General features: G+C 37.9%; 2 protein-coding genes and 1 long non-coding RNA gene across 7 annotated transcripts; 2 read left to right on the top strand and 1 right to left on the bottom strand.

The window, feature by feature from the left end:
* Positions 1 to 45,513: 45,513 nt before the first annotated feature.
* Positions 45,514 to 47,710, top strand: LOC139122151 (uncharacterized). The gene is made up of 3 exons (XR_011549419.1): positions 45,514 to 45,682; positions 46,253 to 46,342; positions 46,865 to 47,710. It is a non-coding gene; the product is annotated as an uncharacterized lncRNA (long non-coding RNA).
* A 29,775-nt stretch (positions 47,711 to 77,485) lies between these two features.
* On the bottom strand, positions 77,486 to 138,237 carry LOC139122150 (uncharacterized). 5 transcript variants are annotated; one of them, XR_011549416.1, is made up of 7 exons: positions 137,855 to 138,237; positions 88,085 to 88,299; positions 87,728 to 87,829; positions 87,087 to 87,198; positions 79,681 to 79,849; positions 79,348 to 79,533; positions 77,486 to 78,567 (listed from the first exon to the last, which is right to left on the bottom strand). XR_011549416.1 is itself a non-coding variant. In XM_070687569.1 (6 exons), exons 2-5 carry the CDS (start codon positions 88,196 to 88,198, stop codon positions 79,683 to 79,685), a joined length of 495 nt encoding a protein of 164 aa, XP_070543670.1. In that variant the 5' UTR covers positions 88,199 to 88,233; positions 137,855 to 138,237; the 3' UTR covers positions 77,486 to 79,533; positions 79,681 to 79,682. The 5 variants fall into 5 exon arrangements, 1 of the variants encoding a protein (XP_070543670.1); XR_011549415.1 differs by having other exon boundaries at positions 88,085 to 88,233; XR_011549418.1 differs by having other exon boundaries at positions 79,758 to 79,849; positions 88,085 to 88,233.
* Positions 125,442 to 126,398, top strand: LOC139122135 (uncharacterized). Its single transcript, XM_070687545.1, has 3 exons — positions 125,442 to 125,731; positions 125,903 to 125,977; positions 126,300 to 126,398. The coding sequence occupies exons 1-3, from the start codon at positions 125,516 to 125,518 to the stop codon at positions 126,390 to 126,392; spliced, it is 384 nt and encodes a 127-aa protein (XP_070543646.1). The 5' UTR covers positions 125,442 to 125,515; the 3' UTR covers positions 126,393 to 126,398.
* Positions 138,238 to 144,179: the final 5,942 nt, after the last annotated feature.

The raw sequence follows: 144,179 nt of genomic DNA, 5'->3' as shown, positions 1-144,179 counted from the left end.
AGCGCAGGGAGCGTCTTCTAAATTTTCTAAATATTGGACAAGGATTTAATTATTCTAAGATAGAGACCTAGAGGTCGAGAAAAGTATCTAATCTAATCTATAATCAATGTGGACAACAAATAGGATCAACTGTAAATGTCTTTCGATCGCTTCTTTCTCGGATCTTTTCCCATACGCCCTCAACGGACTTCCAAGCGCTTCAAGGAATTGAGAGTGGGATGTCACACATTCAAAAGTTTAAACGAAGCTTGACAACGCCGTGGATTTTAGAGGTCATTTCTAAATATTGAACGACAATTAAATAATTCAAAGACAGATTACTGTCGTTAAATTCTATCGGTCAACACCTACCTAACTAACCAACATCTACATAATTCCTATCTACCCAACTGTCCTAACCCTAACAAAACGGCTAACCCTAACCCTAACCCTACCCGCTGTCTTGTGCAAGTCGCTCAATCACAGTTCCAACTCAATAAAGGCTTGTAGTGTACAAATCGGTCAATTGGAGTTTTTTCTTGCACAAACCACTGGATTAGAGTTTGTTTTGTACAAGTCGTTGAATCAGCTTTTGTTTTGATACAAACCACTCAATTAGATTCTGTTTTTTACAAATCACTCAATAGGAGTTTCTGTTGTACAAATAACGCAATCGGAGTGTCTCTTGCATAAATCACTTAATTGGAGTTTGTCTTGAGTGGTTTGTACAAGACAAACTCCAATTGAGTGATTTACGAAACAATAACCTAAATTCAGTAATTTTTACAAGACAAATTTTAATTGAGTGATTTATGAGGGAAAATCTCCAATAGAGCGATTTGTACAAGACAAACTCCAATTGAGCGATTTATGCAGAACTTACTCAAATTCAGCAATTTTTACAAGAAAAACTTATTGAGTGCTTTTTGCAAGATACACTCCGATTGAGTTATTTGTACAACAGAAACTGCTTTTGAGTGATTGATACTAAACATAATCTAATTCAGTGGTTTGTATCCAAACAAAAGCTGATTGAGCGATTTGTACAAGACAAACTCCAATTGAGTGATTTGTGCAGGAAAAACTCCAAACTGATAGTTTTGTACAAGACTAACTCCAGTTGAGTGATTTATGCAAGACTAACTCAAATTCAGCAATTTTTACAAGAAAAAACACTAATTGAGTGATTTGTACAAAACTAACTCTAATTGAGTGATTTGTGCAGGAAAAACTCCAAACTGATAGTTTTGTACAAGACTAACTCCAGTTGAATGATTTATGCAAGACTAACTCAAATTCAGCAATTTTTACAAGAAAAACACTAATTGAGTGATTTGTACAAAACTAACTCTAATTGAGTGATTTTACGCAGGAAAAACTCTGAATTGATAGATTTGTACAACACTTATTCCAATTGAGTTATTTATGCAAGACTAACTCAAATTCAGCAATTTTTACAAGAAAAAATCTTATATAGAGAGATTTTTGCAAGAGACACACGGTTTGAGTTATTTATACATCTGAAACTCCTTTTTGAGTGATTTGTACAAAACAGAATCTAATTGAGCGGTTTGTATCAAAACAAAAGCTAATTGACCGATTTGTACAAAACAAACTCCAATTGAGTGATTTATGCAAGACTAACTCAAATTCATCAATTTTCACGAGAAAACTCCAATTGAGTGAATTTTTCAAAGAGACACTCCGATTGAGTTATTTGAACAACAGAAACTGCTTTTGAGTGATTTGTACAAAACAGAATCTAATTGAGTGGTTTGTATCAAAACAAAAGCTGATTGAGCGATTTGTACAAAACAAATTCTAATTGACTGATTTTATGCAGGAAAAACTCTGAATTGATAGATTTGTACAAGACTTATTCCAATTGAGTGATTTATGCAAGCCTAACTCAAATTCAGCAATTTTTACAAGACAAACCCAAATTGAGTAAATTGCACAAGGCACACTCTAATTGAACGTTTTCTACAAATCTAACTCCAATTAGTTGAATTGTACAACATAACTACATTTGAGTGGTTTGTACAAGACAGATTCTACTTGTGTTTTTTTTTGTACCCTAATTGAGTGATTTGTACAAACTAACTCTACTAATCTAACTCCAATTAGTTGAATTGTACAACATAACTACATTTGAGTGGTTTGTGCAAAAAAACTCCAATTGAGCAATTTGTAAATGACAAAAATTTTGAGCAAGCCAATACAGCTAGAGGTCTGATTTTTGCTATGAAGGCATAAATTAGCAATACACTTTGTTTGACAAAATGTCATATGATCTTGATGACCTTTGACCTTGAATATACGTATTTAACCATAATTAAGTAACCACAAGTGCTACACCCTACATATTCGGTATGATGGGAGACCTTTTGATGCCACATCCTGTTCTTCTTTAATTATGCGCATATCTAAACCTGAGCCAGCAAATAGAGCTAGAGGTCTGATTTTTTCTATGAAGGCATAACTTAGCAATGCACTTTTTTTGACAAAATGTCAGGTGACAACGATGACCTTTGACCTTGAAAATACGTATATGTCCATAAATAAGTAACCACAAGTGCTACACCCCTCATATTTGGTATGATGGGAGACCTTGTGACATCACTTCAAGGACCTGATCAATTATGTGCATATCTAATTCTGAGCCAGCCAATAGAGCTAGAGGTCTGATTTTTGGTATATAGGGATAACTTAGCATAACAATTTTTTGCACGAAATGTCATATGACCTCGCTGACCTTTCACCTTAAATATCAGTATATATCCATAACTAAGTAACCACAAGTGGTACACCCTTCATATTTGGTATGATGGGAGACCTTCACACACAACATAGTGTAAATCATTAAATATGCGCATAATTAATTATGAGCTAACTTATAGAGCTAGAGGTCTGATTTTCGGTTTATAGGGATAACCAAGCAATACAATTTTTTTAACAAATGTCGCGTGACCTCGACGACCTTTCACCTTTAATATGAGTATATGTCCATAACTATATAACTACAAGTGCTACACCCTTCATAATTGGTATAACGGGAAACCTTATGACAACATATCCTCTACCTCATTAATTATGCGCGTATCTAATTCTGAGCCCGCCAATAGAGCTAGAGGTCTGATTTTTGCTATGAAGGTATAAGTTACCAATACACTTTTTTTGACAAAATGTCATGTGACCTCGATGACCTTTGACCTTGAATATACGTATATGTCCATAACTAAGTAACCACAAGTGCTACAAACTTCATATTTGGTATGATGGAGACCTTATGACTCCGTACTGTGTACCTCATTAATTATGCGCATATCTTATTCTGAGCCAGCCAATAGAGCTAGAGGTCTGGTTTTTGCTATAAAGGCATAACTTGGCAATACACTTTTTTTGACAAAATGTCTTGTGATCTGGATAACCTTTCACCTTAAATATGAGTATATGTCCGTAACTAAGTAACCACAAGTGCTACACCCTTTATATTTGGTATGATAGGAGACCTTCTGACACCACATCCGGTACCGCATTAATTATGCGCATATCTAATTCTGAGCTAGCCTATAGAGCTAGAGGTCTGATTTTTGGTACGAAGGCATAAGTTAGCAATACACTTTTTTTGACAAAATGTCATGTTACCTCGAGGACCTTTGACCTTAAATATACGTATATGTCCATAACTAAGTAACAACAAGTGCTACACCCTTCATATTTGGTATGATGGGAGACCTTATGACACCACATCGTGTACCTCATTAATTATGCGCGTATTTAATTCTGAGCCAACTAATAGAGCTAGAGGTCTGATTTTCGGTTTATAGGGATAACCAAGCAATACAATTTTTTTAACAAATGTCGCGTGACCTCGACGACCTTTCACCTTTAATATGAGTATATGTCCATAACTATATAACTACAAGTGCTACACCCTTCATAATTGGTATAACGGGAAACCTTATGACAACATATCCTCTACCTCATTAATTATGCGCGTATCTAATTCTGAGACCGCCAATAGAGCGAGAGCTCTGATTTTTTCTATTAAGGCATAACTTAGCATTACACTTTTTCGACAAAATGTCATGTGACCTCGATGACCTTGAATATACATATATGTCCATAACTAAGTAACCACAAGTGCTACACCCTTCATATTTGGTATGATGGGAGACCTTCTGACACAACATCCTGTACCTCATTATTATGAGCATATCTAATTCTGAGCCAGTCAATAGAGGTCTGATGTTTGGTATATGGGGACAACTTAGCAATACACTTTTTTTGACAAAATATCGTGTGACCTCGATGAAGTTTGACCTTGAACATACGTATATGTTCATAACTAAGTAACCACAAGTGCTACAAACTTCACATTTGGTAAGATGGGAGACCTTATGACATCACATCATGTACCTCATTAAACATGCGCATAATTAATTCTCAGCCAACTTATAGAGCTAGAGGTCTGATTTTCGGTATATAGGGATAACCAAGCAATACAATTTTTTTGACGAATGTGGCGTGACCTCGATGACCTTTCACCTTTAATATGAGTATATGTCCATAACTAAGTAACCACAAGTGCTACACCCTTCATATTTGGAATGATGGGAGACCTTATGACACCACATCGTGTACCTCATTAAATATGCGCATAATTAATTCTGAGCCAACTTATAGAGCTAGAGGTTTGATTTTCGGTATATAGGGATAACCAAGCAATACAATTTTTTGACAAAATGTTTTACAAAGGATTGACAATCTGCCGTACCTAAGGTTCGTGAAATTGACTGACTCTAAGGGGGCAGCATGTGACATGTGCCCAATAAACAGCTGTATTTCTTCCCTACCTAAAGTACGACAATTTCAATGGTCATATACAGGCAGAAGCCGTCAGGTATGCCGCAACAGTACTACCCATCTCCCGTTAGAAAAGTAAATAAAGACAAAAATGTACAAATTTTGTTTCCAAAAGTCATATGAAATGCGAACAAAGTTAAATGTCGGACAAGAAAAACTAAGAAAGGTAACATTAGCAATAAATGATAATGATAATAAATATAGCTGCAAAGCAGCAATGACCGGGTTTCGAGACATTTTGGTCAACAGAGGCAATAGAGAAATATATATTCAATAACACGGAGGGCTATGGTAGTATTTGTGAAATCGAAGTCAAAGGTCATCGAGGTGATTGTCATTTTGTTAAAAGAATTGAATGTCTTAGTTATCTGTATCTTCTAAAAATCAGACCTCAAGCTCAGTTGGCTTGCAAAAAAATAGATATGTGCATAATTAATGAAGTACAGGATATGTCGTCATAAGGTCTACCATCATACCAAATATGAAGGGTGTAGCATTTGTGGTTACTAAGTCATGAACAAATATGTATATTTGAGGTCAAAGGACATTGAGGTCACATGACATTTTTTTTAAAGAATTTGAATCCCATAGTTATACCTATATACCAAAAATCAGACCTCTAGCTTTATTGCTTGCTCAGAATTAGATATGTGCATAATTAACGAAGTACAGGATATGTCGTCACATGTCGTCCCACCATACCAAATATGAAGGGTGTGGCACTTGTGGTTATGAAGTTATGGATATATATGTATATTTAGGGTCAGAGGACATCCAGGTCATGTGATATTGTGTCAAAGAAATTGTATCTCATAGTAATCCCTATATACCAATACGGCTAGTTTTCAATCGGGTTCGAACACACAACATACGGCATTAGTCGCCTTGCGGAGAGGCCACAGAGAGAACCGCTCAGCTAAATCTCCACTCCCAAAAAAGAGTGGTTCAATAGCTGGCTAAGTTGTTACATTTTTCTGAATGAGACCGCTCCACACGTTGTAGAGTTCGTAAAGCACTCACGCACGCATGCTCACTATCACACATAGCACATGCAAACTTTATCGAGGCGAAGAAACGAATTTCATCGCTTTAAGTGGGCGAACGATAACCTCGGGGACAATTATGTCCACCAGCAGAGTTACCAACCCAGGATAGAAAATACGGCTAGTTTTCAATCGGGTTCGAACACACAACATACGGCATCAGTCGCCTAGTGGAGAGGCCATAGACAGAACCGCTCAGCTAAATCTCCACTCCCAAAAAAGAGTGGTTCAATAGCCGGCTAAGTTGTTGTAGAGTTCGTGAAGCACCTCGGCGACAATTCTGTCCACCAGCAGAGTTACCAACCCAGGATAGAAATCAGACCTCCAGCTCTATTTTTATGCCAAGAATTAGGTATGTGCATAATTAATGAGGTATAGGAAGTGGCTGGTCATGTGACATTTTGTTGAAAAACTTTGCTCCCATAGTTATCGGTATGTACCAAAAATCAGACCTAAAGCTTCAGTGTTAAACCGAGAATTAGTTATGTGCATAATAAATAAGTTGCAGGAATATGCCAAGGTCAAAGTGTCAAGTGGAATCCCAAAATTGTGGAGTGCAATTTGGTCCCCTACTGGCCATTATCCAATAGACGCTGGCTGTCTTGGACTTTAACCATAGACAGTGCTTTAACCTAGGCCAGAATAAGCCAGTGCCATAGCTTAGCTGCATAGGTATAGGAGAGGTCAAAGGTCAATGAAAAATCAGAAAAATAATACTTTAAAAATCTTCTTCTCAAAATTGGCAGTGCCTATGACTTTAATATTTGGCATGAAGGAGCCTAGGCCTATGGTCTACAAAAGTTGTCGAAAAAATTTCAATTGTTTAATTTTTATGCACATGAATGTTTATTTGAAAGTTTATTTTCAATATGGCTGCAAGGTCACCTGACCAATCGTTATGGTAAAGAATCAAAAAATTACTTGTGAGGAGTTTTACCTATGTGCCAAATTTGAAGTCTCTAGGTACACAGTGTTCGCATGGCATTTGCATGTAGAGGACGGAAGAAGAAAAAGAATAATAAATATAGCTGCAAAGCAGCGATGAAGGGTTTCGAGAAAATGAGCAAATGGTTACATAGTTATAACATCGTAAAGAATGATATATTAACCTGTATTTTAAAGCAAATAATTAGGTGCATAATTGAAAAGGATCAGAATATGGCATCATTTTCTCTATCCTACCAAGTATAAACAATATAGCTCTTTTGCTTACTGATTTATAAGTAGAAACTTATTTTTGAGGTCAAAGGTCATTTAGGTCACGTGACATTTTGTCTAAAACATTGTATCCAATAGTTATCCATATATAACAAAAATCAGACCTCTAGCTCTCTTTGCTTACCCAGAATTAGATATGTGCATAATTAATGAGGAACAGTTTGTGGCGTCATGAGGTCTCCCACCATACCAAATATGAAGGGTGTAGCCCTTGTGGTTACTGAATTATGGACAAAAATGTATATTTGAGGTCCAACGTCATCGAGGTCATGTGAAATTTTGTCAAAAAACTGTATTCCAGAGTTATCCCTATATACCAAAAATCAGACCTCCGGCTCTTTTTGCTTGCCCAAAATTAGATACGCGCATAATTAATGAGGTACAGGATGTATCGTCATTAAGGTGTCCCATCACACCAAATTTGAAGGATGTAGCAGTAATGGTTACTTAGTTATGGACATATATGTACATTCGATTTCAAAGGTCATCGAGGTCATGTGACATTTTGTCAAAAATTGTATCCAATAGTCATCCCTATATACCAAAAATCAGACCTCCAGCTATATTGGCTTGCTAAGAATTAGATATGTGCATAATAAACAAGGCAAAATATAGTTGGTCATGTGATATCTTGTTAAAAAAGAAGAGTTTGCATCGCGAAAATTTTGGTGTGAAATGTCGTCCCCACTGGTCAATGTTCAATAGACAATAGCCCGTTAGGACTCTTACATAGGCCAGAATAAGCCTTTGCTATAGAATAGCTGCATAGGTATAGGGACGGTCAAAGGTCATAGAAAAATCAAAAAAATAATACTTTAAAAATCTTCTTCTCAAAATCGGCAAGACCTGTGACCTTGATTTTTGGCATGAAGGAGCATGGCTATATGGTCTGCAATATGACCTCACGGAATTTTGATAGATGAATGTTTATGCAAATGAGAGGGATTTAAATGTACAAATTTCAAATTGACGGCAGGTCATGTGACCTGTTGCTACGGTAACGAAATACAAAAATACGGTTTTTGAGTTTTACCTATGTGCCTAATTGGAAGTCATTTGGTATAACGGTGTTCAAATGGCAAGCCTGAAAAGGTGGCGGAACGATTATAATATAGCTGCAAAGCAGCAACGACCGGGTTTCGAGACATCTCGGTGCACAGGGGTATAGGTATAGATAGGCAAAAAGACAAAGGCTATGGTAGTATTTGTGAAAACGAGGTCAAAGGTAATCGAGGTCATATGACATTTTGTCAAAAATATTATAATCCATAGTTATCCTTATATACCAATAATCAGATCTCTTGCTATATTAGCTGGCTCAGAATTAGATATGTGCATAATTAACGAGGTTCAGGAAGTGTCGTCCTATGGTGTCCCATTCCACCAATATTAAGAGTATTGCACTTGTGGTTAATGAGTAACGGACAAATATGTATATTTGAGGTCAAAGGTCATCAAGGTTCACGTGACATCGTGTCAAAAAATTGTATCCCTTAGTTATCCCTATATACCAAACAACAGATCTCTAGCTCTATTTGCTTGCCCAGAATTAGATATGTGCATATTTAATGAGATGCAAGATTTGTCGTCATAAGGTGTCCCATCATACCAAATATTAAGGATGTTGCACTGATGGTTACTGAGTTTTGGGGTCTAAGGTCGTGAAGGTCACATGATATTTGGTAAAAGCTTGTAACCCATAGAGTTACCCTGTTTGCCAAAAATCAGACCTCTAGCTGTATTATTAAGCACTGAATTAGGTATGTGTATATTAATGAGGTACAGGAAGTGGCTGGTCACGTAACATTTTGTTGAAAAACTTTGCTCCCATAAGTATACCTATATACCAAATATCAGATCGCAAGCTCTATTGGCTTGCCTAGAATTAGATATGTGCATTATAAAGAAGGCAAAATATAATTGTTCATGAGACATTTTGTCAAAAAAGGACAGTTTGCATCCCCAAATGTTCAACAGATACTAGCCCTTGGGGCTCTTACTTAGGCCAGCATAAGCCTCTGGTATACCATAGCTGCATAGGTATAGGGAAGGTCAAAGATCGTAGAAAAATCGGAAAAATAATACTTTAAAAATTGTCTTCTCAAATCGGCAAGACCTGTGACCTTGATATTTGGGATAAAGGAGCATGGCTGTATGGATATATACGTATTTTCAAGGTCATCGAGGTCACATGACATTTTGTCAAAAAAAGTGTATTGCTGAGTTGTCCCTATATACCAAAAAATCAGACCTCTAGCTCTATTAGCTGGCTCAAAATTAGATATGCGCATAATTAATGAGGTACACGAGGCGGTGTCATAAGGTCTCCCAACATACCAAATAAGAAGGGTGTATCAAATGTGGTTACTTAGTTATTGACATATACGTATTTTCAAGGTTAAAGGTCATCGAGGTCACATGACTTTTTGTAAAAAAAAGTGTATTGCTTAGTTGTCCCTACATACCAAAAATCAGACCTGTAGCTCTATTAGCTGGCTCAGAATTAGATAAAAACATAATTAATGAGGTACAGGATGTTGTGTCAGAAGGCCTCCCATCATACTTAATATGAAGGGTGTTAGCACTTGTGGTTACTTAGTTATGACATATACTCATAGTTAAGGTCAAAGGTCATCGTGGTCACATGACATTTTGTCAAAAGAATTGTAGTGCTATTTTATCCCTATATACCAATAATCAGACCTCTAGCTCTATTAGCTGGCTCAGAATTAGATATGCGCATAATTAATGAGGTACACAATGCGGTGTCATAAGGTCTCCCATCATACCAAATATGAAGGTTGTAGCACTTTTGGTTACTTAGTTATGGACATATACTCATATTTAAGGTCAAAGGTCATCGATGTCACATGACATTTTGTCAAAAAATTGTATTGCTAGGTTATCCCTATATACCAAAAATCAGACCTCTTTCTCTATTGGCTGCATCAGATATGCGCATAATTAAGGGTGTAGCACTTGTGGTTACTTAGTTATGGATATATACGTATTTTCAAGGTCAAAGGTCATCTAGGTCACATGAGATTTTGTCAATAAAATTTTATTGCTAAATTATACCTATATACCAAAAATCAGACCTCTAGCTCTATTGGCTGCCTCAGAATTAGATATGCGCATACTCAATGATATACAGGATGTGGTGACATAAGGTGTCCCATCATGCCAAATATGAAGGGTGTATCACTTGTGGTTACTTAGTTATGGACATATATGTATATTCAAGGCCATCGAGGTCACATGACATTTTGTAAAAAAAAAATTGTATTGCTAAGTTATGCCAATATACCAAAAATCAGACATCTAGCTCTATTAGCTGGCTCAGAATGAGATATGCGCATAATTAATGAGGTACAGGATCTGGTGTCAAAAGGTCTCCCATCATACCAAATATGAAAGTTGTAGCACTGGTGGTTCTTAGTTATGGACATATACGTATATTCAAGGTCAAAGGTCATCAAGGTCACATGACATTTAGTCAAAGAAAGTGTATTGCTGAGTTGTCCCCTTATACCAAAAATCAGACCTCTAGCTTTATAAGCTGGCTCGGAATTAGATATGTGCATAATTAATGAGGTACAGGGTGTGTTGTCACAACGTGTCTCATCATACCAAATGTGGTGGTTGTAGCCCTTTTGGTTACAGATTCATTGATATTTACGTATATTTGATGTCAAAGGTCATTGAGGTCATATGACATTTTTCCAAAAAAATTATATCTCATAGTTATCCCTCTCTACCAAAAATCATACCTCTAGCTCCATCGACTTGCTCAGAATTAGAAATGCGCATAATTAATAAGGTACAGGATGTGTCGTCATAAGGTGTCCCATCATACCAAATGCGAAGGATGGTAGCACTTATGCTTATTGAGTTATGGACAAGGGCAACCCCACATTCAAAGGTCATTTAGGTCGCTTGAGATTTTATCAAAATAATTGTATCCCATAGTTATCTCCATATACCAAACAAAATCAGACCTCTACCTCTATTTTCAAGCCCAGAATTACATAAGCACATAATTAATGAGGTACAGGAAATCTTAAGCCATGTGTCATTTTGTCAAAAAATTTTGTTCCAATAGTTATCCCTGTATACCGAAAATCAGACATCTACCTCTATTTCCAAGCCCAGAATTAGATATGCACATAAATAATAAGGCTAAGTATTATGAAAGTCAAAGGTCAAGGGCAACCCCACATTCAGGTTTCCAATTTGGTCGCATACTTGACTTTGCTCCATAGACACAAGTTCTCACGGACAGTTAAAAAGGCCAGAATGAGATATGAAATATGGTCTTTGAGTTTTACCTATGTGCCAAATTGGAAGTGATTTTATATAACGGTGTTTGAATGGCAAGAATGCGGAACATAAATAATAATAATAAAAAACATAACGATTACAAGACGGTTTCGAGACGAAATTCTCGAAACCCTAAAAACAGAACTATTACTGCAGTTCTTGGCACTGGTGATTTATACATCAGAGAATGTCAGCGACAACTTGGAGATCTGTGGATGCAACACCAATTTAACAACAGAGTAAACGGATTACTAAAATAAAACCATAACAGAACATATAACAACAAAGCCGATTTTGCACACAGTCATCATTCTCAAAATCAAATATTTGCTTCAATTAAAGGAAAAATGGAATAAAACAGTCATTTTAAAACTAAAAGTGACAATATCTAATATTTTCTAACCCTAACCCTAACCCTAACTATAACCCTCACCAGTCTTCGCCATGCTTATTGTGCGATTTGTAAAAGACAAACTCCATTTGAGTGATTTACGCAAGAGTAGCTCAATTCAAGAATTTTTACAAAGCGAACTCTAATTGAGTGATTTGTACAAGACTAACTCCAACTGAGTGATTTTTGCATGAAAAACTCCAATTGAGTGATTTGTACAAGGCACACTCTAATTGAGTAATTTCTTCAAATCTAACTCCAATTAGTTGAATTGTACAACATAAACTAAATTTGAGTGAATTGTACAAGAAAAACTCTAATTGAATGATTTACGCAAGAATAACCTAAATTCAGTAAATTTAACAAGACAATCTCTAATTGAGTGATTTGTGCGCGAAAAACTCCAATGGAGCGATTTGTACAAGACAAACTCGAATTGAGTGATTTGTGCAAGAAAAACTCAAATTGTGCGATTTGTATATAAGACAAACTCCATTTGAGTGATTTACGCAAGAGTAACTCAATTCAAGAATTTTTACAAAGCAAACTCTAAATGAGTGATTTGTACAAGACTAACTCCAACTGAGTGATTTTTGCAGGAAAAACTCCAATTGAGTGATTTGTACAAGGCACACTCTATTGAGTGATTTCTTCAAATCTAACTCCAATTAGTTGAATTGTACAACATAAACTAAATTTGAGTGAATTGTACAAGAAAAACTCTAATTGAATGATTTACGGAAGAATAACCTCAATTCAGTAAATTTTACAAGACAATCTCTAATTGAGTGATTTGTGCAAGAAAAACTCAAATTGTGCGATTTGTATATAAGACAAACTCCATTTGAGTGATTTACGCAAGAGTAACTCAATTCAAGAATTTTTACAAAGCAAAATTGAGTGACTTGTGCGCGAAAAACTCCAATTAAGCGATTTGTGCAAGAAAATTTCCAATTGAGCGATTTGTACAAGACAAATTCCAATTGAGTGATTTATGCAAGACTAACTGAAATTCAGCAATTTTTACGAGGCAAACTCTAGTTGAGTGATTTGTGCAAGAAAATTCAAATTGTGCGATTTGTATAAGACAAACTCTAATCGAGTGATTTTTGCAAGAGACACTCCGATCGAGTTATTTGTACAACAGAAACTGCTTTTGAGTGATTGATACAAAACATAATCTATTGAGTGGTTTTTACAAAACAAACTCCAATTGAGTGATTTATGCAGGAAAACTCCAAATTAAAAGATTTGTACAATACTAACTCCAATTGAGTGATTTATGCAAGACTAACTCAAATTCAGCAATTTTTACAAGACAAACCCAAATTCAGTTATTTCTATTAGTCACACTCTTATTGAGCGATTTCTACAAATCTAACTCCAATTAGTTGAATTGTACAACATAAACTAAATTTGAGTGATTTGTAAAAGACAAAATCCAATTGAGTGATTTACGAAAGAATAACCTAAATTCAGTAATTTTTACAGGACAAACTCTAATTGAGCAATTTGTTCGAGTGATTGAGTGATTTGTGCCGTAAAAACTCCAAATTGATAGATTTGCACAAAATTAATAGAAATTGAGTGATTTATACAAGGCTAACTCAAATTCAGCAATTTTTACAAGACAAAATCTTATTGAGTGATTTTTGACACTCTGATTGTGTTATTTGTATAACAGCAACTCCTTTCGTGTGATTTGCACAAAACAGAATCTAATTGAGTGGTTTGTATCAAAACAAAAGCTGATCGAGCGATTTGTACAAAACAAACTCTAATTGAGTGATTTCTGCAAGAAAAACTCCAATTAATCAATTTGTACAAGACAAACTCAAATTGAGAAATTCATGCAAGACATCCAAATTCAGCAATTTTTACAAAGCAAACCCTAATTGAGCGATTTGTAAAAGATAAACTCCAATAGAGTGATTTATGCTAGGACAAACTCAAATTCATCAATTTTTAAGAAAAAAACTGTTATTGAGTGGTTTGTTCAAGACTCCAATCACTCAGATTTGTGCAGGAAAAACTACAAATTGATAGATTTGTAAAGACAAACTCCAATTGAGGGATTTATGCAAGACTCTAACTCAAATTCAGCAATTTTTACAAGACAAACCCTAATTGAGTGATTTGTACAAGACTTACTCTAATTGAGTGATTTGTGCATAAAAACTCCAATTGACCGATTTGTAAAAGATAAACTCGAATAGAGTGATTTACGCTTAGACAAAGTCAAATTCATCAATTTTTACGAAAAGCATTCTAATTGAATGATTTGTACAAGAATAACTCAAATTGACTGATTTGTCCATAAAAAATCCAATTGAGCGATTTGTGAAAGACAAACGCAATCGAGTGATTTATGCAAGACTAACTCAAATTCATCAATTTTTACGAAAAATACTCCAATTGAGTGATTTTTGCAAGAAAAACTCCAATTGAGTGATTTGTGCAAGGAAAACTCTAAATTGATAGATTTGTACAAGACAAACTCCAATTGAGTGATTTACGCAGGAAAAACTAAAATATTAAAAGATTTGTACGAGATTCACTCCAATTGAGTGATTTATGCAAGACTATCTCAAATTCATCAGTTTTTACAAGACAAACCCTAATTGAGTGATTTGTACAAGACTTACTCTAATTGAGTGATTTGTGCATAAAAAACTCCAATTGAGCGATTTGTAAAAGATAAACTCGAGTAGAGAGATTTACGCTTAGGCAAGTCGAATTCATCAATTTTTACGAAAAGCATTCTATTTGAGTGATTTTTCACGAATAACTCAAATTGAGTGATTTGTGCAGGAAAAACTCCAAATTGATAGATTTGTACAAGACTAACACAAATTGAGTGGTTTATGAAAACCTAACTCAAATTCAGCATTTTTTACAAGTCAAACCCTAATTGAGTGATTTGCACAAGATTAACTCCAATTGAATGATTTGTGCAAAAAACTCCAATTGAGCGATTTGTACAAGACTAACTCCAATGGAGTGATTTATGCAAGACTAACTCAAATTCAGCAATTTTTACAAGACAAACCCTAATTGAGTGATTTGTACAAGACTAACTCTAATTGAGTGATTTGTGAATAAAAACTCAAATTGAGCAATTTGTAAAAGATAAACTCCAATTGAGCGATTAATGCAAGACTAACACAAATTCAGCAATTTTTACAAAACAAACTCCAATTGGGTGATTTATGCAGGAAAAACTCCAAATTGATAGATTTGTACAAGACTAACACAAATTGAGTGGTTTATGCAAGACTAACTCAAATTCACCAATTTTTACAAGGTAAACCCTAATTGAGTGATTTGTGCAAGACAAACTCCAATTGAGCGATTTGTACAATACAATCCTTTATTGAGTGATTTATACTATTGAAACTGTGATTGAGCGATTTGTACAAGAGAGCATTTAGGGTTAGTGTTAGAGTTAGGGTTAGCCTTTTTGTTAGGGTTAAGGACAGTTGAGTAGATAGGAATTATGTAGATGTTGGTTAGTTAGGTAGGTGGTGACCGATAGAATTTAACGACAGTCATATGTTTTACTAGGGTTCTGTCTTTGAATACTTTAATTGTCGTTCAATATTTAGAAATGACCTCGAAAATCCACGGTGTTGTCAAGCTTCACTTGAACCTTTGAATGTTTGACATCCCACTCTCAATTTCTTGAAGCACGATCACTTACTTGGAAGTCCGTTGAGGGCATACGGGAAAGATCCGAGAAAGAAGCGATCGAGGGGACTGTGAAAGAGATTAACAGTTGAATCCCATTTGTTGTTCACATTGATTATAGATAACATTACATACTTTTCTCGACCTCTAGGTCTCTATCTTAGAATAATTAAATCCTTGTCCAATATTTAGAAAATTTAGAAGACGCTTCCTGCGCTCCTCTCTTCGACTGCTCTTCAAGTCTATGGTGCCTAACTTACCTAGATAAAGTTACTGTCGCTTTTCATGGATATGTCAAAGCTTAATGCCTAACTTGCATAGATATTAGCTGTCATGGAGAGTGGTGACGACAAATTGCCTAACTTACCCCAGATAGGTATGAGCATTGGCGTCATGATCATAAGCATGGCGAAGACTGGTTAGGGTTAGGGTTAGGGTTAGGGTTAGGGTTAGGGGTTAGGGTTAGGGTTAGGGTATAAAATTTTAAATAGTGTCACTTTTAGTCTTAAAATGACTGTTTTATTCCATTTTTCCTTTAACTGAAGCAAATAATTGACTTTGGGAAAAAAAACACGACAGTCACAGATGACAGTGTGCAAAATCGGCTTGTTGTTATATGTTCTGTTGTGGTTTTATTTGAGTAATCCATTTACTCTGTTGTTAAATTTGTGTTGCATCAACAGATCGCCCAGTTGTCGCTCACATTCTCTTATGTATAAATCACCAGTGCCAAGAAGTGCGGTTCCCCCGAAACCCTCTAGTATAGTTCTGTTTTTTATTATTAGGGTTTCGACACCATCTGTGCGAAACCCTCTCTTCCTGCAACACATTTATTATACACACATCTAATTTTGAGCCAGCTAAGAGAGCTAGAGGTCTGATTTTTGGTATATAGGGACAACTTAGCAATACACTTATTTTGACAAAATGTTATGTGATGACCTTTGACCTTATATATACTTATATGTCCATAACTAAGCAAAAACAAGTGCTACACCCTTCATATTTGGTATGATGGGAGACTTTATGCCACCGCATCGTGTAACTCATTCATTATGCGCATATACAAATCTGAGCCAGCTAATAGAGCTAGAGGTCTGATTTCTGGTATATAGGGACAACTTAGCAATACAATTTTTTGACAAAATGTCATGTGACCTCGATGACCTTGAAAATACGTATAGTCCTTAACTAATTAACCACAAGTGCTACACCCTTCATATTTCTTATCATGGGAGACCTTATGGCGCCACATCCTGTACACAAACAACTTTCCTATAGCCGTATAACATTCTATAGGGGGTAGGTTAATGAGCAATGACGTCATATTTTTGAAGATCGCCGCCATCGGCTCAATTGGGGACAGGTTTTGCATGTCTATGAATAACGCTTGATTCTGAATCAACAACTGGCTGAAAACATTCTGCACATGTGCAAATCGCAAGACAGAAAGACAACCTTGTAAACAGTGAAAACCCGATGGAATTCTGTCATTTCTTTCGTAAGTTACATGTTTTTGAAAATCGCTCTCAAAAATTTGAGATTTTCCGAAGTTTTCTGGGCATTTTTTCTGTCCTTTTTAGAGGACCTGCAGAAGATGAATGAGATTTTTCATGGGGAAACCGCTAATTTTCCCAGTGACCTGAATACATCACCTAACATTTCCACCCACAACCAAGTCGGGAACGCAACTGCAAATATACGAAACGGTTTTTTATGCATAGCCTATTTTCCGTCTTTTGACAAATAGGATTGGCTTGTTTGACCTAGAAAATGGAGGAGGTGAGCGGTGATAGACCCTCTGAGGAGAAGCATATCTACATGCTGACACGTCTGTGCCGTGTGTGTGGCACATAAGACCTAAAAAAGCCTGCAAATGTCAACTTATATGCCAATGAACTCAAGAAGGTGTGCCAGAGCCACAACAATGTTGATCACGTTCGTCCAGGCCTTTCCGACCCCCCCCCACCCCCGTCATGGCAGTACGTACGTACGCGTACGGCAAATCGTCGGCATATGACCACAAAATTACCTCTGAAAACCTTTACTCTGCACAATTCGATGACCCTGTGCTGGGAAGTAGTTATCCGACTGCTGCAGTCTTTTTGTTGAGGATTCCGTTTGTTCTCTATTGCCTTTATCAATGGGACAACGCGAGATGTTTTGCCATCGCTAGCCATTGTTTACGTATTGATTTTGAAATTCACTGGATATTGCAGGGTCAAGTCAGGTCGTAAGCCATGTGCGCATGAGCTCCACATTTACCCAGGAGCCTCGGCGAAAAGTTATACGGCCATAAGGCTCTATGGGGAAAGTTGTTTGTGCTGTACATCATTAATTATGCGCATATCTAATTCTGAGCCAGCCAATAGAGCTAGAGGTCTGATTTTTGGTATATAGGCATAACTTAGCAATACAATTTTTTTGACAAAATGTCATGTGACCTCGATGACCTTTGACCTTAAATATGAGATATATGTCCATAGCTAAGTAACCACAAGTGCTACATCCTTCATATTTGGTATGACTGGAGACTCTATGACACAACATCCTGAACCTCATTAATTATGTGCATATCTAATTCTGAGCCAGAGAATGGAGCTAGATGTCTGATTTTTGGTATATAGGGACAACTTAGCAATACATTTTTTTTGACAAACTGTCATATGACCTCGATGACCTTTGACTTTGAAAATACGTATATGTCCATCACTAAGTAACCACAAGTGCTTCACCCTTTATATTTGGTACGATGGGAGACCTTATGACACCACATCCTGTACCTCATTAATAATGCGCATATCTAATTGTGAGCCAGCTAATAGAGCTAGAGGTCTGATTTTTGGTATAGAGAGATAACTTAGCAACAATTGTTTAGACAAAATGTCATGTGACCTCGATGACCTTTGACCTTGAAAATACGTATATGTCCATAACTAAGTAACCACAATTGCTACTCCCTTCATATTTGGTATGATGGGAGACTCTATGACACAACATCCTGTACCTCATTTATTATGTGCATATATAATTCTGGGCCAGCCAATAATGTTAGAGGACTGATTTTTGGTATATAACGACAACTTAGCATAACAATTTTATTGACAAAATGTCATGTGAACTTGATGGCCTTAGAACTTTTATATACATATAAGTCCATAACTAAGTAACCACAAGTGCTACACCCTTCATATTTGGTATGATGGGAGACCTTATGACACCAAAAATCTGTACCTCATCAATTATGTGTATATGTAATTCTGAGGCAGCAAATAGATCTAGAGTTCTGATTTTTGGTATATAGGGATAACTTAGCATAATAATTTTTTGAGAAAATGTTATGTGACCTCGATGACCTTTGATGACCTTTGACCTTGAAAATACGTATACGTCCATAACTAAGTAACCACAAGTGCTACACCTTTCATGTTTGGTATGATGGGAGACCTTATGACACCACATTCTGTATCTCGTTAATTATGCGCATATCTAATTCTGAGCCAGCCGACAGAAGTAGAGGTCTGATTTTTGGTATATGAGGATAACTTAGCAATACAATTTTTTGACAAAATGTCCTGTAACCTCAATGACCTTGAATAAACGTATATGTCCATAACTAAGTAACCACAAGTGCTACACCCTTCATATTTAGAATGATGGGAGACTCTATGACACAACATCCTGTACCTCATTAATGATGTGCATATCCAATTTTGAGCCAGAGAATAGATCTAGATATCTGATTTTTGGTATATAGGGACAACTTAGCAATACACTTTTTTTGACAAAATGTCAGGTGACCTCAATAACCTTTGACCTTGAAAATGCGTATATGTCCATAACTAAGTAACCACAAGTACTACACCCTTTATATTTGGTATGATGGGAGACCTTATGACACCACATCCTGTACCTTAGTAATAATGCGCATATCTAATTCTGAGCCAGCTAATAGAGCTAGAGGTCTGATTTTTGGTATAGAGGGATAACCTTGCAACAATTTTTTAAACAAAACGTCATGTGACCTCGATGACCTTTGACCTTGAAATTACGTATATGTCCATAACTAAGTACCCACAAGAGCTACACCATTCATGTTTGGTATAACAATTTTATTGACAAAATTGGCATAACAATTTTATTGACAAAATGTCATGTGACCTCGATGACCTTTGAACTTTAATATAAGTATATGTCCATAACTAAGTAACCACAAGTGCTACACCCTTCATATTTGGTATGATGGGAGAACTTATTACACCAAAACTCTGTACCTCATCAACTATGTGTATATATAATTCTGAGCGAGCCAATAGACTAGAGTTCTGATTGTTGGTACATAGGGATAGCTAAGCATAATAATTTTTTGACAAAATGTCATGTGACCTCGATGACCTTTGACCTTGAAAATACGTATACGTCCATAACTAAGTAACCAAAAGTGCTACACCCTTCATGTTTGGTATGATGGGAGACCTTATGACACCACATTCTGTATCTCGTTAATTATGCGCATATATAATTCTGAGCCAGCCGACAGAAGTAGAGGTCTGATTTTTGGTATATCTTTATAACTTAGCAATAAAATTGTTTTCACAAAATGTCCTGTGACCTCAATGACCTTGAATAAACGTATATGTTTATAACTAAGTAACCACAAGTGCTACATCCTTTATATTTGGTATGATGGGAGACCTTATGACACCACATCCTGTACCTCATTATTTATGTGCATATATAATTTTGAGTCAGCCAATAGAGTTAGAGGACTGATTTTAGGTATAAAGGGATAACTTAGTATAACAATTTTATTGACAAAATGTCATTTGACCTCGATGACCTTTGAACTTTAATATACGTATATGTCCATAACTAAGTAACCACAAGTGCTAAACCCTTCATATTTGGTATGATGGCAGACCTTATGACACCATATCCTGTACCTCATCAATTATGTGCATATATAATTCTGAGCCAGCTGATAGAGCTAGAGGTCTGATTTTTGGTATATAGGGATAACCTAGCAATACATTTTTTTCGAGAAAATATCTTGTGACCTCCATGACCTTTGACCTTGAATATGAGTGTATGTTCATAACTAAGTAACCACAAATGCTACACCCTTCATATTTGGTATGATGGGAGACCTTATGACAACACATCGTGTACTTCATTAATTATGCGCATATATAATTCTGAACCAGCCAATCGAGCTAATGGTCAGATTTTTGGTATATAGGCATAACTTAGCAATACAATGTTTTTGACAAAATGTCTTGTGACCTCGATGACCTTGAATATACGTATATGTTCATAACTAAGTAACCAAAAGTGCTACACCCTTCATGTTTGGTATGATGGGAGACCTTATGACACCACATTCTGTATCTCGTTAATTATGCGCATATATAATTCTGAGCCAGCCAATAGAGCTAGAGGTCTGATTTTTGGTATATAGAGATAACTTAGCATAACATTTTTTTTGATAAAATGTCATGTGACCTCGATGACTTTTGACCTCGAAAATACGTATATGTCCATAATTAAGTAACCACAAGTGCTACATTCTTCATATTTGGTCTGATGGGAGACCTTATGACATCACATCGTGTACCTCATTAATTATGCGTATATCTATTTCTTAGCCAGCTAATGGAGCTAGAGGTCTGATTTTTGGTATATAGGGATAACTTAACATAACAATTTTTTGACAAAATGTCATGTGACCTTCCATGTGATCTCCCGTCAAAAAAGTAAATAAAGACAAAAATATACAAATTTTAATTTGCCAAAGATGGAACAATCTATATTTGGCAAACATGAATTTAGATGGATTTTCTTTTTAAACGAAAGTTACCATTCAATGGGCCAGCAGCAATGTGATCGTGGAAATTCCTAGTGATGTATTGAACTGGCACGGTTCTACGGGGATTTTAATATTCTGCCAGAGGCAGTTTACGGTCGAGGTAATAGATACTTAATAAAGTCTCGTACTGCTCCTGAGTTGTCATGACAGAACGGATGTCTAGTATTAGCAATTAGGCGACCAATATCCTCGGTAAGGTTTGCAAATGCTGACCAATAAAATTGGCTTTGACTAGTAAGTCGGACGGCGGGAATCGGTGACAGGTGTATCCGATAAAGAATAGACAATTATCCGTACATATGAGCGTGAATAAAGATGTCAGCGGCGGGACCAGGGTAGCTTATTGTGCGGTTAAACAATGACATACTTCGCTACCTCAAGTACGGTTATTTGAATGTCAGATGGAGGCGATTGGACGGTAGGTGCTCTAACTCAAAGGCCACAAATTACACGTACTTAAAGTGCGACGTTTTTAATTTTACTGAATTGGCTGACGGGGATAGGTATGCCGTGAAAGAGATTGAAAATTTCCCGTATAAGAAGCGCCTTAATTTGAATCGCTGTCAATCCGCAGCAGACCACAAGTGTGTTCGGAAAAGTGTGGTCATTTTCCATACCAAAGAATGTGGATCGGAATGACTGTCAGCGGGCAGTTATTAAAAGTTTTACCCGCAAAAAGGATTGACAATATGCCGTACCTAAGGTTCGTGAAATTGACTGACTCTAAAGGGGCAGCGTGTGACAAGTGCCCAATAAACAGCTGAATATCTTCCCTACCTAAAGTACGACAATTTCAATAGTCATATACAGGCAGAAGCCGTCAGGTATGCCGCAACAGTACTACCCATCTCCCGTTAGAAAAGTAAATAAAGACAAAAATGTACAAATTTTGTTTCCAAAAGTCATATGAAATGCGAAGGAAGTTAAATGTCGGACAAGAAAAACTAAGAAAGGTAACATTAGCAATAAATAATAATAATAATAAATATGACCGGGTTTCGAGACATTTTGGTCAACAGAGGCGATAGAGAAATATATATGCAATAACAGAGAGGGCTATGGTAGTATTTGTGAAATCGAAGTCAAAGGTCATCGAGGTGATTTGCCATTTTATTAAAAGAATTGAATGTCTTAGTTATCCCTATCTACCAAAAATCAGACCTCAAGCTCAGTTGGCTTGCAAAAAATTAGATATGTGCATAATTAATAAAGTACAGGATACGTCGTCACAAGTCGTCCCACCATACCAAATATGAAGGGTGTGGCACTTGTGGTTATGAAGTTATGGATATATATGTATATTTGGGGTCAGAGGACGTCCAGGTCATGTGATATTTTGTCAAAGAAATTGTATCTCATAGTAATCCCTATATACCAATACGGCTAGTTTTCAATCGGGTTCGAACCCACAACATACGGCATCAGTCGCCTTGCGGAGAGGCCACAGAGAGAACCGCTCAGCTAAATCTCCACTCCCAAAAAAGAGTGGTTCAATAGCTGGCTAAGTTGTTACATTTTTCTGAATGAGACCGCTCCACACGTTGTAGAGCTCGTGAAGCACTCACGCACGCATGCTCACTATCACACATAGCACATGCAAACTTTATCGAGGCGAAGAAACGAATTTCATCGCTTTAAGTGGGCGAACGATAACCTCGGGGACAATTATGTCCACCAGCAGAGTTACCAACCCAGGATAGAAAATACGGCTAGTTTTCAATCGGGTTCGAACACACAACATACGGCATCAGTCGCCTAGTGGAGAGGCCATAGAGAGAACCGCTCGGCTAAATCTCCACTCCCAAAAAAGAGTGGTTCAATAGCCGGCTAAGTTGTTGTAGAGTTCGTGAAGCACTCACGCACGCATGCTCACTATCACACATCGCACATACAAACTTTATCGAGGCGAAGAAACGAATTTCATCGCTTTAACTGGGCGAACGATAACCTCGGCGACAATTCTGTCCACCAGCAGAGTTACCAACCCAGGATAGAAATCAGACCTCCAGCTCTATTTTTATGCCAAGAATTAGGTATGTGCATAATTAATGAGGTATAGGAAGTGGCTGGTCATGTGACATTTTGTTGAAAAACTTTGCTCCCATAGTTATCGGTATGTACCAAAAATCAGACCTAAAGCTTCAGTGGGAAACCCAGAATTAGATATGTGCATAATAAATAAGTTGCAGGAATATGCCAAGGTCAAAGTGTCAAGTGGAATCCCAAAATTGTGGAGTGCAATTTGGTCCCCTACTGGCCATTATTCAATAGACGCTGGCTGTCTTGGACTTTAACCATAGACAGTGCTTTAACCTAGGCCAGAATAAGCCAGTGCCATAGCTTAGCTGCATAAGTATAGGGGAGGTCAAAGGTCAATGAAAAATCAGAAAAATAATACTTTAAAAATCTTCTTCTCAAAATTGGCAGTGTCTATGACTTTAATATTTGGCATGAAGGAGCCTAGGCCTATGGTCTACAAAAGTTGTCGAAAAAATTTCAATTGTTTAATTTTTATGCACATGAATGTTTATTTGAAAGTTTATTTTCAATATGGCTGCAAGGTCACCAGACCAATCGTTATGGTAAAGAATCAAAAAATTACTTGTGAGGAGTTTTACCTATGTGCCAAATTTGAAGTCTCTAGGTACACAGTGTTCGCATGGCATTTGCATGTAGAGGACGGAAGAAGAAAAAGAATAATAAATATAGCTGCAAAGCAGCGATGAAGGGTTTCGAGAAAATGAGCAAATGGTTACATAGTTATAACATCATAAAGAATGTATAAAGTGTGAAAGAGGCTGCCCACCTAACAATCCAAAATGTTTTTGTGTCGAGTTTGTGTTTGGTTCGTTTCAAAAATGTGTTCCTGCATTCTTATCCGATTGTTTGTGTTAATAAAAAATGTTTGTTTCGCCTCGGATATTTGTAGGGAAGTTTGGATTAGTGTGTACGGTAATGTTTTGTTTGTGTGGGGAAAGCTTATGGCGAGACGCAGCCGGACCTATGGTGTTACAAAGTTGATAGAGTGGCCCTTTGACGCTAGCGTTTCGAAACCCGAGTGTGGTTTCTCATCAGTCGCAGTGTAGATTCTTTCCTTTGTTTGGTTTGTGAAAAATTATTTTAATGGGTTTTAGTGATCTTGCTCATCGAATAGCGAGGCAAGAATATCAATGTTTGGGTCTCGTTGTGAGTCCATTTGGTGGTCTGGTTTGTTTGTTTTTTGTTTCTTCACACTTCTGTGAATTTTCTTTTGACTAGTGTGTGTCTTTTAGGTTTTTGTTTCTCTTGTAGGCAATGATTGGTGATACTGGAAATAGATTCCTTAGAGTTGAGTCCTTCTCAAGTTCGGCCCAATGTTTCAAAAGAATTGCTTTAAGATCTTTTGTTTTTATGTAGGGGCTGTATGTTGTACTGAAGATGAGTTTGTTTGATGTTTCTTTACGTGTAATTGTACGGTTTGTTAGTGTATTACGAATACTGTGGTTTATTTTGTTTGTTATATTCGTAATTTCGTTGTTTGTGTATTCTCTGTCGAGTAGTTTGTTTCTGAAGAGAGCGACTTTTTTAGTAAAGTCGTCATTGTTGTTACAAGTGCGAGCGTATCGAAGGATTTCACCTTTGATAAAGCCATTAAATGTTGCTGTCGGGTGACACGATTCTCTATGTAGAAATTGGAATGTGTCTGTTGGTTTAGTATGTGTTTTGATGTCGAGGATATTTTCTTTGTGGTATCTTGCACCTTTGAAAACTACTACATCTAGGAATGTAATTTCTTGTGTTGTGTTTTCGTATGAAAACTTAAACGTTGGGTGCACTGTGTTGATTTTTTGAATGAAATTAGTGAGTTCGGTTTGTGTTCCCAGAAAGATTGCAAAGACATCATCTCTGAATCTTTTCCAGAAGTGAATGTTGTTGTTGTTGTTTACGATTATTTTCTTTTCAAGTTCATGAAAAGCAATGTCGGCAATTTCCGGCGACGCATTCGATCCCATGCTGCAGCCGCGGGTTTGACGGAAGTATTGCTTGTTGAATTCAAAACTGTTGTGTTTTAGAATTAGTGAAAGCATTTCTATTAAGTCTTCCGTTGGTGGTTTTTTGATACCGTAATTTGTTTGAAGCGAGGTTTGTGAGTTTAATGTTTCACTGACTAGCCGAATCGCTTCGTCGTGAATTGTGTTTGTGTACATCGATACTACGTCGAGTGTTACAAGAAATGCATGTTGGGGGACATTTGTTTTTTCTATTTCTTGTATGAAATTTGACTTACTTTTTCCGTTCTTGAGTTAGGTTGTGTTGCTGGTATGAGAGTCGGGTCTTCGTCGTCTGATGACTGGAAAGGTCTCTCTACGAGCTTCAGTGCCATTCTATCGAATGTATGTTGGAGAAGGCAAATCATTGCCAAATTTATGGTAGATAGATTCCAATTTCTACATAGAGAATCGTGTCACCCGACAGCAACATTTAATGGCTTTATCAAAGGTGAAATCCTTCGATACGCTCGCACTTGTAACAACAATGACGACTTAACTAAAAAAGTCGCTCTCTTCAGAAACAAACTACTCGACAGAGAATACACAAACAACGAAATTACGAATATAACAAACAAAATAAACCACAGTATTCGTAATACACTAACAAACCGTACAATTACACGTAAAGAAACATCAAACAAACTCATCTTCAGTACAACATACAGCCCCTACATAAAAACAAAAGATCTTAAAGCAATTCTTTTGAAACATTGGGCCGAACTTGAGAAGGACTCAACTCTAAGGAATCTATTTCCAGTATCACCAATCATTGCCTACAAGAGAAACAAAAACCTAAAGACACACTAGTCAAAAGAAAATTCACAGAAGTGGAGAAACAAAAAACAAACAAACCAGACCACCAAATGGACTCACAACGAGACCCAAACATTGATATTCTTGCCTCGCTATTCGATGAGCAAGATCACTAAAACCCATTAAAATAATTTTTCACAAACCAAACAAAGGAAAGAATCTACACTGCGACTGATGAGAAACCACACTCGGGTTTCGAAACGCTAGCGTCAAAGGGCCACTCTATCAACTTTGTAACACCATAGGTCCGGCTGCGTCTCGCCATAAGCTTTCCCCACACAAACAAAACATTACCGTACACACTAATCCAAACTTCCCTACAAATATCCGAGGCGAAACAAACGTTTTTTATTAACACAAACAATCGGATAAGAATGTAGGAACACATTTTTGAAACGAATCAAACACAAACTCGACACAAAAACATTTTGGATAGTTAGGTGGGCAGCCTCTTTCACACTTTATACATTAGGACTCTTACATAGGGCAGAATAAGCCTTTGCTATAGCATAGCTGCAAAGGTATAGGGACAGTCAAAGGTCATAGAAAAATAAAAAAAATAATACTTTAAAAATCTTCTTCTCAAAATCGGCAAGACCGGTGACCTTGATTTTTGGCATGAAGGAGCATGGCTATACGGTCTGCAAAATAACCCCGCGGATTTGTGATAGATGAATGTTTATGCAAATGAGAGGGATTTAAATGTATAAATTTCAAATTGACGGCAGGTCATGTGACCTGTTGCCATGGTAACGAAATACAAAAATACGGTTTTTGAGTTTTACTTATGTGCCAAATTGGAAGTCATTTGGTATAACGGTGTTCAAATGGCAAGCCTGAAAAGGTAGCGGAACGATAATAAATATAGCTGCAAAGCAGCAATGACCGGGTTTCCAAAAATCTTGGTGCACAGGGGCATAGAGGAATAGATAGGTAAAAAGACGAAAGGCTACGGCAGTGTTTGTTAAAACGAGGTCAAAGGTCATCGAGGTCATGTGACATTTTGTCAAAAATATTATAACCCATAGTTATCCTTATATACCAATAATCAGACCTCTAGCTCTATTTGTTTGCCCGGAATTAGATATGTGCATAATTAATGAGGTTCAGGAAGTGTCGTCGTATGGTGTTCCATTCCACCAAATATTAAGGGTATTGCACTTGTGGTTAATGAGTAACGGACAAATATGTATATTTGAGGTCAAACGTCATCAAGGTCACGTGACATCATGTCAAAAAAATTGTATCCCTTAGTTATCCCTATATATCAAACAACAGACCTCTAGCTCTATTTGCTTGCCCAGAATTAGATATGTGCATATTTAATGAGATACAAGATTTGTCGTCATAAAATGTCCCATTATACCAAATATTAACAATGTTGCACTGATGGTTACTGAGTTATAGTCATACATGCATATTTTGGGTCAAAGGTCGTGGAGGTCACGTGATATTTGGTAAAAAAAATTGTACTCCATAGTTATCCCTGTTTGCCAAAAATCAGACCTATAGCTCTATTATTAAGCCCAGAATTAGGTATGTGTATATTTAATGAGGTACAGGAAGTGGCTGGTCACGTGACATTGTGTTGAAAACACTTTGCTCCCATAAGTATACCTATATACCAAATATCAGACCCCCAGCTCTATTGGCTTGCCTAGAATTAGATATGTGCATTATAAAGAAGGCAAAAATATAATTGTTCATGTGACATTTTGTCAAAAAAGGACAGTTTGCATCCCCAAATGTTCAATAGATACTAGCCCGTTGGGGCTCTTACTTAGGCCAGCATAAGCCTTTGGTATAACATAGCTGCATAGGTATAAGGAAGGTCAAAGATCGTAGAAAAATCGGAAAAATAATACTTTAAATTCGGATAGTTTTCAATCGGATTCGAACCCACAACATACGGCATCAGTCGCCTAGTTGAGAAGCCACAAACAGAACCACTCGGCTAAATCTCCACTCCCAAAAAAGAGTGGTTCAATAGCCGGCTCAGTTGTTACATTTTTCTGACTGAGACCGCTCAACACGTTGTAGAGTTCGTGAAGCACTCACGCACGCATGCTCACTATCATACATCGCACATACACACTTTATCGAAGCGAAGAAACGAATTTCATCGCTTTAACTGGGCGAAAATCTTCTTCTCAAAATCGGCAAGACCTGTGACATTGATATTTGGGATAAAGGAGCATGGCTATATGGTCAACAAAATGACCTCACGGAATTTTGATAGATGAACATTTATGCAAATGAGAGGGATTTAAATATTTAAATTTAAAATTGACGGCAGGTCATGTGACCTGTTGCCATGGTAATGAAATAGAAAAATTAGGTTTTTTGAGTTTTACCTATGCGCCAAATTGGAAGTCTTCTGGTATAACGGTGTTCGAATGACAAGCATGAAAAGGTGGCGGAACAACAACAACAACAACAACAACAATAAATAATAATAATAATAATAATAATAATAATAATAATAATAATAATAATAATAATAATAATAATAATAAATAATAAATATAGCTGCAGGTAGCGATGACAGGGTTTTGAAACAAGTTGCAGCATTAGAGAAAAGAAAATTTTATCAGCACCTACCTAATGAATCATTGGCACATTTGTTAGAATGGTACTAAAAGTCATCCTTTCATCCCGGTAGTTTTGCATAAAACTTCTACCAAATACTTATGCCGGTGTACCAAAGATCAGACCCGAATTAGATATGCACAGAATTGATGAGGTAGAGGATGAGGTGTCATAAGGTCTCCCATCATACCAAATATGAAGGTTGTAGCACGTTTGGTTACTTAGTTATGGACATATACGTATATTCAAGGTTATCGAGGTCACATGACATTTTGTCAAAAACCTTGTATTGCTAAGTTAGGCCTATATACCAAAAATCAGAATTCTAGCTCTACTGGCAGGCTCAGAATTAGATATGCGCATAATTAATGACATACAGGATGTGGTGACATAAGGTCTCCCATCATGCCAAATATGAAGGGTGTAGCACTTGTGGTTACCTAGTTATGGATATATACGTATTTTTAAGGTCATCGAGGTCACATGACATTTTGTCAAAAAAAGTGTATCGCTGAGTTGTCCCTATATACAAAAAATCAGACCTCTAGCTCTATTGGCTGGCTCAGAATTAGATATGCACATAATTAATGAGGTACAGGATGTGGTGTGATCAGGCTCCCATCGTACCAAATATGAAGGGTGTAGCACTTGTGGTTACTTAGTTATGGACATATACGTTTTGAAGGTCAAAGGTCATCGAGGTCAAATGAGATTTTGTCAAAAAAATTGTATTGCTAAGTTGTCCCTATATACCAAAAATCAGATCTCTAGCTCTATTGGCTGGCTCAGAATTACATAAAAACATTTAACAATTAATAGCGTACAGAAGGTCTCCCATCATACCAAATATGAAGGGTGTAGCACTTGTGGTTACTTAGTTATGACATATACTCATAGCTAAGGTCACAGGTCATCGAGGTCACATGACATTTTGTCAAAAAAAGTGTAGTGCTATTTTATTACTATATACCAATAATGAGACCTCTAGCTCTATTACCTTGCTCAGAACTAGATATGCGCATAATTAATAAGGTACACAATGCGGTGTCATAAGGTCTCCCATCGTACCAAATAGGAATGTTGTAGCACTTGTGGTTACTTAGTTATGGACATATACTCATATTTAAGGTCAAAGGTCATCGATGTCACCTGACATTTTGTCAAAAAAATTGTATTGCTAGGTTGTCCCTATATACCAAAAATCAGACCTCTACTCTATTGGCTGGCTTAGAATTAGATATGCGCATAATTTATGAGGTACAGGATGTGGTGTCATCAGGTCTCCCATCATGCCAAATATGAAGGGTGTTGCACTTGCGGTTACTTAGTTCTGGACATATACGTATTTTCAAGGTCAAAGGTCATCGAGGTCACATGACATTTTGTCAAAAAATTGTATTGCTAAGTTGTCGCAATATACCAAAAATCAGACCTCTAGCTCTATTGGGTGGCTCGGAATTAGATATGCGCATAATTAATAACACACAGGATGTGGTTTCATAAGATCTGCCATCATGCCAAATATGGTGGTTGTAGCCCCTTTGGTTACAGAGTCATTGACATTTACGTATATTTAAGGTCAAAGGTCATTGAGGTCATGTGATATTTTGTCAAAAAAATTATATCTCATAGTTATCCCTCTATACCAAAAATCAGACCTCTATCTCCGTTGGCTTGTTCAGAATTAGATATGCGCATAATTAATGAGGTACAGGATATGTCGTCAAAGGTGTCCCATCATACCAAATGCGAAGGATGTAGCACTTATGGTTACTGAGTTATGGACAAGGGGAACCCCACATTCAAAGGTCATCGAGGTCACATGAGATTTTTTCAAGTAATTGTATCCCATAGTTATCTCCATATACCAAAAATCAGACCTCTACCTCTATTTTAAGCCCAGAATCATATATGCACATAATTAATGAGGTAAATAAAGCATCAAAACGGAAGTTGCGACATTTTTCTTGTAAGTGCACCCTGAAGTCGTGATCGTGCGGATTCTAGACCAGAAAGGGTAAGTTTCTCCCCAAAATAGTAAAAGGTATTAGATTGTTAGGCATCTGTATTACTATCCTTCGAAATTAATCGTATTGTACTTTGAAATGGCTTAACTACGTGAAGAACCCTTTTTTCAGTGGCTGGTATACCAACAACTAGCTGTGAGTGAATACGCAGTGGTACTTTTGGCCATGGCCTATCGATCGATCTCACTCTGATCAAGGGTCATTGCAACACAACTGTAGCGATAACTCTTGACCTGAGCGCGATCGATACGCCTTGCAAAGTAATCACCGCTAACACAAGTCTTTTAGTAGAGACAATCGCAAGTAAAACATCAATTAAACACCGTAGAGTATACAATGTATTGTTTCAGCGTATGAGAGTTTGGCTTTTTTATTTTAATCACTTGATGACAAGAAGAAGCCAATATTTTGTAACAGTATTGAAAAGAGGCACTGTATATGAAAGTCTCCCCTTTTCCTTAACCTAATCAGCCCTTGTCTTTCATATTGCATTATTTTCAGGATGTAAAAAGTTGGATTTAACTAAAAATAGAAAAGCCGTTACAGAAGCTTGTGGTACAGATAATGAAGAAGATGAGTGTACAGGTAGCTGTCTGGAAACAAGCTTGAGAATCTCAGTTCATCTCTAATGTAGATTTAAACTTCCAAGGGTCAGTAACTGAATTTTGATAAGTTTCTGTATTTTTTTTTCTGAATTAATCTAACTTTGTTAGCATGCTGTGATCAACTAAATGTTGCCGAAGAATAAGCTTTCACAGACATGTAGTCCCCCTTATCAGATGCAATGGTGGAATGAAAAATTAAAGCTGAAGGCGACAGAAAATTCAGAATAAAAATGCCCAATCAGAATTACAGAATTTTCTGAAATTTTCACTCTGAATTTTCTGTCACTTTCTACGTCAGTTTTTCATTCCCCCTTGCATCTGATGGAGACTTCACGTCTTTGAAACCTTATGTCCCTGTAACATTTAGTTGATCATGGCCAGCTACCAAACCTAAGATTATTTGTATTGTAGCTCAACACGTCTCTTGTTCTTAGCAACTGGTTTTTAGCTTTGCTGTCAGCTAAATAGGTTGATGTGCAGCATTGGTTTTCTTCTTAACAGCCTGTACGAATCCTTTAATATTTGGGTTCAAATTTTGATAACATATGCAAATTTACATTTTTGATGCTAATTTTGCTTTTTTTGGCAAAAATCTTCTTCTCTCTTACTGACGTCTTCAATATTTGGTAAACATGTCCCTAAGAATGACCTCAGTCAAATTTGTGCTTGTTGTGATGAAATATTCAAATTTTTATATTTCATGGCAATTTTTGTCATTTTTGGTCAACAAATCTTTAAAAACTCTTCTTCAAAACTGCTAATTGAATAGCTTTGATATTTAGGACATAGATCTCTATTGGTAGCCTCTTTCAGATTGTTCAAATTATGCAGAAATTTGCAACTTTGCATTTTTAAGACATTAAAGAAATTGCAGACATTTTTAAGATATTAGGGATTACCAGGATGAGATATATTCAATTGATTTACCGTTTTTGGTAAAGAAAAAGGTATAAAAATTAATAGTAGGGAATACCAGAATTTGAAAGGTCTTTCCGAATGTTTTTAATTTCTGAAAAGTAAATTTTTGAAATGTCACCCATTTATTTCAGTATTTATTTAAATATATTACAATTGTCAATACAAGAGGAAATGTCCATAAAAAACCATCTTACAAAAATAGATTATGCATTTCATACATGTACGTGTTTTCAACACAATAAGTAAGCCAAATTTTGAGCTTTTTCAGATGATTTTTTGTACGTTTTAAACAAGTATGAACATAAAACGTAATCCACAATATTTAAGTAAAACTTGTTTTTTCATTACTTTGTTCATATTTTTAAAACGATCTACAGTGTTTATGGGGATTTTTTAATTGCTTATGTTTTTGATAGGAGGGTGTTAACACCGTTGGTATTTTCTTCTGACAAACTTTACAGACAAAGTAAAAATGTTTATTTGCCCATTTTATAGTAAATTATTGTATTTTACTCTAGAAATATTTTGTGTATTTTTAGAATAAAATAATTTTACTGAATATCATCAGTGGTCTGTAATGTTATTTCAAGGCTTGAACACCCCCTGAACGCCCAAAATTAAAGGTGTTCAACAAGCGTGCATCATGCCTTTAACGCACTTATCGTTGAACGGCGTCCATGCGTTCAAAAAGTGTTACAGCCCTTTGAACGCGTAAATGCGTTCAATTTTTTGAACACATTTCATGTGCAACGTGTGTATGATGGAACACCATGGTGTTCAATATAATGTCTGATGAACACGTAGCGTTCAAAATCTGCAAATCTGCAAAAATTGAACGGTGGTTGAACAAGTAGTGTTAAATTTCTGAAGTCTGGACGCGTTGAAATAGTGTTACAAAAAGGCGTTTAATTGGTGTTCTATCCTTGAACACAACTTTACAGTGTACATAGTTCCTATCTACCCAACTGTCCTAACCTTAACAAAAAGGCTAACCCTAACCCTAACCCTGAACCCTAACCTTTGTCTTGTACAAGTCGCTCAATCACAGTTCCGACTCAATAAAGGCTTGTATTGTACAAATCGCTCAATCAGCTTTTTGTTTTAATACAAACCACTCAATTGGATTCCGTTTTTTTTTAATCACTCAATAGGAGTTACTATTGTAAATATAATTCAATCGGAGTGTCTCTTGCAAAAATTACTCAATAAGAGTTTTTCTTGTAAAAATTGCTGAATTTCATTTAGTCTTGCATAAATCGCTTAATTGGAGTTTGTCTTATACAAATTGCTCAATTCAAGTTTTTCTTGCACAAATCACTCAATTAGTAGTTTGTCATGTACAAGCGCTCAATCAGCTTATGTTTTGATACAAACCACTCAATTAGATTCTGTTTTGTACAAATCACTCAAAAAGACAAAAAATTGCAAACAAACTCTAATTGAGTGATTTGTTCAAGACTAACTCCAATTCAGTGATTTGTGCTCCTAAAATCTCCAATTTAGCGATTTGTACCAAAAAACTCCATTTGAGTGATTTACGTAAGAGTAACTCAAATTCAACAATTTTTACAAAGCAAACTCTAATTGAGTGATTTGTACAAGACTAACTCCAACTGAGTGATTTTTGCAGGAAAAACTCCAATTGAGTGATTTGTACAAGGCACAACTCTAATTGAGTGATTTCTACGATCTCTAACTCTAATTAGTTGAATTGTACAACATAAAGTAAATTTGAGTGAATTGTACAAGACAAACGCTAATTGAGTGATATACGCAAGAATAACCTAACTTCAGTAATTTTTACAAGACAAATTTTAATTGATTTGTGCGCAAAAAACTCCAATTGAGCGATTTGTGCAGGACTAACTCAAATTCAGCAATTGTTACAAGACAAACCTAAATTCAGTGATTTGTACTAGTCACACTCTAATTGAGCGATTTCTACAAATCTAACTCCAATTGTTGAATTGTACAATACAAACTAAATTTGAGTGATTTGTAAAAGACAAATTCCAATTGAGTGTTTACGAAAGAATAACCTAAATTCAGTAATTTTTACAGGACATCCTCTTATTGACCGATTTGTTCAAGACTAAATCCAATTGAGTGATTTGTGCTGGAAAAACTCCAAATTGTTAGATTTGTAAACAACTAACGAATTGAGTGATTTATACAAAATTAACTCAAATTCAGCAATTTTTACAAGACAAACTCTAATTCAGTAATTTTTACAAGAAAAACTCTAATTGAGTGATTTTTGTAAGAGACCGATTGAGTTATTGCACAACAGAAACTGCTTTTGAGTGATTTCTATAAAACAGAATCAAATTGAGTGGTTTGTATCAAAACAAAAGCTGATTAAGCGATTTGTACGAAACAAATTCCAATTTATGCAAGACTAATAACTCAAATTCAGCAATGTTTACAAGACAAACTCTAATTGAGTGATTTATGCAAAAAAAACTCCAATTGAGCGATTTGTACAAGACAAACTCTAATTGAGTGATTTGTGCAAGATAAACTCCAATTGAGCGATTTGTACAAGACAAACTCCAATTGAGTGATTTATGCAAGAGTAACTCAAATTCAGCAATTTTTACAAGACAAACTCTAATTGGATGATTTGTTCAAGACCAACACAAATTGAGTGATTTATGCAAGAATAATTCAAATTCAGTAATTTGTACAAGAAAAACTCTAATTGAGTGATTTTTGTAAGAGACCCTCCGATTGAGTTATTTAATGCGTGTACGCAGCGTCCAACCAATTTATTGAAAATTGAAAATTGAAATCACCTTCAAATGCAATTTTCATTTGAATGACATAACAACCAATTTTTAATATTCGTTTTTTCTGACAAAATTTTTATTTTACCGATTTTTTGGTACGGTTTTCGCGGCCAATCAATTCTCAAAAATATTAAAATGCATTTTAGCACAAAAAGCGTTATTTTAATGATTGAAATATAATTTTATTTTCCATATTCATCTTAATTGAAAATACCAATTGACAGACCAATTTTAATAAAGCTTCTGTTATTTGGTTATTAGTGAAACATAACTCTGTTTCGCCTTGTTCATATTTTGAATCCGAAATGCAATTATCAGTTAAAACAAAATGAAATTTAATCTATTAATTCTATTTTATTTCTTAAATTTCAAAATCGCACGTGTTCTGGATTATTTTTAAGGACAGTTTCTGTTTTCATATTATAATTTGTATCCTAAAATGATGTTTTCATTTTCAACAAAACAAAAAAAATCATTACCAGTATCAAAATATTACCTAATCTTAAAATAAAAAAATAGTACTATTTTCAAGATTCGTAAAATTTATTACGGGACATTGTACGTATTTGATGAAAAACGAAATGAAGAGAAAGAAACTCTTTGAAATAAAATTATGTCTTACCGATTTAAGAGGAATTTGCAATTTTACTTTGGTGCGTGCGAAAATTAGAAATTGAAAATTGAAAATTGTAAGTTTCAACCTTTTTCATTTTATTGAAAATGGTCGAAAGACGACTCATTTGAATTGCTGTTCCCGGCCCTCTACCGGCCAGTGGGTGAGCAGCATCAATGCGTACGAGACTTCCAGTTTCCGCAACGCATACTTGTTCCCGCGCTCACTGCATGTGCTGCGGAAGACTAGCCCCGAAGACGATATAAAGGAAATTGAGGGCAACTCTAAACATTGGCCCTACGAGTATGGCGAGAGTGTCCGGCTTTGGCTACGCCGCCTCCCACGGCGTAGCCAAAGCCGGACACTCTCGCCATACTCGTAGGACTACTCCACACATCGGCTCTACCAAGATAGTTTAGTATTACGATGTGGTGAATAAAAGGATCATTGCATTTATTTTGTGTGGAATATATGGCGAGACACCGGGTGAATCGGGGTAAGCCTAATTCACGTGCCACGTGCCGCGAGCCAGAAGTAGGTGAATTTTCACTCCAATTTAATTCATTGATTCATTTTCATGAACAAATCAACATTCGGGCTTCAACGCCGCCTTCTAAATGCATGAACTGGGGACCAGCGAATGACCAGCGTGCATATGCAGAAAGGGACTCAAGAGAAATTATAAGGAGGGAGGCCAGTATTTTTCAAAATCACACTGCACGTAAATTTGTAACATTAAAAATTGATCAATCAAAATTCCGTACATTGATTTTGTAGACCATATGTCAAGGTTGCTATATTGCAAATATCTAGGTCCTATGGTGTCTATCGAACTGCGACTAGTATGGGCGTAAGCCTATTGACAGGTATCAATAAAAACGTTGCAAACAGGTTTATTTTTTTTTGGACAAGTCCACCATCCTGCCAACTTGTATCAATCAAAATGTTATCAAAACGCTGTATTTCGCACGCGTGCAAGTAAACCACAGTCCCACCACAACACATAGGCTGCGGGCGGGCCTAACATGAACGCGATAGGCATACTCGTGTCAGGCCAGGTCAACATTGATTTTGGAAACACGATACAGTCTTGGCCAGTCTTGGTGTCCTAATCACGGGCAAAAGACGACTCTCACTTTATACCTCCATGCGTAAACAAATGTACTTCCAGTTAACCACTATGACGCTTACCAGAGACTCTGCATGTAGAGGTGTCGAAATTGGTCAAACTCTAAAGACTTTATTCCATCTAATCAATTTCAATCCCCGACTTATGTAAGTTTGGCGCAACAAAGGTAGTACTGAGATGGGTATCGTGGTGTTGCCTGAATATACTACGGGCATGTATAAACCAACGCAATTCCTAGATTCCGTATACTCTTTTTAATTAGGCCCTCCCTCCCTACAATTTCTCACGAGTCCCTGGCACGCGGCACGTGAATTAGACCCTAGTCATGTAATCTGAGTTCCCGGTAAACCGGTTTGTTGATTGAGTGATTCGTCTTAACGGTGTTTCGGAACCAAAAATGGGGTTCCTTCATCAGTCGCTCTCTTGTTTTGTATCCCCTCCGCTTGGTTGTGTGATGAAGTCATCTTCGTCCTCGAGGAGGAGAAGCCAGATTCGTTATTGAGAGAGTTCAGAGAGTTAGCCACTCTATTGACTGACTGTAGTGAGCGATGGTGTCATATTATAACATGACCCAGCATCGACAGGAGTTTCTAGACGCTTATAAGGATTTTGGTCTAAGGGCATATTTTGAGCGTTACTAGTGCTCGTTATGTTAACAGTATACGTTGTACTGATCATGATCATTGGTCATTGTTCGGCGTGTAGTGTGGCGTCGCTTAATTTCATGTATTTCACAAAATCTGCGCACTGATCTCTCGCTTAATCCTGACAGATTATGATCAGGAAACAAGTCTTTCAAAGTACATGCTATCTCGCGGTGTGTTTTACCTTCAAAAACAACCATTTGCCGCATAAACTCTTCAGAGACTAAGGAAGACAACTCCATTTTAATTTACCGCAGTTCTTGCGTTGACGGAAGCCGAAAATCTCGCACGCATCGCTGCTCGCCCACTGGCCGGTAGAGGGCCAGGAACAGCAAAGAAATTGAAATAACATGTAAGTCGTTTTTCGACCATTTTCAAAAAAATGAAAATGGTTGAAACTTACCATTTTCAATTTTCGCAAGTAACAAAATGAACAGCGAATTAATTTTAAATTAGTTGTACATGATTTAGTATTAACGAGTTTCGATTCTCATCATTTTTGTTCTCCTTCAAATGTCAAAATTATCCTATATTTTATATTTTACAAAAATTGGAAGAAATACCATTTTTGTTATGTTAAGATAGAATAAAGTTGAAGACTTGAAGTTATTTTTATGCTTTGTTGAGAATGGCAACATCATTTTTAAAAAATGAATTAAAATCAAAATATGAAACAAGGAACGTTCAATAAAAGTAAACCCGAACTTGTGTCTTCAAATCTTATGAATGAAACACAATTAATTGATTAAAGCTTAATTTTTGTTTACTGAAAATTGCTTTTCGGATTCAAAATATAAAGAAGGCGAAACAGAATTATGTTTCACTAATAATGAAATAGCAGAAGCTTTATTTAAAACGGGCCGTCAATCTTTTTTTTTTAACGAAGATAAAAATGAAAAATAATTTTCGATTTGAAACATTTCAAATGTTGCTTTCTATGCCAAAAGGCTGTTTAATATTTTTGGGATTTGATTGGCCGCGAAAACCGTACCAAAAAATCGGTAAAATAAAATTTTGTCTGCAAAAACGAATATTAAAATTGGTTCTTATTTCATTCAAATGAAAATTGCATTTTGAAGGTGATTTCAATTTTCAATTTTCAATAAATTGGTTGGACGCTACGTACACGCATTGAGTTATTTGCACAACGGAAACTGCTTTCGAGTGATTTCTACAAAACAGAATCAAATTGAGTGGTTTGTATCAAAACAAAAGCTGATCGAGCGATTTGTACAAGACAAACTCTAATTGAGTGATTTGTGCAAGAAAAACTCCAATTGTGTGATTTGTACAATTCAAACTCCAATTGAGTTATTTGTGCAAGAAAAACTCTAATTGAGCGATTTGTACAAGACAAACTCTAATTGAGTGATTTGTGCAAGGAAAAGACCAATTGAGTGGTTTGTACAAAACAAACTCTAATTCAGTGATTTATGCAAGAAAAACTCCAATTTAGCGATTTGTACAAGACAAACTCCAATTGAGTGATTTATGCAAGAGTAACTCAAATTCAGCAATTTTTACAAAACAAACTCTTATTGAGTGATTTGTACAAGACTAACTCCAATTGAATGATTTGTGCAGCAAAAACTCCAATTGAGCGATTTGTACAAGACAAACTCCAATGGAGTGATTTATGCAAGACTTCCTCAAATTCAGCAATGTTTACAAGACAAAGATTCACATTGAGTGATTTCTTAAAGTCTAACTCCAATTGAGTGATCTGTACAAGACAAACTCCAATTGAGTGATTTATGCAAGACTAACTCAATTTCAGCAATGTTTACAAGACAAACTCATATTGAGTGATTTTTTGCTCTAACTCCAATTGAATGATTTGTGCAAATAAACTTAAATTGAGCGATTTTACAAGACAAACTCCAATTGAGTGATTTATGCAAGAGTAACTAAAATTCAGCAAAACAAACTCTTATTGAGTGATTTGTTCAAGACTAACTTCAATTGAGAGATTTATGCAAGAATAACTCAAATTCTGTAATTTTTACAAGAAAAACTCTAATTGAGTGATTTTTGTAAGAAACCCTCCGATTGAGTGATTTCTACAAAACAGAATCAAATTGAGTGGTTTGTATCAAAACAAAAGCTGATTGAGCGATTTGTACGAAACAAATTCCAATTTATGCAAGACTAACTCAAATTCAGCATTTTATACAGGACAAACTCTAGTTGAGTGATTTGTTCAAGACTAACTCCAATTGAGTGATTTGTGCAGGAAATACTGCGAATTGATAGATTTGTACAAGACTAACTCCCTTGAGTGCTTTATGCAAGACTTTCTCAAATTCAGCAATTTTTATAAGACAAACCCTAGTTGAGGGATTTGTACAAGACTCATTCTTATTGAGTAATTTGTGCATAAAACTCTACTTGAGCGATTTTTGCAAGAGACACTCCGATTGTACAAAACAGAATCTGATCGAGCAATTTGTACAAAACAAACTCTAATTGAGTGATTTGTGCAAGGAAAACTAAAATTTAGTGATTTGTACAAGACAAACTCTAATTGAGTGATTTATGCAAGACTAACTCAAATTCAGCAATTTTTACAAGACAATCTCTAATTGAGTGATTTGTACAAAACAAAAGCTGATCGAGCGATTTGTGCAAAACAAACTCTGAGTGATTTCTGCAAGAAAATCTCCAATTGAGCGATTTGTACAAGACAAACTCTAATTGAGTAATTTGTGCAAGAAAATCTCCAATTGATCGATTTGTACAAGACAAACTCCAATTCAGTGATTTATGCAAGACTAACTCAAATTCAGCAATGTTTACAAGACAAACTCTAACTGAGTGATTTCTTAAAGTCTAACTCCAATTGAGTGATTTGTACAAGAAAAAGTCCAATTGTGCGATTTGTACAAGACAAACTCCAATTGAGTGATTTGTGCAAGAAAAACTCCAATTCAGCGATTTGTTCAAGACAAACTCCAATTCAGTGATTTGTGCAAGAAAAACTCTAATTGAGCGATTTATGCAAGACTAACTCAAATTCAGCAATTTTTACAAGACAAACCCCAATTGACTGATTTGTACAAGACTAACTCTAATTGAGTGATTTGTGCATAAAAACTTCAATTGAGCAATTTGTAAAAGATAAACTCCAATTGAGTGATTTATGCTTAGATAAACTCAAATTCATTAATTTTTACGAAAAACACTCTAATTGAGTGATTTGTTCAAAACTAACTCCAATTGAGTGATTTGTGCAGGAGAAACTACAAATAGATGGATTTGTACAAGACTAACACAAATTGAGTGATTTATGCAAGACTAACTCAAATTCAGCAATTTTTACAAGATAAACCCTAATTGAGTGATTTGTACCAGACTAACTCTAATTGATTGATTTGTGAATAAAATCTCCAATTAAGCAATTTGTAAAAGATAAACTCCAATTGAGCGATTTATGCAAGACTAACACAAACTCCAATTGAGTGATTTATGCAGGTAAAACTCCAAATTGATAGCTTTGCACAAGACAAACTCCAATTGAGCGATTTGTACAAGACCAACTCTAATTGAGTGGTTTGTATCAAAACAAAAGCTAATTGACCAATTTGTACAAAACAAACTCCAATTGAGTGATTTATGCTAGACTACTCAAATTCATCAATTTTTACGAAAAAAACTCCAATCGATTGATTTTTGCAAGAGACACTCTTGAGTTATTGTATAACAGAAACTCCTTTTGAATGATTTGTACAAAACAAAAGCTGATCGAGTGATTTGTGCAAAAAACTCCAATTGAGCGATTTGTACAAGACAAACTCTAATTGAGTGATTTGTGCAAGAAAAACTCCAATTGAGCGATTTGTACAAACAAACTCCAATTGAGTGATTTGTGCAAGAAAAACTCAAATTCAGCAATTTTTTCAAGATAAACTCTAATTGAGTGATTTGTTTAAGACCAACTCCGATTGAGTGATTTATGCAACAAAAACTCCTTTTGAGTGATTTGTACAAAACAGAATCTAATTGAGTGGTTTGTATCAAAACAAAAGCTGATCGAGCGATTTCTACAAAACAAACTCTAATTGAATGATTTGTGCAAGAAAAACTCCAATTGAGCGATTTGTACAAAACAGAATCTAATTGAGTGGTTTGTGTCATCGCGCTGGTTCATTTCCTCACGCCGGCACAAATGTACGTGCTTAACTTTAAAGTGACGATTATGAAATTCAATATATGACATATCGCGCGTGATGGAAACCGCAACGCCAGTGGTTAGACAATCCCCGTTTAACCATCAGGTCAAGACCACAACCAGACACAGTATGTCGGAGATAAACGTCGAACTTTATTACAACTACAACATGGCGATGCAGAGAGAGAGGGAGACGCATGTGCATAACAACTAAGTAAAGATTAAAGAGCCGGCGCGAGAGGGCGACATAACAATGCAACAACACATAGTGGCGTGACCACTTTTATTCTCTGCATAACAAGTCCGCACACCTGAAAGAAAAATAAAGAAAGAAACGCGTAGAACTTTGCCGCAAAACAACTCAAAGTCAAGAGTCAAGTCACTTGAGTGTCATGGGAGCTTGTATTTGCGTGAAGATCATCTACAGTCCTTGGCATCATGGGAGGTGTCAAGAAAGGGACTGCAACCTGGAAGTGGTCATGGAACATTGTCGTTACAGGCTGGCTGTCGGGTTGAAGATGAATGTCGCAAAGTCCAGAAGATGTGCTCCGGTGGACTGAAATCTATATTGAAGACGTACAGTTTGCCAGATATGGTCCACTGATGTTGACTTTCTGACTATTTTGTTACGAGAGATGATTGGGCAATAGTTAGCGATCTGACCCAGCATGAGTTCAATCAATGGCGTTGACCTTTTGTTGTGTTGTCCGACGTGAAGCACAGGGGTGTCTTCGTCATCGTCGGTAAATCCTCTAAGAGGAGAAGACTTGGTTTTGGTTTTCCAAGTGGTGCTCTCTCCCAAGAACAGTGCAAAGTGTAGCTGAAATTTTAGCGCCAGCTTTCTGACTTACTCAGGTACCACTGCCTTGGAGCGCGGTGGAGGTTCGCCATGCTGAGTGTAGCTCGAGAGTGTCCGAACGTCCGTGATACCCAGTAATATTATAGTTACTGACTGGTTGTCCACCTATGCGTGAAGTCTTGACGGCTGCTGGTATGGGAAAGGTCGGTTCGAAAAGCTTCATTATTTCGTAAATGGCGTGTAGGTCCGTAAATCGCTGCCACCACGCCAGTGGGGAGACAATCCCCGTTTAACCATCAGGTCAAGACCACAACCAGACACAGGATGTCGGAGATAAACGTCGAACTTTATTACTAGTAAAAGTCTAACTACAACCTATACGCATGCGCATAACAACTAAATAAAAAGTAAAGAGCCGACGCGAGAGGGCGACAAACAATGCAACAACACATAGTGGCGCAAGTATCCATAATCACACAGTCACCGACGGCCAAACACGGATTTCCAAAGTTATCCGTTAATTGAACAGCCTCATCGAAAGAGTTCAGTAACTCCTACCCATTTGATGGGCCAATGATCACATCGGAATGATCGACACCCGTAGCACGGTTGATCGTGTACGTAGAGTTCGATGCACGCCGTTGTATTTCAAACTGCCGGTGTTCTGATTTCTGCTTGTCTAAAACGACGATTGCCTGCAAGTTCGGATCACCGAAGACTCATCAAACCAATGAATTTGATTTATATTGTAGTCAGAAACAGTTTCTATGAATTCCAGTGTGTGTTGATCGATAGCTGGAGTCATTGGTTCGGCGGCAAGACGATATTTTCTTTCGACTCAGGCTCAGGTTATCGCACGGTGGATTGTCGCCAGCGATACGATGGCACGTTTTCGGCCGTACATACCCGGGCGTACATACGTTATCATCAAAAAGTTTTCTTCTGATTTCGTGTAAGTAAATACTTGGCTACCGCCTTTTGTAAAACTCGATATTTTGTCCACAACTCTAATGCGTTCTCGCACTGGTCTATCACCGGCTGTCAGGGCCTGTTCTCTCGTACTTACAGCAGACACTGTGCGCTGCTGATTTAGAGATTCCAGTCGTCGATGCAATTTCACCATAAGAAACACCTTTCAAGTGAAGTTCTAAGATGTGCCTTCGCGTCAGAAATGGTATCGGAAAAACCACAATGCATTTTGTCGGTGGAAGTGTGTATTGTGCATGCAGACAGGCACTTGTACAATGTTGCAATTGTCAACTATGCCGCCAAACTATTTTTGTAACCGCGACTGTTGTTATCATGTACCATATTCGCATTTCAGTTGTGGTATTGAAATTCACGCATAAATTTTACTTGGCTGAAACATATGTTTTAATCTCACTGCATCATATTGCCCATTATTTTTGAACGAATCACAGGAATCGCTAATGTAACGGTACGTATTACATGTAATGCAGCTAGGATTATAACATTCACGTCGGTCGGTTAGATGCCCACAGTCAGCTAAACAGTATCTACATGTTTACATAAACTTATCGCCAGCGCGGCGGCGTCTGGAACTTCTTAGGAAGTTCCCTATCAACTCATAAGATTTCAAAGGTAACACACTGATGAATTCATGAAATGTATCAATACGGATAGTTTTCAATCGGATTCGAACCCACAACATACGGCATCAGTCGCCTAGCTGAGAGGCCTGAGACACAACCAGTCGGCTAAATCTCCACTCCCAAAAAAGAGTGGTTCAATAGCCGGCTAAGTTGTTACATTCTTCTGACTGAGACCTTTCACATGAATATTCACATGAAGTTGAGCGTTCGATGATAGATGCAAAAGAGTGTAATTGAGACTGAAATATAAAAGCACTCATTAAAATTTCCAGCAGGAATAAATATCACACACAAAGCTTGATAGTGATATAAATTTGGCAACAATTTTTTTCATACTAATCCATCCCTTGTCTAAACTCATGAAAATCCCTTCCAGAGCAATAATGAAATCATCTTTTGCAACAGGCTTTTACCCCCCCCCCCCCCCCCCCCCCCCCCCGTTGGCGGAGATGGGTAATTGAGGGGGAGCTGCACCAAACACAGCGTACTTTGCTCAAAAATCACTTTTTTTGCGAATATTTATTTAATTTTAATTAATTTGTTGACTCAAGATTTAAATATTGGTTGTCAAGCAATCATAATATGCATGATACAAAAGTTAATTTATGCAAATCACCCAACTTCCTGCTCTTCTTTTTTCTCCCATTCTCAAGATTTCCAAAGAATTTAACTCAACTCTGGCTGGGCCAATTTTTACACAATTTTCACATTATGTTCTTTAAATACTACAAGTATTTTGCTTGGCAATAAAGTTCTTACATTTTGAATAAGAGGCATTGTAATTTTGCTAATTCTGTTTTTAATCACTTTTTTTTGTGTCAGCATTTCAACCGTTGCCATTTTAGAATTAGGATTGATAATGCAAAATAGAAGTAGTTTTTTTCTACATATACTTTTCTTTCAAATTAAATATTACATTTCAGAAAGTAGCATCAATGTTAGAGAGGCCAAAGCTTAAATCGGTCTCAGATGACAAAGTAATGTTTTTGGATGTCTCTTATTTTTAGTTGAAAGCAAACATTAAGCTGATAACTGAGATTTTGAAAGAAAAACTGTTTCTTAGTAAGCTGTTTTAATTTTAAGTTGAACAAAAGTCAAGCCTTTTTGATAAAACATCACTAAATATCATGATTTCGCCAAAATTGTGTCACACTAAAACAGGTCAAATCTTGAAATTCCACGGTCGTAAAATGATTACCTTGAAAGCAGTATTTTATTATTGTAATTGATTTAAAAATCCCCCTTGTATAATGTGTTGTCAAAAAAATAAATGATTCTGTCACACGAGCGCCGAAAATAATACATCCGATTTTGAATATTTTGTGAATTTTGCCAATGCTTAGCGCGTCAAAAATGCGCCCTCTACGGCGTTAGGGGCCCGTGCTTTCGCTTGATGGGGTACACGGCAATGAAAAAAGCCTGTTTTCGATTGGTTGGCGCTCCAAGAATATCGCATTTGGAACCAATCAAATCACTCAATACATGTCTTAACAACCAAAATAATGTGTTGTGAGGCCATCAAGAAAAATCAAGGAGGATGAACGCTCCACGAAGCCGAAACCGTAAACAAGGTAAATATTCATTGACTTAGACTTCTCGCTTCGACCCAATGGGCCGTAAATATATAGAATATATTATTAACTGTCAAATAAATGAATTTTATGCAATTTTATCAGGAAATGAGAAAACGCGACCACATTTTCGGGTAGCGATGATGCTCGAGCAAGTGATTTTGGAGATCCAATATGGCGTCTTACGGTGACAGAGTCGGCAGTTCAAGTGACGAATGCATGTAAATGCAAGCTGAACACGACAGAATTTGGCGCTATGCAAGGAATTATTCTATGAAAAATATGTTCAAATTATGTATTCGGTAAGAGATTCTGAATTTTATGCTCTTACATTGCTCGATATTTGCACATATTCTGACCCATGTGCTAAAATCGCGATGGCAAACTGAGAAGCTGTCGAATGATCGAGGTCACTTCACACACGTATTACGCCTCTGTATCCCGTCAAAGTTTGTCAAGTCAAGTGAACCTGTAAGCCGTTGCTATGAAATTTAAACACCTTAATGAGCAGTCAAAAACATCTTCTTTAAATCTTTGACCTTACTGTAGTTTTATTACTTGTTTGTTCAGTTCAGTCGAAGCAATGTGGACTGCTGTGATGTGTACCAGGCCCGAGTTGCTAGGCGATAGTGTTGCTTGTGCAAATTGCAGTCACTGAAGGTAAGCTTAAGGATACTTATCGTCCGATATTGTGAATATTTGAAGAATATAGACATGTCTTTGTAATTTCAATGTGATTAAAAGTAAATTATATGAAATTTAATTAGATTTTCTGTCCAGTTCCGAGAATAGATTTTGAAAAAGGTACTGTGATAACGAACACTTTTTTCTTTCAAAATTGAAATTGTTCAGTGAAATATCTCGCTAATTCAGCCTGATGGCAGTGTGGTAAAACCAAACAAAATACAGTTTGGATGAATTGATTTAGGGGGCCTACATATCAACATGGGAAAGTAACATATGAGGAGATCGATGTAATGGGAGATAGCAAGCAATAGCAATTATAAAACATGAAAGAAATTTTGATAAGTCTATCAAAATAAAACAAAAAGTAGGTTAGAATTTTGTAGATCATTGTTTAATTTATCCTTTCAATCCAGTTAGTATCTTTCTCATAGGTGTTTTGTTTTATTGATTGATTCAATCTTGTAACATATTTGGATTTTTCCTTTTTTTTTACAGATTTGTGATTCAGGTCTGTGTGCAAAATAAAGATTGCCAGGTTTTTGAAGCAAATACAATCAAGTCAGTTTAAATAAATATTTCTCCAGCTGTGTATCTTTTTAGATTATATCATAAATACAGTCAAATCAATTTAAACAACAAATGTCTCAAGCTGTATTACTTAAGGGTTATATCGTACATCATAGTACATAAATTCGTTGATTTGTTTGTTGCCTTATATTGGAATCTCATTTACAAACAAGGTTTCAAGCCCACAGACATTGAAATATTTATGCATTATATGGGTGTGTGTGTGTGAGAGAGAATGTGTCTACATATTATTTTTCATTTTATGAAGTCCGTAGTAGATAGCCAAAGTAATTATCATGTACCAATAGGGGTATTTGAAATACAACTCACTCTGAGTTGGGCTATTATCAGAATATCATTAGCAACTTTCACTACTCTCAGAATATCATTAGCAACTTTCACTACTCGTTTAACTGAACGTTTGTACTCGCACTCTTATATTGCACCTAATACATGTAATACAATATCTGCTGCAGTTAAAATTTATACCATTGTCATACATGTAACAGTATTTGGGATTTGAATATGAAAAAGGAACAATGAAATCTGTGAACTGTTCTTTAAGTAATCCAAAATGGATCATTCGCATATTAATGAGTCATGTGACCACAGTTGATAAAAGCAACCATAACAGTTTAATTATATGTGCTGTTATAGTCTAGCCATGTAACTTGAAATGGAAAAAATGTGATTTTACTGTATTTGAAATGCTATGTATTGACTATGCATCATTGGAGAAAAGAAATAACAAACATCACAGAAAAATTGAGCAAATTACAGTTTTCAAGCCTGGTTTTTGTCCACATAATCATTTTTAATTAAGATATTTTTCATACAGTTCAACTCTAAACGGCAATAAGTATTATTTGTTGAGTTTTGGTCATCTTAAATGCCTGTTACCATTATTATTTATGTTGATAAAAATTGAAGATATCAGAGCACTTTTCCTCACAAACCTCAAAAAAGCAGAATTTGGGAAAAAACAAAACTTTGGGGGTAATATCGTTCGTTCTCTCTTGATTTACAGTCAAAGGCACCATTTGGCCAGAAATTTTGTTTTTGAATTGTATTTTTTCAAAAACTGACCTTCACACTTACTTATTTTCTATGTAATTTCTGTGGTAGGAAAAATGACAAATAGCATCAATTTCAAGATTTACACACTCAAGACTTAACTCTTGAAGGCTGTCATCAACAAAAAATCACTCTTAATCTTGTTGTTAATGATATTTCTTCGACAAAAAAGAGAAAAAAGATGAGAAAGACATTGCTAACATTTTATTATTGACCTGTGAAAACCAAACATTTTACAAAAACAACTTTCTAAATTAGCGAAAACACTCATTTTCGACCCAAATTTTTAAGAAAATTTGCATTTCAGTAATCATCCGTTTTATTCAGTCAATAAGCCTCTATTCAAATATTGTGAAATAAATACAAAATATGGAATAATGCCTTTATTTTTATTTTTATGAATATGAAAAAATGGCATTTTGGCCAATTTTGACAATTTGCCCTTTGGCCTCCCTATCAATGTAATTATGATACCAAAATTGAGTTTTGCCCAAATACACACACCCATGTCGTCCATCGTGTAAACTGCTTCTACCATACTAAAAATCAGATGAGAAATACTGCTTTGAAAAGGTCAGGGTTGGCAATACGCAGCTTCACCTTAATTTGATATACACTGGATAACAAACAAGTAAAATCAATAGCTTACTAACCTTGCAACAAAAATATCAAAGACCAGAAAATATAAAGGATCATTGAAATGAGAATTTAAAGTATGATCAGAGTAAATAAAATACATTCATAAATAACACATGCATCACTATAACCATCATATTGAATCTTGCACACATCATACTATGTAAGAGTATTTTTATTGCAGTATTGAAAAGCATCCATTCTGTCTCCTACTTTGTGGTCTCTGCATATGGCCTACGCTATACGAATGTAAAAAATAAAATATTAAAAAAAATACCTCTATTTTTTTCATGGTGTGAGAAATATTGGCAAATGACATATTGTTTGTACTCCTGAACGTTGGACAGCAGTCTAACTAGCTAATATACATCCTCATTCCCATACATTTCCCCTTTATGCCTTTTGGTGGTCAATTATTTTGTCAGCCTGCAAACCTGCATTCAGGAATGGTTTCACTTGATTTTCCAGACTGCAAAGTGCAAAAATAGTACCCATTTGTGGCAAAAAAGGGAGAAACTACAATGGCTTAAATTTTAAACCAAGATTGAGTATGTTTTACAAACACAAAAAAGAATTTTTTACTTTGCCATACAACATTAAAACACTGCCAAAGTCGCTGTAGCACGACTGATGGTATTCAGGAGTATTAATTTGGTGGGAGTTTCACACTAAGGCATGGAAAAGTTGCAATGCAAGCACATTAAAGGGACAAAGTCGCTCATTTTTGACATTATTTTTGTTATTTTAATTTTATTTGCAATAGTATTGATGTTGTTATGCTAACTGAAGCATGCTTAATCACTAGTTGTTATGGTGCAGCTCACTCGAAGCAGAACATTACGAATATTTTACAAGAAACTTTAGTTTTGATGCAGTAAACCTTGATAAGTAACAAACTTTGGTCATTTTGATGCTCCCCTGAGTAATATGTAACAGAAAAATTAGAATTCTGATAAAATTATTAATATGTAGCCCGCATGAATGAAAAGGTGACGAGTTTTGGTCATTTGGAAACTAAACTTCTGTATCAAATTTGACTGAAATCCATGTAGCCATTCTTTATATATTGTTATACTATAGATAAACTGCCAGGGTAATGGCGTCTGTTATGTCCGATATTGGAACTATTATTTACTTAAAATTAAAAGTGAATTCAGACAGCATGGAGAATTGAAAATCATTTATGAACTTTTTTATATGTGACTTCATAAATATGCATACGTCATGCAGCAAAATCTAAACGATTGTTGCTATTTTGAAAGTCTATGAATATGCCATAGAGACCTGGTGTGAAACTTGTTTTGGTCATGTTTTCATGGACTACCATCTTAAGGGGCGCTATGCTCAATTTTAAGCTTGGGGTGCCGTGTAGATTATCCATAATGCATTGCAATGCATTGTCGTAGGTGGCAGTATATACAATGTTAACCTTGATTACCAAGAATGCATTGTAAAGCGCCATGACGTCCTATACCTTTCATATGGCACAAGATCACTAATTCACTTCCGGGTTCATTACCCACGAAGATAGTTCGAAAGAAAAATAGTGCAGGCCTTGAAGTTTTGATATCTGCATGGATGCTTGTTCAGTTTGAACTTTAACGTCAAGAATTTTTGTAAAGATATTTTTCTGCCTGAATCAAAATGCAGACTGTTGTGAATAATGGCTGAAGCATTTGGTGGTAATATGAGGAGTTCTAGGGCTAATAGAAATCATAACAATAAGCCTGAAATTTGTCAAAAACACCACTGAGGGCGCTATTTTCATCGCTATCTCAAAATTTCCATGGACTTGCCCACACGAAAAATTAATCAGTAGTCAAGCTGACATTGACCTAACACCTTTTAAGAGGATTCATGCCTCTGAATGTTTTAAAATAGGAAAATCGAGCTCAACGCTACTGTGGTGGCCTATGGGAAATGACTTGGTGGTCTTGTGCCTAATTGACGGCCCAAAGGAAGCCCTATAGGGGGACAGATTTCAGTATGATGTCCTATGCTGAAAATAACAACCTTTTGCACTTTCTATCACTCCGAACAATACTTGGAAATATACAGGTATGTGGAAACCAGCTCAGACACTAATTTTGATATACTTGGGGGGCCCAAATCCCCGCTGGCGGCCATATTGGACTCAGTCAGGAATAGGGGTATGGCATAGCTTTTTGCCAATTTCTCTCCTAATTCAACTTAATTTGTCAAACCAGTACTTTTATTGTTTAGACCTACAATTTCTTGCTTTTATATCAAAAATTCGTGCAAATCCATCCATAGCGGTTTTCTACAGAGAAATTTATTATTCAAAATTTCCGTGAAAAGTCGATGAAAATAGGCCTAGCCCCTGAAACCGGGGTTTAATTTCGGGGAGAGATTCTATTTGTGAAATCATTATCTTTTTTGGGAAGAACACAACTAAGCAATTGTAAAAGTATTCTGATATAAGTGTTTGGGACACAAAATTTGTTTGCCAGGAATGTGTTTTTATGTCATATGGTGTCATATGGCTTGGTACAGAGGTGACACAAATTGCTGCCATAGGGCCGATGAATGTATGTCTTGAGGCAGGTGTAGCAATTGAAGTGTAAGGTTAAATTTTCTTTTATTTTAGAATTTGAGTCATATCCACCAGTACTTTGATTGGTGTTAAAATTGTGCACTTTTGTCAATTTAAGGTTCACTATATTGGCACAAGATCACTAATTCACTTCCGGGTTCGTTACCCACGAAGATAGTTCGGAAGAAAAATAGTGCAGACCTTGAAGTTTTGATATCTGCATGGATGCTTGTTCAGTTTGAACTTTAACGTCAAGAATTTTTGTAAAGATATTTTTCTGCCTGAATCAAAATGCAGACTGTTGTGAATAATGGCTGAAGCATTTGGTGGTAATATGAGGAGTTCTAGGGCTAATAGAAATCATAACAATAAGCCTGAAATTTGTCAAAAACACCACTATCATCGCTATCTCAAAATTTCCGTGGACTTGCCCACACGAAAAATTAATCAGTAGTCAAGCTTACATTGACCTAACACCTGTTAAGAGGATTCGTGCCGCTGAATGTTTTAAAATAGGAAAATTGAGCTCAACGCTACTGTGGTGGCCTATGGGAAATGAATTAGTGGTCTTGTGCCATATTAACTGATAGTGGTCTCTTGTTTCCTTACAAAAATATTTGGTAGCAGATATCCATCTCAAGGTGTATGTGCAGTTTATTTTTTTATTTGAGGGGAGATGGTCAACTTGTGAAATTAGAAAGTCTGTGGTTGAATACATGTTTTACTGTATTATAAAAGACAAAGGTTTGTATAATAAAAGGTAAAATGACAAAACTGATCTGCCTAGCAACAAGTAAAAGGGCAGTTTATAACGTAAGCGTTTTAAATGTTTTGTCGAATTTCAACTATTTTGCACATCCATGATCCATATGTTTTCTAAAGCTGAACAGTTAATTGCTGAATGAACATTCGAATCAAAACCTCTACAAATAAAGGGTAATTCGCATTAAAATACTGAAAATTTCCTGTCTGTAGACCACAGGGGGCCAGGGAGGTAAACAAACAAACAAACAAATAAATAAATAAATAAGCAAATAAATAATCAAAATATAACAAACATGCAAAAAATACCGTCAAGGACAGTGTGCTCACATTCGGTTTGAATCGGTCCACTCAAATATTTAAACCAGAAAAACAAGAATGACAAAAGCAAATAAGGTCTGCAACTTAGGTACTGGAGGTCATCTTTAGGAACATATATATTAACTTCTATAGCAATAGGCCAAGCAGATCCTACATACATAAGCAAATGTCAACAAAAAATTAGCAAGAGAAGGCTTGACAAGAAAAGGTTGCACGAGTGGGAAAAAATAAAGAGTAGGGGAAAATGTACAAGGGATCTGGTAAAAAGTAATGCTACCTCATCAATCTTCTAGACCCTACCCCCTCCTGAATGTCACATGTTCCATCCCTTTGTTGATCATGTTTACACAAGGCCAGATGGGAGGAAATATATTTACAAACCTGGGGATTTTGTAATTAATGCTATGAGTGCTATCATTTGAATGTAAACAGCACTTAAAGTAGTTACAGATAGTGAAATGCCTTCCACTTTAGTGGGTGATTACGACATCTGGAATTATCCTGGATCCAAATTTCTTATCAGTTCTTGCATGTCTTACCTGGAAATGTTGAAAAAATTGATCCGCAATGAAAACAATTACCTCAGCTTTGTTTTCTGGTTCAAATTTTACTACAAATCAGTACCAAATACGACAAAATTATGTTCACAGCCTTTGACACGGTCTCAAAACATATCCTTGGTTGGTGTAGATCATTTAAGGTCACAAACTGAGAAAATTACCTAAAATATAAAAATTTGGGCCTTCCCAACACTTTGAACATAAAATTTATCTAAGAATATCCCTCGGGACTTTTGTACCAAATTACAAAGCTATCAGACAAGTAATTTTGAGAACAAGTTTTCTTGACCAAAAATGACAAAATTGTTTTAAAAATACAAATTTGTATATTTCAGGGCAACTTCCACATATCTAACTATAGTCATCCCTGGACATCTGTATACCAAATATAAAAGCTGTCTGTCCAGGGGCTTTAAAAAGAAAATATTTGTTACGATTTTTTGACCAAAAATGACAAAAATTGCCCCCGAACAGTAATTTTTCCAATTTTGTTCTAATTTTAACAAATTAGAAGTGTAACACCCTTGCAATCATCGAACCCAAAATTGAGAGAAACTAGGCTGGCGGTTTCAGAGAAGAATAGTTTTTACTTAAAATGAGGAAAATAACCAAAAAAATTCAGCAAAAATACACAATTCCAGATATCTTCACGATATACATAAAACTGTATAAGGTCTACCCGAGGTGCTTGCATACTAATTTTGAAAGCAATCAAACAAGCGGTTCTTCTTTATTGATTTTTGACCATTTTCACATTTTTTAAGCTCATTTGCATAATTTGGGCACTGCAACCTTCATTTGAACAAATTCCCATATACAGCCCAGGATGCATCTACAGACCAAATACTGCACTAAAAACAGCAGCGGTTCATGAGTTTTTGAATTTGACGGACATACTGTACGTACGTACATACATATACACAAACATACAGACTCCACCGACTTCAGCTTATATGATAATCTCACATTGGTATAACCAAATGTGAGCTAACAAGCATACAAATACACAAATAAATAATAAACACAGACAAACAAACAAATAGATAAACAAACATACAATATCATTGAACGTTGAATAAATATCACCAACAAATAAACAGACAGATGTATACACACATGCATATTTATATATATATACATATATATATATATATATATATATATATATGTATGTGTGTGTGTGTGTGTGTGTGTGTGTGTGTGTGTGTGTGTATAAGAGACAACAGCATAATGGAAAAAAGATTGAAATGATTGAGTGAACAGCTCATGCAACATATCAACATGCAACGGCAGTACCAGTACTCATATACTTCCCCAAGGGATGTGACTCAATGGTCGCCAATGCCATGACATGGTCGGTGATATACTTTTTCCAATCGCTTATAAAATTACCGTCTCAATGCAAATGAGCAAAATTCCATAACGGTTGGGAAGGACATGAACAGGGCTCTCAAGTTCAACATGTAAAATGAATGTGCGATCAAAAGAAAGCAATTTTCAAGCGATTTCTGAAGTCGTGTTGATACCATTTCTTCTGATTTTTGCTCTTCTGCATGAGGAGTTTAAAACGCCCGGGTCGCTGTGTTGTCCGTTGAGCTACGCCAATCCTTTGAAATCGTATATGGGCCAATCACATAACTCGTATCGCGCTAAATGAGTCGATCGACTCTGCTATTCGTGTGTGCTTTGATTTAACACTATTTAGTTGCTTTGAGAGAAAGGAAAGGACACTTCACAACCTTCTGTTTATTACTAATCCAAAACAGCCAAACTGAATTTAATGGACTTAAGTTGTCTACAACAATATTAGCAATGCACTTGAGAGTGATTGTCTCATATTCAAACTGAATATTGAGTGTTTGAACATGCTTGAGAAGAAACTATGGTTGATACACAGATGAAAAACGATTAAAGTATTATCAGAAGTTACAGCTACTGTCCCTTTATATATCGTTTTATTTTCAATTTCAAAATGCTACGGATGCAGACAAACATAGAGCATAGTAACAGTAGCAGCAACATGTGTATCTTTCCTATATTTGTCGCTGGAGGTACTCCTTCTGCCATCCTTTGTCTGGACATTTTTCCAGCAGCAAAATCATCTGGCAGTAGATCTACCGGTTCTACAATTCACAAATAACATTGGCACAAAAATGGAGTGATTAAAAATTGACATTAACAGTGCTAAAACTGCCACTCAAACCCTAGTTACTCTATGCAACAACAAAACAAAATCTTTGGGTATGAAAATTGATAATCTGCATGCAAAAGAAATTTAGTTTGACAACTATTTGTTCATCACAAGCTAGTGGCCTTCAGCTAGTGGGCTATGCCTAACTATCAGTAACGTCACTACGTTGTAGTACGTAGGTACCGTCACTCCATCAATTCGACCAGAAAAATAAATATGATTTATGAAAAGACGAACTGATAAAAGAAAAAAAAATACGAAAACCTGGCAGGTCGAAATGATAGAGTATTTTATCGACGGTCATAAATTTGCATGGCAAGGATTGTATGTACATTCAGCATGTAGTTTAGGTGACATTTATGATAAACATTGACTGTTTAAGGTAATATGCACCTCGAAAGTGAAAGACTTAAACTTTTGCTCAAACTTTCCTCAGTGAAACTTTCAACCATTCTCTTACCAAAGCAAGAATAAAAATCAGGGGTCACCGTGCAAACTTTGGTACTAGAGAGACAAATAACTTGTGATTTCTCGATATTTGAAATTCAAAATGGCCGCCATCCCTGTGTTAACTCTATGGGAAAAAAATAAAATTTTCGATTTTTGAAAAACTAAGACGGTGAAAACTTTTCTTTTGCCAAGAGCTTTAAAATGAGCCACAACAAGCAGTAGGTCAGAAGAAAATTGATAAAATTTGAAGGCCCGAATTCCTGTCCCCAAGGTGCATTCTACCTTAAGGTAAAAATCAGTTAGTTCCCAATACCTTAGAAGATCCAGATTTTATCTTTAGAAATACACGATGGCGACAGAAAAACGCTTGTACATGAAAGACATGACAACATCGCTTATGCAGGCCGCCATGTTTACTTGCATATTTAAACCATAGAGGGCGCTACATATACGGAAAATGAACCTCCCCAGTTTAAGAACTCGAAGCCGAACTCTGAGCAAAGGGGAACTTTCTTAATATCAGGAGAAGATGCTGATGGAGGAAGATGGTAACAGAAAAATAAAACAAATAAATGAAAAATATAATTATCTTTTCTGTTTCTTTACTTGCATTAAACTTGGGTTGCATGAAAGTTATAAAATTAATTAAGCATGGATCACCGGATCACCAAACTTTTTCGAATTGAAATTTTTATGGTTTACAGACACAGCTATTGTATTTTTTATCTCATTTCCAAATTGCATTTATCATGATGATATTTAAAATGCTATAAAGGTTTATCAAAACTTTTAATTCTTTCAGAATTTCGTTTTGTTAGTCTAGTGGCTGGTCTACAACTGAGTGCCTCCCTTGGCAGAATTTATTATGCACACCACCACGAAACACTACAGAAATGGATATTTTTATTGTTTACTGACAGAGCTATTGTTTTTTGTATCTCTTTTTCAAGTGGCATTTATCATCATGATATTTAAAATGCTATAAAAGTTTATCAAAACTATCATTATTTCAGAATTTCGTTTGGTTAGTCTAGTGGCAGGTCTATGACCAGAGGTCTCCCCTGGCAGAATTTATTAAGCATGGATCAACCAAACTTTACGGAATGACATTTTTATTGTTTATGGACAAAGCTATTGTGTTTATATCTCTTTTTATGTTTTTAAGTTGCATTTGTCATGATGATATTTAAAATACTATAAAAGTTTACAAAACTTTGATTATTTCAGAATTTCGTTTTATATATATATATATATATATATTTTTCCGGTCGTACGAAATTCGATAGAGAAACTGTTCCAATCTTCCGATTTCATTTGGCTTTGACATATTAAATCATAAAAGTACGTGAAATCAGGCCCTATTTTACTGTTTTTCGGTCGTATTTAATTCGGAAGAGAAACTGTTTCAATTGTCGGATTCCTACGTCACAATAGGACCTTATGTTACTGTTTTTGGCCATACTAAATTCGGAGACAAACTTTTAAATGTCGGATTTTGGCAGGCTTTGACATTAAGGTGAAAAAGTACCTCAGAATAGTAGTTTATACCTAAACTTATTTCTGCTATGTAGAAATACTCACCCAGCTACTATCGGGAAATAACCCTTTGGCTCCATTTATGCAAGATTAAAAACTTGAACTTCCTGCCTAGACTTCCTGTGGCGCAGGTCACTGGACTCCCTAAGTTACTCAGTCATACTCCGTAAGCGACTGCCCACACTCGTTAGAGTACGATAGTTAGGAACTGACAATTTCCCCAAACTACTACAAGAACCGCCAGGGGCAAAAACAACCAAAAAAACGGTTAACCAAGTATTGAAGGGGTACAATACACCCATTACCCGTAAAAGTAGTGTAACACACTTCCACATGTTATACAAAACACAAAGTGGGGGGGGGCGGGCAGGTGTGCTGGGTGAGTATTTCTACATAACAGAAATTAGTTTAAGTATAAACTACAATTCTGCTTATTTGAAATACTCACCCAGCTACTAACGGGAAAAAACCAGAATCCCACAGACCTTAGGAGGCGGGGAAACTAGTATTTCTTTACCAGGAATAACCTGTTGGCCCACAGAAAGCGGACCAAGAGAAAACAAACCGTCCGATTCTGATGCCATATTAAGGGATGTCCCGAAGATAGAAACTGTCAAATGAGTTAGGTGAACGCCATGTACCTGCGCGAAGGACATCGTCCGCAGGAATACCGGCCAAATACACCAATGAAGAAGAGATAGCCCTAACCTCATGGGCTGTTACTCTGGTAAGGCGACGGTCAGTTTCTGAACTTTCATTATAAGTCCAACGGACCGTTTTTGTAATCCAATTTGAAATGGTTGACTTGGAAATGTCCTGTGAGGAAGCGGGGGCAATAGGTAGAAAAAGTCTAACTCTCCCTGCACGAAAGGACTTGGTTCGTTTTAAATACCAACGAAGACAATGAACCGGGCATAATCAGCACTCTTGAGGGTCTGGGCCTGTCAGTGAGTCAAGAGCTTTAATAGTAAACGGGGTGGCTTTAGCACCCAGTACTTGGTTCTTTGCCAAGAAACCCGGCCTAGTACGCAAGACTACTTCTGTCTTGGTTATAGTCAACAAACCATCCGTGGCACCAAAAGCATGAATTTTGCTCCTGAGACTGCCAGATGCTAATGTCACAAGAAAAAGAGTTTTAAAGATATACAGTCACCTGTAGTCTAAATATGCCCATATATGGTCAAAGGGGCGTTCCCTGGTATTAAAAATGCGCATCTGAGGGCGCTGTTTTTAAAAAGCAGCCACCCACTTAAAATCTGTGATTGGTTAGATTTTCTTTTTCCATGGTAACTGTGGCAAATTTTGCCACAGTTGGAACAGGTGACAGTATACCTTTAAGGGTATACCTTTAAGTTCCAAAGACAAACTCCATTGAGGGACAAAACGCTGCGAAGGGGGTCTCTCAATTTTGAAATTCTTGAGCATTGCAGTTAAGGCTGCATTGTGACTAAAATCTGGGCCCCGATACTTCTGATCGTCGCTGCAATGGAGGTACGATAAACAGACAATGTGCTCGGGGAGAATTCTTTGTCATTATGTAAAAACGGAAAGAATTCTGCTAATTGGCTAACAGATACTTTGAGTGGATCAATACACTCTTTACCACACCAATCACAGAATTTTGACCATTTGTCCTCGTAAGTTGCCAAAGTCTCTGAGGTCTAGCAATGGTGCCGGCAGCTGCCTGAGAAAATCCGCTCGCAACGAGGGATTGCTTGACAACTTGAATGGGTGAAGCTTGAACACGCCTGGGTCGGGATGAACCAGTTGTGGACCTTGAAATAGTAGGTCCTCGTGGAGGGGTAGCTCCAGAGGGCGTTCTACTTACAGATCCAGCAGCATCGGATACCATGACCACTTGGGCCATGCTGGTGCTACTAGTATCACGGTCGTTACCTCGTCCGCTATTTTCCGTAGAACTAGCAGCAAGAGAGGCAATGAAGGGAACGGGTACAGGAGAAGGTTCCTCCATGACATCGACAGTGCGTCGACTGCCAAGGCTCTGTGGTTCAAGACCGGTGACACAAACAGAGGTAGTTTGCGGTTCTTAAACATCGCAAACAAGTCTGCCATGGGTGTTCCCCAAATTGCAAAAATCCAGTTGGCAATTTCCTAGGGAATTTCCCATTCCGTTGGAATCACCTTTCGGTCTCGAGACAGAGCATCGGCAATGTGATTCCGTTTGCCGGGCAGGTGACGAGCCTGAAGGCGGACGTTGTGTTCCTTGCACCACATGAATTAGTCCCATGCTAGGTAACACAGTGTTGGGGATCAGGTCCCTCCCATTTTGTTTATGTAGGCAACCACTGTAGCATTGTCTGGATTGACCAGGACATGCTGGTTGGTTACTGACAGCTGAAAGCACTCGAGCGCCAGGAACACCACTTGGAGTTCTAGCCAATTGATGTGGCGCTCCCCTTGGTCCTCCAACCAACTGCCCGATGCTGTCAGTTCGTCAAGGTGCACTCTTCAACCGGTGGTGGAGGCGTTCGTGAACAAAAACTGAGTGGGCAGTGGTACCCGCAGGGGGAACAACCTCCAGCAAATTCTCAGTGTCCAGCTACCACCCTAGATGGGCACGGAGAGCTGGTCTCACACAAATAACGTGAGTAATTGGCTGTCGAGTGGGGCGCCAAAGGGCCAACAAATACAGCTGAATCGGTTGAAGGCATAGGTGCGCCTAGGGGATGATTACCAGCATAGAGACCATCATGCCAATAGCTACCAGCAGGACCTTGACTGGGATAGATGGAGGGGGCAGGATAGAGTTGATAACAGCTAACAGTCTGTCCACTCATTCCTCGGTTGGGCAAACAATCCCTGAATGAGTAATGAGCCACATCCCAATAAACGCCATGTCGCGTGAAGGGGTAATAGTTGACTTCTCTATACTCGGGATGAACCCGAGGGGGAGGAGAATTGACCAGAGTGAGATGTGTTTCGAGTACGTCTCTTCTTTGATGGAGTATCAGCCAATCGTCAAGATATGGATGTGTTCTGATGGATTGGCGGTGGATGAACCCTATTAGCTCCAGCACTACTCTGGTAAATACGCGAGGTGCTGATGCTAGGCCAAATGGGAGAACTATGTACTCGTAAATAATTCCGTTTATTGAGAACCACAGGTACTTTCAACTTTTGCAAGAGTGCGATGTGGGCGATAAGCCATCCTCGTTATCCTCATCGCTTGGTGCTGGGGTCAAGTGGCATTTATGAGCGTCATGCAATTGAGATTTGCTCTTCCTTGCAACACTGGACACCACCTGAGAACCGGTTCTAACCGCCGAAAACCCCATTGTGCTAGGCCGCCCGGTATGTGTCGACCCAGTGAGCCCGTCACAAGGGGCACCAGGACGACTCACGTTAGCAGGAGATCTATGCATGCGTTTAACACCACCACGTCCCTTGCCAGTGGAAACTGACTTATGAGTCGAACTAGTGGCAGTCTGTTTGCCTGTCAAAGACGAGCGGTTCTGCACTGGATTAGGCCCCGCAGGACAAGTGCGTTCAACAGGAAGCCCTGTACCCACTTTAGGGCCCGGTTGTTAAAAAACCAGCTGTGTAACATTCATCCCGACTGGCTGATGGTACGGTAGCTGTTGTCCAGGGACAACTGGGTTAAAGTAATTCAAAACCTGGAGGCTGGTAATATGTGCCCAGTTGGAAAAAGGGAGCATAATTTCCATATGGCTGAAACGTGCCTGCTTGTTGGAAATTCCCTTGGTACGGGCCTTGATTTGGACCATTAGGGGCAAACATCGAACCTTGGTACTGTGTAGAATATTGGTTGATGTTAGAATGGCCCATCTGATCCCTAGGTTGGGCAGAGTATGACTTGGCCTGCCATACCCTGTTGTGGTAAAAGTCCTTAGTTCACTTGAGTAGCATACATATGACCAGGGACCCCACCTACTGTAGCCTGGTTGAAATTAGGGTGACCTGATTGTGCTCCAGCTGCTACTATCCTGCTCTGTTGTGGGATTGGTCCTTGGACAACCTGATTAGTATGCATAAGTCCAGGACCCCCAGCACCGGAAGCAGCTTGCCCAGCACCGGAAGCAGCTTGCCCAGAGACAGGCTGTGTGGTCTCGCTTGGTGCGAAAAACGGGCTGGCTAGAACCCTCGGTAGAAATCAATTGCGTTTATTCACCGGGATTAAGTGTCCCTTTGGTAACATACATCACTTACTTGTTGTGGGTCAGACAAAGCCTCCGTTGTCTTAGGAGGTCGTCTGTGTTGGTGTCACCAGCCATATGAGCATGGTGCATTCCAACCAAAACTCGTGACTCGCACACGTTCTGTCGCTATGCTTGAATCATCGCAAAGGAAAAATTCAACATGTCTGCCAGACCAGTATCAGTATGGAAGGCGTATGATGTAACAGTATAGCCACGTACGGCGGGTATTTAGAGAAAAATAAAAATCAAAACGCAACAAAAAATAAAGCGAGAGAAAGCTAGAATTATTAATAGCTGAACGCAATTTGATATTTGTGCAATGCAAAATAAAAAAAAAAAAATAAACAAGAAATGCCCGTGAAACCCGTCCAAGCTCAGCAATGAGGTCATAAGCGTGTTGCAATGCATTCTGGATAATGAAGGTAAAATTTGTATACAGCATGTTCTCTGGTAGTAATACGAGAAATAGAGAAAGAAAGAAAGAAAGAAGGAAAGTGAGCAAAAACTAACAGTTCAAGAGCTGGTCTCTGGAACTAATTAAATAAGTGTTATTAGCAATTAGAAATTTAAACAGTAAAAAAGCAGCAGGGATCGATAGGTTTTGTACATGGTTCCTCCTTTCTATGTAAACCCTTAGCTAAATTATTTAATGCAGTTTTAGATACATCCAACTTTCCAGACATCTGGAATACGAGATGACACACTTATTTAAAAAGGGAGATAGATATGAACCGAAATTTTATAGGGGCATTCTGTCGGAAGCTGTGTAGGTAAAGTTCTCTCTTACATTCTAAATGAAAGGCTAAATGGTTTTTTAGATGACAATCATATTATACATAATAATCAAGCTGGATTTTGCAAAAACCATCGCACAATAGATCACATATTTATCCTGAAGACAATAATAAGCAGAATATTTATGTTTGTTTTGTTGACTTTGCTAAGGCTTTCGACTTGGTATGGAGAGATTGTCTTTTTCATAAACTTTTCAAAAATAATATAATGGCAAATTATACAGATTTATAAAACACATGTACACTAACACAACATTACACATCAAAACAAATAATTTTATCTCACCCAGCCTGAAAGTTGAAAAAGAAGTAAAACAGGGCTGTGTTTTAAGTCCTAGTCTGTTCAATTTATATGTCAATGACTTGAAAACAAATATAGACAAAGTAAACACTGAACCACCAGTGTTGAATGATACTCCAATTATCTCATTATTTTACACTGATTACCTTGTCTTAATCTCTACTTCAAAAGAAGGTTTGCAGAGTGAGTTCAATACACTACACACATTGTGCTCTAATTGGAAACGTGATGTTAATTTACAGAAAACCAAACCAATTAATTTTAGTAAATCTCCTTTGATAGATAAACACTTATTTAGCTATGGTAGTACATGCATCAAATCTGTTAAAGGCGGAGCCTCCCTTTAAAAGGGCCCAAAACTATGGCAGCATTTGTTGTGTAGGTGGACCAAACAGGCAATACGAGGGTACACACTCCTGAAAATGCCACTTTTAGTTTTTTTCAGGCCGCAAAAACGCAGACAGACTGCCAAGCGGTCAGCACGAACCTGCTTCCGATCAAACTCCGTGGTTATAATCAACTTCTAATGCGACTGGAAGACATTTTTTTAGGAAATTCGAGTGTTGGTGGTGGGGAATCAACAACTGTTGGCGGTTTGAACCGACCGTCAATCAAACACTTAATAAACTCTATTTGCAGGATTAGCAAAAGGTGACAAAAGGTTGAGATCAGTTTGTGTAATGAATGTTATAGAAATCATACATCGTACTGGCCAGATGTTTGACTAGGAGGAGAACTCCACTAATGCGAAAAACTGGGATCGAAAATTGCGGCTTTTAGAGCTATACATACTTAGGCCTGACAATTAAATCAAATAGTAGTTTCAGTGACACAATTACAAATTTGGCTGATATAAAGCAGCAACATCTTTGTATAGTTTAAAAAGGATTTTATTGCACAACAGAAAGATAACATTTCCCCTACATTTATTCAATGTTTTCATTAAACCTGTTTTACTGTATGGCTCAGAGATTTGGGGACAAGATTTCATGGTTTACAAGAGGTGGGATAAATCAGCAATTGAAAAAATTCACCTCAAATTTTGTAAGAACATTTTACAGTGCAAGGGACAAGCTTGTAATGCCGCTGTGAGGGGTGAACTAGGACAATTTCCACTTCTACTTGAGGTCAAACTTAATATTATTAAATACTGGGGTTTTTCTGGAGGGCCTATGCTTCATATTATGCAACTCCCACATTGTAATCTTGCTAAGGAAGCTTTTCTGGAGCAAATGGTAAACAACACTAACAATAGATCCTGGTTTAACTGTTTAAGTGCTTTAATTAAAGAAAATGGAATGGACTTTCTCCTTGATAAAGCTCCATCACTTAAACACCATAAAGTTATAACCGGAGTAATGAAAACAAATTTAAAAAACAATTATGAAGTCTTTTGGAAAAATTTGATCACTGATGAAAATAGTAAACTAAGAATGTACGCCAAAATAAACATCATTTTAGATAACACAGTTACAAGGTGAAAAAAGAAAATTACTCACCAAGTAATCATGATCTAGCAATTTAAAAAGGGAGACACACTGTTCCAAAAACCCTAATTACTGAAAGATACTGCAATCAATGTAACACCAACAGTATTGAAGATGAAACTCTTTTTATTAGTCTGTCCGAAATACAAAGTCCAAAGAATACAACTGAAAATCAGCTTATTTCTTTAATGAACAACTTGCAGATCATATTTTTACTTTAGATAAACAAAGAAATACCTAGTTATATTATTATTAGCTACTATTATACTGTATTACTTTTACTTTATCTTTATTGGAGAAAAATTTGAACTTATTTTTGTTATCACACTTTTATTGCCACAAATGTGATGTAAATCCTATCTTTAAAAAGCAAGCAATAAAATATTATTATTATTATTATTATTATTATTATTATTATGACAGTGGTTATAACTTTAGGCTGGTTGGTTACTCCCTGTCCCATGGGGGTAACCTGCTGTCGTTTCCTGAATTTCTGTGTCTTGTCCTCCTCCGTGGACAGTCTGCTTTGACTGGATTGTATCTCTTTAGGGATATTTAATTTGAATTGACTGGAACAAAATTGATGAAACTTGCTATGTACATTAAAGATGCTATGATACAACATTTTTGAAAGTCATTAAGCATTTTTACTTCAGTCAAATACTTATTGCATATTTAATAAACTTTCCTAATTATATATATATATATATATAGGTGTGTGTGTGTGTGTATATATATATATATATATATACATACACATATATCTGAATTGACTTGACCAAAGTTGATGAAACTCGCTAAGTACATTAAAGATACTATGATATAACATTATTGAAAATCATTCAGCAGTTTCACTTCAGCCAATTCCTTATTTACATATTTAATGAACTTCACTAATTAGGGATGTATATCTGAATTGACTTGACTGAAGTTGATGAATCTTGCTACATATATTGAAGAAACTATAAAATAACATTATTGAAAGTCATTAAACTTTTTTACTTCAGCCAATTCATAATTTGCGTATTTGAATGAACTTTCCTAATTAGGGATATTTATCTGTATTGACTAGACCATATTTGACGAAACTTGCTTTGTACATTTAAGATACTACGATACAACATTGAAAATCACTATGCATTTTAACTTTAGTCTATTCCTTATTTGCAAATTTAATGAACTTTCCAAATTAGGGATATTTATCTGTATTGACTAGACCATATTTGACGAAACTTGCTATGTACATTAAAGATACTATGATACAACATTGAAATTCATTTAACATTTTTACTGCAGCCAAATCCTTATTTGCATATTTAATGAGAACATTTCAGTTAATTCCTAATTTGCATATTTTAATGAACTTTCCCGATTGGGAATATATACTTGGATTTAGAATTAATCTGTGGCGAATATTATTCATTATGTTGATCATAACACTTTCAATGAAGTTGCAAACATGTGGCAAAGGTTCAAATTTACACATAACTACAATATAATGAAACACGTGAGCATTTTCAGTTCATATCTAGTTCTCAAGGCCTGCAAGCAGTCTTATCATTTCTTCCCCAAATTCAAGTTGGCTTTAACCCTGGGGTCTCCTCAATTCGTCATATTCTGAGAACTCCTTCCGAAACTGTTGAAATAACATAAATTAATTTACGACAGCTATGTCAATAAAATGAAAGAATAATTTTTTCCACCATTTTGTACATTTATGCGCAACTGTATACATGCCTATCAGCTGATCTAATAAATCCATGTACTTATTATAGTCTCTTATCTTAACTGGCTGGTTCATTTAAATCTCTGAAACATTCCCTCCCTAGATATTGTACGTCTCTGTACTGTGGTATGTTCAGATACAGTATGGATGGTTGACATGATATACACAGCCCTATTGTCTTTCAATTCCAAAGTAAGCATATTGTTTTATCCCTGTACCATCGCATTGATCCCCTTTCTGCAGTCCTCTCCCACCTGACATCCTTCATACAAGCTGGAAAACCCCGTCGATTTTTTGTTATTGTCCCACACACAAGAACACCCCGTTCCCTCAAATCATGCAATAACACTGGGGAAGTACAAAGATTGTCAAAATAAACATGGTAACCATTATTATACAAATCCCTACAAAACCCATGACTACATCATATCCAAACCCATTCCTTGATGTTTTTGTTTCCCTCTTGCTTAAAAAAATATCAAATTCAAAGGTATAACCTGTTGCAGCATCTGCAAGGACCCATAACTTAATTCCAAATCTCTTTGGTTTATCCCTCATAAATTGCATCACAGGGACCCTACCTTTTGCAGCCACATACGTTCATCCACAGACACGTTTCGCCCTGGCTGAAAATATTGTTTACAAATGTGTTTCATATGTGTGTACAGTTCCTCAACTTTAGATGGTCTGCTCTCTGCATCTTCATGATCTGGGTGACTGCAATTTTTAAGAAAGCCATGATAGCTTTAAATCGTTGGCGAGATGGTATGAAGGATCTTGCCCAGCAGCCCCTGTACAAAGACTGGACACTCCAATAAGTCCTTGTTTGGTAGCCTTACCAGACCCATAAAAATCAACAGCCAAATGAACTTGTACAACTCATCTGGTGTAAGCCTGTACGAAAAGATCAAAACTTGCTACATATTAGTACATATATGTTACAAATTTGATACACACTTTAATTGAACATGTGAAATGTGCACCAAGTTTGTACTAGTTTGGTACACACTATGAGATTTTCACCATGGTAGTTGTGAAATTTGTACCAAGCTTGTAGATATATGTGAAATACATATCAAGTTTGGTACGAACTTCAGATTTTTTTAGCTGTCCCACATGGCACTGTTTTGTACAGAATTGAAACAATGATCGAACTAAGTATCCTGTGTTCATTATACAAAATGACAAATTAATTGTTTTATTCAAAAAAATTTTAAACACATATGAATTAGGTTATGCATGGAATGCACAAATTTATGAAAGCAATGCAACATTTCCTTGGATCGTGAATGAAAAACATCAAAAGTCAACTGAAACTTAGTTCAGCTGCCATTTATCCAAACAATTTCCTAGGACGTATTTTAAATGATTAGGATCCAAAAATGGTACTTGAACTCCAGTTAAAGACTTTTTGTTCCGTTTACTAGTCGTAACCACTGAAAGTACCTGTCATGTGTCCGCCAAAAAACATTCACAGTGTCATACCAGTATGCTCATAGCAGAGAAAAGTCGGGTATCAGGATCGTTACTTGCATTATTATACATGTCCAAAGACCATGGATCCCAGCTGACACCAAATGTCTTCAAATGATTGATTTCAAGTGCATAAAAGTTGGTCAAAAAGTAATATACTCTCCCATTTCTCGAGAAACTGACGTTACAGATCCATGAGAGCATCCCAGGTCACGGGTCACAGAGATTATTATGTATTCGAACTTCGACCTTACAAGATCACATGTCGTGAAGAGAGACACTTGATTGGCTAATTTTGCCAACACCAGCATTTGAACTCTAGTACATACCAAGTCATGACTTTGCTTCAGCGGTCAAATTTACAACATTTTTACGCGCCGTTTGGGGGAGAAATTGTAGATTATTTCTGTCATCGGACGATTAAGGCAACAAAGAAGAGATTTGGGAGTACAATTGTTGTTTGAAGAACATTGCCTGCGTCGACACGAGAGTTCATGTAAATTAAACACATTCAGTGGATCATGGATGTCCGACATGTGTACACTCAAATGGCCTTGGACACTTCTGCGGTTTGCTTATTATTCTTGTTATTTTGATGACATCGCAATGGTATTTTATTTAAAACATGATAAAGTTTGCGTGATCAGTTGAAATCAGAAAGTTTTATTTTTGCTCGGGCATGTTTAACCACAACGACGTGTCCACACATCACGTCACCGGAAACGATCCGTATGTTGAAATGTGTTATCTGGAACCAAGAATTGGTGCAAAAGAGTTCAAGAAAGAAGAAGATGCCTTGATGACAACTTTGATTGATGTCGGAAAAATTTCAGACATAAGTCTTTTCTTCCTTTTAGAAAAAATAGGCACGTCAAAGTAAACTTTATTATCGGGCATCTGTGCTGTGAGTTGAATTTTTCTAGGAATACCATGGCAGCAAGTCATATTATTGTGACATCAAAAGAAAAAATAGCGTCAAGGACTCTGAAGCTCCTCAAGTGTGAGGCCAGTTGAAGTAGTTGGTTGTTGGTAAGCAGTAATTGACTTGGAGGCATGGGGTTGGGATATGGGATACACAAGATTTTTGTTAGATACATTTAGTTGTATATACGGCATGATTTGGCGCATTAATATAAAAATAAGTTGCATACATTAACACCAATCTATCCTGATGGAGTATGTGGCGATTTATTATTAGGCGACTATTAAAGTGAGTAAGCGCCATTTACTGCATTGGAATGCAGGAGAGCCACCGTAATTTCTCTGTCAGCACTCTAGTAAAAATTGCTTCATTGTGTTTTTCAACATTTAAATTTGTAGTATACAAGTGAATTGCATTTTCACATTGATCTGCTTGACCAGAAAATTCATCAGCCTTTTGCTGAAGTAGGTTTATATCTTCTTGTGTATATTGGCCAACTCTGAGATGATTAATTAATGCTGCAAAATGTTTACCATCTTTCTGTCTGCACAGGCGCAATAGAGAAATAAATATGCAAAAAAGATGGAAGGCTACAGTAGTCTTTGTGAAATCGAGCTCAAAGGTCATCAAAGTCATGTGACATTTTGTCAAAAAAAATTGTATCCCATAGTTATCCCTATATACCAAAAAATCAGACCTCTAGCTCTATTGGCTTGCCCAGAATTAGATATGTGCATAATTAATAAGGTACAGGATATGGCACCATACGGTCTCCCATCATACCAAATGCGAAGGGTGTAGCACTTGTGGTTATTGAGTTATGGCCATATATGTATATTTGGGTTCAAAGGTCAGCCAGGTCACATAATATTTTGTCAAAAAATTGTATCTCATAGTTATCCCTATATACCGAAAATCAGACTTCAAGCTCTATTGACTGGCCCAAAATTAGATACATGCATAATTAATGAGGTACAGGATGCGTCATCATTAGGTGTCCCATCATACCAAATATGAAGGGTGTAGCTCTTGTGATTACTGAGTTATGAAGAAATATCTATATTTGAGGTCAAAGGTAATAGAGGTCACGTGACATTTTGTCAAAAAAATTGTATCCCATAGTTATCCCTATATACCAAAAATCAGACCTCCAGCTCGATTGGCTTGCCCAAAATTAGATATGTAAATAATTAATGAGGTACAGGTTGTGGCGTCATAAGGTTTCCCATCATACAAAATATGAAGTGTGTAGCCCTTGTGGTTACTGAGTTATGGACATATATGTATATTTGGGGTCAAAGGTCATCAAGGTAACGTGATATTTTGTATCCCATAGTTATCCCTACATACCAAAAATCAGAACTATAGCTCTATTATTAAGCCCAGAATTAGGTATGTGCATAATTAACACAGGAAGTGGCTGGTCATGTGACATTTTGTCAAAAAACTTTGCTCCCATAGTTTTCTCTATGTACCAAAAACACATTGAAGTTGACAGCCAGTTGGAGTGAAATCCGATCAAGCTGCAAAACTTAATTAGCCAAGGTATTGTGTATCAGCGATTTTTATGACATTAACAGCTGGGCTTGATTTGGTCTTGTTTATATCTTTAATCAGCTACACCTCTCAGTTACACATCACACCAGGGCCACTCCACTGTACGCCAGACAGAGAAACATAAACAGATCACTACACTTTGCAATGTCATGTATCTTTCTTTTTTATTCGTGATGAACAAATGAAAAAACTTCAGGAAGGTTTTGAAATTTTCACTTGTCCAGTCTCAGTGAATCTACATATTAAACAATTTTGGGAATTCCTGACAATTGGACACAATGATAAGTTATCTGTTGCTTACAACGGTCTAATCATTGCAATCCTAGTTCTTACAGATGAATCGAATCATGAAATACTGTAAGGGAACATTCTCATCACAGTATACCTCAAAAACAGAACAAAAGAGAAAGTACTAGAGCTGTTACAACTTTAAAAATACCTTAAAGCTAAAAATAGAAATAATAGTGAAAAATTTGTCTAAATGGTATAAATGAAATGAGCTACAATTAATAGAACACATCATAATCATGTTTGCAAGTGTTTCAGTGAAATAGATGCCTTGTAACAAATTGTCTTTTTTTACGTTTTATTAGAATCGTTATGTTGAAAAGGTTCTTGCAGTGCACCATTCAGTCCAATCAGGAACTCCACGAATACATTTACAAATGTATTTTGAACATGTAAGTTTATATGATGCTGGTCTAGCCGGTCAATTCCCACAGCTACCTGAACTTTCACGCTCACTTGTTCATCACAAATAAAAATTAATGATACATGACATTGCAAAGTGTGGTGATTTGTTTATGTTTCTCTGTCTGACATTCATGGAGTGGCCCTGGTGTGTTGTGTAACTGAGAGCATGTAGCTGATTAAAGATGTAACCAAGATCACATCAAACCCTGCTGTGTTAATGTTGTAAATAATCGCAGATACATATCTACGGAAGCTAGTTGGCCAAATCTTGACAGAAGGAAGTCTTGACAGAAGGAAGTAAAAGTTGACGCCGCAGTTTATCACATGACACATGGACACACAGACGGAAGTTGGCCAAATCTTGACAGAAGGAAGTCTTGACAGAAGGAAGTAAAAGTTGACGCCGCCATTTCTAGTTTTCAATTCTAATAGCTCCTCAGTATATAAAACTGAGGAGCTACATTTTGCCACTAAATTGTAAATAAATACAAGAAGCAGTAAGTGAAGTTCGTTACTAGTGCAGAATTACAAAGGATTTTCCGGAAATAACTAATCACATGGATTTCAATGAATGGTCCAAAATGAACCAACGTTTTATATAAGCACGCTACACGACCGGTCGTACGACCATTTTGGATTGTAGTGAAAATGAGGCTCTCTGTTGTAAGGTTTCTAGAAATTTCCATGTAATTACGCAAAGATCAGAGTGCAAATTCAAACACACCACTCAACCTCTGCAGCACAAATGATAACTAAAGCTAAAGCCTGGAAACTTTAATTTCCAGAATGGAAATATGGAATCAGATACTCAATATATGTGATCGAAAATATTTAACGTTTCTCAGTCATGCTATTCAGACACCATTACTCTTGTAGCGTAGAGAAACCGTGATTCGCATTTATATTTTTCTCAGGGCTGCCTTCTCTCCATATTGCTAAATAATAGTACATGACTTTTTAATTTTGCCATCTTCCCGCTTCCAATCTGTCGAAAGGTAGTTTATTTCATTCCTTTTTTCTGTAATTTTTCCCTACAACTGGTCGCGAGGTCGTGGCTGTAACTTTAGTGTTGTATTTTTGCTGACATTTTTCTCCAAGACCGACTGCGAGGTCGTGGCTTTCAGGTTTTAGACTTTTTTCAGTAATTTTTCTCCAGGACCGTGAAGAAGTGGCTTTCAAGTTTATGGCTGTTTTTCTGTATTTTCTCTCCATGATCTGTCACCAGGTTGTGGCTGTAAAGTGCCATTGAATTTTCTCCAAGACCGGTTATGGGGTTGTGATTTTTAGATTTAGACTTTTATCAGTAATTTTTCTCCACGACGGGTCACCATGTCAAGGCTTTCAGCTTTTTTACTTTTTTTCTTTTTGTCTTTCTACGACCGGTCGACAGGTTGTGGCTGTAAAGTGTTAATTTTTTTCCGTCATTTTTCTTCACGACCAGTCGAGAGGATGTGACGTTCAGCATTTTTACTTTGCGCCAGGTGATGAATGTAAAGTGTTGAATTTTTTCTGACTTTTTTCTCCATGACCGGTGGTGAGGTCGTGACTTTCACGTTTGTGATTTTTTCGGTATTTTATCTCCACGACCTGTCACCCGGACGTTGCTGTAAAGTGTGTAAGTGTCATTGATAATTAATTTGACAGTCTTTTTCACTGTTAAAGCAATTTGAGCTCAACATCTGTACCAAGTTTCATGAAATTTGTTGAACTATTTCTTGACATATCAGCATAATTACAAAATTCATTAAATATGCAAATAAGCAATTAATTGATAACAAAATGCTACATATCTTTACACGCTATTTGACTATTGGAAGGAAAAAATCTGCACCATGTTTCATTAAACTTTATGCAGCATTACTAGACATATGACAATAATTATGAAAGTTCATTAAATATGTAAATTAGCAATTAATTGACATGATACTCCTTAATGTGTTCACATAGTATTATAATACTGACAGATCAACATCTGCATCACGTTTCATAAAATTTAAAACAGTATTTCTGGAGATAGCCCACTAATTAGAAAAAGGAACGAAATATGCAAATTAGCAATTAATTAACATGATACTGCTAAGTGTCTTTGTACACTATTGTAGGGCTATGTGCTTAAGATTTGTACCATTTGTTTCATCAAATCTGTTGCAGTATATTCTAGACATCACCCTAATTGCAAGAATTCATCAAATATGCAAATTAGCAATTAATTGATGCAATACTTACATATGTCATTGATTGATATTAGAACTCTGTGTGAAAAAGATCTGCAAAAAGTTTCATCAAATGTGGCACAGTCGTACCAGAAACAGCGCTCTCATCCCACATTATGCAAATTAGCACTAATTATGCATGCCACACCAATATAAATGGACCTGCATATATACGCCATAGTGTAGTATCCTTGTACCAAGTTCAAAAATAATTGGCACAGGCATATCTCAGATATCTGCATTCATGAGCCCCTATGCATGCACACAGCATTAATATCAATACCATCCTTGAAGCCCTGTGGATCACACCTGGGGACCCTGTGGATGGATATCAAATACAGGAAAGAAAATGGCCGTCACGCAGCCATTTTTGATTGAATCATTACAGAAATTGGCATGCATATATATGACATAGAGATTAATATATGTACCAACTTTCAATGCCATTGCACCTGGCATCGCTGAGAAATTTACGTGAACGAATGCAAAGTGGTCAAATATAGGAAACAAAATGGCCGCCACGCAGCCATTTTAGACCGGATCAAAACAAAAATCAATGTGCATATGTAGAGTAATCTAGAGTAATCTATGTACCAAGTTTGAATGGAATCGCTCTTAGCATCACTGAGAAATTTGCGTGAACATACGCACCAACATCAAATACAGGAAACAAAATGGCCACCAGACGGCCATATTGGATAGGATCATAAAACAAATCGACCTGCATATGAATGGCATAGGTAATTATCCTTGTACCAAGTTTGAATGAAATCGCTCCAGGCGTCTCTGAGATATCTGCGTGAACAGACGCACGCATGCACGGACGGACATGACCAAACCTGAAAGTCCCCCCCGATGGTGTCCGTGGGGACTAATAAAGGAAAATTAACATATTCAGTGGATTAGGTCAATTTATACAGTCTCTGAAAATACTGGTTTTCTTACCACTTCTTTGGCGTCATCAGTGGCTGCCATTGCAGCTCTGGCTGCAGCCATTATGTCTGTGACTGCAACACCAATGTTCTCATGGGCTTTGGCTGCCTTGACTGCATTTTCACCAAATCTATGGGTGTCTGCAATAAGACTGAAAGCAATCAGAAAAGTATCAGTTTAATAGTCCTGTTTTATCTCATTACACAATCCCACACTATAGGGAAAAAGTGCGTGACTAGAGCGAGAAACTGACGCTTTCTCGCAATCGGTGAGAATCTGTTCTTATTCTCACCGCTGTCGGTGAGAAAATTTTAATCTCCACTGGAGATTGGTGAGAAATGCACTCCTTGGCGAGAATCAAGTGTTAGAACAAATTCTCACCGGTGAGAATGGAAATTCTCACTAAGTACAGCGAGAATGGAAATTCACTGGCGAGAATCATCAAGACTCGCCGTTCGGAGTCTTTATGATTCTCGCCAATGAACGGCGAGTCTTGATGATTCTCGCCAGTGAATTTCCATTCTCGCTGTACTTAGTGAGAATTTCCATTCTCACCGGTGAGAATTTGTTCTAACACTTGATTCTCGCCAAGGAGTGCATTTCTCACCAATCTCCAGTGGAGATTAAAATTTTCTCACCGACAGCGGTGAGAATAAGAACAGATTCTCACCGATTGCGAGAAAGCGTCAGTTTCTCGCTCTAAGTCACGCACTTTTTCCCTATAGTGCCAGTCAATGTAACATGTTGTTGGTATACAGAAATCTCTCTCACACCGAGTCTCTAGATAATGTGCAGTAGAGACACTTGAAATAAAATTTATACAAAGCCCTGCATTGATTTTGCAAGTCTTTAAAGTCATCTAGACACCTTTTCATCTTGTCTGTTCACATCTATTTCATTGTGTTGACCCTCATAATAAATGTTGCCCATGAACTCACTTCCACTTAAACTGAAACACTGGCAAGGTACATGTATTACAATAATCACAATCATACCAATCCGTAATCCAATACACTAGGTCAAAATTTGTAAGACAATAGTAGTAAACATAGACACAAAACAGCACAGAACAGACAGTAAATAGACGGTACACAAACAAAGTCATATTCATGAAAGAAAGATATATGGACTTCTGGCCAGAAGACCAAGAAGTGATGTCAGGTGTTTCGAAAATAGTAAGCGCATCCTGCCCCACATGTGGCACCCCGCCATATATCAATCTGTAAGTCAGATAGGTAGTGGTCACTAACTAAGGCCCCATGTCACCGATGCCATCAGTTGATCATTTGTCGAAGAGAGATATCGTATTTATCACCAGCTTGCGATACCTGCCAAAAAAGCGTGTATTACCATACACGTTCATTGATACAGTTCAGTAACTGCAATTTTTTGCTCTATACTCATATCAAGACTTAAATGGTCAGAGTTACAGAATTAATTGCTTCTACTTACCCTACTATGTTATTCAAACATAGCTGATAATGTCTCAATAACATCTCTTTCCTTCAATTATGTTTATTATTCATCATTATAATAGAATCTTTTATGACATAGCACTGGGTCTTAACCCTTTGCACCCTGACCCCCTGGTACTCTATGACATCATCGGACATTTCTGTCCGAGCCGGGTTCAAAGGGTTAATTGTTTACGTAATGAATAATTAAAAAAATTCCCCATAACATTCAAAACGACAGAATCAAAAACAACAAACACTTATGCATCCAATTCTTCTGCTTGTTGATGTAGATTTTGTGCATGGATTGTAGCATTCTCAACCAGTAGTTCAAGGTCTTCTGTTTGTTCTTTGAGAAGGTCAACATATGGATCTAGCTGTGCAATACCTGCATCATATTTGGAAGATTCCAGTGCCGTTGTCTGTGCAAGACAGTGATCAACAGTGATATCAAAAAGATGAAAAGTCTTCAGAAACATAATTATGAAAAGGATAGAGCATTTCAAGGCAAGGGGAATACAAAGAATCAAGCATTCTTGGATTCCTGAAAGCTTTTAGTCCATGGAATTTGAATTTAGCTGAGAATAATGTGTGGCATGATAGCTGTATTCTTGTTTCAAAAATTGGTCAAAAATTCTCCAACTGAATGTACTGAAATTCAAATGCTTTAGGTCAACATCCTTCAAACTCTCAATAAATTGCCTTTTTTGTATGTTTTTACCTTACACACTGAATGACAGAGAACTATCCTGGAAACATTTTCAATTTGTGAAATAATTTTACACAGTCATCATTGATTATTGATACACTAAAAATGTCAAATGTATACTTTGACATGAAATTTGATGGGCTTACGTTTAATGACACACTTCAATTGACAATGTTCTACTAACTTGAACAGCCATTTCAGCATCATCCAAGAAATCTTTAGCTTGGGCTTTAGCTTCAACAGTCGCATGGATTTTTGATTATCTCACCAACAGGCCCCAGTTTGTTAGACTTGGTTCTGGTAAGCATGGCACCATTCTTTCCAAGATTCTGTACACAAAGACAGGTGCACCCTAGGGTACGGTACTTGCTCTATTCTTGTTTACTCTTTATACAGCAGACGCGAGACATAGTCATGACTCGTGCCCCTTGTTCAAGTTCGCTGATGACACAAGCTTAGCTGGCTGTATATCTAACAATGATGATAGTTATTACAGGTGTGAAATTGATAATTTAAAATTTGTAAAATGGTGCGATCAAAATTTTCTACACCTCAATGTTACTAAAACTAAAGAGATGGTGATTGATTTTAGTCGTAGGCACAATGAGCCACAACCAGTGTGCATTAAGGGGAAAACAGTTGACTGAGTATGTACTTACAAATATCTTGGTCAAATTTTGGACAATAAGTTAAACTGGAAGGAAAACACTTCAAACATCATTAAACAAGTCATCGTTGATGACACAGTCCCCACTTGTTAATGGGTATTTTGAGGATAGAGTCCTCTTCATTAGGTCTGTGATAAAAATACTTTGAATGAATTCGCTTGATACATGTCTGAGTTATGGTTCTAAATGGTCGCACAGTGGCCATATTGGATTGCAACAAAAAACAAATTGATGTGCATAACTATGACATAGGTCAATGTCCTTGTACCAACTTTGAATAAAATCGGTTGAGATATGCCTGAGTTATGGCTCTGTACATGAAAAAATCGTAATAAAATGGCCGCCTGGCGGCCATATTGGATCGTATCACAAAACAGATTGACGTGCATATGTATGACATAGGTCAATGTCCTTGTACCAACTTTGAATAAAATCGGTTGAGATATGCCTGAGTTATGGCTCTGTACATGAAAAAATCGTAATAAAATGGCCGCACAGCGGCCATTTTGGATCGCATCACAAAACAAATTGCCATGCACAGCTATGACATTTGTCAATAAGCTTGTACCAACTTTGAATAAAATCGGTTGAAACGTGCCTGAGTAATGGCTCTTTACATGAAAAAATCGTAATAAAATGGCCGCCTGGCGGCCATATGGATCGTATCACAAAACAAATTGACGTGCATATCTATGACACTGGTCAATGTCCTTGAACCAACTCTGAATAAAATCGGTCGAAACATGCCTGAGTAATGGCTCTGTACATGAAAAAATCGTAATAAAATGGCCGCCTGGCGGCCATATTGGATCGTATCACAAAACAAATTGACGTGCATATCTATGACATTGGTCAATGTCCTTGTACCAACTTTGAATAAAACCGGTTGGAACATGCCTGAGTTATGGCTCTGTACATGAAAAAATCGTAATAAAATGGCCGCCTGGCGGCCATATTGGATCGTATCACAAAACAAATTGACGTGCATAGCTATGACATTGGTCGATGTCCTTGTACCAACTTTGAATAAAATCGGTTGGAACATGCCTGAGTTATGGCTCTGTACATGAAAAAATCGTAATAAAATGGCCGCCTGGCGGCCATATTGGATCGTATGACAAAACAAATTGACGTGCATCTGTATGACATATGAAGTAATCCTTGTACAAAGTTTGAATGAAATCACTCCAGGCATCTCTGAGATATCTGCGTGAACGGACGGACGCACGGACGCATGCACGCACGCACGCACGGACATGACGAAACCTATAAGTCCCCCGGACGGTGTCCGTGGGGACTAAAAAGCTCAACCACGCCTGTATTGCTTGCGTAAGTTATGGTCTTTTGAGGTAAATCCTAGTATTTTGTACACTTTTTATTCATCTACTGTACAAAGTGTCTTAATGTTTGGAGCTGTTTGTTGGGGTGGTACATCTCAGTCCAGGAGAAAACTAGATTGGAAAAGGTAATTAAAAAAGCTAGTAAAGTGGTTGGGCGGAAATTATGCTCATTTGATGAAATTTACATAGACAAAATGATTTATAAGAGAAATGCCATCCTCAGTGATGAGACACATCCCTTGTACAAAGAATTTGATAGTCATCGTATCGAAAGAACTGGTAGATTTAGAGTGCCCTTTGCACACACACACCGTTTTAAGCATTCCTTTATACCAAGAGCTATTTTTAACTACAATCTCAAATCAAGCAGAGCAGATTTCTAACCAAGTTTGTTTTCGTCACATTTTTATGTTTGTGTGTGAACGTGTTTGACTTTTTATTCTTTGTTGCCGGTTTGCTTTGAAGCAGATATTGTAATTCTATGGAGATCAATAAAGTATTTATTATTATTATTATTATTATTATTGGTCAAGAAGATCTCTACCGTTCTCTAACATCATTGCAGTGTTGCTGCCAGGAATTTTAGATCAGGGGACACTGTGTCCCGTTACCAATTATTTTTGGGGACATTTTGTACATTTTGGGGACAACAAGCAGTTGTCAATCAAATTTTGCATTATCTCGGAACACATTAGTTTCACTGAACAAAATTCAAGCTACTGGGACCGCGTCGCTATGCTTGAATTTCACGCAATTGAAGCAGTATACCATATCTGCCGCAAATCAGAGCTCAGACGGACTACATTCAAGCAAATCATGATATCAAGTGCAGCGTTTTAATTACTTTTAATCATAGATCTAGCTCCGAAAGTACATTGTGTAAGCCTCACAATAATTATGCAAAACAGTAACAGATATTACTTGTAGACTACACCCATCACAGTTGACTCACAAGTGGGCCCAAGGTGACTGGCAACATAAGAGAGCATGACAACGGATTCCATTTTTGAGACATTGTCGCAAGGGCGCGTCCTGGCAGCAATTAACACTGATCATTGTCTGCATTCTTGAAACATTCTTGAACTTCTTCCATTGTTTTCTGTTCCAAATAAAATAGTCACAAAATATCAACATTGCTATCTTTAAGCTACAATCATAAATTCATTCACAATAACTTGTCTCATTTTACATTTTACATTCATTTTACAGCACTGTGATTACTAAATTTCTTTAATGCAGTCTTTTGATAGAATAATGTCAAAATGTCGTTATCAACTTTTCATTACTTAACAGTCTGTACGTGCAATGTTTCTAAGTTTTAACAGAACTTTAGACAAAATCCATTTGCCAACAATAACAACATTTGTACACAAAACATTGCAAGTTGTCACAAAAGATTGCACCTTGTACATAAACATTGCAAGTTTTCACAAAAGATTGCAAGTTTACACAAACAACTACAAGTTATGACAAAATATTGCGAGGTGTACATGAAACATTGTAACTTGTACAAAAACATTGTAAGTTGTCACAAGAGATTACAAGTTGTGCCAAACATTACCTGTTGTCATAAAACATTGCAACTTGTACACAAAACATTGCAAGTTGTGACAAAATATTGCAAGTTGTACATAAAATATTGAACCTTATACATAATGATTGTGCTTGCAAGTCTGACAGTTTGTATGATCATCATACTTTATGGCGCAGCAGGACATATTCAATCATTAAGCAAAACTACTGAAAATTGTTTACAAAAGTTTGTCTCCTTTAGTCCTTTCATGATCATAGTTTTGCTAAAACCCACTTTAATCAACATCGAGTGTGGTCCGGTTCATTATAAATAGGGGTGAACAGGATGATTAGACTGTAATTGTACCTTATAATCTGGATCTTTGTTGAGTTGGTTGAATGTCTCCACTTCATCATGTATCCGATCTGTTTGCTCGCTCTCACTAATCAAGTCACGAAATTTATCCTTAAGGTCATCCATGTTGTTACTGACTTCAAATTTATCTCCAAGAGCACCCTCTTCCTTTTTTCAGATTCTTGACTCTCTCAGGTGCTTGCAAATCAAGAAAATAATTCATCCCATCAAAAAACAAAACCACCGACAAAGGACAGAGAGATTTGATAAGTAACCAGGCTTAGAGATACAAGTGGTATTTCTGATAACCGTGCAATCATTTGCAGTTTTAATTAGTGTCCTTACTTTCAAATAGCATTTCGTAACTCATTTTCAGCATAACTTTCAGGATCAATGAAATCTCTGCCTTCAAGTTCACGTACAATCTTCCTTGCTTTCTTCAGCAGATCTTTAAGATCAGTATCTCCATTTTTGCCAATTTCCCCAGCTTTCATTTGGGCACTATTCACAGCATCTGTGCAGGGCATGAAAACATTGAAGTCATAATCAAAAACAAATCTGTTGTAATATCAGCATTGAAAACGGTAGTGATACCCTTGTCAATCATCTATGCAATGTACTGACTCAGTCTGCCCAAGGGATGGCGGTACAAACAAATCAGCGTTTACAAAAACATGTTTGGAAATACACATTGTCACATACCATTATTTCTATGCACATTTGTGAACACGCTTTTGTTGCCGCGGTCCCTAAATGCCTTTGAATTTCGGGTTTGACCTATTGTCTGATGTCAGACCCCCCTTTCTGTAATACATTGTTACGTGCAGAGAAAACGAACAAAAGGGTGAACTCAGCAGTTAACGTTTAAACAAAATTTATTACGAAAATAAAACTAATTGCTAAGTCAGGGATAGAGTACAAGCTTTAAAAGTGTACAGACTACTTATCTCAGCTGGGACGGCAAAGCTCCAGTCTCAGAGTTGTAACAGTCAGTTGGATGAATGAACAGTCCTTGCAGGCTTGAAGCTGCACAAAGTCCACAGTATAAATTCAGCGTTGGCAGTGAAGGTCTTGAAAAGCTTGAGAATGACTACTGCTGGAGTTTAGTAACACACAAGAGACACGATCCAAAAGTCTGACTGGAAGCTGTGCACGTCCCTTTTATAAAGGCATATAAGAACAATCTAGAACTTTTATTGACATGCTAATTACTGTTCTAAAATTATCTCCCTTACACAACTAATCAACTTTCCAGAACATTCCAAACATGACTAATTGAATTCAAGGTTGTGAGGTCATCAAGGGCAGTGACCTTGAGAATGTTCTAGACTAATTGAACTCAGGTCATGATGAGTGTGGGGAAATGACCTACATAACACACCCCCTCTTCAAAAAAGAAAATTTTTCAATGAAAAATCTTCTTTTACAAATGTAATCTTAAAAGTGTGAACAACAATAAGTTCTAAATACGAGAGAGACAGTCTGCAATTAAATTGTCTCTGCCTTTGATATGTCTAATGTCAAGATTAAACTCCTGTAACATTAAACTCCATCTTAGCAATCTCTGATTTTTGCCTTTGAATTTCTGCAGAAAAACAAGAGGGTTGTGATCAATATAAACCACTATTGGCTGATTTGAAGAAGTAACATAAACTTCAAATGCTGTAAAGCTAATATCAAAGATAAACACTCTTTTTCAATTGTAGAGTAGTTTCTCTGGGATTTGTTAAATTTGCGTGAAAAATAGCAAACAGGATGATCTATACCATGACTATCCTCTTGCAATAAAACAGCACCAGCAGCCGTATCACTAGCATCTACAGCTAATTTGAATGGCAAAGTGAAATCTGGTGCAGACAACACTGGGGCACTTTGCAGTATGGCTTTAAGTGTATTAAATGCCTGTTGGCATTGCTCTGACCAAACAAACTTTACTTTCTTTTTAAGTAAGTTAGTCAAAGGCTCAGTAATTGTGGAGAAATTTGGACAGAATTTTCTGTAGTAACCAGCCATACCGAGAAAGCGCATCAGTTGTCGTTTGCAGTTTGGTATGGGAAAACTTGAAATGGCACTGATTTTGGCATCAACAGGTTTTACCTCACCCTGTCCTACAGTATGTCCGAGGTAAGTTACCCTTGCCCAACCAAACTCAGATTTGGCAAGGTTGACAGTCAACATTGCTTTGCTCAGTCTCTCAAAGAACTTCCGCATGAGCTTGATGTGTTCCTCCCAGGTGTCACTATACAGGACGACGTCGTCAACGTAGGCTGCACACCCGTCTAGCCCGGATATGACGTCGTTGATCATCCGTTGGAACGTTGCCGGAGAGTTCTTCATTCCAAATGGCATCACCTTGTACTGGAACAATCCGTCTGGTGTAACAAAGGCGGATATTTCACGAGCACGATCCGTCAGAGGGACTTGCCAAAATCCCTTCAGTAGGTCAAATTTCGTCACATACTTGGCTTTTCCCACTCGGTCGATGCAGTCATCAATCCTCGGGATTGGGAAAGTGTCTGTCTTTGTTAAAGGTTGACCTTCCTAAAGTCCGTGCACATACGATAACTGTGGTCTGATTTGGAACAAGTATGCACGGCGAACTCCAGTTACTTTTACTGGGTTCAATAAAGTCATTGTCCAGCAGGTATTTGACTTCTTCCTGGAGATATTTCGCTTTTGTTGGATTCAGTCTGTATGGATGTTGTTTTACAGGCTTACTGTCCCCAACATCAACGTCGTGATAGATGACGTTTGTCCTCATTGGAACATCTTGAAACAGGTGTTTATATTCGTGGAGCAGTTCTTTCATCTGTTGTTGTTGTTCTGGCTGGAGGTGTGCCAACTTTGTAGACTCCAGCTTCTCCAGGATTTCTGAGTTCTGAAGCTTGACCGAGCCCAGCTTTGAGTTTAGAGTATTTTCACTCAAGTCAGTTTTAGTATCACTATCTTCATAATGGTTTGAACTGACTGCACTGACAGGCTGAGGTATAGTAGGATTATCCCTATCCAAATATGGCTTAAGCATATTTATGTGACATAGCTGTTTTTGTTTTCGCCTGTCAGGTGTTATTATGATGTAATTTAAATCACTCAATTTCTTATCAATTAGGTATGGCCCAAAGTAACGAGCATGGAGTGGTTTGCCAGGAATTGGAAGTAGAACAAGAACTTTTTGACCTGGTTTAAACTTCCGTTTTGAGGTGCTTTTATCATATTTGGTTTTCATTGACTGCTGAGATGACTCAAGATTTTCTCTGGCTAATTCACATGCTTTAGAGAGTTTTGTACGAAAATCTGACACATATTGCAAAATATTCAGACAATCATCATCGTCTGATAGGAATTTCTCTTTAACGAGCTTAAGTGGGCCACGGACTGTATGTCCAAATACAAGCTCAAATGGGCTAAACCAAGAGACTCTTGAATTGACTCTCTAACAGCAAAGAGCAAAAAATGAATTCCTTCATCCCACTGTTTCTCTGTGTCAAAACAGTAGGTCCTAATCATGTTTTTCAAAGTTTGATGAAATCGCTCAAGAGCACCCTGACTTTCTGGATGATAGGCGGATGACCTGTACTGTTTAATGCCTAGCTGATCCATTACTTGTTGAAAAATACCAGACATAAAGTTGGAGCCTTGATCGGACTGGACACATTAGGGAGGCCAAATAAAGTGAAAAATTTGACTAAAGCTTTCACTATAGTCTTTGTCTTTATATTTCTCAGTGGTATGGCTTCTGGGAACCGAGTTGATGTACACATTATTGTCAGCATGTACTCATTTCCTGATCTTGTTTTTGGTAGGGGCCCAACACAGTCTATTAGTATCCTACTAAATGGTTCTTGAAATGCAGGAATTGGCTGTAAAGGGGCCTTTGGAATGGTCTGATTTGGCTTTCCTACCATTTGACATGTGTGACAAGTTTTACAGAAATGTGCTACATCCTGCCTGAGATTAGGCCAATAAAAGTGACTGAGAATTTTATGATAAGTTTTCCTGACTCCTAAGTGACCAGCCCAGGGCGTTTCATGGGCCAGGCGCAATATTTCAGCATGGTAGGGCTTTGGAACCACAATTTGATGTTTTATAGCCCAATCGTCATCAACCAAGACATCTGGAGGTCTCCATTTACGCATGAGAATACCAGACTTTGTATAATAGGAAACAGAGCTATCTGAAGTTTTACCTTCATCATCTACCCTGTCAAACAAAGACAAAATATCTGGGTCTTTGTGTTGTTCTGCAATGAGATTTGATCTAGAAAATGTCTGACTTTGGTCAGCAGAAGTTTTACTGGAAGTTTCAAATCCACGAGGGATAACGGAATGCTCCGTGTCAAACACCTGACTGAGAAATGTGTCATTTAAGTCACATCTGTGACATTATTTTTGAGAGTATTTTGATTCTCAGAAGTTTTCTTTGACATGGCTCGAGTAATGGCACATGATGGGAAAAGGCCGGGAATGTCTTCCTCTATTGGCTCTGGATTTTGATCTAAACTAGGATTATCAGTCACAAGTGGATTAGTAATGACCTTGTCCCCAGCAAGGTCGTTTCCAAGAAGAAGGTGAATCCCTTCAAAAGGCAAAAAAGCCTAATACCTAAAGTCACAGGTCCAGAAACAAAGTCCGAAGACAAATAGACATTATGGAGAGGAACAGGAATGTAGTCATTACATCTACCCCCTTAATAAGAACTTTAGAACCTGAAAATGACTTTTCAGAAAACGGCAGGGTATCTGCCAACAAAAGAGACTGGGAAGCCCCGGTATCTCTTAAAATTTTGACAGGGGTAGCGGAAGAGAAATCACTAGAAAGTGATATAAAACCATCATGAATAAATGGTTCGAAAATACCCATAATGCTATCTTGAGAAGAATTGACCTTGACCTCATTAATTGGGGATAAGAGGGGTTTAACCTCAGAAAATGTGTTGCACACATTATTAGACTCTAATTGAGTTGATGAAGAAATAAAGCCGGTGGGCTTAGATCCACTTTGACCACTTTGACCTTCACGTTTTCTTTTCAATTTGAAACACTCTGACATTAAATGGCCGTCTTTCTTACAATAATTACAAGAAAGTGTACCGAACTGTTTGTCAGAAGGAGATTGAGACTTGGGATCTGATGATGTGGGAGTGTTACTTGTACTCTGTGCACTGTTGTCATTTGATTTTCTACTGTCCTTTGAAAAATTCTTGGATGAAAAGGAGGAGTTAAATTTACCTGCATTGTTTCTGTAGGAAAAGGACTGGGATGGTTTGCTGAGAAATGAAGATTGTGGGTCAATGAATAATCATCGGCCAAACGTGCAGCAACCTCTAATGTATCTGCCTTTTGTTCATTGATAAACGTCTTGATGTCACTCCGGATGCACCTTTTAAATTCCTCAATCAAAACAAGTTGTCGTAATTTGTCATAATTCTGACTGACCTTTTCCGAAGAACACCAACGATCAAACAGTTGTTCTTTTGTTCGAGCAAATTCAACGTAAGTTTGATCTTTCACCTTCTCACAATCCCTAAATTTCTGACGGTAAGCTTCAGGCACCAACTCATAACCCTTGAGAATTAATTCCTTCACAGAATCATAATCTGAAGCCTGCTCTACTGACAACTGAATGTAAATTTCTCTGGCTTTACCCACCAAAGCACTCTGCAAAAGCATAGACCAGACTCCTTAGGCCAATTCAGACTCTGAGCAATTTTCTCAAAATGGAGGAAATATTTATCAACATCCTTTTCTTGGAAAGGGGGAACTAACCTGAAATGCTTAGTGATGTCAAATTGTCTGAAGGGAAGAATTTTCCTGACTTTCCAAGCTCTAAACGTCTCATTTCTAACTGCAGTCGGTGTTCAGCTAATTCTCTTTCCTTTTCTTTTTCCTCTCTTTCTTTCTCCCTTTGTCTTTCTTCATTTGCAATTCTTTTTCTTTCATTTCCAATTCCCTCTCTTTCTGTCTTTCTTCCATTTCTAATCTTTCCTGCCTTTCTTTTTCTTTCTGTCTTTCTTCCATTTGCAATTCTTTTTCTTTCATTTGTAATTGCATTTGTATTTTTTCTTTTTCTAATGCCAATTTTTTAAGCTCCAAATCTGCCTGAATTTCTAATTCTAATTTTTTGAGTTCGAAGGAAGACTCAGGCTCATAATCTTTTAAGGCAGACTCTTCAAAATGGCCAGAATTAACTAAATGTTTTGCAATCTTGAACTGAATTTCTCGCTTGCGCATAGATCTTTTGACATCTACTTTAAGGAAATTTGCCAGTGCTATGAGGTTGTCTTTTCTGAGGGAATTAAATGTGTCCTGATCAAGGTCATCCATAAATTCGTCTGGCTTGAATTCCGCCATGATTGAATTTCGCTGAGTTCACAGTATATAGTAGTTTTGAAAAGCTGTCAAAATGTTGTCAAACGGCTCAAAATATTCGTTTCCCGGACAAGCCCCCAATTTTGTTACGTGCAGAGAAAACGAACAAAAGGGTGAACTCAGCAGTTAACGTTTAAACAAAATTTATTACGAAAATAAAACTAATTGCTAAGTCAGGGATAGAGTACAAGCTTTAAAAGTGTACAGACTACTTATCTCAGCTGGGACGGCAAAGCTCCAGTCTCAGAGTTGTAACAGTCAGTTGGATGAATGAACAGTCCTTGCAGGCTTGAAGCTGCACAAAGTCCACAGTATAAATCAGCGTTGGCAGTGAAGGTCTTGAAAAGTCTTGAGAATGACTACTGCTGGAGTTTAGTAACACACAAGAGACACGATCCCAAAAGTCTGACTGGAAGCTGTGCACGTCCCTTTTATAAAGGCATATAAGAACAATCTAGAACTTTTATTGACATGCTAATTACTGTTCTAAAATTATCTCCCTTACACAACTAATCAACTTTCCAGAACATTCCAAACATGACTAATTGAATTCAAGGTTGTGAGGTCATCAAGGGCAGTGACCTTGAGAATGTTCTAGACTAATTGAACTCAGGTCATGATGAGTGTGGGGGAAATGACCTACATAACAACATCACTACATTTTTTAGATGCCAGACTGATTTTCTTATCTGATTCGTATCCCAGAGGTCATGCATTGAACAATAGAGATGCTAATTTTGGCATGGTTTACACACAATGAATTGCACAATTTGAAAACTTCAGTTGTTCTTATCGTTGTTGAAAGTTGATCAAGGGCATGTAAGCTAAGATCCAATCATACAACTTTGGCAGGTTTCAGATAAATACAGAGCCTGAATGTTTTTCACAACGCACTTTGCTACATTTAAGATTTTCTTAAGCTAGTTTGAAACCACTTTTGAAATATTTAGTTTGAAATTGAGTTACTTGAGCCATTTGGGATTAAAGAATTTAACATGAACTGTCTGAGATTTTAACCCTTTCACAACCATTTTTGACCCAAATCAATTGCTATTAACATTTGAGGGCAAAGGTCAACTTTTGTTGCCTTTTTAAAATATACCCAAGTCAATTTTTTCAGATTTTTAATCAAAATGTTGATAAAAATGCCAATGAAATATGTTTATTTGTTCCAAAATTATCAAAAAATTACAGAAAATTCCTAAAAATTGGCAAAATGATGAACTGTAATTTTGGTGGGAAAACTTATAACACTCAAAGGGATAATTATGATTGTGGAACAGTACTGTTTACAGGGAACTGGGGTGAACAGGTCAAGAAATTACAGAGTATTTTCACTATATAGCCATGTTCTAAAAGCTTGGTAATTGAAGAGGTCACTCACCTCTAGCTCTTTTGATGGCATCTTCTACAACTTTCTCAACTTCTAAGGCCCTCTCCTCAGAGTCAGCTGCATCATCAGAAGAATCTTTTGATTTTTCGTTGGATTTTTCAGACTGTGTATATTAACAGAGGTATATTATGAAAGTCACATGTAAACTTTGTTTGACATTTCAATTATCCATCAGGACTTTAAAAGGAAGGGGGTCGTCAGAACTCTGCGGAAAGGTTGCCAGGGACCCCTAAGACAGATTTAATCACTGTATCTATGGTACATTGGTGATTGATGAAAGTTAAAACATGTTTGTCAACAATGAATATCGTATTAAAATTTATATGTTGCAGCTATGTTGACATGATGCATCCAGATTGTAAACAAGAAAATTGCACACATGACCCCCTCCCTTTAATTTGCATCACTGATATATATACAAGCAGAACAAGAAATTAAGATGAACATTTAAAAATTCTTCAGTTATAGCACAGTTTATAACACATTTTATGACTGTCAATGTGCTTTGATATTTGTTAAAAACAAAGGCATGCACAAATGTAAAAGTTTCATATTTTGTTCCTGCGGTCTAACTTAAATGAAGTAAAACAGATCAATTTTCACAGTGATATCTGATATTAACTTGGTGTTACCTTCTCTTCAATTTTTGTCAGCTTCTTTTTAAGTTCATCAATCCAATCCAGTTGGAGTTGTAATTGAACAGGCAAGTGATGTCCAAGGCCTGGTAACAATGTCTGCAGAGAATGTAAAGTAAAAATAGAAAATTGAATCACATAAATAGTGAAGGAAAAAGCAAATCTGAAACCATTATAATAAGAGTATAATTATGGTGGCCCAAAACTATGTGTTCTCCACATGTTAATGATGTAGCCACCGTTTAGCCCTGGATGTATTGGCAGTTGTGGGACGGGCTTCCGTTTTACATTGGGACGGTGGCTACATCATTAACCCCATAAGCTTACAATACAATGAATAACTTTGTCACTTACCTTCAAAATCAATGAGCTTTTCGCAATCACAAACACTGAAAGAGTGATACTGTTTCCGGATTCATGGGTCATGGAGCAAGGGTCACACTCACCAAAACTTGCCAGCGCCCTCATGTGTTCGTGACAAAATCATTGACTGCGACGCCCATCTAGGAGAGAAACAATTGACTGCGACTCATATTATCAGCGTTTTTCAACTCCATTCACACACTTATCTAGAATGCAGATTAAAAAGAGCAAGTTTGCTGATCTGCTATGTGTAATTTTCATCAAAGTGAGACTTGGGTTGACACCGTGGCCAATGGGTATGTGTGAAGACAGTGCAGTGGAAAATAAAATTTAATGCAATGAAACACTGAATGCAGTCATTCTTTGGGAACAAATATTTTAATGACATATCAAGAACGAACAAAAGTAATTGACCAGTTAACAAAACTCTTCATAAGAGACACTGTTTAAAGCCACAGTAGCAGTAACTTTGAAGGATATTTGTGTACCTGACTTTAAGAAACAAAGTTATTAGTTTACATGTGAGGTGCAAAGCTAACACATGTGAGGTGCAAAGCTCAAAGTCTTTTAACGATGCCACACTAGAACTCTAGAGGGGGTTTAGAACGTCTTAAATACCAAAACAGGGACTTAACTTTGAGTGTGTGGATGCACACAGACTTAAAGCCCCAGCATTTGTAACTTTTAACCTTTTTTTACGTTCGAAATTATATATTATGTTATTCTCTTACATTCATCGTGAAATGTTGTTCAATGAAGAAATAAGCCAAATTTGTGCTCCTGTAGTGACATACAAATGCTAAATATTGCCCGACCGAGTTGGATGCCGCGCGGGTTTTTTGACAACCTGTAGGCTGTGCACGTGACTGAGAACGCCGATACAGATGACATCATCGAGCTTGCAACCGTTCCCGAGGGGCCATACCATGCCACACCGCACTGCCCGAGCAATCACCCACGGTCGCTGGCTGAATGACCTGCAAATGATTTTATTTTGTTCTTCTCTCTTCAAATACATTCTGCTACTGTGTTTCAGAGGATACAGAACTTTGGCAGAGAAGCCTGACATTCTATTCTGATAGGCTACAGTGTGCGTATATACGGGATTATTCAAACTGCAGTCTGCAGTGCACCGATGCGCATCCTGCAAGTTGGTCACTCAGGAACTCCCTGTACCGATGTAAAATCAAGACGACACTGAATACACTTAGCTCACTTCTGTCGGCAAATAACTATCAAAATTCAGTCACTTGAAGTAATAAATTTCAGCTGATTGTTGTTCTAGCGGCAAGGTGATTGCGAAATCGAAGCAACATACTTTGGCAACGTATGGCAGGCTATTGAATGCAGTGAACGCGATGGCCTTTGGCGGCAAGCAAGGGAACCGTCAGTATTTACGACCTTGGGGTCATTCAAAATTTGAAAGCTATAAGGGGGTGCTCAAAATGTTATTTCTTTGTCTTACTTTGTCCTCAATGACATAATGATAAGTTGATAATGTATATTTTACTCTGATACATGTTAAATAAAAAGCAAATAAATACTTTAACAGAACAATAAATATCAACTACATGAAGCCAGGCAAAAAACTGCAAGTAGCTGCCAATACTAGCAATACTTATTATGAAAGAGAAGATAGTGACGATGAGAATGATATCATTGTTCATGTACTCAATGGCACTAGCGACAGTGAAGATGAGGATCGACAGTGGTGATGATGATGTCACACAGTAGTTTTCTACGGTCGTTACCAGAGGTGGAAGGAGAGGCTGGGTCATGGAGAAATGTTCTCGAGATACCATTATTAGTGCACAGGATCTAGGACAAAACTGAACTGTTGTGAATTCATCCTCTGTATTATCACAGAAATGTATATTTTAATTGACTTCAGTTCAACAACTATTTGGACATTTAACCATACCATAATGACATGCTACCCATCCAAATTCAACAATACTATATGATCGGAGACTGGTTATTAGGTGAGCTTTTATATCTACATATTGTTACATGGGCTCAGGTAAGCTAAAATTTCTGTGTAAGAGAGGGGTTACTCAAATTCATCATGGTTGGCTGGGGTGTGACTCAAAATTTTGGAGTTTCTAATGTAATTCCTCCGACCCCCTGGCCGTAAATAATGACGGCTCCCTAAACAGCTGTGTAAGCCAGAGTCAGAACGACCGGGACCAGCACATGCACGGCTTATATCTCAGCGAAAATTTAGAAACAACAATGAAGCTACTGCTAAGAAATTTACAGACTTTTGGCTTTTGATGCATCAGTTTATGAGCTTTTATACAGGTAGAAAGGCATTCTGAATACAGTGGTAAATTTCCTCCCAAACGCGAAAAGCGAAGACGCGGGCATTCTGCAATGGACGCTGTCAACTTTACCTTGCTGCAGGCCCCACGCCAATCTCGGCCCAGCCTCGCTGCACTTGTACAGTCTACTACCTCCATGCAGTACAGTCTTACAGGACTAGTAGCCAGTCAAACGCAAAAAAAAAAAACGACACCACAGTGTAAAATCCGTAGGTCAGAACCATTGATCATAAATTTACAGAACAAGTGATGTTTAAAACTTTTGTATTGATCACTTTATTTAGGTTTATGTGAATGACTTTCTCATCGAGCTGCGTGTCTGCGTGTATAAATTGTCCCGGGCATTGTCCATGCAAATTTGGGGCCTGCCTTAGCTCCCTCCGATCATCTCTAGACTACAGCCAAAATCACAGTCCTAAGCAAATTGTGCAGTTGTGAAAGTCAGATATATGTATCATGAATTCTTTCCAAAAGTAAGTAAGCAACAGAATCAAACCAAGAGGTTACATGTAGTTTGCTGTCGGGCAGGATGCGCTTGGGACGACTTTGCAGTGAGGCCGGGATCCCGGGCCAGGATCTCTCGTGTTTGAACTTCTACCACCATGCCTGGGGCTCCGTCGCATCGCAGCTAGTCGGTAATTGCACTACGGTAGTCCTTGTGAGGATTAGATACCCATTGCGTTCGATATTATTTGGAAATACTTTTAAATTTAATAAGTAAGACTTTTGTACTGCATTCAAGATTAATTTTGTTCCTTTCTGAGCGTTTTCAATTATGGCAACGACATGTGAAGTTGATAAGCTGTGTTTCCTGCAGCGTAGCCCTGCCGTACACTAAACTTCGTTTGAGTAGACAGAGCAGAATCAGTTCCGTCATTTATTTTCAACGAAATTTTCATTATACTCCATAATGGAAGAAATGTTATTTATACAATGTTTTTCTCTCTCAATTCATTCAGCAAACTTGATCTCCATGTACTGTCGGTCACAACGTGCAATGCAAGCTTACAATCGACTGCCTCCATCGTCAGTTTAGCTGTTCAAAAAGTGGAATCTGTGTTTTATCACAGATGTGTTTTGTGATTACACCTAGCTATCTGCATTCCTTTCATCTTCACTGTCGTCCCCTTAGCCAATCGGCTCTTCTACCATGACTGTCATCAATCCTCCTTCCCAGCCAATCAGCCACGTTTGCACACGACACTACATCATCAAGCCTTTGTCTCATCGCTCCCATTCATTCATTCATTCAGCCGCTGGGTTCATGCTATACCAGCTCAGCCTATTACTCTCCGTCCGGATACGATTACAATCCCTTCCGTTGAACAACTATGCCAGCCAAAGGACGTCCGAAGACAGCCAAAAAATCTCAGCGTCCGAATGCTCAACCAGCTTCAAGACCCCGCGCACAGCCTTACACAAGGCCGGCCACTCGCTCCCTATCTCGCTCCACTGCAAGTGCTACGTTGGATACTATAACTGCGAATACGGAACACGCTACACGTATTACTCACAATCCTTCTAATCGGCCTCAGGCAAATGACGGTCCTGGCATTCAAACCGAGTTCGGACCCAGGTCTCCTTCAAGAGTTCCATTGTCTGCAATGGTTCCTTCGGCCAGCATTCCGGCGGGCAGCGTCCCAAGCCAACAGTACCACCAAGAAGATAGTTATGTAACAACTGCCATGTTTACGCAGCTGCAAGACTCAGTCAACGCGATATCCAATATCCTGCAACAGCAGCTTCGACCAGCGGCCACTGAGTCACCTATGAACCCTCTGACGTCACTTCCCGAAGTTCCACTCCAGAACGTAAACAACACAATCCAAGATAGCGGCGCCCAACGTTCTAACAACGTCGATGTCATCCCCACCACATCGTCGTCCAACAACTTGCTACGGACCCGCGGAACGCCTTCAGAAAGCCTACCACATATCAATTGGTGTCTCCAGCGATTCGCCGCGATATCCTGGCAGGTAAGGATGTGAATCTTGCCTGCTTACTTATCCCCAGCTATGGTTCAAGCGACGGCCAACGTCACATCGTCATTGGCGACGAAGCCCTATCACTGAAACCGCTATACGATTCGTGAGTAGCCCGCTCGCTGACTATCCAGGAATTCATCCTAGCCTTCTCCATCTATAAAAACGTTATGTGCGAGGCTTTCCCGCACCGACGTGGAGAGTTAGATGCGTATCAACGTGAAATCGTGGGCATGTCCAGCCGTTTCAGTGGCCTAGCATTTTACGAGTACCACTGGCGTTTAACCGCGAGGGCGGCAGCTTTACTTCTCAATCACAATATCAAAGTCGATTGGGCCCATCGTGATAACGACCTCTTCTGCTCTATTTTTTCTGGTCTACGGGCGGTATTGTGTAACCTCTGCGGCAGCGTTTCCCCATGCTACAGAAATCTGCCCTCAACTGGCCCAAACCAGTAAGAAACCGGTTTCTTCAGCAGCGACCACTCGATCATCGTCACAAGACAGAAAAGGACGACTTCGTGTATTCCACCAAGGTAGAGAACTATGCAATAATTTCAATGCGTCCAGCGGCTGCATCAAGGCGAACTGTACATATGCGCACTTCTGCTCTCAATGTTTCTCAGATAAACACAGTAAAGCCCAAGGAAAGTGCCCTAGCAACAACCCCACAACGAACTGACTACCATCGAAGGCCTCTACTCCAATTAATATCGCAAGTCTGATTGAACATTTAGCCCCTCATCCGGATCGGAACTTTGTCAATGCTCTAATTTCAGGCTTGCAAGATGGCTTCCACACAGGTGTCCGCAATGCACCCTCGTCAACTTTCATCGGCCGTAACCTACTTTCAGCCCGCTCTCAGCCACAAACTGTCTCAGAACTAATAGATTCTGAAGTAAGCAAAGGGTATTTACTCGGCCCGTTTGAGCAGCCACCCTTTGCTAACTTCCGAAATATTCTGCGAAAAAACGTCTCATCGTTGATCTATCCTCGCCACGTAATGACCCAGTCACTTCAAGCATAAACGAACTCATTGACAAGGAAGAATTCAGTCTATCTTACGTTAAACTCGATGACGCCATTGCCTCTATTCTCAGACTTGGAAAGGGTTCTTGGCTCTGCAAAACGGACATTGTTGATGCCTTCAAGTTGATCCCTATCCATCCATCGCTATGGCATCTATACGGTATCCAGTGGCAAGGCCGTTTTTACTTCTTCGTACGTCTCCCCTTCGGCTCTCGTTCTAGCCCAAAGATTTTTGACCAACTTTCAACCGCCATTTCTTGGATAGCAGAGAAGGTATACGATATTGACACCATTTTCCACCTCCTTGACGATTTCCTCACCGTCGACCCTCCATCCTTTGATGCCAACCGAACAATGGCCCTCCTGACCTTGATATTCCGTCGCCTCGCTATCCCGATTGCACCGCACAAAACCGTTGGGCCCACCAACTGCCTCGAATACCTCGGCATTGAATTAGACACCATAAAAATGCAAGCCCGCCTGCCACAAGAGAAACTTGACAGAATACTCGATCTCGTCGCTTCTTTCCTAAATTACAAATCCTGCACGAAAAGGCAACTACTCAGTCTACTCGGTCACCTCATGTTTGCGTGTCGCGTCGTGGTTCCAGGAAGAACTTTCATTTCTACAATCATTGAATTGTCTAAGGCCACACAAAAACTCGACTATCACATCACCATTTCATCAGAAAGCAGGCTCGATCTTGCAATGTGGCATCATTTTCTCGCGAGCTGGAACGGCATTTCCATGTTCCTTGACACAAGTACAACAGCAGCATCAGACATAGAACTTTATACAGATGCCAGCGGCATTGGCCACGGCGGCTACTTCATCGGCCACTGGTTCCAAGAACGCTGGGACAGCAACATGCGCTTAGACTCCGACCCTGCGCTTTCTATAGCCTTCCAAGAACTGTATCCTATTGTCATTGCCGCTCTCCTGTGGGGCCATCTCTGGGCGCGCAAACGCATACTGTTCCACTGTGACAATTCAGCTACCGTCCACATCATCAACAAAGGACGCTCCAAGTCTCCCATCATCATGAAATTAATGAGGCGCCTCGTTCTTCTGGCAGCCACACATCACTTCATGTTTCATGCCGAACACATCCCTGGGAAGTTGAACACTATTGCTGACTCTCTGTCTCGTTTTCAGATGCAGCGCTTTCGGGACGAGGCACCACACGCGGATCCAGCCCCGGCCAAGTGCCCTCAGAAGTAATGTTCCACTGAACGAAGCTGTGGCAATCTTCCAACAAGCATCACTAAGCAAGAGGACAATCGGTTCCTATTCGTCGGGGGTTCACGCATGGAAAACTTTCTGCTCGTTGTCAGACGTTCCAGTGAGTTCAACGTCTCTGCCTGATGTGTCTGAAGAGCTTTTAGTCTATTTTGTTTCCCACTGTGCCACCTTCCTTCACCTGAAATTGTCCACTATCAAACTGTATCTAGCGGGAATACGCTCCTATTACATTATGAATGGCCATCGCAATCCCCTTGTGTCAGAATACGGCCATCCTTACCCACGCCTCAAGAATGTTCTCAAGGGGATCATCCATCGTGTACAAGGCTCAAGCACAAGACCACGCCTCCCTATTACAGCGGACATTCTCCGGCGCATGTGCAACGTCCTCAACGAAGGAGTATTCGGCCCATACATACACCTTCTGTTGCAATCGGCATTCCTCCTTGCCTTCTTCGGGTTTCTACGCTGTAGCGAGTTCACATCCACCACCCATAAGTTTGACCCTCAGCGTAACCTCTGCTTCGGGGACATTACCACCACTGCATCCAACGGACGAGTCTCCTGTCTGTCAGTACGACTGAAGTCATCAAAAACTGACCAATTTCGCCGCGGCTTCAACCTGCGTCTCTTCCCCACGGGTACCACGATCTGTCCTGTTTCCGCACTACTCAGTTTCATGTCTGTCCGTCAAGCTATGTGTCCAAGTGCATCCGAACCCTTTTTCCTCCTGCCAGAAAGAACACCTTTAGACCGCAACACGTTCACAACATTTCTGTGGACTGTTTTATCACGTATCGGTCTTCGACCGGAGTTCTTCGCTGGCCATTCCTTCCGCATTGGAGCAGCCACTTCAGCCGCAGCATCACAAATTCCAGACCACCTGATCCAGACATTGGGCAGATGGTCCAGCAACCTCTATCGACTTGACATAAGAACATCAGAAACTTCCTTGCGTCATGCTTTTCTACGGCTAGCCTCCTAATTCTCACGGCGCCACCCTGTTTAATTCTGGACTCACTGGGTGCACACTCAAACACTTTTTAACGGCTGCCTATTCGTCATTGCAACTCAGCCTCATTCCATTGCATTATGACTCACACGTTACATGTCTCGTCGTGTTTCACGTCTGTGTTCTTTCACCAACATTCCTACATGTACGTTGTTTCCACCTGGGCATGCACAGTTTACCTGTCCCCAAGGACCCCCTCCCCCCAAGCCGTATCATCACCACGGTGATCCCTTGGGCGCGAGAACCCTGTCTTCATTCTGTGTTTCCACCCGCGCTCGCACAGTTTACCTGTTTCTCAAAATCATATATTTTATCCACACAACAAATATCAAATCAGTAAGTACTGCAGTTCTCAAGATATTTGAGTGGACGGACGCCTCACAAACGGATATACATACATACATACATACATACACACATACTGACAGTGCCCGCCGGACAGATACCCAGCGTTCTCACCAGGCCGCGATTCCGCGACATTCTCGCGTATTTTTCTGTTTTGTCGCGGATTTCTTGGGCGTGCGCGCCAATAGTGGCGCGCCTTTGAAATTATAAACTTTCGTGGTGCCAGCCGTATGGCCGGCCGGCCGTATCATACAGCCAGTACTTTTCACCATGGACGTAAATGATTGACGCGAGTAATTACACTTCCTGCTTGAAACCGAGGCAATCTGGAAGCAATGCCCATCAGAGGGCGTACTTAAACCACAGTCACTTGTGATTCGATTACATGATGGCCGATGTGTGGTATGCATTACATATACCACACAGTGGCCGTTGTGTATTGAACCACAAGAGACCGTGGTAGTCTTTCACACACTGGACGTGTTCGCGTTGCATGCATACCGGGACATGTCCACGGAATTCGCGGAAGCTGGAGGCGTCATGGGCACGATAGATATTTTCATAGGCTACGACAACAATAATCCGAACTACGAAAACACAAGATGTAAAGCTTGTATGTCCTAAGGAATCACATGAACATTTACAACGAACTCGAAGCTGGTAGCATTATACTGTGAGTTCCGCATGGCAACCAGGGTCTGGACGGGCGCGACGTTATAGTGTTCGTGCCGTTGAGATTCAGTGAATTTTTGTTCTCGAAAAATAACGCAACTTTGTCTGAGATAATTTTTAGGTCTTTGCTATGTTTGGAATCATGTATAAACTTCGCGGGAGATACGTGTTGTGTGATGTTATCAGGCATTTGCTCCGTTCCTCGCCCACGCGACCTAGTACCTACGACTGGAAATGATTGACAACTGGCCCACTGCCGATTGATAATATTATTCCAAAAGTAGTTCAGAGGTTTAAATGTGGAATTGTTGGAGGAAAGTTCTCTTATTATGCAAAAAATTATCAATTCTTGGCTTGCGCATGTGATAAGTATATTATTCCAGGCGAACTCATACGTGAGAACATGGACGTCTTTTTTCCATGCTTCGATCAATTGACAAAATTTGTAGCCTTGGCTGGCGACCAAAGTTTCACGTCAAAATGTGATGATTATTTACAAACATCATAGGGATATGTTTCCTAATCTGAATAGCTGCCATAGCACTGATTTGGCCTGTTCCTTCTGCTGATTGTGAAAGGGGGTTTAGTGTGCAAAAAAACGTAACTAATGACAGAAATCAACTTGGAGCTGAACAGCTGGACAATCTAGCAACTATTATGGTAGAGGGTCCCAAATGGACTTTCACACTGGAAAGAATAAAAGTCCCATAGACTTTTCATTAAAAGGCACTGATATTCAATATCAGTTGATATGTTTACCGAATGTTTACAAAAAGGTTAAGCTGAATGAGTTGTTGAGTCCTTTATTTTTTCCATGCATAGAAGAAGGTTCGTATTTGCAGTTTGACTTTTTTAATATATTTATATATTGTCTCACAAAAATCATCTGTTGTCCCGCTTTTTTTTGGTCAGCGGGACAAATGTCCCACAAATTTTTTTTCTGGTGAGAACACTGGATACCCATCCCAATAGCTTCTATAGACTATATTAGTCTATAGTAGCTAATAAACGAGAGTTAATTACATTCTATTAAAGTAAACAGACTTGCTTAAATCAAGATTTTCATCATAAAAAAACAGCATATCTGTCAGGTTATAAAGAATCTTAAGCTGGTTATCTTTTATCAGTATTTTCATCCTAAGTTCTGTTGAATAAGTTGAAACTGTACGTACTCAGAGAAAGCACACTGAAGAGACAAATGTTTGAAACTTAAGAAGTTCAAGGTCATCAAAAGCATCATGTAACACTTTCATTGCTCTGTTTACACAGATTGCATGATTGCTATAAATAGCACATGAGGAATCTTACAGCCAAGCTTTACCATAAAAACCCTATCACTTTGACCACTCTTTTAATTGACCACGCTATTTTTTTCCTCAAAAAGTAATTTTATTGACAAACTATTTTGAGCAATTTCTTTTAGATAACATACAGGGCACAATAAATGACGGTTCAGAATATGTCAAAGTTGGGATTCAGGAAAGTTGCCTTTACATGTTTTAATCCTCCAAGATGGTAAGCATTTCACTATGAACTGTCAAAAAAAGTTGAACTTTCTGAAAATTCTACACTAAAATTATTTTGTCTTTGATGATTTCCTAATTAATTCAATTAATTAAAATCATATTAATTATTTTTTTCTGGGTGAATTGATAGGGTTTATATAGTACAAGAATTACACACAATGTAAGTCAAATTTTGATCAAAAATGACCAAAAAAATTCCTTCAAAATACAGATTTGCATATTTCATCACTATTTGAACAAATCTAAGTTGGGTTACCTCTAGGGACCTGTATACCAAATAACAAAGCTGTCTGACCAGCGGTTATGAAGAAGAAGATTTTTCACCAAAAACGCCTTTTTTGGCATTAATTTGCCTATTTTCAACAATATCAAAAAATTAAAAAAACAGTTTCTCAAAATCATATTTTTCATCTACACAACAAATATCAAATCAGTAAGTACTGCGGTTCTCAAGATATTTGAGTGGACGGACACCTCACAAACGGACATACATACATACATACATACATACATACATACATACATACATACATACAGACTGACGCCGGACGCCGGACGGATACCCATCCCAATAGCTTCTACAGACTATAGTCTATAGTAGCTAAAAATTATTCATAGTTTCATCATGGTCACCCCAATGCATAGTGTATTGAATGACATTTGGTGAAATTCCAAAATCAAATTTCTTACACAACCATAGATTTGTAACCACTCTAGTCTAATCAAGAAAATTAATATCAATAATGAAGAGTACAGAAATGCAAAGATTTACCTATTTTTGTATTGGAAAAAACTATTCATAATTTCATCATAAACACCATGGATAGTGAACCGACTTTTTAGATGAAATTCAGAAATCAATTTCTTGTACACAAATGTTCATTTTACTTCCCTATTCAAGCAAAGTACATTTAAATACATTATCAAACATGTATAAAATACAGATATAGCATGTTTTGTGGGGCAAATTGTCAATAATTTGCCTGATAGACTCCATGTATTATGATTTGATATTTTTGGATGAAGCACTAAATCAGCTACATCTTGCCTTCTTATAGTTGCACAAAATATTGTGACCCTCCCTAAACTGTATGAAATACCATATCTCTTGAAAAATTCTTGCGTGATAAATTGCGACTGTCCCTCCAAAACACCAGCCCTCCCCTCTGTAATTTGTCCCTAACATAACAATTGAACCAATTGTTATGTAAATTAGCTGATACTGTTTTATTTATTCCCGGGGAGAATACCGCAGTGATGGGGGGGGGTCAAGTTTTAGAATGTCGGACAAGGGGGAGGGTCACATTTTAGACAGGAGGATTGGGGGAGGGTCACATTTTACGGTACAGGTGTTCGCGAAATTCCCCCGCCCCCCCCCCCTGTAATTACTGAAGGCTCCCTAAATGAAAAAGGAGAAGGTATGAAGATCTTGGGAACGTGTCCCGAGGACGTTCGTAAACCTAGTGGACGCTTATATATTCATGATATGAGCAAACAAGTCATTGTCAATGACATAGTCCCCACTTGTAATAGGAGTATTAGTCTTGATGGGGCAGGGAAATGAGGTCATTAAGAAGTATCACTGGAGTGTATATGTTCAGATCTATGGACACATAGGTCTATGTCATTGTTCCCAATTTGAAACAAGAGGCATGTATAAGTTATGGTTCTAAATCAGGAAAAAAGATCAGACCTCTAGTTGTATTGGCCAGCCAAGAAATACATATGTGCATAATAAATGAGGTACAAGATGTGACATCTTAAGGTCTATTATCCTATCAAAATCAAAGCGTAAAGAACTTGTGGTTACTGAGATATGCATATATATGCATATTGAAGGTCAAAGGTAATCAAGGTCACGTGACATTTTGAAAAAAAACAAACATTGTATTGCTAATTAATCCATATATGCCAAAATTCAGACCTCCAGCTCTATTGGCTTGGCCACAATTATATATGGGCATAATTAACAAGGTTAAGCATGTGTTGTCATAAGTTCTTCCAACCTACTCAATATAAAGGACATAGCACTTGTGGTTACTTATTTATTGACATTATCGTGTATTGTAGGTATAAGGTTATAGAGGTCACATGACATTTTGTCAAAAAATTTCTATCCTATAGTCTATCCCTATATACTAAAAATCGTACATTTACCTCTATTGGCTTGCTCAAAATAAGATATGCACATAATTAATGAGGTACAATATGTGGCGTCATAAGGTGTCCCATCATACCAAATATGAAGGGTGTAGCATTAATGGTTCCTGAGTTATGGACAAATATGTATATTTGAGGTCAAAGGTCACCGAGGTCACATGACATTTTGTCAAAAAAATTGTATTGCTAAGTTATCCCTACATACCAAAAATCATACCTCTAGCTCTATTGGCTCGCTCAAAGTTAGATATGCGCATAATTAATGAGGAACAATATGTGGCGTCATAAGCTGTCCCATCATACCAAATATGAAGGTCTAGCACTTGTGGTTACAGAGTTATGGACAAATATGTATATTTGAGGTCAAAGGTCACCAAGGTCACGTGACATTTTGTCAAAAAATTGTATTGCTAAGTTATCCATATATACCAAAAATTAGACCTCTAGCTCTATCGGCTCGCTCAAAATTAGATATGCGCATAATTAATGAGGTACAATATGTGGCGTCATAAGGTGTCCCTTCATACCAAATATGAAGAGTGTAGCACTTGTGGTTACTGAGTTATGCACAAATATGTATATTTGAGGTCAAGGGTCATTGAGGTCACGTGACATTTTGTCAAAAAAATTGTATTGCTAAGTTATCCCTACAAACCAAAAATCAGACCTCTGGCTCTATTGGCTCGCTCAAAATTAGATATGCACATAATTAATGAGGAACAATATGTGGCGTCATAAGCTGTCCCATCATACCAAATATGAAGGGTGTAGCATTAGTGATTACTGAGTTATGGACAAATATGTATATTTGAGGTCAAAGGTCACCAAGGTCACGTGACATTTGTCAAAGTGTCTGAGATATCTGCGTGAACGGATGGACTCACATGGATGGACTCACGGACTGACATGACCCAATCTATGAGCCCCCTGGACTTTATCTGTGGGGACTAAAAACTGTGTCACTGCATCCTTTTTGCAATATGAATACTATGAGAAACTAAATTTTTATTTTTCTTGGCCTTATACATGGGAGTCTATGGACTGCCTTATACATGGGAGTCTATGGACTACTGCCTTATACATGGGAGTCTATAGACCGCCTTATACATGGGAGTCTATGGACTGCCTTATACATGGGAGTCTATGGACTGCCTTATACATGGGAGTCTATGGACTTCCTTATACATGGGAGTCTATGGACTGCCTTATACATGGGAGTCTATGGACCGCCTTATACATGGGAGTCTATGGACGGCCTTATACATGGGAGTCTATGGACTGCCTTATACATGGGAGTCTATGGACTTCCTTATACATGGGAGTCTATGGACTGCCTTATACATGGGAGTCTATAGACCGCCTTATACATGGGAGTCTATGGACTGCCTTATACATGGGAGTCTATGGACTGCCTTATACATGGGAGTCTATGGACTTCCTTATACATGGGAGTCTATGGACTTCCTTATACATGGGAGTCTATGGACCGCCTTATACATGGGAGTCTATGGACGGCCTTATACATGGGAGTCTATGGACTGACTGCCTTATACATGGGAGTCTATGGAGGTGAAAACTAAAAAGTCCTCTAACACCGCCAAATTTGATCGCATTGTGAAACAAATCAACGTGCATCTGTATGAGGTAGGGTACTATCCTTGTACCAAGTTTGAACGAAATCGCTCCAGGCGTCTCTGAGATATGTGCGTGGACGGACGGACAGACGGACGGACGGACGCACGGACGCACGGACGGACGGACGGACGCACGGACGGACGCACAGACATGACCAAACCTATAAGTCCCCCGGACGGTGTCCGTGGGGACTAACAAACACTCTAATTATTCAAAAATAAACGGGAAGTTGGATCGAAAAGAACGCTGAAAACGCGCATGCTTTTCATTGCCAAGTGCTACATTTAAACATAGCCAAGTAGACATGGCTCTGCTCCATGTAACAAATGCTACCCAGAAAGTATCGACCGACCAAGCAGAAAAAGATCGCCGGAGTGGCCATTTTATGAGCTTTTCAACAAAATTATATAGGTGTATGTTTCACGTCGTCAACGTCGTTTTCATGGAGTGTATATACCAAGTATAATTTACAAACCCTGTCGTAATTCAAGGCACAATGGTGACACATTAGCAGCAGCACGCACTGGAGAATTTTCGCCAGCACTGTGAATTTTAAACCAGTCACCGTCATTTCTCTGCACTTGCTATTTATAAATCCATGTCTGCCGGTAACATATCATTATTTTCTGTCTCAAACTACGTACCAGCAACAGGCCTTTGACGTCAAAGTCGGTTGTTTTCTGATATACGGTACGCTGCGTAGCAACCAAGCTCATGACTAGAATGACTCTACGGCATCAAAGAGTTAATCTTGCCGGTTACTTTTTTTGCCTAATAAAAGAGAGTTGGTCGCTACATGGAGCTTGTTCCCAGCTCTATGGTCGCCACTAGTCTAAGGAATTCATCGATTTTCAATGGCGCCTTATGCTGTTCGTGTACACTTCCCGAAAGAGGCGGAGGACGGGCTATGAAACTTCTTTTGTACTTTTCGGCTAGCTGTCGATTTTTGGACAGGATTTCGGCCTTTTACAGCTTGTTTTGACTTTTATGTTTTTGCACCACAGCCATGGGAACGTCCATGTTCTGCCCAACAACATTTGTTGCAACTTTGTTCATCGATATTTTGAAACGTTTCCACCCAAATTGCAATTGCCAACATTCATCAACAGCTTGGTTATTAGGGGCCTACCACGACCAGAAATCCGCTCAAAAATTACCAAACTATCGTTGTTTTTCCAGCTTTTTTCCGACATGACTACTTGCAGACCATTCTTTTTCCTGGCGTACAAGCGATGGGCAAGGCTCAGGGCAGCCCGTCACTAAAGTCACATCAGCGGTGACCTCGCAACTTCTGAACACAAACTGACATCATCGATGATGTCGCCCACTACATTAAGAAGCAAGTGAGAATTATTACCACCACTTTGAGAATTTTTTAAACCAGTCACCGTCATTTCTATTCACTCGCTATTACCTCCATGTCTGCCGGTAACATATTGTTATAGAGAAGTTTAGTTGCACGTAATCACGTTCCATCATCAGTACGGGAAGCGTCTTTGTCACGTGATAACCAGACTTTGTGTATGTGTAGAACAGACGTTCGTGAATGGCAAACACCACCTCTACACATACAAAATGTAGTCATAATTACGTGTAGTATGTTGAGATATTCTTGATGATTTTCGCAAATTTAGACAGGAAACCTTGTAAACTATCATTGCAAACATCTTTGATATCATAATATTTCATAGAGTTTGCACCAGCGCAAGACGTACTTGCTATATGATTTCCTTCCATGAACGAAATGTTGTCTCATTCCACTTGTTATCTGACGCCGCCCTAAAGATTTCTCCAAACCACATAAATAACTGTATCAAAGAAAATCGGCCGATTTAATTCAAGGATACAACAAGCTAGAACATTCCTGTCATAGGGAAATTCATGTTTCTTAAAACTTAAATGAATTTCCAATGTTTCTGAGAAAAAATACAGCAAAATTATCGAGAACGCACAGCTAAACTAAATGACTTACAAAACCTTAGCAACACCACCCGATTGAGAGAACCACTCTTAACCACACAAACTTTGACCCCAGTCAAAATCAGACTTGTCCCTGGGAAATATGTCTACAAGTTTGCCCACATATAAACAACGTAAAGGTCAAAGGTTTCAGCTTCCGACTTCCTGCTTTACAGAGGTCCTCATGCCATGAACTGTACGCAAGGCACTGGTAGGGTTTGCACTGTTCGCGACCATTATACACGTTTGAAATTAGAGTAGCTGGCTCCCCTCGGCCATCGAAATACACTGGCTGCAGTAAATTTTGGATTGATGGTCATATGAATGGCAGCAATTTAGTAATTTCTGAAAACATTTCAGAAGAGCTTCTTACCTTCCAATTTTAGTAACCTTTCCTATCTTTTGCAATGTTGACCAACCCGTACAATCCCTGATAAGTTCATGGATTAGCATAATTAGTTGTGTCGACTAATTAATTACAAGATGTATATATGAGAGATAAACGTCCTTGTAATGGGTGTAAAATGAATAAAGGGTTAAGAGGCTAGGTTAGATTATATAACCGTTTATTTTATTTACTCCGATCAGTTAGAGCATAAAGACACTGTCCCTATATCCATAGAGGGACTGTGATGAAGAAAAGGAGAGGAGCTGATAGAGAAAACAGTGAGAAAAACTCAATAATATGCTTATTAATACTGTCTGGGTAGCCTGTGGTTATACCCTCAAATGAGGGAACATATACTACTCTAGTAAACGGCCAGACTTGGAAGGCTAGATCAAATGGTGCATGTTGCGTGATTGCTTATGTTATGACAGAAAATGACGTGCATTATCATCATTACTGAACCATGTTCCAGTCATTCCTGGGTGATAGGCATATATTTCAGGCTGAATGCCATGGATTCTAGATGTTTCGGCACCAAGTCGTTTTGGCCATAGACGTTTCGGCCTCTCCATTTCCGGCCCAAAGTCGTTCCGGCACCTCTACTCAAGACGTTTCGGCACCGCTCTAGGCTACCTTGGGGAACTAGTGCTAGAGCATAATTAGATTAGATTAGATTAGAATAACTTTATTGTCCAAAAATTGGAAAATCGTCTTTTTATCACTCGCAGTGTAATGTTACAAATCAAAGCACTAAAAAAGTATAGTGTCAACATTCACGTACATGCTTTAATCTTTGTAAGAACGTGGTAAGAACCGTGAGAAAAAAAGTCTCCATATCATTTTCAAGTCTGTGGTACAAGTTTATCGATAGCTATAGCCGCCGACACAGCAAAAGTTTGAAAGCGGTGCCGAAACAGTACGGCAAAAGTCACACAAAATGTACATAAAAGTACTGGTCAGAACCCAGAGGTTATATGGAATATGGCGGGTCATTCACTTACTAATTAGTTTGAAAAAAGTCGAAACAGGGATGCCGAAACGTCTTGGGTTGCAGTGCCGAAACGACTTGGGACCAGAAATTGAGAGGTCGAAACGACTTTGTGCCGAAAAGTTACGTCAGATTCCTACAAATGTACAAAAGTCAATCTGGCCAACTCGAAATGCTTCTTTTTCATTGTCAAACAATTTGATGTCATTTATACATATGACAGAGCTAAGTTCTGTGAGTGGGTAGAAGTGACAGCATTTGACCGAAAGGAGAAGGGACAGAGTCAACGGAAAATCAGATGGCTATGTTATTGTACCTGGGCTCATGCTCTTTACGTTAGTATGTTTTTTTCTTTGTTTTTTCATAGAAAGAGGGGTACCATGGAGGAATAAAGGCCGATTTTCACACCTCCTTGGATTTAGTTTGGCATCATATGTGGTTGCGACTAACATATCAGAAATGGGGTGATTTGAACAAAGCATCATTTTCGCCCATACGAAAGCAAAAATAGCTTTCTTCCACAATAGCAAGTAGAAATGAAAATCATATGCTGGACGGTATTCTATATATTTGGCCCTACTTTGTAAAATATCTTTCCTTGCTATCCTTGTCAAGATAAATCAAAAATACATTTCTTTTACTTTACAGAAAAAGGAAGTGGGCCCCCCAAGGTGTCAGTACACATTACCGGTGCCACCTATTGTATTGTCCTTTGTGCGTGCAGCACTACCAAGGGATATCAAAGGAGAGATATGGCCGGTAAGTATAAAGTTTTACATTTGTCAGTCTTATTGTCACCGTGATCAAACTGATGTTCGATCAACATTATAGTGTGCAAAATCGTTATATTTCCCATGTACTTAGCTACTATACAACTATATCATTTTTGTTGTTGCAGGAAGCATATGTCGTTTCTGTTCAGGAATTCTGCTCAGTCGGTCGAGCATGGCAGCTGATGAATTAGTTCAGTCAGTGTGCGTCGATGTCCTGGCGATCGTTCGCTTTAGCATTGAAACAAGCGTCATCAAAATGCATAATTATAAGAATTTGAGCCGATCATACGTAATTTTGATCAGTGTGAAATTATTAAACGTTTAATCTTTGATTGTGCGATGAGAAATGTTAGCGACGCTTACAGAGAAGGTCCGGTACACTACCCGTTTTGTATACATCATGGCATACGGAAAATTTAGCCTTAGGGTCTCGATCATATCGTTATGGTTGCTAGCGAAATCGCAGAACAATTTAAGAAACCTTGAAATGTTCGGGGTTTTTTTTACAAGAAATAAAGTTTTTGAAGCCATAATCTCTGAAAAGGGTGTTTTTTCCTTGAAACCCTTTTTTTCAAACTCACTGTCAACGATCCCCAAACCCGGAAGTAATGTTATGTATACTGTAGTACATGTAGTACAGCTGTATGTAAAAACTGTTCTTTCCCAAAGCTTTGGGTTTTTCTGAGGTTTTTCTTTTTTATTACGTTAGAAATACTTTCAAATAATTGGATTATAAAAAGATGTAAAGTCAAAGACAGATGATTAATTAGTTTGACATGCTATTTTTTCTTCATATAGACAATGGAAACTACATATAAAATAGTTGACAACATCGACCTTTTATTGTCAGGAGAGACTACTCTTGCAGAAGTAGGTTTAGCAGATCCTTTGACAAACGATAATATTCATAAGAGTCTTTAAGCCACAGGTAGAAATATTCAGCAGTCATTGCCAGGGATCATCAGATTATTTGAGCATACTATCATGGCTTGCCATCTAAAATTAATAACTTGATAAAGAAAGTTTGAAAGAAGATTGATAGTGCTAAGAAGGAAGGAAATGAAGCTGACGTGATGCAAAGTAGCATTCCAGTCACCTACTCTCAGCCTCAGCTATCCTTTATTTTCTTAGACAAAGATATTACAGCTGACACTTTGAAAACATGCAGTTTTGTTGAGGGTAAAGATTACACAATCACAAATTTGGAAGTTAAGCATGTACTTGAGTTGAGGACTTTTCTAGTAACTCAGCACTTGCCCTGGAATTTTGCTATGAGCTGGCTAGAAGATTTCATACCAGGAAATGAGTTTAATACAAATGTTCATGCAGTAAGACAGCAGTGGTGGAGACTTCATTACCAATGTATTGAAAAAAGAAAAATACCGTCAATGACGCTGTACCTTCTCTAATGTGTGGCCAGGTCAGGTAATTGGTTGTTGGCATGGAGTTGTTGGTAAATAGTTGATGATGTAGGAGCATGAGGTGGGATATGGACCCAAAGAACCCAAAAGATGATTAAATGCATCAATCAAAAAAATTCTAAGCTACAGTATAAACTGCCTAAAGATAGTTCAATGTGGAAAAAAGTTAAACAATTCAGAAATAAGAATTAACAGTCCAAAATAGTAATGACGCACTTCCTTACTGACCTGAGTGCATGTGAAATACACAACCTGGCATCTGTAAATTAAATGTATACCAAGTGATCATTTCCAGTCACTTTTAACTGATTTTAATGGATTTTCCAAAGAGTCCTGTGGAAATAATGAAAAAACGCTTATCTGGTCTTGTGTTTGTATAACCTCATGGCTGATAATTGTCATAGTATTGAAAAAAAATTGAAAGTGAAGAAATTACTGTTTTAATAGGCATATTTTCCTTGAAATACATGACCGTGTAAAGAATATATGCTAAAAGTGTTTAAGAGTAAATTTCTTTTCAAAAAATAATTTAATTTGTGACCAAAGGATTTTATTCTTTGAGTTTACAAATTCAAACATTGCAATTTGTTTGAATCATCTTGTGCAGTGCAAAATTTATAAAATGACTGAAAAACAAAAAAATTGGCAGAATTACAGTCTTTGTGATGTAAAATTATGGGTTGACATCACGATAACTGTTAATCTGTTTGAAGTACTAATATACTATAATTTAAAAAAGAAAAATTCATGCAGAAACGGTAAAATATATTGTCAGCAATGTAGTGTTAATTTTGACTTTGACTTTGACCAAATATATAGGGCGAAATATCAGCCATGTTCAGCAAAATCCACACAACAGCATTGATCCTTTTCTAATTTGATTTGATTTGGTTATGTTATCCTTGTACGACAGTCAGTACAATATGGAACTTGAACACAACACAGTGAATAAGTATGCTGTAAATGAATGGTGTGGCTGCATCCACATGCAGCAATAGGAGTGCCTTTGTCTCTCACCCCTCATTTCCAACCTGTCCCATCCCTGAAAAAATAGTTTGGTCTTATATTTATAATGTTAATAATTTCTGTATTTGTTAAAATGTGCGCATCTCAAAAACTTTTGATCATAAACATTTTCATTGTTTTTTATAGCTGACCAATCAGTTAACCTGTTTATTTTGAATATTGCGCATTTTTCCTCAGTATTTGACATTTTCTGAATACCTTCTTATTCAGTTCATCATTTTCTAAAAGTTTAAATGCTCCATTGTGTGGTCAAGCTTTCCACAAGCATCAAATGTGGTACTTCATATAGGAGGGTCTGCCTCTAGAGGGCGGGCATCATGAACACTCCTGTGTTTGTTGGTTAATTCCTCCACATAAACTTCTGATTGTACTGTAAACATTGAACATGGCCGACGTCCGATTTTCCTGTCTAAAACTTTCACTCATTTTCGTTCATATGACTCTGAAACTCCAGGAAACGATTTGGAAGAAAGGGTTATCTTGAAATATTGAGGTACTCGCCGATATTTTGCAAAATGAAATGAGAAAAAATGCAAGGAAAATGCCGACAGGCTTACACAATGACAGTTTTCAGACTCGGAGGCATATGATCATCTCTGCAGATTATGCAACAGGCCCAGATCACATGAGGCCATGAGGGGATATCCACGCAACTCAGTACCAAACACTAGCGCTCACAGAGTGAGCAAACACAAAGTGAGTACCCCTAACGTCAGCTCAGTAGTCTGTAATAGATTGTAGTCAACTAAGAAACCTTGGAGAAAGGCTTAACACTGTGGCTATGCCGCTAAGTCCCTTTTGATTTTTGTCATAGCTCAAAATCGTTCTCCCACACCTCAACCTGAGCCATGAACACCCCCACCAGTTTATGATATGACCCATCACAATAGCATGACGTCAACGGATCTTGACAGACGGAAGTCTTGACAGACGGAAGTTCTTGACAGCAGCATATTGGTTTTCAACTCTAATACCTTCTCTGTCTATAAATAGACACGAGAAGGTAAAAATGAAGGTGATGTAGAGAGCTTCCTTGGTCAGCCGTACAAACTACCTGAGAGAAAAGTCAGTGTGAAGGAATACCGGAATACCGGTACATGTAGCTAGTGAGAGGTCATCCAGCAGAAATATCGATGAAGTGGAATATGATAACAGGGATATGGAGAAGTTATTAGGGAACATAACAAGCAGTTTAGCAGATAGTTACAGGGAAATAAGTCAGTTAACTCAGGCAATGGAAGAAATGTCAAAGGATGAATTAGCTGCAGAAGAGAAAGCTAAAGAAATCAATACTTTAAACATAAAGTATAGACAGAAGATCAGTAATATTACAATGTTGAAAGAAAAGCATGCATCTTTAACACCGAGAAACTTTAATAAAAGACTGAGAAGAGATGACAAAATATCAGAGCTGAATAGCCAAGTGGAAGAGAAAAATGAAGGGATAAGTGAATTAAAAAAGAAAACGTATGAACTGAACAAGACATTAGAACATATATTGAAAGAAAAAATAAACCTCCAAAACGATAAAAGCTTCTGGAAAAGAAAGGTCATGGAAATGAAGGAGAATGATACTAGAGTGCAACAGGTGAAAGAGAAAATAAATGAACTTGAAAATGAAAATCGAGAACAGAAGGAGATCTGTGAAGTAATGAGAGAGATTTGTGAAGTAATGAGTATTCCTGCTTCATGTGTCAGAGTCAAGTTTCTGTCAAGAAGTAGTGCTGCTGTAAATTTATTTAAATGGCCAAACAAAGATGATGTGGCAATTGTTGACTTGAAGTTTATTTTAAAACGAATCCAAGTGGCTCCTCTACTGCGTGCTTGGTCAGTAGCAAACATTGCTGATGTAGAAAACTTGTATACGACATTTCATGAACAGTACTTTTGACTCTAATGACTCAAAAAAAATGAAAAACTATGGTTAGGTTGCAATTTATGTTGAACCATACAAAAACCCCTGTACTTGCAGCTTGACTATAGTTTCAGGTAAGATATTGTAGGAGTTTTCATTGTCATGATTATTGTGTAGTTATCACCACTTTGTAGTTAAACAGTACTAGTGTTGATTGTAGGAATTTACCGTTACTTAGTGATCACAAAATTTTATCTTCATTGCTGCCATTAATAAGTGATCAGGTTAGGTCTTGTCCTTGATAAAATTGTATACAATGTACCTTCATCTGTGCCTTTAAAAAGATAATTTTACTCATAAAGCCTACACATTTTTCAGTGACAAACTGGAATACTAGCAAAACCTGAACATGCTTGAGCCTTTGACATGCAAAAGCGAGTACCACGGGCATACATGCACACTTGCATATGCATGCAGCTATGTACGGTCAATAAAATATTTATTCTGAGCAATTTCACAACAGGAACACATCATTAATTAATTAGAGTAAATGACTTGTCTGTTAGAGATATACATACATGTAAATGGAGGGGTTTAGAGTCAAATATTCAAAGGATACCATTTTAACTTTATGTATGACAGTGATCTGAATGTAACCGAAATTCAACCCACCACGAGCCTAAATTGTGAAAAATTGACTTTTTTTCTGATTTTTTATGCCCTATAATATAAATATGAATGAAAAAAAGCAGTATCTAACTATTTCTGTTGTTTAAACATAAAAAATACAATTGAAAGAACAAATTTCTCCAAGATCCTAAGTATAGTTTTTGAACTATGGCTTCCGGAATGTAGTCAAAATTCACCCCATGAGCTGAAATTGTGAAAAATTGACATTTTTCTGGATTTTTGTGCTCTCTTATAAAAATATGAATAAAAAAAATAAGAATTTAACTATTGCTACTGTTTAAACATAAAAAATACAATAAAAACGCCAAATTTCGCCAAGATGCTATGAATAATTTTTGAATTATGGTTTTCTGAATGTTGCCGAAATTCAAATTTTCTTCACTTGTCGTGAATTTGACAAAATTGACATTTTCTGTATTTTAACTGCTTCTGTAAAAAAAAGTAGACACTCATTTCATTAACTAGTCATCACTTTTGATTTAACATATAAAGCAAAGAAAAATGACCAAGTTTTACCGAGCTACATTGCATACTTTACAAATTACAGTCCTCCAAATATGGAAAAAATTCAAAAATTCAGTGGTGCCGCGCCGAAAAAATCTAAGTCCTAGAAAATATTTTCCAACTTTCTCGATCTATTTCACATGCAAAAAAGCTTCATTTTTGGCCGAAATCTTCTAATTTACTTATAAAGTAAGTAGTTTATGAGTTTGTTAATATTTTATACCTAGTTATTTTGGTTTGAGGGGTAATTTTGACACCTAAAAAAGTCACTTTTGTGTTATTAGCACAATTTTATCGTCCTTTTTCCCGGAAATGTTGGTTTTTTCAGACCTTGCGACTACTGTAACTCAAAAACTACTTGACGGATTTTCAAATTTTTTTGTGTGTTTTGCTTCATTCACCTTGCTTAGCAAGATTATGGGATCAAAAACTGGTAATTAATGGATTCAAATTTTCACTGAACTCCCTATTAAATGGCCTCCTCGCAGTGATATAGGAAAATAGCGCCAATGGCACTTGATCACAACTGGCACATTGTGAAACTACTCTATCTCTGGGTACACCTGTACATGAAATACTGAATGGGTAGGTGCTGCGGGTTTGGAGTTTGTCAGTAAATGCACACAGAAAACAAAGTCCCGAAGTAGCGAATTCCAGCCATTTTCAAACCACACTGTTTATCAGTGGGGTAAGCAATATTCGCAAAAATCACATTTCCAGGCTAATAGACTATGTTTTACGAAATCACACGTCCTTATTACAAAATAAAACGATCTTTGTCTTTAAATCAATGCGCCAGTAAACAGGTCCAGCAGCTAGTTATGTCATCAAGTCTGTAATGTTAAGGGTCATAACAAATGTGAGAAATCTAAAACATTAAATATGTTGTTTTTTTATCAATTTTATTACCAAAAGCGCATGAAAATCTCTGATACTTTGAATCAGCCATCCTGCATATTTGTAACATTCATCAAACCTCATTTCTGTTCCATAACTCATTAAATAGTCCACAATGCAGGATTGGTGTACATTCCAAAACTACATATATGAAAGACCCCTAAAATCAATTAGTTAAAGGGGGGTTAGAAATATTCCCAAAACTATCTAACCGCTGCTCCGTTTGGCTCCATTTTTCGGAATCGGAACCTTGGAATTAGTCTGAATATCTCTACCAAATATCAATGCAGTCTGTTCAGCGGTTTTTGACTTTTTGTCGTTTACGGAAAATGGACACTGTCCACCACCGGTTGAAGCTAACCCTATATCACAACTTCCAGATGTGATAATGACCTATGGTCATTATGTTAAAAAATACCGCCAATGGCGCTTGGACATAATGACCGCCTAGTATTATCGGCATTTATCAACAACCACACTCACTGTGAATTAGACAGACCACGAAGTCAATGAGCAACATATAGCTGAAAGACTATTTTTCACATTGCGATTTTAAGCTCATTTTTATGAGAAAAGAGACATGTATATGTATATGGAGAAAAAGCAGAAGACATATTTGTAAATTGTTTGTTATGTGATCATATATGCATCTCTTGAAATTTTGTGGTTATAAGGTATAACAGTAGTGTAAGAATAATGAGGCATGAATAAGTTAGTAAAGCTAAGTTGACAGTAATTAAGATTACAAAATTATACACTAAGCTGGGGAAATCTGATTGAAATAAATGTTGAAAAGTAGCAAAGTCATGGTCATCTTTTGTCTAATACCTTGTGTAAGTTCATGAACTTTACATAAATCTTGCTATAGATTTGTTGCTAATGGGCAATTACTGTGTTTCAGATCATTTGAGAGCAATCTATCCATGCCAGGTTTAAATTGTAATATACTTCTATTTAAAGGAGAGAAACTTCTCAAATAATTTTTTCCCTGTAATTTGCTGTGAGAACACATGGACAGATGCTCAGGACTCTATGCTGGTGCTACCTTGATAACTAACCTACAACTTGTAACGTCATTGTCTAACCTGTTTCACCCCAATTTCCCGTAGACAGGTCCACACTCTCCATTGATAACAATGGGTTTGGGCCATACCATTGTAGTGAAAGACTGTAACATGTGAGGTTGTGGATACTTAATCTCTGGAATGTCAAAGTCTGTATATTGACTCAAGGATGTTTACTTAACAAATGCCTAGGGTCATCTCAAAAGTGAGAATCTAAACTATGAAATATGTTTTTTTTAATGCTTTTGATGCCCAAAAGACCATAGAAATCTCTTATACTTCGAATCAGCCATCCTGCATATTTCTAACATTCATCAAAACCTCATTTCTGTTCAACAACTCATAAAACAGTCCACAATGCAGGATTGGTGTACATTCCAAAATTACATATATGAAAGACCCCTAAAATCAATTAGTTAAAAAGGGGGGTTAGAAATTTCCCCAAACTATCTAACCGCCGCTCCGTTTGGGTCCATTTTTCTGAATTGGAACCTTGGAACCAGTCTAAGTATCGGTATCAAATATCAACGCAGTCTGTTCAGCAGTTTTTGACTTTTTGTCGTTTACGGAAATGGACGACATCAAACACCGGTTGAAACCACCTCTATATCACAACTTCCAGTTGTGATAAAAACCGCTGGTGGCTCCTCAGAAATACGGCGGGCAGTTTCTCTGCCCAAACAGCCGATTTTGAATCCAAATTTTGCATTGATCTTCGTTTTCGAGCACACCCACCTCGCCTAGGTACACGATGTGCCCAGCCGCGCTTGTAAACTTAAAGCCCGGCTCAAAATGGACCGAGATCAGGATTAGTGCCAAGTTTGGGTGGGCGTTTTGGGGCATGGCTCTGCATAATGAGTCTGTTGGCAACAGTTGCGATCGTTCGCATTATCTGCGTAATCTGTTTGCTCTCAAATCACACTCAGGCTTGGGTACGTACACAGTAGCCTTCGTTTCCCAGTTCAATTCAGTTATGCCATGGCAACACTCGAAAGAAAAAAGAAAGAAAGAAAAACTAGGAAGGAAAAGGAACACGTCAGGAAAATGGTAGGAAATAGGTAAACGGCGACGTCATGACCGATCGCAAAAAATAAAGGAAATTCACGGAAGGGTCGAGACTTTCTTGAATCTCATGTATCACGATATCTGTAATAGCGATCGCGGTCAGTTGCTCGGTTGCTTGGCGGCAGGGTGATATAAAAATTATCACGAGTTATGTTTATTTTCGGAGCAATTGCAAGTTTTCCTCGAAACGTTTGTTAACCTTCGACTGGAATCAATGAAAGACTGGGTTCCTCTCCGTCTTTCTTTCTACCTCCATGGTTATTGAAGGAATTAAAGTCCAGCGTTTGCCGAAATATTATTACGATGTAGCGCGGAATCAATGAGCTGTCCTCAGACACGCGTATCCTACAGCGTTTAGTACAAGATTGGGTGATGGCGCTTACTTGCTCATCTTGAACTGAAAGATTGAATGTTTCAACTGTTCAAATATCTTACAATTTTTGTTAAATTCTCATCACAGAAGTCCAAATGTAACTGGGATAATCGGTATGTCAAAACCTTACTAGTACCAGCCCTCCGAACACGACATGTCATTTCCACGTGTAAAAACACGTGTACATACGGCCGTTTTCGGGGCCGGCATATATATCCAAAACAACTGTTCAGTACCATCACGTTCGGCCGTAGATTTGGAAGGTGGAAGTTGTTAAAAACGTGGATCTCTTTGACTGACAATAATTAAATTGATCATGGAGGCTACCGCCATGTTTTGATGGTTATTTTCGATGCCATTCTCAGTGCAAACTACGGACTCCGCTTACGCGCTTTTCGCTAGAAAACATCGTACTGCGGGTAAGCTTACGGACTAGTCCTCTTGCTAAGTCACGTCTGAAAATGGTTCACTTTCGGATGTCATTGCACCATAAACGCTAGCAAAAGAGTTGATGGCAACACAAAGTTTTCATCCTTCGCCCGCTGATATAAGTCTAAGTTTACATATAGTTTGTTTACATCGTAATTGTTCTCGTATGCACGGTAAATGTTTGACCAGTTTACGCCTCTGCGCGTCACCGAATGATTGACAATGGTTTGAATCATGGAACGACTGTCTCCTGAGGGCCATTCCCTTTGTTCAGAAAGCGATTTTTCCCCTAATCGTCGTAGTTTTAAAAAACTTTGTGAAACTTTGCAGATACCTGTATGGGCTAGGTGTTTATAAAGTCTATGTTCATGGTATGCCAATAATATATGTTTGAGAATCGTTTAGGCTGATTTTCACGGAGCGGTCTACCTAGCTATTGCCAGTTGTCACTCAAGCGCCATTATGAATTTTCAATAAGTTAGGGGCCTTTTATACCCCGCACACCGGTTTAAGGAAAGCCTACTTTTCTCTCTCTATGCGAGCAAAGCGGATAGCGGATCGTAACCGCCATTGAGCATTCGGGCAAATCAGTATAGCGCCACGTATGGCGAGTATTTAGAGAAAAATAAAATCAAAAAGCAACAAAAAGCAAAGCGAAAGAAAGCTAGAATTATTAATAGCTGAACGTAATATGATAGTTGAGCAATGCAAAATAAAAAATAAATAAATAAATAAACAAGAAATGCCCGTAAAACCCCCGTCTGAGCTGAGTGATGACGTCATAAGCGTGTCGCAATGCATTCTGGGTAATTAAGGTAAAATTTGTGTATAGCATGTTCTATGGTAGTAATACTGGAAATAGAGAAAGAAAGAAAGAAAGAAAGAAAGAAAGAAGGAAAGTGAGCAAAAACTAACAGTTCCAGAGCTGGTCTCTGGAATTAAAAAATTTGTACTACATTTTTGGCTCCTGTGATGGCCCATGCATTTACCGGGTGGAAAAGATATGTGTGAACAACAGGCTAATTGCCTCTGTACATTTTTGTTGGGGATAGCCACTGCTGTCCCCATCGCCAACGAACGTAGTGTACCTGGAGATGTTTAAAAAAAGAACTTCATAAATGCGACACTTTTTCTCTTTCTGGCCTTTGTGTCGTATGTCGGGTTCGTACAGGACTTTACACAGTGAGTATATCTTAACAGGAAAGTGGTAGCCGGCCTGAGTAATACTACACTGCTTAGAGGCCCCGTAGGGCACTAGTACAGAAATTTGCGAGAAATGGACACTTTCTCGCTGTATTGCGAGAAGTAAGCGAGAAAACATACTTTCTTGCAATCAGGCTGCGAGAACTGTGCTTTCTCGCATGCATCTGCAAGAAATTGAATTCTCGCAATCAATCAGCGAGAACTATGTTTTCTCACTCTGCATCTGTAAGAAATTGTGAAATTTTTGTGAAATGCTTACACAGAAGAATACAATTTCTCGCAGGTGCAAAGCGAGAAAACAAATTTCTCGCTGACTGATTGCGAGAATTCAGTTTCTCGCAGATGCTGATCGTGAAAACACAGTTCTCGCCAGCTGATTGCGAGAAAATTAAATTCTCGCTAAGTTATTGCGAGAAAGTTATGTATTCTCGCTTACTTCTCGCAAAAAGCGAGAAAGTGTCAATTTCTCGCAAATTTCTCGCAAATTTCTGTACTAGTGGGGGTTTCTGACTTAATGGTACCTGCTGGCGAAGTTCTGCTGGGGTTAACGGCCCAACCCAGGCCAATAAAACACTGGGAGTCGTGTATTACAGCTCTCTGCCATTCGGCTTATATTCTTTAATGGTTAAATACAGCATTCAACAGGAACTACAGCAACAGTTTACTGGAACTAAAGCAACAGCGTTACTGCTAAACTCTCTGCTCTCTAAACTCTCTGCTTACTTTACTCGGGATCATATCCACACCATCCTCAGCTGTAAACAGAGGAAGTACAAACACAACACAGTACACATCAATTGGGCCAGCCCATTCAGACTCTTTGGCTTATTCCAGGAAAGGGAGCTTCAACACGGTAATTATAGGTGATTCAACCATTAAATACATTGACCCAAGGAAATTTTCAACAATCAGAAAGACGTTTGTGAAAACACTTCATGGAAAAGGAATAGATGACGCCCATGATTTCATCAAGGCTGCCAAACTAAAAGACTCACAAAACATTGTGCTGCACATTGGATCAAATAACATTGCAAACGGGACACCACATGACATGTGCCACAAGAAGTATAAAGATCTAATCGACACAACTAGAGCAACCTATCCAAAAAGTAAAGTGTTTACATCAAGCATTTTACCGAGGTTAGGCAATGATACCTTCAATCACGCCAGCAGTGAATTTAATGACTCTCTCCATTTCATGAGTGACAATTCACAAAACCTACACTTCATACAAAACAATTTCCAAGACAGAGTGAATAATATTAGATTGGAGTTGTTTGAAGATGAAGTACATCCAAATTACAAAGGCACTGCTTTCCTAGTGGCAAACATGAAGAGAAGCATCTACAAAGTTATTCTGACACAGATGGGTAACAATCAGCCAAATCCAAGGATTGGAGAAGAGCACATTCCAAAGAAATACACTGGTCGAGGGAGAGAGTATAACACTAATGGCTCCTGGAATTACAAATACCATGCAAACAACAATCACAACAGCAACAGCAATAACAATAAAGGAAAGCACCTCGTGAGGGTGTTTTTGACGAACATATTGAATTTTATCAACAATTGAATACATCATTGACATCCGTCGTTTAGATATGTGAGGACCTTGAATCAGGTATCTTTATGTCACAATACTTAACTTCACTGTCACTACTACTAACCATTTATAAGTAACTGAATATTTACATCGTCATTGAAAAAAGTGACCAAAAGCATAAAAAATTCCTTTAAAAATTTTATTGCAATCGAACATATAGGAGAAAATTACTGAACTATTGACAATGGATGTCAAAAACTTGAACACGTCCAATAATATTTCAAGAATAACCTTAACGTCGTTCAAGAAAGAAGAATATCTAAAGACAGTATTCTGATTCCCTTTATTTAAATAGTAATGCTCTGAAACTTTTCTCTTTATTCATTGCATTTCTCAGGTACATGTATGTAAGGGTGCCGGAAATCGACAAGTGCGGGGCCAAAGTGAGGGCTAGCACAATCAAAGTGCAAGCGAATGTGAGGGCTTGAAGTGAGGGCTCTCACAATCGAAGTGCGAGCGTATTTGAGGGTTGAGACTTGCGAAAATCAGTACTAAATTCACCTTGATCGAATGAAGACTTGTGATCAAAGTCACTGCTAAAAGCGCGATACGATCTCCACTTAAGGGTAAACGGCGCAGCCCTGTGTATGAGCATGCATGGAGCAACAGCATCGATCGAAGCTTCACGATATGAGCGAACGGCTATTAAAGTACATGACGTCCCTGACGGAAACAATTGTCAAACACCGTAAAAATGTGAATAAGGCATTTTGTAATCTTTACATCGTTGAGTTTCTTGAAGAACATAATGTCTGGCTGATTTTAAAAATCGGCGACTGACTGATCGGGCAGGGATCGCACATTAAAAGTGCTTGTCAAAGTGAAATCAAACGCTATATGTGCGACAGGCAGAAATATTAAAACATCGGTCATCGCCATGATTAGGTAATACACTGTCAGGACTGAAAAACACTTTCTTGTAAAGCTTTTAAACTTGAGACAAGCCCATCGGGGGATTATCGTTATTGAAATTAATGCCATGACAGTGACACACGACTGATCACGTCGTTCAAAATCTCAAGTGTCTCTCGACACTCATGAAGGCGTGACTTTGCACAATTTTTAAATAACGGGTATTTACAATCTAGTATCCAAGTTTGACATATCGACAATTTTGGGACTATAGAATCGATACTAGAATCGAATGAACTGCTGTTGTCCCATGGGAAGCCGCGTCTGTGTAACTGCCGATGTTCACCGGCGTTTTTGGGGACTGTAATATCGATACTACACGATACCAGAATAAATTGCTTGGTGCCATGGCATGCCCTGTCTGTTAAATCGACGATATTTACCCGATATTTATCGGCGATTTGTGGATTCTAATATCGATATTAGACGATACTTGAATGACTTGCCCTGTGCCTCGGCACGCCGGATCTGTGAAATCTCCGATATTTACCCTATATTTTTCGGCGATTTGGGGACTCTAATATTGTCGGGAATGGAAGTCCGACAGAAATAATGCAAAACAGATAGTATATTTTCTGTTTATTTATCCAGGGTTCTGTACACATACTAATGACGATTTCACAGCGTCAGTTTGTCTGTTAGTTTATTTGTTAGTTAAATGAAGCCATAACATGCAAATCTGACCTTTCCGTTGTTTTTTATTTTATGTCGACTTTGACATTTAACTTTGGTCGTAGACCCTCAAGAAAAACTGTGATCTTCATCGTTACCAGAACATTCACCACGACTGGTATCAAGAAACCCTCAAAATTCTCTGTGTCATTACTCAGAACGTGCCATGCAAGAGCAAAGTGTACATATTCAGAACGTCAGTTTGATCATTAATGAGATTCAGTGTTAAGTACGAAGTATTGTTGTAGGGGACCGCTTGGCAAATAAACTTAATATATTCCAAGATAGATCGCACAAAAAAACCCAAAAAAACCAGCAGTTGCCTGTCCCGTTTTTCTCGAGGGTCTATGCTTTCGTGTATATATAGAAGTAGAACCACGGAACATGTGTTGTAGCAGAATTACAGAACACATCGTGTCTGCTTGTCTGTTCATCAGTCACACCAAGACGAATTTCCCTTCGCCACAAATATCGATACTAAACGATACTAGAATGACTTGCCCTGTGCCTTACAGTTCTGGCCAAACCCGACTTCCAAGGACTGACTCTAGCTTCGATACTAGACGATACTGGATTCTGTCAAATTGCAATTAAATATCCGAATGTATCAGAGATTTCACCACCTCACACTTCTTGCCAAACCCGACTTCCAAGGACTGACTCTAGCTTCGATACTAGAGGACACTAGATTTTGTCAAATCGCAAGTAGATATCCGACATATATCGGAGATTTCACCACCTTACAGTTCTGGTCAAACCCGACTTCCAAGGACTGACTCTAGCTTCGATACTAGAGGATACTAAATTCTGTCAAAACACAAGTAAATATCCGATATATATCGGAGATTTCACCACCTTACAGTTCTGGTCAAACCCGACTTCCAAGGACTGACTCTAGCTTCGATACTAGACAATACTAGATTCTGTCAAATCGCAAGTAAATATCCGATACATATCTAAGATTTCACTACCTTACAGTTCTGGTCAAACCCGACTTCTGAGAAATGACTCTAGCTTCGATACTAGACGATAATAGATTCTGTCAAATCGCAAGTAAATATCCGATATATATCGGAGATTTCACCACCTTACAGTTCTGGCCAAACCCGACTTCCAAGGACTGACTCTAGCTTCGATACTAGACGATACTAGATTTTGTCAAATCGCAGGTAAATATCCGATATATATCGGAGATTTCACCACCTTACAGGTTTTGCGTCAGGGTAGCGTCAGGGTTCAGGTGTCCGAATTTAACGTGTTCATCGGGTCGATGGCATATTCAAGCCAAATACCGTGATGTAATATTTTTAGACTCATACTCTCGCCATTGCTGCATTGGTAAGGTTGAAAAAATACGCGGAGTCTTTGAGGTCGGCAGTATTGCTCTTTCTTATTTATTGTTGACAGTACAACCGGCTTAATTTTGAAAGTCTGAAAATTTTCAACGGTGAGTTTTAGTTACACGTTCAGTGTTTTACGCGTGCGCCCCTTCGGAAGCAAAAACTTCCGACTTTTATACAAGCTGATAACTTGCTCCAGACCATGACAATAATTAATTAAGTGTCTAGTTATGACGTTTGGCCAATTTCAAGATTAAACTGCAATGATCATTTCCATCTAACACAAATTAGAATGACGGTACGCTGAGAGACCACACCCGATATTGACACATGAGAGAGTTACGTATTTTACTGGGAAATAGCCACTGCGTTCAGTTGAAATATGTTTCAACACCACCTTTCTTACAATCGACTAAGTCTAGGTTGTTGTAAACGTAAATGCACAAAATGTCTTTGGCATCCTACATGCCTGTCACAGAGTTTATGTTTATCTCAAGGCGGATACACGATGCATGCATAGGACGGTGATGCATATTCGTTTTACAGCAAGTGATTCGGTCGCGATGTGTTGCTCGCCGATAGATTGCTTGTTCTAATCATCAAGTCGTTGGCTTTAAGTTTCAGAGCCAGGACGGCACAATCATTTCCGCTACAGACAAACAACGAATGTGATGCAAGGTCGCAGAGCTTTCTGATTATATAGTATGAAACAAAGGAGACAGTCAAATTTCTATCTAATGACTGCTCAATCGCTGACTACACAGAGATAGCTATGATTTCTGTGACAATATAATTGACCATGAGATTGATTCAGTGAACAATATTCAAGGGCTCGTTGACCAAATGGCATTCTTTATTGAGGTAAAATATCCATCATTGTTAACAAAATGTAAAGATTACAAGCATTCATGACCCCTGATATTCTGATGCAATTGATCTTTTGAAATGATTATCAAACTTTGTGTACAGAGAAAATAAAAAGCATACTGTCAGTACAAACGTAAGGAAGAATTTGTCATTTGCTGGTGTCTGATTTCTCAGTTTTAGTAGCTATTGATTTTTTTTTATCCTCAAAAAATCAATCATAGAGAACCAGACAAGTCTCCAAAAATACATTTTCCCATGATCTTACTTTATCTGGTGAACAAGCCACTCTAAAATTTCTTCAAAAAAGTTTCCTCTTTCTTCGAAAATTCTCCGGCAAAAACTCCGCATACGACGCCATGTCGGATAAACAGTATCAGAGTTCACGTGCCCAGGTCGTGAACTGGTTTGACTGAAGTCACATTTATCAGTCGCGCTATAGTCGTACAATGGTACCAGAAGAAGTATCGCTCGCTTGAGTTGCATGTATTAATAATAAAAAGGATATCTGTGATATTTGAAATGCATTGACTAAAAAACACGGAGAGGTTAACGAAAAAGACGGAAGTGATGTAATGGGTCATGATCTGTACGCAGGTCATTGTGTACTTGTTCCGTCCGCGCTCAGCCCAATGTTCAACAGTTCACAGAGCTATGCCGCGCCACGACTGTGTTCTGGAGATAGTAAGTTTTTATTCAACGTTGAAAGCGACTTTGACTCTCATTTTTCGTATGTCTGAGCCCAAATTTGATCGGTTCAAGGCGCCCCTCACTTCAAGCCCTCACATTCGCTCGCACTTCGATTGTGAGAGCCCTCACTTCTAGCCCTCACATTTGCTCGCACTTCGATTGTGAGAGCCCTCACTTCAAGCCCTCACATTCGCTCGCACTTTGATTGTGCTAGCCCTCACTTTGGCCCCGCACTTGTCGATTTCCAGCACCCTTACATACCTCCATTTCTGACTAACCAGAAAATGTCCATGAAAGCTATTGTAGTCTTATTGTATTCAGAAGACCGTTTGTGTCAAACTATGCAAATTAGGCCTTTTATATTAAAATAATTAGCATGCAAATTAGGTCAACCCCATATTTTTTTGCTATGGAATTGATAATTCTTGCAAAACCTTAATTTCATAGAGAAAGAATTTGTTTATATATGAGCTTAAACATTCATTTTGTCTGAAATAATTGAAACTGTGAATATGTGCAAATGAGCTACTTTGCATGATATTTATTGTTCAAGACATTTAGAAAATGACTTGTTGAACCTAACTAAATTGTGTTGCAATGAAAAAAGTTACTTGAAGTCAATTTACATGCCTAAAATGTGAGTATAGCAGTCATTTTAAAGGCGATATATAGCTAATTTGAATATATGCAAATTTAACCATTTTGCACCCCTTAGATTTTCCTATACTTTGAATATGTCATTAGTGAGACCTTTCTGAAGGCCATGGTGAAGAAATAATTTCTGTTGCAATTAGTCCTAGGTTAACCCTTTCCTGCCAAGTCCATATTTCACCATCAGGTCAAGATGGTTAAATTAATGAAACACAACGTATTCCATATGATGTATTTTAACATAATACTGTACATTTGAAGGCTGTTGAAAACATAATACTGTAAAGTTGATTTTTTTTGGACAAAAGATGCTATAACATACCAAGCCAAGTGGGTGAAAATACATCATGTTTTGGCTCAATACTGCTTTTTACTGACTTGGCTGATGGGGAAGTGATACAGTTATTACTGTCTGGCAGGAAAGGGTTAAACCCTAATTTTTGAATTTCAACACAGGCTCATACTTGCCTAAAAGCCATTGTGTTGGCCACAAATTTCTTCATTCAGTTGCATTTTGCAGCACACTCTTTGAGTACGTAACTTTAATAATAATTAGACATATTTTTCAGGGCCCTTTCAAAGCCTGAAACTTTAATATATCACACATCAGAGATATCTGGATGTTTAATATTTTTCAACACGCCTTTCGGACACGGTCACGTATCAGAGATGTATGTCAGACATATCTTGATGTCTGTAAATTGAAAGTCAATGTTTTGCGAAGTGTACTAATCATCATGAAATCTGCAGTTCATATGAAAAGCATCACAAGTTCCTGACTGATACTTTTCTGTTTTCTCTATGAAAATTCAGTATTAGAAAGCAACATGCTCTAATATTTCATGCTCTAATATCTGCTTATACATAGAAAGTGTAAAATACATTCACAGGTCATTCAAAATACTGTAATTCAAAATACTGAAATTCAAAATTTAAAATGGACACTTTTAAGACCCTTTCTTACAACTGACATGACAACATGACAACAATTTCATAAAACACATAATGACAGAATCTTCAAAATACACCCCAAAATTATATATATATATAATATATATATATATATATATATTATATATATATATATATATATATATATATATATATATATATATATATAATTTTGGGGTGTATTTTGAAGATTCTGTCATACATACTGAATTATTGATTTTATATTCCCCTTTTTGTTTTACTATTGTCCCATGTAGGGGCCCTGTTTTCCAAAGTCGAAATAGGGGAGTTCAGCCACTCTTTGACGATGGCACAAAATACAAAATAATGCACCACTCCCCACTCCCCCCAGGCCAAAGAAACTGATATATCCCTAAATTGTTAGTTTCTCAGTTTTAACCACAGTCCTTTTGTGGAGGGACCGTGTTTTAACAAAATGAAAGTTGGTGGACTGATTGTCAGTTAAGATTTTAAAGTCTTCTATAATTTTTTGACTACTTATTTGAGTAACATCCTATGTAGACAATATTGGCAGAGACAATGGCACCAATCTGACATACCTGTAGTCCTCAGGCCTCATTGACGGGGGAGTGTGTTAATTGATAAAGATTTCAAAAGTGAAGTGATTGACCATTGAAACAGGAAGGGAATAAGGGACTATTTATGGACAGTTCACAAGTAACCTAAATATGAAACCAGGGATTAACCCTCTGGGTGCCATAATTTTTCCAACCAAAATTTTAGAGCAACATTTTATCAATTTTATTCAAATTGTTTTTGGTAAATTTTTTATAATGTTGACCAAATTGATATCATATTTCATTGGCAACAGTTTTTGGTCAACATTTTGACAAAATCAGAAGAATATTGACTGAAGTCCATTTTATAAAGTGATAACAATTGACTTTGGCGTTCAAAGGGTTAAGACTAGGACCTTTTAACTTAATATTTAACAATCCTGTATAAGACAACAACAGAATTGCCAGTATCTCATCATTAGTCTGTTTACTCTGCTTATGATGGTTTCCTATTAATCATCTCAAAATCAACTTTATAGTGAGCTCAAACTTTGTGAATAATGTGCATTTCTAATTGTTTTCACAGGCCAAGAATTTCAACTGTAAAGTCAGAGGGTTGGAAGACTTGCACCAAATAAAGCAAGTTTTAATCAAAACACAGGCATGACCAGCACTAGCAGCAATAATAAGAACAGTGGCAACAACAACAACATCACCACCAACAACAACACACTTCAGATGATATTGAAGACTCTGAAGGATGTACAGTCAAAAGTAGAAAGGGTTATAGAGGAAAATGATAAGATCAAGAAAGCAGTGATGAAACTAAGTAAACAACAAAAGAAACATTTTGAAGTTAGGAAAGGCTCCTATGAATATGTAAGTATGCATATAAAAAGTCAACTTTATAAGTTTTGTATGGATCCATCCATCCATCTAGAGCCTTCTTTTCTACCTATCAATTTGTATTTGTATTGGTGCATAATGAATGCGGCTGTCAGACAGATATTTACACTGATTACATATTTTATTTCAAATCTTTTGACACAGAACACCTTAGTACAACTCCTAGCAAAATTATATTTCACAAACCCAACACAGGAGGTTCCAAGACAAGAAATATATGTAAGTATTCTTACAACCTTAGAGTCAGAATTGATATTTTTGCTCCAAATTACAAAACCTTAAAAGCACTGTAAATAACTGAATGCAGTATGAATCAACTAATGAGGTTTCTTCAAAAGACATGATAGTAATATTGTAGCATACTGATAAGGTCATGATGAACCTCTTCATTTTTGATATTCCACAGTGTTTTATAGTGATGGAAACATTTTCTTATCTTTTATCAAAGTTCTCTTATTTGTATACTTCTTGAACCATTTATCTATCTATTAGCCGATTTATTTATTTACATATTTTTAAATATTTTCTCCTCTATTGTCAGGATGAAATGCAAAAAAATATCCGGGAGTACGATGCAAATAGTATAAATAAAATGATGAAGTTTTGTCAAACCAAAATACAAGAATGGAGATAGGAGGTTTGAAAGGTAAATTTGATACATATATAAACATTTTGGAGAATGCCGGGATAGGAGCACTGTTTCACTGATTAATTGAAATTTCCATCCATGTATTTTAAGTTTCCGCAGATGAAATAACTCAAGGAAACTTATGGTAGTTTAGGCTGTCCAACTGTATATGTATCTGTCTGTCTATCCGTCCAAGCAGATATACCAGGCATGCTAGAGCCTTAGCCATTCCTTTAAAACTTGATACAAAGATTAGAGGCTACTGCCTACATTTGCATGTCCATTGTTTTGAGTGTAGCATGCATAATAAATGGTAATTTGCAGAATTAGTGATTTTTGTAAAGGAGGTTTCTCAAAAGAGGAGGCACCATAGACCAGTGGTTTGGGTAACGGACTCACTATCGGAGGATGGCGAGTTCGAGACCCGGTTCAAGTCCCGGTAGATCCAGAGTAACGGATTCACTGTCGGAGGACGGTGAATTCGAGACTCTAGCTGGGTGTTGTGCCCTTGAGCAAGGAACTTTACTCCTCTGTGCTCCATTGGGGTTGTGGGTTATGGGTACCTCATCCTGTAAATGGGCTAGTACCCGTTGGATGATGGACTAAAAAAAAAAAAAGACTTTGCTGAATTTGATGAAACTTTGTACATATTGGTCACAAAGAGCTCTAATATTGCTCACACAAAGATATTTGTCAGTATTGTGTCAATAAATTGCGAATTTGCATATTTGATGAATTTTCATAATTATGGCAATATGTTAGGAAATGCCGACTCAAATTTGATGAAACTTGGTATATATATATATACCAGAGCTGTAACTGTGTGAGGAGACATTTAGCAGGGTCATGCCAATTAATAGCTAATTTGCATATTTGATAGGATGCTATGTCAAGAAATATTATCTCAAATGTGATGAAATGTTGTACATATGTTAATTTCATAGTACTCTATATTATACTGTGCAAACACTTCAGCAGATAATGTCAATTAATTGCTGATTTGCATATTTAATGAAAATAATAAGTATGATATTTAAGCAATAAAGCACATCCAGTGATGGTATACCATGAGATTTTGACCAGTTCATGACTATATGCACTCGCTATCGCTTGTGCTTATATGAAATGAACTGGTCAAAATCATGTGGTATACTGTAGCTGGGTGTGATTCATTGCTATTATATCATAACAGTATATTGAAATTATGGCGTGCAACGTCATAATGGATTTTTGCTCAAGTTGAGAGCTCTCCGCGTATGCAAGTCGTGGTATACCGCCAATATAACACGGTTCTTTTTGCATCTTGACCAATCAGATTGTTGTATTTGCACCATCAATGTACTAGTATCATATAATTCCAGATATATTGTGGTAAATTTGATAAAACTCTATATGTTAAACCAGGGATAGAAATACTTTTTTATTTCTTGTGGCAAAAGTTTGCCACCAGATCTGAAATCAGGTGGCAATTATAAAAAATCTGGTGGCAGTTTGACACATCATGTGATCAGTATAATACTCATTCTTAATTCATAAGATCTTGAATATTATGTTCTATTTATTATCTGTGGGTGAGTACACATCACAAAAAGTCACCCATACTGGCTTATAAATTGCAAGTTTTTTATTATGTATATCACCAATGTGAATACAATGCATGAAAGGACTATTACACGTTTTTTCAACAGTGTACTACAATGAACATATGTCACAAGAACATTACAAAGTCACAGGGGGTATGTGCAATTCTCTCAGAAATCTAGTTTGGTGGCTATCAAAGTCAAATTCATAGGGGTTAATTTGAAAATGTACATTTACTGTACTGTGATTGAAAAAACACTTTCTTTGTTTAATCAAGATTTTACCACAGCCAAGGTTCACAGTAACATTTTCATGTCCCTTAATTGACACTTAATCAGAATTCTCACCAGAACTATCACTATCAAAGTCACCCCTTGGGCCATAGGGAGTAACATATGGCCTTCGCCGAGTGTTGCCAGTCAACCACCACCTGTTTACTGCTCTCTGCATTTGACCAGCCAAGTTCTGGTCATGAATTTTGACTCTCATGAGCTCATCTAATGTCTGTGTATTCAGTCTGCACCTCCAATCACTTTTGATTGCTTTCATTACAGAAAAACCCCTCTCACACACAGCAGTAGACAGAGGATAAATTAGTGTGATGTGTATGATTTTCAAAATACTACTGAATTCTTCCCTTTCAGCATCTTCCAAGAAGAGAGTCTCAAATATAGAAAGGGGGTGCTTTCTCCTGAATCTCTGTTGAGCTCTAACAATCAATTTGACATTAAGCCATTCATGCAGAGTAGTTAGCAGATCAAAGGTATCTCCTAAGACTGGGCCATACTTCTCAGCTAACCCCCTGATTTCATCAATGCCATATGCATGCAAGGCTTCTGGCTCTTCAGGCCAGTTCAGGGGATCAAACACCAAGCAAGCCTGAAAGTGGTCCTCATGGAAGCTGTCATACCTAGCATCAATTATAGGGAGTAGTTTGTCTATTGCAGCAACTTTGTCAACATTCAGTGGCTGTAGGTTAGACAACTGTACAGTTTTGTACTCAGTGCCTTCACCAACCTCTTCCTTGAAGGCAGTGTAATTGACCCCATCATGATCACGCATATAGCGCAACTGTGTGACTGAAGTTTCCATTTTACGTAATGCACTTGGGATTGTTATGTCATTGCGTTGAAATAGCAGAGATATTTGGGCAATTTGATCTAGAATATCAGCAACCCAATGCATGGTCTGTACAAACTGGTATTGGGTAAGTTTTTTAAGTAGGCCCCTTGCTTTAGCACGATCATTTGCAGAATTTGCGTTTGTTTCAGCAAATGTGCACAGATGATTATAGATGGATGTGTAATTTTTCATCATTTTCTTAATTGCTTGCACTTTATGCTCAACCCACCGTGTACCATTGGCCCTGGCTGGCTTAAGGACTTGCTCTGACATAATTTCTGCCACAGCATGAAGCTCACGAAACCTCTTTGGGGAGTTGTGGTAAAAATAATAAATTGTTGTCAAAGTATCTACAACTGTATCAGTGAAATAGGACCCCTTGAAACAATCTTTGATAGCCAACTCTAACCTATGAGCCATACAGTGTATTTGGACAATCCATGGTGCAACATCCTTCAACAGAGTTACAACAGATCTGTTTCTACCAAAGTTGACGGCAGCACCATCTGCACCAAACCCCACTAATTTGTGCTTCCATTCTACTGATGTAAAACCAAATCTTGCAAAAGCAGAATCTAGTGCAGCTATGACACCATCCGCATTAGCATGCTCTAATTTTCTAGTGACAAATAAATCATTGACGGGTAGCCGTTTTTCATAACTCTGACAAAGACAAGCTCACGTTCAACATCACTTCGATCTGTGCTACCATCGCATAGCACAGAAAAGAAATCACTATCATGAAGGAGCTCTTTGACATCATCAAATAACACACCAGCAATATTTGCCACAAACATTTTGGCCCCTTTGTCATTGCAATAGTTCTCCCCAAGTTCAGCACCATTAGTGTTTTGTAGTTTTACTAAATCAGGAAAATCAGTAAAGGGGCGCTCATGGACTGCTAAATAGTGTGCTGTATTGAATAGTTTTATCATCTGTATATTTTTCTCTTCTTCCATCCTCTTTATACCTCTCATGATATCAGTGTGTTCTTTTCGACTTAACTTCTGTTGTGCTAGCCAAGTTTGTGTTGCAGCTGCATGTTCTTTTGATTTCTTGTGCTTAAGAACTACATCTTTCTTTATGTTTGTTGTTCCAACTACCAAATTAATGCTTTTGTTTTTAGCATGCTCCCTACAAATACTACACCATATTCTCTTTATTAATGTACTGTCGTCTTTGTCCGTCTCATATTTCAACCATGTTTGCCTGATATTTCTGGCAACATTTTCCATTTCTGTAAAGTTTTCAACTACACAGAGTGTGTTGCTGAAGTTGATGAACGACAAATCAGCTGGGTGGGTATTGGTTTAATGTTAGTTAAGGAGCTGTCACTACAACTACTGCTAGAAGCTGGCGTGGATAGCACTGGGTTACCACATGCATCAGAATCAACACCATTACCACCATTTTGGTTAATGCCATGCTGGGACCTAACAGCAGAGGGCTGAGTAGGAGGGCTACCATCACCAGCAGATATCTGAGAACTACCACCTTTAAAAAAGTTATTTAAAAATGAAATGAAACACTACGGTCAAGCAGAGCACAACAATAATTATAGCAAGCCAATAAAATGCAGTCAGCTTTAAAAAGAAATGTAGATCATAGTAAAATTGGACCCTCATTTTCTTGAGGGTTTATTGTACAACAGAAGCTAAACACCAATGTCTGAACACAGAATTAGTTCACCTCCATGAATGGGGTCAAGACTGTACCAGCATCAATAAAAAGTTGATTACCTCCAAAGTTTTTAGTCTTTTCTTGATGAAAAATGATTCAATTGTTCTCTTTGTCGCCATTTCGATTTTGTGCCTCGTGGTCAACACACAAAAATGTACAATGCACTTTCACCTAGTATGCCATGTGTTCATGGAAAAATTAGACTGCTTATTCACTCAGACAACTTGAGGAGCAGTGTTAAATATATTATGATGTTACATAACCTTGGCTGTCCGTTAAAACAAAACAGAAAGAAATCATCTAAAATAATTCTGAACAATCTCTATTCCCAAAAAAATAAATATGCAACATGTATACCGCAGAACAAGAGGTCTACTTTTAACACAAATTACTATTTGCATGTGTGACTGAATGTTGCGTCTGGTACAAATTTGCATTTTCTCTTGCCAGTTGTCAGTCAGGTCACGACCTTCTCTGTTGTTCTCCTAAACCAAATTAAATTGGTCACAGGAATTAAAATCCCGTAATTTATTACCGTTTTTTGATGTAAACGACCATTAATTTTGTCATTTGAGCAAAGAAAGAGCACAGAGTTGTCAAAGGCAACCGTTATTTTTAGCTTCATGATGAAACACACCGGTAACCGGGCAGCACATACAGTCTCAGTCTGAACACTGCACATGTTTATAGAATATGCAAAACATCGACTTGACAGCTGTTACTGTAATCAAGAACAGCCTATCAAAACATGTAATTCACGCAGGCTGCGGTTCGGCTCTGTTTTAAAAATGTCACAATATGCATTTATTTTAAGCCGCATCACTGCATATGCGGCTATCACAGAGGGCAACAATTAACATGACAAGTGTACAAAAGCTACTGTCATCGATATTAGCCAATCACAAGTTTGGATTCACGCTACGTTTTCATTCATGCCAAAATGCTAATGAGTTTTTTCCGCTGTCCCCGGCAAGAAGGGGGTTCAGGGTCGACGCACGAGTCGAGTGTGGGCACATTGCGTCGGCCCTGGTCCCGTTGATCTAGCCCTCCGCCATGGATCGATGTTGAATTAGTCACCCTATTCACACAAAACAAACGGTGTCTGAAACTAAATTTTACACTTATCGGAAGTTTTCAATCCAGTCTTTATCATTTCATGTACGCAAAAGTTATCTCCCAACAACTTTTGCTCCGCAAGCGAGACATGTCATTCGATTTACAGTGCACGTACGAGACGTCACTGAGCAACGATGTCAAAAATGCCCTGCACTGATAATTTCTCCACCACCGTCGTACTACTACATATACCCTATGCTCATCCAATAAATAGTGAAGATCTCTCCGATGATTAGAAGGGCAAGTGGTGGTCATATTTGCCCTTTTTGTGCGTAAAAAAACGCACGAAAATCAAGAACAGTAGAAACGACGTCTCATTATTCAAATGCGCCATTTTGAACTTTAATAGGTCAGAGGTCACATAGGACGTCGGTAAATGTACATCGGCCCTTTCTCTCGTACCGGTGCGGTAGGTGTGGATAAGCGTGGACGCGGCCCAAATCTATTCCCAAAGGACAATTATTTTGCGACGGCCCAAATTTCAGTTGGATTGAAAATGTAAACGAAGTAGCTTTCTAAGGCCAACACGTATTCCTTTAGTGTTCCTTCATTCAAGCCGTAGGATCGATGACATGATGACCAAAAATGTGGTGGCAGAAAAATACCACCAGAAAAAAAAATTGGTGGCAGATTGACAGGTTTTGGTGGCAAATGCCACCATTGCCACCGATTATTTCGAACACTGGTTAAACTAAAAAAGTTGTAGTAGCATGCAAAGACATTTAGCTGTGTCAAATCAATAAATTGTGCTATACACACTGTAACAGTTAATTTTTATAATTACATGTATGATGATATTTCAAGAAATACTACTAATACTACTAATTCTATTGAACCTTGGTATAGATGTTAAGCTGATGTTGCTTTAATTGTGTTTAAAGGTATCTATTAGAATAGTGTTAATTATGTTTTCATTTGCATATTTAATGAACTCTCCTAAGTGATATGTCCAGAAATAGTACATCGTACATAACTTGAAGTTCCAGTTTTGTAAAAATGTATGATGATATCATGTCAATTGATTTATTTGATGACCTTTTGTGATCAAAGTGCCAGCCTGGATTGGCTTTACATTTTATTCTGGGCCAAAAGACCAAGAAAAAAATATTGTGCTGTTCCGATGAACTGACCTACCCTATAACGCGTTTTTGCTATTGTTTTATTGAAATTTGTGCAGCGAAATAGCCACTTGTGATTTGCATCGATCACACCCTACCATGCCTCTGCGAGGGCGGGGTTGATTACCGTAAAAACCCTATCAATTCGACCAGGAAAAAATAATTACGATTTGAAATCGTCGAATTAATAGGAAATTAAAACTGCGAAATAATGTAGTGGTCGAATTAATTGAAACAACGATAATGAAATTTACGCGAGACATGTTTGCTATGTGGAGACTGCTTCAAAGCATGGACTGTTAAATTTTGTGGGGGTCGACAAATTCGTCTATGCTGTAGGTTACAAAAAAACCTCAAACCTAAAAAGCACGTGGGTGTCACATCAAAATCAAAGTGGCCGCGATTACAGACGGAGCGATCTGTGACACTTTGCCACCGGCCACTCGATGGATGACGCGTAAGTTGACATCGTGTGCCGGCCCTTGGAAATATATTGCAACTCCATGACAGGCAGATTAGATAATCTAAGAGCGTTTAATGCATTAAATTTTTGTAAAAATAATAAAAATTGACATCACCGATCATAAGAAACGTGGTGTTGAAGATAATATTTTTTAAGAGTAGTCTCTGACGGCCATTTTCAGTAAGTGTGGTCTGACTTCACAAAGTTGGGAAACCAAGATCTGAAGATTTACTTACAACCAACACTTTTGGATTTGTTCTACTCTCATTATAAGATCAGTCAAATTTATGGAAAGTAGGTGTACATTTTCGATGTCTGTGTAGCATCTATACTGAAGTCATATCCGAAAGACTATAATCAGTTCGCGACAGCGTAAACCAATTAACATCTCTCTCTCTCTCTCTCTCCTGGCATTTTGATGTTTTATTTTGTCGACATTTAAATATCAGTTTGAAGTTTCTGGTCACTGCAATAGTTGATGTCAATGTCCCGTATCGGGCATGGTCTCTCTCGTCACTCTAATCGTTAGTTTTTTCCTGTTCTATTCGATATCAGACTCAAAACACAACATGAACAACGCTGTTAATATATTGCATCTTTCGTATCGAAAACTGGTAAAGTTCGCAACTGTTGATGTCTGTGACACATTTGCTTCCAAATAGACATATTGAAATGCACAGGGAACTTCGTGGTATGGCACTTATATGAATTTTACTGTGGAGAAAGTCCATGACTTTTAAACTGGCCTTACAACCAACAATAAACATGGCGGAGCAATGATACCGACTTCAGGTATTTTGCGAATTTTTTTCATTGCGAGCGCTGCTGAGACAGAGTCGTCGAATTTTTTCCCGCTGGCTATTTGGTTTTAAATTTTCAATTGCCCTCATGTGATAGTTACAGCTACATGTAAAATCAAGAAAGGCGTTCTCTGTAAATCAATAAGCCTTTTAAATATGAAAAAATCGGACATCTGAACCTCAACATGCAGTTTGAAAGTTGCTCTCCGAATCAGGACAGGGACATCGGTGAGGCCGGATTCCACTTAGTAGCTATGGAAACCGATGGTTCATTCATTGTAAGAAATAGTGAAGGAACGAGTCAGTAATTATCGAAGTGGAGAACGAGACTTCCACGATTAATCAACTGGGAACTGTATTTCGATCGACAGAGTTACACAACCAGAGAGAGCATTTTATTCAGCTTTAAAAATAAGTCATCGCCTTTCCTTTCCAGGCCAGGGCTGGGTATAAATAGCTAGCTGTCCCTGTTGGAGTTAGTTCATGCAAAGCATAGCTTGGGTAGCGTCACGCTCGATCGCTCCGTAAAAACCATGCCAAAATGGTCACAGGCGAAGAAACTTAGGCGTCCATGCACCTATACCTAACTATGAATGTCTAGTGATTGAATGTATCGATAAAATTTTCTGATTTGAGCATAAATAAAGCTGATTTTGATCGATGAAGGTATTTTTCTTTGTCTTCAACTAGCGTGGCAAGCGGCCGTAACAAAGGTCTGCAAGCTGTCAATCAAAAAAGGACGCGATACAGGTGTGAAGTGGTAAACGTTTGCGATGTCAACGTGTTAGATACAGCACAGCATTGTAATTAGATAGAGCGGCCGCAGTGCAGACCCGCAAGCACAGGCACTCTGTAGCTTGGTAGTCTGCTAAATAGATCGATTTTCGGCGCGATCTATCGATTCCGTAGTCGATATGCCCACGATAGCAACCTAAACACTCATTAGGTTGCAGTGCGGGCATGTCGACTACGGGACAGATAGATCGAGCCGAAAAGTGATCTATTTAGCAGACTACCCAGCTCGAGCGCCTGTGCCCGCTAGTATGTCACGCAAACCATAGCGCGTTCTTGCGTGGACGCCGTACCAAGCCTCGCCGCTATTTCCAATCATTTCTTCCACAGAACTGTCATGTAAAGTTCAGATTCAAGTACTTTCAGATTTAGCTGTTGTGAAAAGTATTATTATTATTATTATCGTCTTGCCGTTTTAAAAGATTTTTGAGGACCTAAACGACATCGTGTGTTGCTCCATTTGCATGGAATCCGATGTCAAGGAAAAGCGGTGACTTTTATCAAGCTGAATAAAATTTCCTTTCTGTTTGCATTATTAGTAAATTAATCGAAATACTTTTGTTCACAATTGATTAAACTATAGACAGTGGACTGTCTCGATTCTCCCGTCTATGATTCGACATTCACTGACTCATTCTTTCTCTTCTATGTGGATCGATGAAAGTAATTTCATCTTCAATACTCTGTCCTAATTTGACAGATGTAATATCCAAACCTATATTGTCATTTATTTCTGACCAACGTACAAGAACTTGGTCCGTTCGCCAAAGCACATATCTGACGAGATGTTTTGCGAAACAGTGAATAAACAAATTGGATGAACAGCCGTACTCTATGCATTAGGGGATATTCATGTTGCAGTCTCTCCGAAAAAAACCGGGGATGTTTAGGCGATAACAAAGGCGATGACTCAGTTAGTTGAATAAACAACTTTTCGGACATCATAAGCGTACACTTATCTAAGCATACACTTGTCGGTTTGATGTGCGACCGTACGCAGATCGCCCGTATTCTCCTTAAAACTAGTCAAAACAATTCTGCGACAATGATGGTGTCTCTTCGTGAGAGTCCTTGAACCCATAGCCGCGACCATTGTTGTTTTTATGTGTTCGGTGGTTGATGATTGGTAGAATTCATGTATTACTATAAAATTTGAAGACACACGTGATTACATGTAAATCCTGTTACCTGTGCATTTAAATATGTCCATTCGGAAACAAAAACGTTTACAGACTTTCGATGGTGATGACTAGCTCCAGGCCGTGACATGTCTCCAGTTACGAAGTTTACCCGGTAAACATCGCAAATCGAAATCGACATTAATATTGAGCGGTGATCGTGAAGGGTTAAATAAAATGTCGGCAAAATAAAACATCAAATGGCTAGACTTGAGAGAGAGAGAGAGAGAGAGAGAGAGAGAGAGAGAGAGAGAGAGAAGTGGTTCATGCACTCGCGAACTGATCATAGTCTATATGAATCATGATGGAGAGATGCAGTATCAGTTTACACATTTGTGCTGCACAGATATCGAAAATGTACAGATACTTTCCCGAAATTTGACTTATTTTATAACAAGAGTAGAACAAAAGTGTTGAAGATACTCTTCAGATGCTTGATTCGCAAGTTTGCTAAAGATTGATTATACTTACAGAAAATAGTCGCTGTAGTCGTCTGTTCAACATGTTCTTCAACACCACGTTACTTATGATCAAAGATGTCACATTTTATTATTTCTATTTATTAAATAAGCTTATAGATTAATGCACCACGGTGTTAATTTCGGATTAATTCAACGATTTCAAACCGTAATTATTTTTTTAGTGAGAGGGCTTTTAGTAGTTCTGCAGACGATACGATCGGAAATAGCAGAGTATTTTGGCAATGGCACGACGTTTGTGCTATCGTTTGGCTGCAACGATTATACGTTGCAGCCCGGGCCCCGGGTAGGCCTAATTCGGAACGTAATAATGCCGTCAGTTGCGGCGGCGTCGTGCTGTACCTTTGTCATTACTGTTGAAGTACACCTGTTATTGCTACAAGCATGCGGGCCGCTCCATGAAACATTTCTCAGTGTACTGCAGGTCTCGCCGTTATATTCAGTTAGGTATAATCTGGTGTTTGCATGTCAACACATTGGCCTGTTTACAACCTCCTGTGCACACTAACGTGACCGTAATTTACAAAGACATAAACATTCGATCCCGCCCGTGAATGTCAAAGGTGAACGGGATTAACTTGATCCCGGGTATCAAGTCCCTGGCCTTTAATAACACCCCATTTGCATTTCTATCTACTCTGTCCCCAATTTAAACAAGTCAAACCGAGATCTTAACTTGAAGAAATTAGAAATGTCATTGTCTAATTTAGACAAGTCACACCAAGATGTTAACTTGCATAAACCAACAAACTGGGGACTATTTCTATCAATGGGCTAATTAAATACTCCCAGGCGTATTTATTTCCAAACACTGGGAAAAATCTTCCGCCCAAGACAAATTTTCAAAAATTCTCGTCCTGTCTAATAATGTAGGCTCATAAAAATAAACAAGCCTTTCAAGACAAGAAATTACTATATACAAAAAACTATATTAGCCCACTATGTAACTTTGGCACTGGAATTAACCCATGTGGTACGGAGAATTTTCTCACTACAAAGAATGAATAAATTGCCGTACAGGTGGTTCCCAAAATTCCAGTGCGACGCTCCGAGACGTTCAGCAAGAACACAGACCGGGAGAAATTTGTCTGTGGCAAGAAACGCAAAATGAGCTCGAAGACAAGGCGTCTTGTACTTACCAGCTCCCTATTCCCTCGCTTTTCTCCAAAAAAAATTAATTCATTCCCCGTGCTGGTCCGTCAGGAGTCGCACTGCTATCGTAGTATTTTTGGTTTACAACCAGGTCACTGACGTGCGTTCGGCTGTCGCTCGACGCAAACGGACGTCGTTCTCACCGAAGTTCAGTTCAGTGAACATGACGTCTTGTCCTGGAGTTCCACAGGAAACTGCAGGCTAACTCTGCAGCAGAGGCACCGTACCGCGTAGAAAGCTATGTAAAAATACGTTTAAAGCACAGCCAACTACAGAAATAATAACAACAGTTGACTGTAATCATCAAGACCAGTGTTCATCATATCAAACGCGCTTTAGACCAGCTGTACACATGGTACAGTCGGTTTTATATCCCTAGCGAGGTCATGTGACAAATACCAACCACCCCATAGAATTCCCTTTACAACTTCAAGCGTTGAGGGCTCCAGCACAGATGATTGCCCAAATCACAGTCCCTCTATCCCGGCCCTCTATCCATCGATAGAGGGACTGTGCGGGGACTGTGCCCAAATACAACACTCTTCCCCATTTTTTTTTGAAGAGATGGCCGTTATATTGTGGGTTCCAACACAAACGGTCGCCCAAATCATGCAACACTCTTCCCTTCCAGTTTTAGATACACAGCGTATGAAACGCATTTTCAGCCTTCTCCCATAATAATCCCCCTATCACAGTTTACGTTTTAGAACACAAAGAAAACTAACGTGACGTGCAGCTGTTTATTTTTCACTAGTTTTAGGGACCGTTCGCCTGGGGGGGCAAAATCTTGTTGACGGTTTTCAAAAAAATATGGCCTCTGCATTTTCTGTGAAAAAAAGATGACCCCTTTGTCAGACGAAAAAATTTGATGACCCCCCCCCCCCCCCCCCCCACACTGAAAAATAACCAAAACCCATATGTCAAATTTACCCGCACGGTTTGGATTTGAACTCTGGTACGCGGCGCACTTTATCCGTGTAGCAGAGATGCCAGGGCACAAACTTCTCAGCCACATCCATGCAAACGTCTGTTAATTAGAAAAACTGTAAGGCAATTTTTACTTACTTCATTTCCATAGACAACTTATGTCCATCACACTGTTATGCAAATTCCCCTTTTTGTCTCAGTGCTACCAATCAGGGTCGCGATCATGTAAATGGTCTTTCAAAGATGAGATTAGGCACTTAACCAGATACTACTGTATTATGAATTTGCCGCCGAAGGCAGCCCGCTGCTTATTGTAGTGGGTTGGCAAAGGTGGCCCTCCGGTAAAGAGGGTCGATCATGGCCATGGCATAAAGTGAACTTTATTGTAGGTATTATGTTTTTGAAAATGTTGTGACCCCCAGTGAAAAAGCGATGACCCCCCTCCCCCTTTGCGGATTCCAAAATTACGATGACCCCCCTTGGATTTTGCCGGCCCCCTCCCCAGCTGTAAAAACTGAACGGTCCCTTAAGCGAACATTCGAGAGAGTGGTGAAATAGTGCGTGTCACTTTTTCTCAGTATGTGCTTTACCAAACTTCGTTTTACGGCAAATCGGACTGTTGCAAAATTGACCGCAAAATCGTCATCAAATTTTGCTTTGCGCAGAAGAACAGCGTCGTTCAATTTCGAGCGACTTCATCAGTGTGTGGCGGGTAAGCCTAATTCATGTGCCATGTGCCACATGCCGCGTGCCGCGTGCCAGGGACTCGTGAGAAATTATGGGGAGGGAGAGAGGGCCTAATTAAAAAGAGTATACGGAATCTATCGAGGAATTGCATTAGTTCATACGTGCCCAGAGTATATTCAAGCAACACCACAATACCCATCTCAACACTACCTTAAAAATTTGTTTCGCCAAACTTACATAAGTCGGGGATTGAAATTAATTAGATGGAATAAAGTCTTTAGAATTTGACCAATTTCGACACCTCTACACACAGAGAGGCCGACTTTGTCTCGGAGCCGAGTTGTCGCAGAGCGGAGAAGTTTGCCTACGGCCGTGTTCTCATTGTATTCAAACTTTAATGGCATGTAAAGATTGTGCATTTTGTCGCAAAACCTTCACTATCTTTGTGACAAACTGATGGTGAATCACAGTGATATTTGGGAAAGGGTGTCAGTAATTGTTTTCAATTACCAGAAAGTAAATTGAAGTAATGTGGAAAAACAAATGTTACGGTAATAACACAGCGTGTAGGTAGAAAAGTTGGCTACAGATGGAGACATACGGGATACACTATCCGTTCACGTGATCGCTAGGTCGGAAGCAATTCACCACTCAAAGTCGATGACAAAAAGACAAAGTTAAATACTATTGGCTGATAATTTTAGTTTTTCTCTATTTTCCCGTCTTTGGCGCAATGTTGCGAGCTGCGTCACAAAACGCTGCATATTATGTGGAATACTGCAAACCATCACCATGGCTTTTTTTGAAGCCATGTCACAAGCACTAATCTTACCAGCCATGCTAAAATTAAGAACACAGAATAGTCTACTCGAGACAAAAATAGAATAGAAATATTTCCGGCCTCACAAACCAGAGATAGTAAAAATCGTATTCCATAACGTGCAATGGACTGAAAGGGAAGAGGGCAGCATTCATGTAGGAAGACCGCTTGGCGTTGTTATCAACATTCCCCTGAATTTACCGTGATAACTGAAGTTAACGATACGCACTCTATCTTTGTTTACTTAATCCAGTTTGAATTGCAACAAGCATTCCCCTGAGATCTGACATGCAGCATGTCTGGAGTGGGGAAAATTCACTTTGTTCTATGGGAATGTCCATATGACATTTCTAATTTTAGCTGCTTTTTATTGCAACACGTGCTGATTTCCGCCCTGTAACGAATAGTATCGCCCTATGCGTTGAAACGCCACTGCACTGAAAATCGGCTGAGGCAGAGTCCTGATCCTGCAAAATGCATTGAATCGACAGGCTTTTATCACCGTTATGCGATCGTGGGCCCTTCAGTCACATGTACGTTTGTGGAGGGACCGTAGTTCCAGCCTGAAATTCGTTGAACAAGATAGGAAAGTCTCTGGTTAGCGTCACAGTATATATGCATAACTCAGTAACCACAAGTTCTTTACGCTTCAATTTTGATAGGATAATAGACCTTAAGATGTCACATCTTGTACCTCATTTATTATGCGCATATGTTTTTCTTGGCTGGCCAATACAGCTAGAGGTCTTATCTTTTTTCCCGATTTAGAACCATAACTTAGACATGCCTCTTGTTTCAAATTGGGAACAATGACATAGACCTATGTGTCCATAGATTTGAACATATAAACTCCAGTGATACTTCTTAATGACCACATTTCCCTGCCCCATCAAGACTAATACTCCTATTACAAGTGGGGACTATGTCATTGTCAATGACTCGTTTAATTTTTAAAATGGGGCCCTCGGATCCCCTCATAATCTCTCCTCAGTCCCTTACCATGATCGCCGGCAAGGGTCAGAGTTAAGGCAAATAAGGTTTCATGAATGCAAAACGGATACTCAAGTTCATGAGCTCTCTGGGAATTGACTCTTCTGTCTTTTTTTATATCAACAATGCATAAATAAATGTGAATTATTCTTTTTGTTCAAAAAATGTTTTTCAGGCTTCACTCGTACACCACGTGTTTACTAAGCACTGCAGCAGAGGTTTCGAGATGGTACAAAGCATGTCGTAGAGGGCGGGATTTCAAGGACAGGTGGGAAGTGCGGTTAATTGCAGTTCAATTTATGGATAGATCATTTTTATTTTGCTCTTTATTGCTCATTATTGGCTCGTTCTTTCTATTTCTAGCTCGTTATTGCTTACTCTATGAGCACTGTTGCAGAAGTTTTTGGCGATACCAAACGTCATAGAGGGCATGATTTCTAAGCTTGGCGGGAACTGCGCTTGTAGTTTAACTTAGGGACAGATCAAATTTTTTTGGCTCGTTCTGTCTAGTACTAGGTCGTTATTGCTCGTTACTACTCATTTCTGGTCGTTACTGATCGTTTTGGCTAGTTACCACATTTACAGACATCCCCTTCTGTGCATCACTTTGTGATTGACAGCAGTTTGAAATGGTCAACGGCTATGTTGTCGATGCCACTGACCGTGTACAGAAACAAAATTTTCATCAATAACTCACTTGAAACTTTAAAAGACAGTATTTCGCTCACAACGCTATGTCCAAAGTATTCACGAAAGGTACTGTGGTGGCACAGAGCTATATTTATCTGCGTGGAAAAGATTTATGCCAGTTTTCTGGAGAAGTTGCTTGCATTGCTACCATGTGTCAGTCATTAGAAACAATGAACCCAGTGAAAATAAGCTGTTGAAACGATAAATACCGTAAATATGATTTTTTTTGACAAAAGATGCTATAACAGACCAAGCCAAGTGGGTGAAAATACGTCATGTTTTAGCTCAATACCGCTTTTTACTGACTTGGCTGATGGGGAACTGATACTGTCTGGCAGGAAAAGGGTTAAAGCCCCCACTCAATTATCAGATTTATCTAATATAAATATTAGTTACTTGATGAAATATTCAATGGAAAACAAAAGAATAACAAACTGTTCATGGGCTTTTGACATATTCACTAATGCGAGAACCTGGGATTGAGAAGGGCGCCTTTAAGGCTGCGTTCACAAAAAACAAGGGGATTTTAAAATTTTTGGAGTAATAGTGGATGGAGTTGAAAATTTTGCTCTGCCTGATGGGGGACCTGAAGTTTTTTGTTCCCTTTGTTATGATTCCAAGGTTTGGTGGGTAATTCAATGAAAATCGAATAACGTTTTAATGTCATCCAATTGTTCTAATGTTAGTAATAATTAACCCTTGAGCGCCAAGGTCTATTTTTGTCTCCTTTATAAAATAAACCCGGGTCAATTTTTCTCAGATTTTTGCACAAATTTTTAGAAAAAACTGTAGCTAATGAAATGTGAGGTCCAGTTGGTCCAAAATTATCAAAAAATTACAGAAAAATTTATGAAAATTGCTAAAATTTTGCACTAAAATTTTGGCGGGAGAAAATTACAGTGCTCAAAGGGTCAAAAAAGATCTAGAAGCATTTGTTCACATTTTACTAATTTTTGTCTCGCAAAGATCTAAAGATGTACACTGTATGTATTTTCCTAAAAAACAAGTAGGCCAATTAGTATCGGAGCACTGCTGCTACTATTGATAATTTTTTCAATATTTCTATGTAGTATATTGAATACAGCTCTTGCTGTCTCCCTACAGCATGCAGAAACACACAATATTCAGTTTGTCGTCTAAAGCCTGCATATGTGAATATTGGGTGATAATTGAATTAGAGTCCAGAGTAAAGTCATTTGTCAGTGATACAAATGTGGGGTACATATTCACAGGCTCTGTTCACAAGCTGAATACTGGACACTTCAAATTGCAATATGCTGTAGGAAATAGAGCAAGAATGCGGTTGCATAAACTGAAAAAAATTATTGTCAAAATTATCAGTTAATACTGTTCCTGTCCTGCTATTGCCTGTTGGCAGTGTCATGGTCACTGCATACAGGCAGTGACAGAGATAACTCTGATTATGAAGTAGCTGAAGGAGAGTTTGGGTCATGTGACGCTCATAACAGTGAAACATACTTGTATATAAGACTAGGCCAGAAAACAACACATGGAAGACCAGGAGATTGAAAGTTATCAGGGATTTTTGAATTCTTACATATGAGAATAATCAAATATTAAAGAAAAAAGATGGGGGCACCATGCTAAATTTTCTACATTTTCACCTTCTCATCATAAAATAATTAAACATGAAAGTAAAACTTTGTACAGTAAAGACTCTAATTTAAATGAAAAAATCTGTGACTAAATGGACTGAGTTTTGTAATTTTTGCCTTACCGCACTCCTTGAGTGTGTTGTTGAGCAATAAAGTAAAGTAAAGTAAAGTAAAGATTTTAATTTAACCAAATTTACCATTATTACACCAAACCTTTCAGACATTTAAACATTTATTTGATGGAATATTTTTACCTTGCAGTATTGTCAATTTTGTAAAACGTATAAGCATCTAATGTAGGCAGGAATTTACAATTTGCATACTCTCTTATGATCGTCATTTAATGTGTTCTTCAGCTGGTGCCATTGGCATGACCAGAGTTGGATTAGCTGAAGTTTGCTTGGACTGATAAATCAAAACCCTCACATGGAATATGTCTTTAGGTATAATTGTAAATTGTTCCAAATTATTCCCCTGGCAATGTACGAAACTAAGTTTTACAAGTACAAGACTCAAACATGACTTGAAAGTACTGGGCACAAAGGAAAATACAGGGCTGTTAATTATATTTGTCAATTTTAT

The sequence above is a fragment of the Ptychodera flava genome, chromosome 21, assembly GCF_041260155.1.
Source record: "Ptychodera flava strain L36383 chromosome 21, AS_Pfla_20210202, whole genome shotgun sequence".
Lineage (NCBI taxonomy): Eukaryota > Metazoa > Hemichordata > Enteropneusta > Ptychoderidae > Ptychodera > Ptychodera flava.
The sequence above is the reverse complement of the archived record's forward strand: the minus strand, read 5'-3'. Positions and strand labels throughout refer to the sequence as shown.

Coding starts and splice junctions, on each gene's coding strand:
- LOC139122150 (XM_070687569.1), bottom strand. CDS start 88,198: ATGAGGGCGCTGGCAAGTTTTGGTGAGTGTGACCCTTGCTCCATGACC. Junction 87,199..87,727: donor TGACAAAAATTGAAGAGAAG/GTAACACCAAGT, acceptor TAATATACACAG/TCTGAAAAATCCAACGAAAA. Junction 79,850..87,086: donor TGCCATCAAAAGAGCTAGAG/GTGAGTGACCTC, acceptor TGCCCTGCACAG/ATGCTGTGAATAGTGCCCAA.
- LOC139122135 (XM_070687545.1), top strand. CDS start 125,516: ATGACCAGCACTAGCAGCAATAATAAGAACAGTGGCAACAACAACAAC. Junction 125,732..125,902: donor GGAAAGGCTCCTATGAATAT/GTAAGTATGCAT, acceptor CTTTTGACACAG/AACACCTTAGTACAACTCCT. Junction 125,978..126,299: donor TTCCAAGACAAGAAATATAT/GTAAGTATTCTT, acceptor CTCTATTGTCAG/GATGAAATGCAAAAAAATAT.